Below are 137337 nucleotides of genomic sequence, written 5' to 3' on the forward strand. Positions count from 1 at the left end.
AACATGGTACTTTGTTTGAAGAGACAACGGCACTAGCCAAAATCAATGATGTGTCTTGTCAAATAAATATTCTAATTGAATCGGTGGCTGGATTCATGGCCCCGTAAGCTACTTATGTGACCTAACCTGGCCTGGTCTGACCTGGCCTGGACTGGATTGTACACTCACTTCCAGAACCGATGACAAAGGTCATGGACATTTTGTGACGGTATCTTATTAATAAATTATAAAATTAGACAGGTAATTCAATCATATTTTGCACAAGGTACACTGGATATAGAAAAATCCGCCTCAATAATGTGTTTTTTAATGTTGCGTAAACAGTTGTGCACGTGAATTCAAGACTGGGAAGTGCATGACTTGTAATGTAGGACATTCTTTCACCCTGGTTTCACAATGAGTTCATCTCCGTATCAAAGAGAAGAACATGAAGCCACTACAGTATGTGCCAGCAATTTGGCCCAAGAGAAAAGCGTCGCCTTTGCCGTGACCGTGATGACTCCTAACCTTGACATTGCACCTGCTAGAAACTTATTCTCACATACTGGTAGAGTGCTCTGAGTCTAAGCAGGCGCACCTTTGCCTTCATCTCTCCTGGCCCGGGATTGGCCGATGAGCCTAAGAGGCTGAGGTGTTGCAACAAATAGCAAGAGCCACAGGGCCGGTCCATTCTGCATTCTGCTCAAGGGAGGTTAATGAGCCAAGCCACCGGGCCGTCTGCCAAACATGAGCGTCAATGCAATGAGCCTGACTGCATTACCACTGAGCTCTCTATAATTATACACTCTATTGCAGGTATGGGGAGGGAAAAAAGTTAGCGAGTGTCAGGGAGCACTTGTGAAGGAAGAAGGGAAGAGAGGAGGGGTGCGGTGGTGAGATCAAGCGAGCCGGGGAGAGAGAATGCTATGACAGAGCGCTAGAAAGTGAGAGAGGGAGCGGGAGCGAGGGAGGGAGGGAGCAAAGAGGCGTTTAGAGAGTGAAAAGGAGAGGCAGGGACTGGATGAGTAGAGGAAAGGCTGAGCAGTAGCGAGGAAGAAGATACAAAGTGGATATTTCTATATGCCCGCCACTGCCGCCAGCCCGATCCAATGAGCGACCTCTCCAGTTGCAGAGACGCTCAAGCACCCGGCGAGGTATGTGTCACCGCGCACCACTTCCTCTCCTCTGTGTGTTTGTCAAGTACTGGGCGAGTACGTGAAACTGTGTCAGCAACTTTGAGTGAGACACAATCATTGGCTGTCGACTTGAGGCTTACGTATGTACAGTGCTGTCAAGCATCTCAAAATCTTGTTTTTGTGTGCATGTCAAAAGATGAATGTTCACCATTCACTCAAGTAAGATCGATGGCACCTGCGCGTGTTTCTGCGTGAGTGTGTGCGTATGTTGAATGTGCACTATTCATGTAAGACAGCACCTGCGTGCGTGCGTGCGTGCGTATGCGTGTGTGTAGGCGCATGGTGGGGAATAACCGAGAGAGTGTGAACAAGCTGGTGAGTGTGACTGATCCAGAGAGAGCGAGCGAGCGAGGTGGGGGGGTTGGAGGTGCATCACTCAGCCTGATCAGGACTTTCAGAATTAGAGCAGTGGGCTTAAATAGCCCTGGTCCAGGGATAGCAAAGGGGCCCGAGAGGAGGTGTGTTTAAACTGGGAAAGTACACGGGAGATTGTTCAGAGTGGGGCAATTTGCCGCCCAGTCAGGAGTAATTGGAGAAAGAAATCAAATAGGAAGTGTAGTCGCTGCCTTTGAGATCTTGTGGCAACATGTACAGGTGCATCATACAGTTCAAATTTCAGACAATGTGTGCAAACAGTACATTGAACTTGAAGTGACGTGCATGGAGACAAAGCGCAAGCAATACAAAAAAAAGAAGATTAGCTGTACATTTCATTCGCTTTTATTGGAACTTTGTGGAGAGGAATGTTTAACAGGTTCAAAGGAGACATTGCTCATGCTCTTTCATGTAAGCCCTACAACAGTTTAGTGGCCTCGCTGTCCTCATTCTCTCAGTCCAATTATGAGCATTTTCTGAGGCGTTGAAGAGGGACTGAAGATTGATTTCCATTGTTAAAGGCCGTATGCTGAATACTTATTTTCTTTCGATGTGTGTCTGCTTAGGAAACAAATGGGGCTGAGTGACTGCTGGCCCTTTAAGAGGTTTATTTTTGCAGAGGCACACATGAAGCAGGAGGCCGCGGCACACTGATGGTAGTGTAGCGGGCCTCGCTTGCGTGATTCCACACCACACATCCCGGTGGACCAGCCGTAATCTTGTGACTAAGTGACTGCGAGAGTGAGTGATAAAAGTCTGAGCGTGTGCTCTCTCAGCACAAGCTCAAACAGGAGCATCTTCAAAAGTCAAAGCTACAGGTTTTGCATCTGACGAGCGGAATCTGCCCCTTTGCAAGTGGAGCTCTCTGAAGCCTAAAAGTGATAATAAGTGGGAGCCTGAGATTTAAAAAAAAAAAAAAAAAAAAGACGCCCTTATGCATACTGCGTGCAAGTGTGCCAACATTCCCACGTACTTGTTTTGATATGTAGATATCACAGAAAGAAATCTGAAACATCGGCGCCTCCTTCTTAAAAACATCAAATTCACCCTAGTTTACTCACACCCACACTAAAAAAAGAAGCGTGCATCTCGGAATATTTCATACACTTAGAAGTGCGTACAGCGCCTGTACGCCCACCTCCAAAAATACTTACACACTGTCGATATGTGAACTTAAAATAATCATCTCCTTATGCAATCTGCATGTTACATAATGCATGGCCTGTCATTATCACAGGGCTCCTTCACGCCCTGCTGTGCTTCTCCACCTACCTACCTCCCTACCACACACACACGCACACACGCACACACACACGCACGCGCACTACACTTTGTGTTGACAGTCATACTCTACTCGAGCACTCTGTCACCCGCTCTGAAGGTGTGCTCTCCTGCAGCCTAGAAGATGAGTGAGAAGTAAAGAAGGTGAAAAAGATACAGAACATTGAGGAACGTGTGCAAATGTGTCAAGCCGCTTGTTCGGGGGGAGGTTAAGCTTGTTCATGTGGAGGCGTTGAAGTTTTTCACTCATTCTTTAAGGTCGTTTCGGGTTGACTGATGTGTTCGTATGATGCCTCTCATTTTTACTCAGTCACACCCATCCATTCAAGCTTTGAAATAGCAAAATGAGTTTATGTTTACGCTACTTAGTCTAATTTAAGCAATTCAAATGTAATTTTATTCGTTGGATAGAGTGAGAAATGGGTTGTCATCATTGTTGGCACTGTTAGCTCAAAAACGTAATGTAGTTATTTTACTGATCACTTGATTTTAAAAGGAACTAAGTTGTTCCTTGTTGCTTTATTAGTTACTTTCAGCAGAAGCCAACAATTCTGCTTAACATAAAAATTATTTTGCCAATACTTTATTGGGGCTGCTGGTGATTTTTTTAATTAATAAATAATAATAATAATAATAATAAAAAGCCTTTTTGAGTTAATTGTATATTTCTATTTTTGTATTATATTCATATTGTTTTGTTATTTGTATATTTTGTTTTTATAATTTAAAAAAAAAACATTCTGGTTATCGCTGAACATGAATAGCCAGCTTGTTTAAATATACAAAAAAATGTTTCTGGACTTAATATAACCATAAAACTATAATCATAAATATTTTTTTTATGTAGTGTATATATTATTTGGCCATCAAAGACTTGCGCATTATTTTGCTCCCCTCTGCACTCTGGTGACAAATGTTTCCTACTCTCTACCATGAAAATAAACTAATAAATAAATAAATATTATAGAAGTAGGTCCATATTTCATTTGCATGATGATGGCAAACCACAGTGCAGTGATGATGATTATTGCAATTATCGTAATTGAAGATTCAACTCAGCAATAGTAACTTTAATCAAACTGCTATTTTAGAAATGGTAATGGGTTAGATTACTTGTTTAGTTTTTTTTTTAGTAACGCGTTGCTCAATAAGGCATCAGTGGTCATCACATGTGGTCCTGTGTGAAGTTGATGAGTAAAGTGGGGGAGCCGCATGGCCACTGTTCCCCACTCAGCGGTCTTCCAGATGGAAGGGTTTCTTGGAAATGGCTGGACCACTTCAAGGTTACAGATACAGAGAAGACGCAGATGGGCAGCTATGATCGCACAAATCCTTGAAGCAAAGGTTTGTGTAAGTCAGCATTATGTAGCTCAGTCCTTGCCTTTTCTTTGACCTTGGCTCCCTTGCCCATGTGCACCATCAAGAAATTTGATTCCTCCTCCGCACCTCATCTACAATAGGGGTTCAGTGACCTTTCAGCCCTGCCACCCACAACTCACACCTACACTCGGTCGGGACACACTGCGCTCATTCTGCAACCTTGTGTGGTGTTTGTACATCTGCGGATAAAGCAGACATACACGTCACGATATATTTTGCCCAGTATTGGTGTCACTGTACAGAAGAACAGACGAGACATGGTCTTGATGAAAGATGCTCTTGCCTTCGATACCCTTGAAATGCTTTTCAGTTTCTTTTATATCCTTTTTTATATGCATACCACATTCATACACAAACACTTTTTATTGACCTTTATGCAGTTCAATCTCTCCTCTTTTAGTAGATGCTCATCAGGTGATCAAATGATTCAATAATAAGCCTCTAGTGATCCTCCCATCTGTGGTCTCTTCTCAAGGGTTCTCATTTTTCCCCCAGTAGGGTTTTTTGCGGTTTTTCCTTGCCCTCCAGGGAGTTTAAGATCAGGGGATGTTTGAGAATAATTGTTAATTTTTGAACATGAGATTTGTTTGTGATTGAGGTCTATATAAATAAGCTTGACTTGACTAGTGAAAGTGGTTTAAAACAGCAGTCCCCAACCTGTTTTGCGCCACGGACCGGTTACATGTCAGACAATACTTTCATGGATCGGCCTTTATATGAATATATAATAAATATATAAATAAAATGATACGACGCATAAAAACAAATACAAACCGCATAAAATGTAAAACTCACCATTAAGTTTTTTAATTATTTTTTTATATTTTTCAAAATTGATTCTTACTTATTTTTGCTAGCTTCGCGGGCTCGACTAGGGAAACATGTTACGTGACCGGGATGAGCGTCTTGACCTGAATTAATTGATCACCGATAAAACGAATGTTTTTTTTTTTTTCTGTGCGGCCCGAAACCAAACGAACCACGGACCAGTACCGGTCCGCGGCCCGGTAGTTGGGAACCGCTGGTTTAAAAAACAACAACTTACAAATGTGTCTGAGTTGATGTTCAGGGCTGTCTATTATAGCAGAGGCGATGAATATGAGCAGTGACTGTGGCATTCCAGACAGCCTCTGTGCACACAGTCTAGACAGATTCTCTGTCAGTGAATGGCACTCAAGCTTCCAACAAGAGACTTGGCTATGGTCACTCAGAGGAGTTACCGTCACTGTGCTCGCTTTACTGCGTGCTGACATTTTGATGCTAAACCAGAAAGCGAACACAAGCTTACTTTGATCAACACTTTCCAGGGGACAGTGTTAAAAGACAATGGAATGAATGGAATGGTATGGAAACACACACACACACACACACACACACACACACACATACACACACACACACACTCACTAGAGACACTTGTGTTGTTTCTGACAAACTGGATCTCAATTGCTCCCCCCATCCCTCCCTCCCCCCATGTAGGCTTCTCATCTACTCGCATCAGTGCCTGGGAGTTGTTAGTCATCACAAGCTAGTGGAGAAGTGCTGCTAAGAACATGCTTTTAAAATTTTCGGAAAAGGATGTTAAAGTGATGGAACAGGGTACTTCTTTAAACGCACTTTTATCTTTACCTGTGCCTGTCAATTTGAGCATTTCATAGTTAAACATCTATGTTAAAGAAGAGAGCAATCAGTGGAAAGTGCAAAAATGAGACAGACATTTAAATGTCAGTGAATGACAAGTTGTTGCACCCACTTAAGAAAATGTCAGCCTCACAGGTTTGCAGAATACTTGTTAACTGTCATGTTGACCTCTGCAAGAACCTGTGCACGTACCCTATGTTTGCTCATGTGTATTTATAGGGTCAGTCGCAAACGCAATCTGTGGAGGATTCACAGGTGTACATTTTGGCTCTGCAGGCTGGATGACCCCAGTGCAATTAGATGAGTCATATTTAACTGATACTGCGTAAAAGCCTGCTTAAAGAGTCATCGCGGGCCTATTTATAACCAAGGGGCTACAAGCCCGCACCACCACAAGGTGGGATTTCCTCCCAGAACCACACTAAGCCCGCCAAAGGCCGTACCTGTTAGGATTGTCTGGGATTAACCCAGCTATACATTACAAGCTTCACTCTCTCCTCCGCGCCACTCAAAAATGCCCCCACTTGCAACGGAACACATTCCCTGACCACTTGAGCTGGGAGACCTTTGATTATTTTGCATTGGGTCTGCAGTATGCAGTGGTGTAGAAGTACATTGCATCATATTGAGACATTTTACAAATATCATGTAGTTTTAGATTTTATATATTTGAAACTTGTTCAATTAAAAATTCTGGCTGTCAGGGTAGTTGTGGATTTCATTGCAGCAATAATAAATTATTATCATTATAATTATTTATTATTATTATTATTATTATTATTATTATTATTATTAGGAATGAGTATGTACCGACACCTGAGGTATCGGTACTGGTGATGATGACCGGCTTGGTCATTTTACAATCAGAAAATCTAAATTAAAAATTTTAAGAAAATAATATTGCCATTAGTTAAAAAAAAAATCTACAGTGAATATGGAGGTGTTTCTTTAAATGTATCTGTCATTAGTTTTTTGTGCAGAAATTTTTATGCGGAAAAATACTAGTGATATCGGTATCGATATGAGCGACTACTCAAGATTTAAGTACTACTTGTACTGTATTGGTCTGAAAAAAAGTTATTCAATTGTTTTGAAGTGAATGACATGTTCTGTTTGAGTTTATTTAAATTGTATTTTGCCGCCAATTGAAGTGCCTGGAATGAATGTGCAGATTAACACAAAGACATGCATGACTCAGTAGTCTTGCTAATGTCCCTGGCCACATGCGGATTAACGTGTGTGTGTCCGTGTGTGTGTGTGTGTGTTAATGTGTTTATAGTAACTCTTGAGCCATAAGTCCATCCTCATTGTGGTTGAGCCAGTTACGGGTTGGGCTTCCTGTTGAAGAATGGGTCAACTCTATCTTGTCCCTCTGCTTTCTTTTCCACTTTGTTACATTCAGCGGCAAATTTTCACCGCAGCAGATATCCATCACAAGAGATCCCTCACACGACCTCAAACGGGATCAGATTCCTGATATAGAACAAGGAGAGCAAGAAAGCAATACAAAATCCATCCATCATCTCTGCTCAGCTGCTCAACAAAAACACAACTCCACACAGGAAGGCAAACACCAAGCACATCTAAAAGCTGAGATTCAAACCAAGAACTTCAGAACTGTGAGACAGAAGTGCAAACCAAACAACCACACACAACCAGAATAAAATTGTAGTTTCAGTTGCTTGTTTCAGTTAAAATAACGATACAAATGTGCACATTAAACTTCACAAGACCTTCAACACTCTTTCCGTATATAGTTTCTGCATCAATCATTGTTATTTGAAGTGTGTGACTCATTTGACCTTATTTGACATAGTGCGAGCCTTCATGTGTTGGTGTGTGTGCGAGTATACCAAACCAACAGGGCAAAGAAAGAGGAAAAAAACAAACCCAATTATTGCTGTTGCGTGTGAGTGGGTTTTATGTGGGGGGTTTTCCGTACAAACAGGGTGTCAAATAGTTGATGAGATGTTGTTTCTAATTGTATATTGATTATGACCTCTTTTGGTGTTCAATTGCAACTTTGTTACAGCCTGTGCAGTCCCACGTAAATTGCTGCTCCATCCTGTTCAGAAAAGACAGTTCAGTCACTTCACCCACCGACAGCGAACAATCTCCCATAGTTAACTTGTCTGTTGATTATAAAACGGCGTCTTGGTGGCTGCCTCTTTGGGCACGTGTAGATCATTCAGTTCGGCATAATTTGTTCCATTGGAGCAGTACCTCTACAAAGCCTCTTTGTCCCACTTGATACTCCTTAGTTGAGTTTGTTTACAACCGGTTTGCTGTCGGCTGTGGCTTTTTATGCTCCAGGCAAGAACGCTGATTTTGAACTTGTTCACCTTGCGCCTCATAGCGTATTTAAGTAATTATTCATTTTAGTTTTAATACACTCCACTATTTTTTCCTTAGTCAAAACAGTTTGACTTGACGTCTGGAGCTCTATTTTCATTACCGGCGTAAATCCTGTGAGGAGCCTGGCGTAAATCTGCAGTATCTCTCTAGTTCTACTCGATGCTAATAATTTCATAGGCAAGCGCAGATTGACGGATCTGTGGGAGGGAGGGCTGCGCCGTTGTGAGCAGATGTTGCTTTGACTGGTTGCCGGTCAGTCACGGGGCAACCGTTTATAATGTGTTGCGGTGTTGCATAAAATGGAATTTCACTTTAGTGGGACAACAATAATTATATTTTAGCATTATATCTAAATAATAACCTTTTGGTGTGCTTCTCATGACAAACCTTTTTGGATGATCAATTTCTGGAGCACAAATCTTAAGTTGTGTCATAATTTAATAAATTTGCCGAGAACTATTTAAAATAGGAATGAACCTTCAATGAGCACCTCACTTCCTCTTTCACTATGACTATATTGTTGCGTCAATTCGATGCCAGTCAGTGGAAATATGATTAGTCATTTGATTCATGTCATGTTCTATTTAGTTGAACTGAAGAATCTAATTACTTTTTAATTGTTGGTTCAAAATGATGCTTACACAGCATAGGATGATTTTATCTTGACCATTTAACACTCACACTGTCATCCCCACGTATGCGTGTGTGTGTTGGGGTGTGCGTGCGTGTGTGTGTGGGTTATACATATTAGGATATATTAGGACATGGACTCACTCCAATAATTCCATTTATCACTCATGGCAACGTCAAGTGGATTCGTCATTTCCGAGTGGGGGCAATACCCTCCTGTACGTTGATCAAAAGCTTTTAAAAAGCCAGATATTCAATTGTTTGAAAACATTTTAATCATTGCTATTTAGTTGTAACTACATTTTTTTAAGTACCTTGAGTAATATATTAATATATATACATATATGCCACATTTTAAATTTTTTGGGGAAAGAGGTAACTGACCATTCGGTACCAATGTTTTTGGAGCAACATATGCTGATATCCAAGCATGGGCTTTTTCAGGGACATCCCCGCTTTTTTCAGCAGGATGATGCCAAGCCACATTCTACATGTGTTACAACAGCGTGGCTTCGTAGTAAAAGAATGTGAGTACCAGACTGCCTTGCGCGCAGTCCAGACCTACCTCCCATTGAAAATGTGTGGCTCCTTATGAAGCGCAAAATATGACAACGAAGACCTCATACGGTTGGTTGAGCAACCAAAGCTGCGCATCAAGTAATAATGGAAAATAATTCCACCTAAAGAATATCAACAATTAGTGTCCTTGTGAGTTCCCCAATGTTTATTGAGTCTGTAAAAGATCATGTATCACAATGGTAAAATGCCCCTCTCGCTGCTTTATTGGAAGGTGTTACAGGCATCATATTAAAAATGAGTATAAATATTTGCCTAAACTAATTAGAACAATAATAAGTTTATTAGTTTGAACAAATGTTACAGAAGTATTATTCTAGTATATATTTTTTAATCAATAAATAAAATTACACAATTTCTCTATTCTTAAGCAATAAATACATTTTGTTCTAACTCCTATTTGAATTTTGATAAGTTTAAATTTTATAGTGAAGGCTTGGCCCACCAAGTTAAAGGAAAAAGACTCACTCCATAAAATGCTGAAATGTAAAGAAACAAACCCACACAATAAGTCGCGGAGCAGACACACACAACCTGCCCACACAGTTTCAAGCAGCAATCATTTTGAAAAATAAAGGTAATGCTCACCATAAATGTCAGACAAGACAGTTGTCGCCCTACAGTGAAACTATATCAGCGTGGCCTTAGAAGCCGAGATGTTTCCAGTCCTCCTCCACTGTTATTCCGTGCCGTTCAAATGCACTTGAACTGTCTGCACGTTGCATCGGAAGAATGTAGTATCAATATTTTTGCTCTGTGAAACTAACACGTCCAATTTATGTAGCCTTCTCCAAAATGATTTCACAATATTTGATCTCTTCTTTGGCTTATCCAGGTTCAGTCTTGGCTTCATTGCCCTTACTTGACTGTTTGTGACTTTGAGCTCTCAGCGAGCTACATCGCTGTCACCATTTATTTTAATTGTAATAAGCCACGGCAGCCATGCCAATGCACTAGTCTTGACTCAGTCACAAAGGAAAATCATTGAAATCTCCCATGCGGCACTCCTGTTGTCATGCAGGAGCCTGCGTGGTTCTAATGTCAAACTAAATGCATTTGTCAAATGAGGCACTGGGTGGAAGACAAAGTATTCAAATTTAAATAAAAATTGAGTGACACTGATGAAGGCGGAAGAAACCGCCGAAACATGTCAGGTAATGAACCTAAAACAATTTGTTTGATATAAAAGAAAGCAGTGAAGTCATATTATTGATTGAATTATAGTTCTAACTTTTGTTTCCTAGTCTCAACACTAGTCTTTCTCTAACCTAAATCCACATGACCGTGTGAAACACAAAATTAGAGGGAAGCTATTCATACTGCATTATTTCACTTTTTTTGAAATGAATCATTAAGAATGACATCACACTAAATTGTGAAACATCGTAATTACAGTGAATGATTTCATATTTCATTGGAATATTGTAATCAGATATAAATAGAATCAGGCTCAGTGATAAAGATGCACATCCACAAAAAAACTACAAAATCAATAAATGAGATGACATCACAAGGTTGTGAGTTTAAACCTCTGCTCAGGCCTCCAAAGTGGATGAATGGAGTGTGTGTGTGTGTGTGTGTGTGTGTGTGTGTGTGTGTGTGTGTGTGTGTGTGTGTGTGTGTGTTTGCGTGTGTGTGCGTGCGTGTGTGTGTGCGTGCGTGTGTGTGCGTGTGTGTGCGTGTGGATCCCTCAGAGTGATTAAAGCGAGTGGGCGGCAGCAGCAACTGGTCTGCCTGTGTGGCTCTGCATAGCAGACATGTTTCTCACTGCTAGATATTACTCATTTCCTCAGTCGCTTGCACACAATCGCACACACACACACACGACACGCAACAGAGGCGAGTAGGGCTTGCTGTTATTTCCCTTGATTTTTCTGGCTCGCCCATATCATTTCACACACAGAGATCAGAGGGTGGCTAGCTGTGTGTGTAGCTGCTGCAGATGTTGACAAGTGGCAGTGTAGCAGAGTAACGAGCTGAAGAGTGGCTTGACCCTCTGGGACGTTTGGGATATGAATGGCATGCTACACTGGGATGTCTGCTCAGCTTGCGCTAAGGTCAGTCTCTCGTCACAGCTCCATCCAGCCGGCTGCCTGCACCCACGTCAAGTTGGCGCTCACAATGGACTGTTGATTGACAGCCCTGCAGAGGCAGCTCGGCTTGTGCAAAAAAGGCGGGATGATGTAGCGGCGCTATAACATACAAATCTTTTAAATCGTATTTAAAGATATTCTCTGATTAGAATGCAAATTGAAGTGAGGCATTTTCTTCCAAGTAAGCTACATTTATATGAATTAAAAAGGAAAACCTCTTGGAGTCAATTGTGCTCATGTATACCAAAGAAATAAAAGTGTGATGGGAAAGAGTACAGAACATTGAGGTTTGATGTAGTTTAACACTCCCACGGCAAAATGACTGTATTGAAAGAGCAGCTCTTATATGCATGTGTACACAGTGTAGGAGTCTTCTTTTAGAAGACATTTCTCAGAAAACTCCTCCACATGCACAATATTCCTTCTTTGTTTTCTCACACTGGTTGGCAGATTTCGAGCGGGTTCATTTGGGGAAATGTTTGTTGTTGTTTTTTAGTGGGGGGGATCCGAAGTACAAGGATATTGATTTCTGGAGAGAAAAAAAAGCTGATTAATTAGTTTAAGGAATATGGGAAGTGCTTCAAGTACACTAAATAGTAATTTGAAAGATAATCATGGATAGTTAATAGTCATTAAATTTAACAATTTAGCTCGTGAGGTATTATAATCGATTTCTCTAACATTTTTAAAATCTCGTAGCTTTTTTCATATTTAATTGGAAACCGGTCCAGAGTTTGGAAATACCTTCGTTAAGAGGTCAAGAAATTCAAGCTATTAATGTTTGATAACGCACAACTGTGAATTGAAAGCCATTCCAGGTCATAAGGCATCATCCACATCATAAAGCTGACTGTGACAATATAACATTTTGTTATCTCGGCAAAGCAGCCTATTTTGAAAAATCGAAATTGTAAAACACATAGTGCTTTGGTTAATTTATTTTTTGTCTCCCAAATATTTCCATCAATATTATCAATATTTCTTCATAATGATGATGACTTAAGTATTAATTAGAGATGGGCAATGCCATCTAAAGAAGTCAAAAATACAACACCTGGTTCATGAAGAAAATTTGAATCGTCGTTTTCTTATCATTAATTTTGATCTACCCTTTAAAAAAAATACACAGAATTAGATGGTGTTTCCAAAATGTCGGTACAAATATTTATGCTGTGATATACATATTTAAATATTATTGCTTGTTAATGATTTTTAGTATATATGGGTGAGTACATATACCAATGTATCAGTATCCGCCTGGCCTTATGTAGCGCCTACTGACACTTAAGGCAAAGAAAAACATTATTTCATCCAAAGCATTAATTGGTTTGGCACATCAGCAAATCATCATCTGTGTCAGAAATAATTCGTTTTGTTAACAATATTTTGCCATTGTGTTAAATGAAATTTCAAAAGTACTAGAGTAATCGGTGCTTGGTAACCGAAGTGTCCGGAGAAAACCCACATGGCACGGGGAGAACATGCAAACTCCACACAGGGAGTGTCGGAGGTGGAATCGAACCGGCACTCTCCTAAGTGCGAGGCGGACGTGCTAACCAGTGTTCCATCAAAAGCCGCCCACGGCATTACATTATTAATGAATAAATTAATATTTTACATTTAGAGGTACTGTAACATCATATTATTTTATATTGTATTATAATATTAGAGGGCAGGATGAAGTTATTGTATAAAACAGGTTGTTAATATTTTTTGGGGCGCACAGTATCGACGTACATCTGAGACACTGAATCTCACACCCACAGCAAACTGTCAACTTTTCAGCTTTCCACTCAGATGCATAAACAGCTTGCTCGCCTCCAACACTTAATCTGTTTTTGGACCTTCTAACTTGTTGAGCAACAGTTTACCCGCCGATCCGTGGAGTATCCCTATCTCACCTCTCCAACCGACAAGATGCGTGAGCAGACGCAGTTGCCATGGTGACAGTATGGCTGCTGAGATGACGGTACTGTAGGTTGTTATTGGGTGAACATGAGGCCAAGAGGCAGCGTGGCGTTTTGGCTGCGGGGATAGATGGAACAGCTGGGTTGACAAGATGTTAATGAAAGGGCTCATTTTGATGTTTTTTTGTTTTTGGGGGGGGGGGTGACGGGGGGAATTAGTGAAGCACCCCCACACTTCTCACTGAATGAAACAAGACTGCAAAATCTGTGACACATTCAAACACACAAAAACCTAAACAAATAAACACATTCTCACATTTTCCCATTTCCCGGCATGCAGTCACACTGTTCTCGCCTCTTTTGACAAATATTTAGTTGGCACGGATAGATACTCACTATGTACAACAACTGGTGCCGTCTCTGTCAGCTTTTGGGTGGGTGGTGACCAGATTTGACTGTCACTGGGGGAGCAAGCACTGCCGACTGTGGGAGTATTTGTGTGTCTGTTGCTGTCTGTGTGTGTGTGTGAAAGCAAAGGGCCGGGAGGGTGTATGTTAGGAGCGCGGCGGGTTGGGGGTGGGGGGGGTATTACACATCTCTAAACTGCCGCTGGGTGTCATGGGGGTGCTACATGAATATAATATCAGAATACATCTCCATATTCCAATCCACACCAGCTGTGTGTACCTCATACTTTCATGTGTGTATTTAACACAACAGGGAATGCATCTGCTTCATTAGCTGTAAGGTGTATTTTTAGCCAACATGTGGGAGTAATGTGTTTGAATGAAATGAGTAAGTTGGATAGTTTCATTCCCACCACAGTGCACTCAGGTAATGACTGACCTGTGGCTATCCAGAGTTAAAGTGTGAATTAAGACTTTGTGTTACTACTTTAAATTTTTGCGCTTGTGCGATGTATTTGTTTTGGTTTGTCAGAGAAGCTTCCGCCTCGGGCATGTCACGCGTCGATTTCAGCAATGCAGTGTAACCACTATTGAAATTTGACTCCATTTCACCAATCAAATGGAGCTAGGCGGTCAAATGACTGCACATAAAGCCTCCATGGCCCCACCCACACAGAGGCAAAGTTTTGAGTGAGGCAATTATGAGAAACAACAAAGGAGTTCTTGTGGCTGAAGGACTTTCTACTTCTACTTGAGTCATATTGTTCCTAAGTAACAATAGTCTTACTTTTTTGTTTTTTTGCGCAATTTCTTGGCTGCTCTGGTGACTTTAACCAATCTCCTCTCTGTCCTCCACGGCAGGTGAGCATCTTCAATCCCGAAAAATTGCCAGTGATCTAACAGTGATGCTGTGCCACAGCCTCCCTCTCTGTCTGTGCCCTCCATTTTCCCGTGAGGCCCATGTGACCTAGCCTACGCCCACACACAGGGGGCACCCACTGCCGCTGGAGCCCACCCATGAATCCCAGCCCTGACCGCGGCAAAGAGTGCCTCCCTCCCAAGAAGAGGGAGTCTCGGCAAGAACACTACCTTCCTCCGCCAGATGAATTCAAGCCCCCCGTGCCATTTCGGATTAGGACCAACGCAGGGCGAGGGGAGAGCAGCAGGGAGGTCGGAGAAAGGCAGACAGCTCAAACGACCCCAAACACTCATCTCCTCCACACTCCTCCCCCCCTACCTGCACCAGCACCCCTGCCTCTGCCATGGCCCTTGAGCTACACGTCGCCTGTGTCCCTTCCACTCTTTCAAGGGCACGTTGTGGAAAGGAGGGGTTCCGGGTCTCCCGCTTGGAGAGATGAAACACTCTCAACACCACTGCCTCACCATTCCAGGTGGCTTCGAGCCGAAACGCCCCTTTCCTCCCCGTCCTCTACTTGCTCTTTTAAGACTCCCTTCCCAGCTGATTCAAGAGAGATGTGGTCTTATATTAACAGCGGCCGACGAGATTACAGCCCCTCCATCTTCTCCCCATCCTACTTGTTCGGCCATACTTCTCTCTACCCTCAAGAGCCAAGTTTAGTCGACGCCAGAAACAGATACCTGGGCAAGAGGCCCAATGGACTGGATGGGCCGGGCAGCAGGACTGCCCCTGCCCCCAGGCATTTGCTCCCAGGTGATTACGGACATGATAGTATCAGAAATAGACTGGACGTGAGTCCACAAAGCTCCCATACGAATGGTGGGCGGAGACAGCAGGAAGATCTGACTCCTCAATCCGGAGGCCCGTTTTTTTCAGACTCTAAAGCTCAGGAGGGCCACGAGCCACATTCCTCACTGCAGGAGAGACATCGGCAGAGAATCCCGACCAACCCCCACCCTCTGGGACAAGACCCCAGGGCAGGTAGAGAGGGATTACCCAACACCGTGGGGGGGCCGGCAGCTCAAGCTCACCTCTACTACTCTTTGGGATCTGTCAGCCAGCCGAGCCCTCAGGCCTCCCAGTCCTACCCACCCTACAGTCCCTCAGGATCGCCATTGTATAACTTACAAGTAGAGCCAGGCCCAAAGAAGCACAATCCAAGGAGCTCCCCCAACTCGCCACAGGGTCTACTGAACAGCCATGACAGGTCCCCAAAAGGCCTTGACAGAGACCAAGACAAAGACAGAGAAAAGACTCTGCATAGGGACAGGGAGCGAGGTAAAGACAAAGAAAAGCACCTGAAATATAACAGGGATCACGTTCACACCTCACCCCCTGCACTTCACCCGTCTCCCCCTGCGCTCCTACCTCACTTCACCAAGGGTTCGCTCATTGAGCTGGCCGGTGGGCAGTTGAAACAGGTGGAGGAGCTGCAGACGGAGGACTTCTTGAGGAGTGCTGATACGTCCCCAGAGTTCCATCTCAGCACCTGCACGGTTTTGCTCATTTCCCCCAGCAGCGCACAGGGTGTCAGCCAACTGCAGGTCCACCTCACAGACCGCAACACTCAGGTAGGGCATCTCATCAAAAATAGACTTACCATAGGCTTGTGCTTTAGCCTTCTCAATCATGCTACTTATGTTCTACAACTCCAAGAAATGGTCAAAAATATTTTCATTAGGAATATCTGATCCAACTTTTGCTTTTCCTAAGGAGTTACTGAAGGTCTTGGTGGAGTACCCATTCTTCGTCCAGGACCAAGGCTGGTCTTCGTGCTGCCCTCGGAGAACCACTCAACTCTATGGCCTTCCCTGCCGCCAGCTTACAGAGGGGGACGTCTGCCTTGCCCTCACTCCCACACCCAAACAACTCCACCGGACTCATGTGCGTTCCTCCTCCAGAGTCCAACGCACCCAACACCTTCCCAGGGCTGCGGCAGGAGGGTCGAGCGGCTCGCACAGCGAAAAAATGCCACCTCCTCCGCCTCCTCCCCCTCTCCCCCAACACCCGCCCCCTACCGGGCTACCCCGCATGGTGGCTGCAAAACCTCAGACTCAGGAGCTCGGGCGCCCTCGGAAACGACGCTGGTCAGCCCCTGATGTCGTTCCCTCGACAGGAACTGATGAAAGCCTCCTGGATTTACCTCAAGGCTCCAAGCTGATGAAGTGGCAGTAGAAAACTTGCACATGCACACCTTCACCAACAGTAAGCACATGTATACACGCCATGTCTCTGTTGCTCCCGCTAGGGTTGCAGGTATGGGGAAAAAAAAAAATGATAATAAAAAAAAAAAAATTACGGGTGTTCACACTGCTGCCCTCGGGCTTAAATATTGCTACTTGTTGCACCCCCCTCCCCTTTCTTTTGTTTCCCTTTCCTTTCCTTGGCAGCGGAAGAATTAGCCACTGAAAGACGTCTGGGTGGCTTCTTGCAGTCACACTGAAGACATTAGTGGGACAATCAAGCACTCGTTTGCCCGTGTTTATGTAACGGTCGTCCCACACACGTATTTACCGACAGTGTGTCCTGCAGGGTATCAAGTTCAATCAGTGTTATGAAAGTAAGCGCTATTCATACATTGCACATATATAAGTAAATAAATAAATAAGTATATATATATATATATATATATATATATATATATATATATATATATATATATATATATATATATATATATATATATATATATATATATATATATATATATATATATATATACGTATATATATATATATATTATCACGAGGGTCGCAGGCGTGCTAACAAAAAAGTTACTAAATATCTTACATGTGTACAGTGAGTATGCTAAACAGACTTAATGCAATCTTGTCCAGATACGTTGTGTTCGACTTCTTTATTTTTTTGCTTCTCAATCATTGTGTACTCGTCGGTCTGGGCAGGCAAGATGAATGTAAAGGCGCAAGCAACTCTTTGCCTTCTTTGAATTTGCTCACCTTCAACGAGTTGTTTGTCAAGGCATTACTCTCCAATATGTTCTTAACATTATCTCTGAGAAGAGATGGAAGAACACTAATGAAAACCGCATATGAGACAATCATGCCCACACGGACAGATATGTACCATAGCCTTCATGCTGTTTTTCCATTAAAAGCTGAATAGTGGAAAGAATGCAGTGAGGCAGAAGAGTCATGGTGCTAATAACACGTTGGAACATGATGCTTTGTGGATACGCACGACCCTTGTGTACTGTACACTTGTGTTTCCATTTCATTGTTGCGTACTGTATGCAGTATGTCTGAAAGCAGGGAAAATGACGAAAGTATTTTAAACTCTGATACGGGTATCTCTTCTGATTCAGCACACTCTTTCACTTTAGTTTTTTTTTGTGTGACTAAACCATCCCTGTTAATTATTCCTTCTAAATGTCATAGCTACAAAATGTATATTTTTTAAAATTGTGAATTTGTTCTATGATGTTCGCTAGAAATAAATGGAAAACAAAAATGCTTCATACATTGAATTATCACTAGTGATTTATTCCCACCATTTGCTTAAATCAGTTTTGCAAAAATATATGTATAAAAATATTTCGTTTTGAAACGTTTGTTAGGTTTCAAAAATATGTCACAGTCAAACACAATCCATTGTCCCTTTTGTTGTTTTGCTTTTGACAGATGATGGACGATATGATAAACATGCAGAAGGTGAGTCACCTCATGCCACACAATTCATCACACATATTTGGGCTTTGACGTGAGGAGCTTCTGATTTCCTGTTTGTTATCACAGTTTCCCTTCAGTGGTAGCATTTGGAATATGTGTGACAAAGTCAAAATAGTCAGTTCACCACGTCATTTTTAACATTTCAGTTGAATATGAAAACAGATTTCACTGTACTCAAAAATAGATGCGCACTTATAATTCTCTTAATTGAAAATACATTGAAAATAAACTTAATCACATTCATTTTTCTTACAAAATGGGAAATAAATCTTTTGCTGGGTTATGTTGCCTCTTCCACAGGGTGATTGACTTTCTGAACTTCTTTGCCTTCCCCAGAGACAGAACTGTCCAGCATTTCATTCATCACTTCCAAGTTGAACTTCTGAAGCAGCTCCACTGCAAACATTGGTACCACCTGGGTAGGGAAGGAGAGAAGGTTCGTGTTTATATAATCAGAGGTGCGGTGTTGACCTCTACTGGAGCCTGCCAGGTACTACAACTAATTTCGAGTTACAGCGTTCATCTGAATGCAAATTGTATAAATTTAAAAAAAATTGTAAATTTCAAGTAATTGGTCAAATTACAACATCTGAGTTTCGACCCACCTGTGCCATGACAAGCTTGTTGCTTTTAGGTGTTGTTGGGTCAGGGTACTCTTCTCCAAAGCAGAGCTCAATTCTATAATCCGGTGGTGCGCCCTTTCCTTGTAAACAGTTCTGAAGATCTGTAAACATGTTTATGGGGGCTTTGATTTCTTATATATTGCAAGCCAACAGTTGTTAATACAGGGTCCGGCAAAATGATCTGACACATTTGGAGGTTTAATAAAATGCAAATAAACTAAAGAAACAAAAAAAATTGGGGGGGAAAGTACATATAATGCCATTTTGATTTGTTATTTTGGTTTTACCGCTGCCACATTCTCTGGAGTTCTGGTGGTGTGAGGTCGGCTGGTTGATTTTCGTTTCAATGCTGATCCACTGGCTCTGAAGTTAGTAACCCAAAACAAGATTGTGTTTCGAGCAGATACGGGATCATGTCTACCAAGTCTGAAGCGCAAACGGAATGCTCGTTGTGTTGCAGTTACAGATTCGTTCTTGATAAACGTTTCCACAATGAAAGCGCAATGCTCACCGTTCCAATTCATGTTAGCAACGAAACGAAATAACATTATTCGGAAACGAAACGAAAATGGCATTACATGCTCTTTCTAAATAAAAAAAAAACGTATTTCTTTATTTTATTTGCATTTGATGAAACCTACAAATGTGTCAGATCATTTTGTCGGACCCTGTATATTAAACAATGTCATTTATAGTGATGAGGAAATGAAGCTTCAAATTAGGTTTATGAACCAGTTGTATTTTTTGACTCCTCTAGATGGCACTCTCTATTTGACATTGGCTGAAAGCACACTGATTGTCCATTTCTTAAACCCCTTTCTTAAAACCAACGGTGTCACCTTGAGGGGTCAAAAAATACAACAATTGGTTTATGAAGCAAATTTGAAGCTTCATTTTCTCATCACTAGTAATTTACGATGCCTCGTGTTTTTTGTCAAGGTGGTGTTGAAAAAATATTATAAAACTGAATAACCAAGCGCACTTACCATTAAAAAATGCTGAAGTGCTGAGCAATTTGAAGGTCTTCTCCCGCTCTAGTTTGTTTGGCCTGTTAGCTTGTGGGGCCAAAGGTCCACTCCAGTACACTCTGCACTGGCAGAAGCGCTTGATGAACACCCCATCAGGTGCAACCCATAAGAGTACGCCTTGTTCCAGATGGTGGAGAAGTCGGTTTATTGCTTCCACCGTGCATAATGGCATGTGCCTGCCATTTGGCGAGGGGAAGGAGAGCTGTTGTGTGGTGCAGCTTCCGTATATATGCTCACTTCCCAACGGGGCACGACCTTGCAGGATGAAGCACCCGTCGGGAGTCTTGGTGGTACAGTTCGCCACACTTTGGCCCTGATACAACAATGTCACCTGCATTCGAAAATCTGTGAAAACAACATGCAAATTTGCAGTGATATCGTATGTGCAGTTTTTTTTTCCCCCTCCAACATTGTTACCTGATATGGATTTTAGAGAAGTGCAGAAGGTCAATGAGGCAGAGTCCTCGGAGTGACTTGTTTTCCCTGTCGGATCACGAAACATGAGATAAAGATCAGCACTTAGTATACACTGCTGACTCATCTCATATATGTCTTCTTTTCCCATGCCCAATTATATAAACGGATGAGTTACTCATTATGCTAAAGTCAAGTGTCATGATCCATGCAAAGACCTTTGACCTTCCTTCCGATCAAAATTGGTAGAGTCCTTATCGTTAAACTATCTATTGCTACTCTCTCTTCTTCTGCCCTGTGGAACTGTACTGCCTCTCATAGGTCAGTCTGGGTACTCCACGGTATAGGTAGTAAGCACACATTTGCCTATTTTGACCTCTTTTGGTTTGTGTCGCTTATATTTGAAAAATATGTTGAGATTTATGTGAATTGGTATCCAGGCACCCAGATTTTGACTAATCTGATTGATTCCAAAGATGAACAGAAACTTACCAAGAAATAAGCACACTGTTCTTGCTTGCCAATTTTTTACCTGTATTCATCGTTGCAGAGAGCAGAGTAAGACTTTCACTTTCACATTCGCACATGCATACCTGCCCGCCCACACACACGCACACACACACTTGGATTTTAAAATGATAACCTGTGGGCTCACCAAAATTCTCTTGAGAGAGAAATAATATGGTGAGTAGGTTATTCACATTCTGAACCCTTATTTTGCTCACCAATGTATGAACACCAATCCAACGCAACCTGTGGTAGCTTTGTGTGTTTGTGTCCCTAAACTAGGTGTGGTTTTAAAAGGGAAGTTCTTACCGGGTTGTTTTTCTTCTTCTTCCGGGTGTTCTTCGTAAGCTTGAGGTGATTCCTTTTTGACAACAAAACACAACTTAAACATTATTATCGCTTCAGCAGAGCAACTAGGAGCATGTGCCTTACAATTTGAAAATAGTCACATTGGACATATGTCAATTTTTTATTCAAATAGTTCAGGGGTGTCCAAACTTTTTGCAAAGCAGGCCAGATTTGGTTAGATGAAAATGTATAGGGGCCGACCATTAGCACTGACATTCTTTGAACCATTACCATTTTAAATGAACTTGTAAATATGTAACTACTCAATCCTTTGCTGTCTGCAGATAGGTTGATATTGCAAATGAGAATCTGTTGTCAATTGCACTACCAGAAAAGTTAAAGATTAAAATAATAATAAATTAAATACAAATGAACAATTTTACGAAAGTTGAATGAATTTTTTAGTAGATGTATTAAGTTTGTTATATTATTGTTATTGTTGCATTAATAAGAAGGGTGATATTGGTGTTTGAGACTGCAGTAAACAGGCCAGGTTGCATCATGTCAGATTTTTAATCCAAATTAAATCATTCTCCATTTTATCTTTTCTACTTCAACTTCATACAAAACAAATTATTTCACAATCACAAAATAATAAGCCAAAGTCTTTTTGTTGTTTGTGATCACTGTGAGTGGGCGGCGCGGACGTGTAGTAGTGTATAGAGTTAGTACGAAGTAGACAGCTCCCACCACTGCATTTGGCCCGCAGGCCACACTTTGGACACGCCTGATATAGTTGTTTCTTGTTGTTGCTTTTGTCTGCGACCCTCGTGAGGACAAGCATTTAAGAAAATTGATTGATAGATGGATATTATTTTTGTTATCCAAATTATCCCTATGACAATTGTCCCTGCCATATCATTAAAAAATAATAGAGTTCATGTTTAAAGATTGAAAAAAAATGTTAGTTATATTTTTTTTACCAATACTAACCTGTTTGGCTTGGTAACCGGGGCTCCTTGGTGATCTTTTATCTTTGCTGATCGTGCGGTTCTTTGTTTGTGAAGTCTCTGGGAATGACCAATAAGGAGACGTCAGATATGATTTGAAATATTGCAGATCAAAATATTGTCCTTACCAGATTGGGAGGCCTCTGCACTACCTTGCAGGATACGATAAACTTTATAAGGCTCCTTGCTGCCCAGACGGCTGAGCTCATGGACAACTTGGAAGTCTGTACTCTTGTTCAGCGCGCAGCGCAGGCGGGTCTTCCACACAGTGGGGTTGTCTTTTTCCCATCCTTCCCTGTATTTACCCTTGTGCAAGCTCCAGGCCTGAATACGTGCGGCAGACAAAATTTATTTCCATGTTAATTAGTTTAGTTGGATAGAATTTCAAAACATCCAACAATATTTTGCAATGTCTCTCAATAAGTGAAGTTACATTTTCAGTGGAAAATGTTTAATTTGGCAAGGGTGCTGATTTTTACTGTCTTCCTGCAGTAGATCTAAAATTCTAAATATGTAGTAAGTAAATATTTTATCCGATTTTCTTTCTTTCTTTGCTTTGGCACCACTGAGCTTTTATCCATTTTTTCCTCACTTATCCTCACTATGTTTTCCTGAGGCTTGATATTATTATCATTATCATGATTATTATAATTATTATTATTAGTAGTAGTAGAAGTAGTAGTAGTAGTAGTTATTGTTAGTAGTAGTAGTAGTAGTTTTAAATAGTAAATGAATACAAAATCTTTATGGCACTTAATGGCAATTAATCATTACCCATGAGATCATCCTGTATATCTGTAGTATTTTGATTAAGACCAACTATCTTTTTAAAAAAGGAAGCAAAAGAACCATTACAATAAAGAAAATGAACCTTTGTCATTGTGCTAGTTATAACTAGTATAATAAGTATAGTATAATAAAGCAGTATGTTAAAGTAATAGAAAGATAACCTTGAAGAGAGCGGCATCATCCGTCTCCTTGTAGTCCTTCTTGGCTGCGTGCTTCCATGGAATCCTGAACATGGTTTTGTCCTGGTCCTCCCAACGCAGACCTTCATATGCGCCACTCTCTACCTGAGCGACGAGCCACTCTTTCAAATGCGTTTTGGGCCCTTCCTCCATCTTCATTGGACTCGACTGGAGCCAAACTCTCACTGTTTGGGGTCCGGCTCGGTCCAACCAGTCGCCCGGCTCGTTGAGCCGAATTCCAACGCGATGGCAGTCGACCCAAAGCAAAGCAAATAGGTCCGGGCTGATCCAAAGAGAGAGCACGTGTTGAATAAGATTGCATAAAGTCTTCGGAACCGAAAACGAAAGTTGTGTGCGCAGCATACTTTCGGTTTCCAAGCCGCGCAAACAATCGTGAATCATTGCCAACATAGTGAACCAGGCAGAGGTCTCTTATGAGGAAGCGAAAGTAGTTTTACGTAAAAGGCCTGATCAGATTTGAATGAGATTAATACATAGGATTTGCAGGATTACAAATTACAATATTTAATTACCCCAAAAAATGCTCTGTGGATGAAATTGAAAGGTAATTGTGAGTCATTCTCACAATACAAATAGAAAATGAAAATAAAACACCAAAGGTGTTTCATCCTCAGTGCAGAGCCCAAGACGACCAGAACAACTTAAATTGTCATACGTGTATGTATAATTAAACATACTATATACCCAGTGCGTTTTTTGGCCTCGAGAGGGCAGCGTGTGTGCGTTTGCGTACCTGCTCATTTTTGCTACAAATATCTAATACCTCCGATTGCTCACAAATAAATACATCACCTTGAATATGACAACTTTTATTACAGCAGAGAACCTGAACATGTCATGAGCCCAAAACTCTTGTCACCCCCACTACGCGTCCTTCCCCCTTCTCCCTCAGACACTTTGCGAAAACAGCACTGAAATTTATGTAGCAGCTTCCACTGATTAAATAAGTCAGCGTTTCCATGACAAGTGTGCGCATAGTCACGTTAGAGTCATTTTGTGCTCATGCATCCAGCCATTTTCTATACTGCTTGTCCTCATTAGTGTGGTGGCTGAGCTGGAGCTGAGCCCAGTTGACTTCAGACAAGAGGCAGGATACACCCTGTTCATCCCGGGCCCGTTTTATGTTCAGTTTTCTCTCCAGTTTCTTTGTGTGGGAACAGAAAGCTGTCAGTGTCACAAACACGCAAACCTGACTGACATTTCAGGAAATAAATACACATATTTGCTTGGTTTGACAACATTATTTACAATTCGTTTATACAGTTCATTAAGTCCTAACTTGCATCCAGGTTCTCTCGTAAGAAATCATCATCTACAGCAAAAAAAGGAACTAACACAACGGGAAATAAACAAGTTTGTTGATGGTGAATGAATACACGGTTTAAAATGTATACACAGTAGAAAGCACAAATATGTGTTTGTGTGTGTGCGCCTGCACACATGAGTGTGTGTATGTGCGTATAATCTAAAATTCCATTTCAGCCACACAACACAGTGTTTACTTGGAAACATCCCGAAGAAGAAACAAGAGCTTTTTGCACACAGGAAATTGTCTTGAACCACATGTGCTTGTGCCCAAAGCCCAGATCTCGTCAGGATTGTGTCTGGCTATGCGTGAGTTTGCGTGTGTGTGCGTGTGTGTCTGATAAAGTGACCAGCATCTAGTGGCAGCCACAAGCTCTGACCACCATGTTGCGGTACTTTTTGAGGATGACATTGGAGCTGTCATCAAAGTACAGCACTGAGATGGCGTGGAGCTGTGTTGGAGCGCAGCAAGGCTTCGGAACTGTGTCCGGGTTGATGAAGTGAACCTGTCAGGAGAAGAATAGTCAAACAAATAACTTAATTCAATATTGTCTTGATAGGTGATGGAATGATTAGACTGTAAAGCTTTCACAAAGTTACTCACGAGTGTTTGCACAATGGCGTGGTTTGTAGCGTTCATGTACGAATTGAGCGGGAAGGCGCATTCGCCCTCGCAGTAGTACGCCGCGTATCCCTCAGGGGCGATGATCCAGTCCTGAGCGTGGGACAGGAGTTTGATTTACAAAGCATACACGGTGGGAGGCTTGGATGTGACATTCGGCGTGAGTTGCTCGTACCTGCCACCCGAGATCTCGGAAGCTGACGTACAACTCGTGCTTCTTGCACGCCTGCTTTTGATCAGTGCTGCTGTTCTCTGTGCAAGAAGAGGCGAGGGGGGAGATTTGTCATCCTCAAACAACAATTCGACCCAATTGACACAGTGCAGATCCAAACACAGACATTTCAAGAGTCACTTTTGGAAATCAGATCCAGCAGCAATTTGCTAACAGGCCACCCAGCTTGTGGTGGCTTTTGAGTTTTAGCACATGCACAAACTCGGCACCCTGTGCCTGTCAACAATCATTTTTGAAGGGGTGTCTAATCGTTTGAAGGGGAATCTGCAGTGCTTTGAATTTTCTTTGGAATATTATGCTCCAACATGTGCAGTCCAACAAGTCGAAAACATAGCGTTCTGAATGATGTTTTGTTGGTTGATTATGAAAAAAAAAATCAGGCAATCTCCACTCATTTTTATCTGTCTCAGGGGGCGGCCATTTTGCCACTTGCTGTCGACTTAGTATGACATCAGTGGCCAAGTCTCAGGTCAATACCAATCACGACTCACCAGTTCTCTGAAGCTAAGCCAGTTGATAGTGAGTTGTGTTATATGATTTTTAGGGGGTGTCAATAGCAACACACCTCTGCTGATCAATAGTAGCAGATCAATAGTTGACTCACTCTCTTGCTTCAATGACCCCCCCAACCCCATACGGCATTTCTGGCTAAGAAGGGTCTGAGTTGTCAGTGATCTGCAGGAGGGACTGGTTCTCATCATCCACTTAAAGGGGACGCTGGTCCAAAATGTTCTAAGCAGTCTCATGTGTTTGTGGCCTCGGTTGCCCCGCAGCACACCCCAGATGTGCTCTGCCATAAAAGCTTTTTACCTCCTCGTAGAGAACATGGGCCCTAATTTTCTTGTAATGCTTGTGGAAATAAACAAAGGCGGACGAGGGATAGTCAAAGCTCTGGCATTAGGGCCTAATGTTTCAGCAGGTCCCATAAACACAAACCTCTCACACCTGCAATGAAAAGTTATGCAATACGGATTGCATGTTTTGTCTTTGTCGATATTACAATTATAAACAACTTCTTTTGTTCAGAATAGAAGTCAGCAATATAACAACTAAAAACTTTTATTGTCTGAACAAAAGAACTTAAACTAGACGTGATGAATCTCATCGAAATTAATATTACGTTGTTGGTTATGAATAAAAATGACATTTTCTAACTAGAAAAAAAAGATTTAATTTCATTTACATTTGTAATTGACATCCTGACAGGCTTCTGCGCAGATGAATTGTATTATATATTACCAAACTCACAATTTAACTATGTCAAGTTTCTTTTAGGCCTGAACGAATCAACATGCTTTTTAGATTACAGATGATTTTTTGACTGTGACAGTTTATATCAATATCTTATGTTTTTTTTTTTTATCAAAACAAGAGTAATGAGCAGAAAAGTGCTTTGTTTTTGTATCTGTAACATTTCTTGTGTAGTGGACTCCGGAACACGGTTATGTCAATTACCTGCAATGTTGGCCACTCGCAAGGCCTCTTGGCTCTTGGCCCCTTTGGAGCGATTGGGGTTCCGCTGCTTGGTGCCTCCTTGTGCTGAGCGGATGCTTCGCAGGTGCACCTCGGTGGCTTTGAAGAAAGCCACCATGAATGGCTGTTTGTTCTGCGGCCCGCTACGACCGATCAGCCCCGCAGCGCGAGGGTTTACACTCTCTCCTGTAGAGGGTGACATGGAGTCGAGTGCAAAAAAAAAAAAGAAGTGTCATTGACCTGACATACTGTACATCAAGATCTTCACTTCTTGTTTGCGTGTTCTCTGTGGGTGTGTTGGCATGCGTGTGTGTGGCCCAGTGCTTGCAAAGAAGAATGTGTGTCTGATCAAGGTTTCGTGATTAATCAAGGCTTCTGGTTGTCGCCGCCAGCAGTGTCCTGCGTGCCTGTCTACACATGCTCGCCCGTAACCCCTCACAGGCACTTCAACACCGGCTCATTGGTGCAGCGTTCCTCCCTTTATCATAAAACCATCTATTCTTCTTGCCAAACATGTAACTGTCTGCGCCAACCTGAGAGAGATTGTGTCGTTAATCACGCTCGTGTAATCAACGCTCTTTGTTGACAATGTTTTCTAAAGACGAACAACCGAGCCTGGCGATGACGACCTCAAGCAGTCATATTCGCAAAAATGCGATAACGTGACATACTTTCTGTAAGCATGCTCATTGTGATGCTGGCATGATGATATATGTATACAGTAATCCCTCGCTACATTGCGGTTTCAGTACATCTCGAATTCCCACCCGCTGCCCCCCAAAAAAATCAAAAATTCAAAACGTCAAAAGTTGCCCACATCCAGCAAAAGCCCACACAATTGCAGTACATACACTTGTACCTTGTTTTTAAAAATGTATGATTGACTTTAATTTGTTGTGTTAAGTTTGTGTTGATGAGCTATTGTCAGTTACTGATGTCATGACACTTGTTTGTTTATTTCGAACATTAAAAGAAATACAAGTAAAAATACAGAAAATGATAACTCCATAGTACAATAGAACATAGAGAAAAGAAAAAAATGATGTTGCATTATAATTTTCCCTTTATAGTAACTCACCGTTTGTGCCCTCTAGAGCCAACTGTAGACCCAGATTCCTTCCTGGGTTGAGGACCCAGTGGTTGCTGGTGATCGTCACATCAAAAACCAGCCAGCCCTCCTCTGCAGCCCAGATGACTCGTGAGTCCAGGAGAAAAAGGTCAGACTCTCTGTGCAAAACAAAAAAAAATCTGATGGATGTCACAAGCAAACAGCCACAAGGAGCAGCAGAGAGATTTAAAGGAATTTCAAGCAAGTTCAGAAGGATGGAGACGGGGGGCGCTCCAGATGGCGAAGCCCAGGGGAGCACTTCATTTTTTTAATTGACAATAATGGCTTTATAAATGACTGGCCATTTATACACCACACACATGCTCCATCAGTGGCTTAAATTTTGTTGCGAGAGGAGTCATAAATCAAAAGAAGGGAAGATGGTGAAAGCCAGAAGGAAATCCATGAGGAAGAAAATAGTTGTGGAAAAGTACAAATCTGTGAGAGTCACATGTTCAACTATCCCTTGTTCTTTATGAGGCCATTCAAGTCTCCCGACCTATTTTTTTTTTAACCAGATTGTGTGTCACAGACGCGCCCACCCATGTATTGTTTACAAAAACACTTTTTGAAAGAACCTGAACTATTCACCTGTCTGAATGTTCCTCCAACACTTGGTAGATGCTGATGCGGAAGGTTTCGTTATCAAAGCGTTCGTGAATGAAATCTTTATAAATCCGAAACTCGGCGGCAGTGACCACCTCGCCCTCAGGAATCTGGGACAGGTCAAATCGAAATTCTCGATGATGTCGTCTCACTGGCAGGAATTCCTTGTCATGCTCCACTGCAAGAAGGAAACAAAAGAGGTCTTGCATCACATGCGGATAAGGAATCGACTTTGAATGACAGTTATTGGTTGTAAGTAGCTCATAGTTGCTGTTGGGAAGTTGGTGAGTGCCACATTAAGCACATTAATGCGACACATCTGGTGAGCATCACGATAAAGACGCAGGCACACTCTGACAAGTTTACGAGCGCCTCTTGTCTCACCCCCTCAACCCCGGAGAGTCATTCAGTCCACCCATCATCTGGTTCTCGTGAGTCCAGAATCCATGTTTGGAGTACATAGTTCCAATGGCGTCTCCACAACACTAAGCAGCCCATTGTAACTCCCTTGGGATGTGACCTCGCCCCACCTCCCCCCATCACCCCCACCGCCCCTCAGCATGTTCCTCTTACGTCCCGGCAGGACATCGCAGGGATCAGTGCCTCGGCTCTCAACATCTCCATCCACTTTCCCTCTGTGATTAATACTCAGACAGACCTCACACATATTCACAAATACTTTGGACCAGATATTCCCAAACTTAGGGTCTGGACTTAAAAATATTTTTTTTTATTGATTTTTTCAATCGTCAGACTAAATTGCATCCATCGATTTGTCCTCTTTGGGGTCAGGGGTGAGCTCGAATCTGGACTGTAGCCAGTCAAGGCACACTTGTACTGTATATAGTTTTCAAACATTGAAGTTAGTTTGTGTGATGGCTGGATCCACATATTAGATGTGGGTCCTGAGTTGGACAAATATTCAATAAGTCTTTAAATGTTTTATTTGGTTTAACATAAAAAGCCGTTTTGAGTTGAGGAATAAACAAAGGAAAAAAATAGGATGGTATGCTTGAAAAATACAAAGAATATTACAAAGAATGAACTATACTTGAACATGAGACCAGGCAGAATCACAAAAGGTCAAATGTGGCATTCGTATTAGAGAACGTTATTTGCAACAGATATTCTGCATCCTAAAACGGCCCTCAAAAAAATGATGCCACCACATGACAGGTGTGTTTGTACAACACATTAATTTAAAAATAAATAAATAAATAAATAAATAAATAAATAAATATTTCCAATTTCTGTTTTAACTTTCTAGGTTTGCTGATCTTCTACCCCCCCCACACCCACTGTTGATTTAAGCTCCACCCATTCTTTCCTACATATTGACTCCCTGGGCAAAACACAGGCAGAAAAAAAACTGAGTAATTTATTTGCAAACCTCCATCACACTCACACTCAACAGCCAGTTTTAATGACAATTTCTGATGACAGCGCACATGTTGTAAAGCAGCTGTTGGCGAAATGAATACGGCATGATGTCAGTATTACGCATGTTCCACTACACATGCCTGACACATGCTTGTGCTAAGTTGTTTTACTCTCACTGCACCTGCTGCTTCCTCTGCTCTGGTTGCTGAGATGTTTTTTTGTTCCCCCTCAGTAAACCACATCTTGTTTCTTTTACGTCTCTCATAAACCTGGTCAGATTCAAGATTCAAAGAGATTCTAAATGTTGACTTGTGCTTTAAAGATTGTCTGCACCTTAAATATCAACATCTGTCATCTATACTATACTATACTATACTATACTATACTATACTATACTATACTATACTATACTATACTATACTATACTATACTATAGTATACTATACTATAATGTAATAATATAAAAAGCTGACAAAGCAAGGATTAAATGTTATGGTTTTTCAGAATAAATATTTTCAAACGTTGACTCCCTTTGAGAAGAAGTCTGTCAAAATCTTTAGTTCCCAAAGCATCCAACTCACTTTCTCAGCACTAGAGCACTTGCATTTGGAAGACTTTTGCATCTCGGGTTTATGTATTTAGTTGCAGCTCGAACCTAACCACAAACCTGCTTTGACATTTACAGTAGCATGGCAGTCATTAGATGTGGGAGCCAAACTTTAAAAATACATTAATGACTTCCTGAAGGTGGAAGTATTTAGCTATTGCGCCACCCGTACCACAAACACACACACATACCCATGCAAACAAGGTAAACACATCCACCTTTACCATATAAGTGTGCTGAGGTCCACATCATGCACACACATGGGAAAAGTCGTGCCTGTGAAGCTTGACAGGCTTGTGTGTCACAGTTAGACAATCATTATGGCTTTCTGTCATCTATAATTACAAATGCACGTGCACAAACTCACAAATACACACACACGCACAGTGAGATGCTTTCATCATTTATCTGGCGTCTGATTTGCTTTTCATACAAGCTGCCGATTACGTGAGCCCACATCATCTGAATTAACCCTGACCGCATGTAGCAAAGCACAACAAAGACGATAAACGAGTTCAAGTTCCCAATCCATTTTGAGTTTTAAAAGCATCACGCTGCATCTATTTCTAAATACAAAGTGATTACTTTCGTCAACGTCTATTCTTCTACGGGCCACATTCATCATGAGTAGGCCTGTCAAGGCATAATCGACGACACACAAACTGCTTGATTGGTATTAAACTTAGAAGAAGAGAAATATCAAATCATATTTGCTGTCCTTTCCTTTCCTCCTTGCTCACTCCTCCCTTTCTTGTCTTCCAGAGCCACGAAGCATCCCAGACACCTCGGCCTCCGGAGCAACGGCAGACAGAACTGACGGCTCATATTAGCCCAAGTGTCTGTTCAACACCATCACACCCCTCACTAGCACCTTGAACACTTCCGCCGCACGGCAGGGGGGAACGGGGGGATCTCACCCCTGGCACTGCGTGTTTGACTGACACAATATAATGATCTGCTTCTTTCTTTCTCCCTCTCAGATGCCTTGACAATGTTTTAATTACAATCCAGGGAAGAAGTAGTAGTCATAGTTTCCACGAGCTCGGGGAAGAAATGGGCTCTGCAAAGAAGTTCCTCAAGATGTTTATCCTATAAAGTTTAAAGAGGTTTTGATCTTTCAGCTAACCACAGTAGGGTGATTACTATGTCAAGAAACTTCCTGCCCGCTGCTGACTACTGATGACATCATGCCCGTGTGATGTTTTTATACTGGAAAAGGGGTCAACAGAGTTCCACGTTAGAACTTAGTCACACTTGACAATCATTAATTAAGTCACTGCACCACGTCGTCACATAAGCGTGTGTGTGTGTGTGCGTGTGTGTGTGTGTGTCCGCCTGAGGGCGTGCACGTGCCACACAGACTGCATGAGTGCAAGTTGAGGCAAAAACCACAGGAAGAAGAGTCTTTTACTTGTGGTCAAAGCAAACCTTTATGAGTTCTCTAGCCTGCGGGCCGTCTGCGGATCACAGGTCTTGGACTTTCTTGTCTCTCAATGCAGTCATCAAACGTACGTTCCCGTTGCAGCTGTAAAGCAAATGTTCCACCTCACGCTTCACTGGGCATTGGAGATTTACGGTATAGTCCACATGTAATAGTTTGGAACACATGTTGGACTGCCGTTTGTTTGTGGACATGTTTCAATTAGACTTGCTGTATTTGTAGAAACATGAATGTAATAGACTGACATCCTCATGTTCGTCTCTTCTGATAATTCATGTCCCAGCTTGCCCAGTCTGTGAGTGAATCAGAAATTGAGATCAGGTCACATGAGGGTGGCCTGGCAGGGGCTGGATGTAATAATGAACGGGATTTCTAAGCCTTGCACTACATGGTAATGTGAAATAAATCCAACTCAACGTTCAGCACATCAGCTACCGGGAACTGTCCTGCCACAACCTCCACTTGCCAAGCCGTCACCAAAAGTGACCAATTGGTGACCTCCATCCTGCAAATTCCAATACTTCAACTCCTACTACGCAATTACCCCAATTGTATTCAAATTTGAAACAGATGGGCAACACAATATTACAAAGCATTTCAACAATGGTTCCGCGCCATAAAATGTGGGCGAAGCAGTTGGTGATTCGCCATGCAACAAAAAACTCTCATGACTTGGCTCCAAAAGGTCAAAACTTAATCAAACCTGCTGAAGTACTGAAGAGATCCACATGTAACTTTGCGTAGTTAAGTTAGAAGTGGTGTCGTGGTTCATTCATCTGAATTTTGTGCAATATCAAACTGATGTAAAATAGAATTTTCATACCACCTGCTGGTAGTGGTAAATGTATTTGTAAAGTTACTATCCACTCTCCAATTGACTTCCAATTTATAATGATGGGTAAAGGCCCCCCCTTTGCATGTCAGATTTAATTCCTGCTAATAGTAGAAAATTATAGCAGCTATTACTATACGCCACCTGTTACAATTCTCTCAAAATTGGATATGATGGGTTAGATCACCAGTCAGGGCAAAATTGCTATTACCCTTTAGGGAACTATTGAACCCAAAATAAAATAACCTGCCCAGTGTTTACAATATTCATAACAGGAGCCTGTTCATCCCACGTATTTTGTCATTTATGTAATTTTGTTGTGGTTTGAAGTTGGCAATAGTTTCTCGCCTATTGACCTTTTTCCTTCATAATGCAAAATAAATAAAATAAAAAAAATTTAAAAATATATATATTTTTTTATTTTTATTATTATTATGATTGGTTTTTTTTTACATGTGTTCAATTGAATCTTCTGCTATCTTTTAGGGTTGCAGCGAGCTGAGTTCAGGCGGAAGGCAGACTACACCCTGGACACAGTTCACAAGGCACATATATAGACAGACATCTTTCACAGTCAATTTCACACAAGAGCCCAAACTGCCTGCATGGAAGTCAGTCGGGCGGGTGAATCACTACACCATCAGTGACCTCTTGTGTGAGTATTTTATGTTCTTTCATTTTGTGGCCTCAGCAACCACAACCACCTCAACCTTCCTTCCGCTCTCTTATTTAGATTCACGTTGCACAGTGCCTCACATTCTGCAAACCCCAAGCGACATCGTATGTACATACAAATGTACTTATGTATGTAACAATATGTAAGTCCCCCATTCTGACTTCCAGTGTGTAGAAAATGTAGTAGGTCTAATGATAATAATAATCCTAATCATAATAATAATAATCCTAATCATAATAATAATAATCATAATAATAATCATCATGATCGTCATAATAATAACAATAGGAGTAGTAAAGCCTTCCCATTTAAAGTGTATATAAACCGATGTAACGTTTCCTCTCCGTACCATTAAAAACATTTGCGGCTGCTTTTGCAAGCTTTGATCAGGCCAACACAGTCTGGTCGGTATTATGGGGTTTCCGCTAAGGCAATGTTCTGCTAGGAGCTCAAACACACATCACACAACGCTAAGTGACTGGGCAGGGAAAGTGTCTGTGAAATTGTGTTTTGTTTAGCACAAACACATAAATGCAAAAGCACATCCTGTTCCCACAAGAAAAAGAGATCAAAAAAGTGCCCGAGTTGCTTTGACGGAACAAAATGCTATTCTGTTATTACGCCTTGCTTTTTCACCCCGTCCGATTCCTATTACCACCGAAGTTGAGCTTCTCTATCAGCGTTTTCTTGGTGGTCATTGAAGTGCATAGGGAGTTTGATATGCTGCTCATCACTGATAAGCCAAGGCCAGAGTAACCCAGATGAAAGAAAAGTGGCAAAACGGGTGTAAATTAGTGGCAACATCTCGTTCACTTTTTTTAAAAATGTTGCTTTTACTTTATTAGCTTACATGTTCTGTCAAAGACAAATTATGCCAGTTTACTGCAAAATGGGCACAGCGGGACAGCAATAGAATCAAAACGAGCCCAACATTCCTGGCAATGAATGAGCTCTGGCAAATTTAGAACACCCACTGCTTCACGCATCCGGGCTTTAGGGCACCTTGCCGCATTGCGAAGTCCTACCCTCCCAAGTGTTTCATCATTCCTCTCAGCGAGTGCCATATAGCATGGCCAAGAGTGCAGAGAAGTTGTTGCATACTCCCAGATGTCATTTTGAAGTCATGGGTTCAACAGGTGAATCAAATCCAGAGCAGATATTTTCCTGGAACTCTTTTGGCAGCCGCCTGGGGATGCGAGATTATGTTTCTTTGTTTCTGGTATTGATTTATCTACCGGCCCACCGTATAATACATCAAATCATGGCGGGCATTATAAGGAATGACCTGACAGGAAGGCATGGCTATCTCTACCAACTGTAACATTCCTTTGCCTGTGCTCACTCCCCACTCTTCACAAGGCAGTAAAACATGCCCTGAATAACACTAATTAGCTCCAAGTACATTCCTTTTGGGCATTCGAAAAGCGCAAGCATGTTTCTTTCCACACTTTAAGGTGTAAACTTTTAGTTTCAGTTGGAGAGGTCCAGAAGTGATTTCATACAATGAGGAGGGTGACCAATACTGTCAATGACAGGATGCATTCGCTATGGAATGACGGGCCTTCAGCACTTGCTTGCTTGTATATTCTGTCGTCCGTTTGGAGAAGCGACTCAGCATTGAACAAGAGCCAGATTGTTGGAATAGATAGACAGAAATATGCAAGTGTATTTATGAGGGTGGGAAAGTGAGAAATCAAGGGTGTGTGTGTGTGTTTGGGGTTCAGAGAAAGTGTGCGGATGTGTGCAAGAGAAGTGGGGAGTGGAAAAACACACAAAAGAAAGTGTTGAAATGTTTTATGTCTGAGCACACGGGAGGCTTAAACCTCAGGAGGCGAGGGCCAGAGCCGGTGCTTGGAGACTAAATACAACGAAACCCATCGGGGATTTCGTGTCGGTGCTGATAATCAATACTGTTAGCGCAGGAAGGGGACGTTCGGTGTCATGTGGTCTTGCGTGCGGGATGAATCGGAGACAGGGCCAGACATGATGGAGGAGGTTGCAATGAGGGACTCCGAATATATCAAGTTTCTCTGCACAGCTGCACTGGCCTGCAGACAGTGGGAAACATCAATATTAACCTCTGCTCCACGTGCAGCCCACTGCGGAGGAATGCAAGGAGAAATCGGCACATAGGTGGGGAGAGAATGGACGAATGCATGCCTCTGGTATGATTGAAGCGAGCAGACCTGAGAGCTGGTGACACAACGTGAGGCCCAAAACCGAGATGAGATGAAATCGCAACTAATTAGCTACGATTTGTGAATGTTCCTGCTTCATGCTGCAGGAATAACAGAGAGTTATGCAATATTGTGCAAACTCCTGAGGGAATGAAGAGGTGGTGTGGTGCAAAACCAGGTGGTCCCCTGTCAGGTCACCAAGGTAGCACAGAAGATAATTACCTGGTGAGGACAAGTGGCATACTTCCCCTCTGTCACAACACACAAAATCAATTCAAACTAGCATCTTGTAATAATAGCTAAGAAGCGCAAGAGCATGTCAGGCATTTGTTTTTGTTCTTTTTTTTTTCTTTTTTACTCATTTTTAGTCAAATATATCACACATGCATCCGATTAAATAAAGCAGCACAAATAGAATTATTCCTGCCCTCGCATGATGACAGGATCCGCGACTGTGACAAACTATTACTTTTTAAAATGCTTGTTCTGAAAAACAAATCACCCACTGAGAGTGCAGACACACACGGTGCTTTCATTGTCTTAGATCCCAAGCACAGAAACACAAGCGCACTGTCACACATGTTTAAACATAAGAAATTACACAACTAAAGCTACAATATACATTACTGAAGCGCATTCAGTTCACCTTCCAGGATATATAATACAATACAACATGAAGAGTTTGAGGCTAATTGTGCATAACTCCTGCAGGGAAAAAAACCCCAGTAATAATCATAATAAAATAAATAATTAAATAAATAATGACACAATAGGTCCATATAACGCATTACATTGAATGTGTAAAGAATGAATAAAGAAGTTTATGTATGTGGAAGGTGTGTCTAGGATAAAAAATGTAAACAAAAACATTTCAATCAGCGTCATCATCTCTGTAGAAATGTAAAGACAAATAATGACAACTATGACTGACGACCACACCAGACTCACCAGACTCACCTTAATGTATTCTCATTTGAATTACAGAGAAGCTGTGACTAAAACCTCAAATGATAAAGTGTTACAGTCAAAAGCGATGACACTCACCACTCAGCCCCTCCCAAACACACACAGGTTTCAGTTACCCAGGATGCAAATAGCAGACACCAAAGTCAGACCACTTAACTGTAACTCTGCACGGAAATGGACTGTAGTCATACAGATCTGCTGATACGTATGATAAAAAAGGGTCTACACTTTTATGAGATGTCTGTACATGGTGCAACAAAGGTATGTTTTGCAAAGTGTCCCCTTTTAGCTTCGACGTGTTTGGGTGGCCCAGGCTGCGTGCATAGTGCCGTGCATTCTAAACGTATGCTGTAAGCCATTTACACAGCTGGCCTTTCAAACGGAGGTGACTCAGCCAGAGGACGCCCCTGGATGGGGGGTCTGTCCCAAAGCCCGCACCAACCCTAGACGGCCTCTCACGCGAGCTGGCTCGAAAGAATCCAAGCTGGGTGACAATCAAAAAATGACACTGATGAACGACGATGATTTTCAGAGCACACTTTTGGTTTACTGTAAAAAAACCACTTTTGTTGGTACTGACACTAGCAGTACTGTATAAATTGGTGCTTTAGGCATTTCAGGAAATAGTAGGCTAATGCACCTTGGCACAGAGGCCCTGGAGACTTCCAGAGAGCCTAGGGACTGTTTTGAAATAAAAGCCACACTCGTTCTACTCTCAGGCGACCTAAATAAAAATAAAACCCACAATGAGCAAATGTGGAAGGGAAGGAATTTGGAGAGGAAATGGACAATCCATCCGATTCTGCCTTACTTACACTCAGGAGAAGGCAAAGCTACAAAAGTGTACCTGCTGCTTCTAATCAAGCTGCCAGGAAACTGATGCTATCACAAGAAACGACGGAAGTCTGTTAGCAGATGCAGTGCATAAGGGAGGACAGAATTTGCGGCATGTAAAAAAAAAAAAAAAAAAATCACATCAGAGCCGGTAAAAAACTTTGTGACTTTTACTGATCACCCTTTTCATATATGACCTGGAAATTAAATGACTCGCTCAGCGGTCACCCCTTTGGGTAAAAGCTCCCTTCGCTTTCATCGTCTTGCTTCATTCACCCTTGGCTTCACATTTTGCGAGGCCTTTTGAGTCTTTGTGGTCAAATCCATCTGTGTTGCAGCCTGTCGAAAATAGTCACAATGCAGCAGCTCCCACTGTAATTACACAGTGCAGCCGAGGAGCCAGTGTCACCTCCCTCCCTCCTGCCAAGATGCGCCGACAATGATCTTACCAGGAGTGTAAAAGTACAGCTCGAAACTGCAAGCTCTACAATGAGTTGAAGTTGACTTACCAACGTTTTACCGCTTGCACAAAAGTCCTTATTGCAGGATCCGCTTTATCATACCGTCTCATTATAAGACCGACTGCATCTGACTTGATGAAGCTTATAGCTGAATACTGAATGCAACCTGCTCCAACATCCATAGTGGCAGCACCTGATCGTTCAACAGAGAAACTTGCAAACTGCAATCTGTGACAATATTGCTGCTCTCTTTCAGTATGCGCTGTAGGAAAATACGTTTGAAGAGAAGTACGAGGAAAGTGATCAAAGCTGGTGCATGATTTATGACAAGCTCCATATGTGCAGACTCGCAGGTCATTACTCGTGTTTGTGGAATTTGAACTGACACAATAGTGGCCTCTGTGTGTATAATACAACATGAATGAAATTGATTACCATGTTACACTTCAAAAAGAAACGAAACCATTATATGTGCTTACCTATATTGACAAAGCTCATGACCATGTCTGCATCGTTCAGGAAGTTGTTGTCTTGCAGGCTGGCAATGGGGGGCGCCTGCGTGGTGAAGATGGGCTTGTATGGATAGGAGTACCTGTCCTCGTCCACCTCTGTGCTCATGGCGTTGTACAGATCCAACATGAACATGGGAGCGGAGTTGTGCTTGCCGTGAAAGTGCGGTCGCGGCCGGTGCGGCAGCCCCAGGATGGAGAGGATCTCCCGCTGCATCTCCCGGCGCTCCTGGCTTCTCAGCCGGCGGTGAATGAAGCTAGAGTGGAACTCGTTGTCCACGGAAAAGTTGGTAAAAGCCGTGTCAGCCACGACGCAGTAAGTCCAAATGAAAAGCAAAGCTGGAGCGCGTCTATCCAAAAGCGGTGCCATAGCAAAACAACGCCGTGCGTAAAAGTCTCACGCTATGCTGCCAAACGCTTCAAAACGCTTCTTACACTTTCGCGATCAATGTCCTGAATCATCTGCCCTCATGTTGAGGGAAGTTCTCCCGATTCTAACATCAACTCCGACGTTTTTCTCGGGCGCGTGTGGTCATCCGTCGCTTGTCCTACTCCCAACCTGAGGGATTGCTTGCACGCTCAAGCTGCTGACTACAAGTGCACAGTGGAAGCTGACGGCTTTAACTAGGAGAGAGCAACTTCTGAAGACAGCTGTGATGGGAGGAGCAGGAGCAAGAGATAAAGAGGCTGGCAGCTGAGTCAAGACGTAGGATTTGGATTTGTACTTACGGCATAATGTTCACACCATGTTGCTGCATGCGGGCATGACGACGACGTTGACATTATTTATTTTTCCTTCACTTACTATGGAGAATGGAAAATGGTCTGTTTTGAATAATTGGGGGGGATTTAATTGTGCTGCTCCCCCCTTTTTCCCCAAACATACATATATTAGATCTTTGGGGGCTATTCCAACTTTCATTGGCCAAAGAGCTTGCTTTGTGGACCCAAACTCATTTTTTGACCGTATCCAAACTTTCTACTATACTGTGGCAGGAAGTTTGTGACAAAGGCAGTGGTGAAGAGCCACAGATTACAAAGGAGGGTTGCAGATGTTTGGCAGCTGCTTCCACACTCCATCTGCCCCCAGTGCCCCAGCACCTCTTAAACACCAAACTTTTAAGGAGCGCCGCTGACCCACTCGTGAGTTCTGTTCTCACCGACACACTTGAATGTATTTCAGATGGCTGTTCAGGACTGAACTCTTAAAACATAAGAGAGTGCAGTTTCAAAGGCTCCTCTTGAGATGCTTTAGGGCCGCAGCGTAGCTCGCCAAAAGATTTTTATGACAATAAAATTAGAACTTCAATCGCGCAGCAAGCGAGGCTGCCAGACAGCTTGAGCTTTGATTGTAAACAGAGGGGGCAGGCAGAGAGGGTCTTCGAGTCCTGTACACTTGGCTCACCTTCCCGCCATCTCAATATGGGTCTTTTTGTCGTCCTCAGAAAATGTTTCGCTTCTCCTTTTCCAGTCAAAATTTAAAACGGGTGAAAGCTGGATTAGTTGATCCTCACTCTTGGGTTTTTTTTTGTTCTTCCATTTTCTTCCATGAGTGCCGATATCTTGAAATATGGTATCGGCACCAATATTTGGTATTGGTTCTCATGACGGCAACCGATACCAGGATCGGCCACCCTTTTGTTTTACGATGAGGGAAACGAAATGAATTGCAAATTGCTACTTGCAGCCAATTATAAGGAAATTGCTATACCAATATATTTATGGGTGCCTAGTGTTAGTATTAGTGACCATTGAGCACTCGTACTGAAATCGGTCAGAAAAAAAGTGGTATCAAACATCCCTTATTTAAATAGTTGCTCACAAGTAACGTATCACATATAAACAATTCTACCTTCGGTACCCCCATTTTCATTCGTTGTCATGTTCTCTTCTCTTCCTTTTCGTGCTAGCCTGTTGAGGTCAAGCCTCTAACTACCCCCAGTCTTTGGCTTAGTTTTTGCCGAGGCAGGAGATGACAATCATGGATGGGACACAAAGAACAGACCTCCCTTTGTTTCCAACTCACCGAGCCCGGTGACATTCACAGTAAATAGTGGGCACAAGGCTCAGGCTAGACCGAGTGAGCCTCACTAAGAGGTCTTTGACAGGGGGGGACAGAAAGCAGACAAGCAGAGGAAACTGTGTTTGAAGCTTCTATCAACAACCCTCAAAACACTGTGTACAGCTGCATTACAGACTGGAGTCTCCTCCGTCACAAATAATCTGCTGGGCTGTGGGCAGACTCTACCTTGCGAGACAGCGCACAAATTGACAACAGACAAGTTTATTTTCAGCCAGTCATCATTTTATTTGCAGACCTGCTGTTATTGCACTACTTATCAGCATAGCGTTGTCTAGAAAGGAAAGTCTGCTGGCTGAATGTTGGACACATGTTCACTAAACAAGCGGGCTCATCTGTGAGTGTTTTATCTGTTGTCACTTGGTTGGCTTTTTTTAGTCATCATTTGTCATAATTCATATAAAACTGCAAGGATACATTGTTCCTTATTGAATGGGATGCATATCAATATAACTATTCTAATAGACCAGAAATAAATGGTTTTGGAGAAAAAAAAACCTTAAACACTTTGATAACTTAAGCAATTAGAAAGGTAATAAGTCATTATCAGTAACTAGACATTATTCCAAGAGACAGTGAGTATATTTAGAAGAAATCAAAGTCAACAATGTTATCACTCTCCATTAGCGTAGCGACCGCAACTTAACACGCCAAATTCCACTGATTTAACATGCAGACATCAATGGCTTGATCATTTGTGTAATATAACTAGCCTAAACATGCTTGGAAAATGGTTCACAAAGAAAAAAAAGAAAATGATGATGCGCTGTCCATTTGTGTATTGCTCTCAGCGAGGGCCTTGGAGCGCGCGATCAGAGGCAAGATTAATATTTATTTCATGTGTTGCCTTAGAGAACAGCAGGCGGCAGTCCTTTGAAGACTTGTGGACTGAGGGAGGTGGATAAGGTCCATTTGGGTTGGAAGAAGGGAAGGAGGGGGGCGGGGGGGGGCAAGCAAGCAGGCCCTCAGTCAATACAGTAAAACTTTATTCAGGCTAAACTGAACTGAAGAAGGTGGGAAGATGTTTTTTTCTGCCATTGTTTGTCCCAGTTGTCCTTATCTAACTTGGTGTAACAATGCACCGCAGTTATGAATGTTTCCACTAGTGTGTCGTACTTCCAGGGGCCCTATGAACATATGAAACACAGCTGTGAGAAAGCCAAAAGAAAAGGGGGTGGGAATGGGAATATGGAACACTCCTAATATCCTATTTAGGTTCCATGTTTGATCCATGCTGGTCCTACCATTTCATATAATTTAACACAGTTTTGGAATCCAGATGCTTAAAATCCTATTGTCTTATCGCTTATATGATGAATATTTGCTGCTTATGAGTCAAAGATTTAAAAAAGCTCAGCCAAACGACAGTATCACACAAAAGTGAATACACCCCTCTCATTTCTGCAATTATATCTTGTCATGGGACAACACTGAAGAAATTACACTTTGGGACAATGGTAAGTAGTCACTGTAGAGCTTGGATAGCTAAGTAAATGTATTGTTACTTCAGAGTAACTTAGAATACAACAATTAATGTGTAAAATGCTGGCAACAAAAGTGAGTACTGAAAATGTCAAAATTGGACCCAAATGTCAATATTTTGTGTGGCCACCATTATTTTCCAGCACCGCTGTAACCTTTTTAGGCATGGAGTTCACCAGAATTTCACAGGTTGCCGCTGGAATCCTCTTCCATGATGACATCACGGAGCTGGTGGATGTTGGAGACCTTGCGCTCCTCCACCTTCCGTTTGAGGATGCCCCACAGATGCTCAATAGGGTTTAGGTCTGGGGACATGCTTAGCCAGTCCATCACCTTCACCCTCAGCTTCTTTAGGAAGGCAGTGGTCGTCTTGGAGGTGTGCTTGGAGTCGTTATGTTGGAATACTGCTCGGCGGCCCAGTTTACGGAGGGAGGGGATCATCCACTGCTTCAGTATTCCACAGTACATGTTGGCATTCATTGTTCCCTAAATGAACTGTAGCTCCCCAGAGCCAGCAGCACTCATCTTGCCCCAGACCATGAGGCTCCCACTACCATGCTTGACTGTAGGCAAGACACACAGTGCTGTCCCATGACAAGATATAATTAAAACATTGCAGAAATGAGAGGGGTGTACTCACTTTTGTGCGATACTGTCGATTGAATGAAAACATCCCGCTAATATTGTTTGAATTCCCAATTTCCGTTTTGGAAGCCGTTATTCCCCTTCTTTCTGGGATTTCCACAACGGCTAAGTTTGCATCACTGTAACAAATGAGTTCCATGATGCCACGATTATCTGATTAGATATGCTTCGATTGCAGGCATTTTGTGGCTTTTTTTTTTTTTTTTTTTTGCCAACCTGGCATCCTTTTGTTTGTCCATCCGCTTGCAGCCTGATTTGCCGGAACACCGCCGTGATCTGATTTATGGCTCTCAGCAGTCAACACTAACTTATCCATTATGTTATTGATATGCAATGATACGGTTCTCATTCGCGCTAGACATAGCTTTAGCCATAGCAGGATGTCATCAGTTTGGCTGGCTGCTCTCCACACTAAGACACATTCTTATCAGTAGACTCTCCTGAGGTGTCAGGTCCTGATAAAAGTCTGTCCACTTACGTCTACCTCGATGGGCTGTGGTCCCATTTAGATTCTTTTCTCATCACTGAAAGGCCTTACTCCTTTGACTCTTTCCTTTATCACTCAATAAGTGTGTCCTGACCTGTCATTCAGAAAGGACCCCGGGTGACTAGACTGAGAAGCCATTAGAGAATAGGCGGCATCGTCAGACTAGCCCAAAGATGATGTGAAACAGAGCAGCCCGAGAGCCCAAAGAGGAAAGGTAGGGGGCCGGACGTGGGGAGCGGGAGGTAGATTTGCTGAACTATGGAGGTTGTGAATGGAGGGCAGCTCTGTTTTCTATTTGTGAGGATTAGGTTGACAGATTTGTATTTAGTTTCTCCGGGCCGAGCTGCAGTTAATCCCCCTCACCTGCAGCGAGTCCACCCCCTCCTCCTTCTCTTTTCCTGTGACCCTGCAGCCCCTGGCTTCCCCCTATACTTCCCCTGTGCCCCGTTCACTTCTGCCCAGTACAAACACTCATCCCGAGACAAGCACATGACTCGATGCACTCTGTCTCCTCGGGTTAGAGCCTAGCACTCGACACAAATCTCTCCCGGGCAAAGGGAACAGCAGGGGGCTCGCCGTTTCTACAGCACAAGAAAAAGAACCCCCACAACCTGAGGTCGTTCACATATACGATTTTTTTCCGGCTCGGGTGAGGAGGTTGTCCCTCGTCACTTAGAGATAGCAATTATTCAGAAATTAAGAACCATTATTACGGAAGCAGCTTGTCAAAGCCACTCAGGGTAAATGAATACTTTTGGTAAAGCTGCACATGAGGAGAAATTCAGGGTCGGGTCAGGGGCACAGACCTCTTCTCTTTGGATCTGGGTTCTCACACAAATTCTGACTAGGCCTTCACACACACTCTGACTAGGACTTCACACTGTGAAAGATGGAGTGCAGTTAGTTCTTAAGTATATGGGCTAGTGCGGGGACCTAATCGTATTGTTTATCAAAAAGATGATGTATCGTGACAATGGGGCAAAATGGAAGAGAAAGATTTGTGACAGGTTGTCAGTCAAGTTATGTGTGATGTAATGATCAACTAAATCGGTTATTCAGTTTTATTTTTATTCTTGCGATGCAATAATGTACTTATTTAATTCTGTTAGTTAAAAAAAAAGTAAAAGCAACCATATTTACGAATGATTCACTGTCATTACTACAGTTGTTAGAACATATAGTAAGCCCTCGTTTATCGCGGATAATTGGTTCCAAAAACCACCCGCGAAAAGTGAAATCCGCGAAGTACGGTCACCAACAAGAAGGACTGGGCAGGCTAACGCACAGGTATACCTGGGAGGCAGCATTGAGGGCTTGCTTCAAGCAATTTACCGGCTAATTTCGTCACTAAAATCGCTCAAATTTGATTTCTTCCCTAAAATAGATCAACTTTGATGACATTTGTGCAGTACCAAGCCATGGCCGACCGTCAGTATGGAGATGAAGTAAACAGTTTGTGAGAGAAATTATTACTCACGCTGATTCTACTGAAATACAAAGTCGTGCTAGCTAGTTAGCATTAGATAATAAGCTCTATCAATTGCTTGTTTTTGACCACAAACCTCTATATAACATAAAAAGACATGTCCAGTCAATATGTTTCACTTCTCTCTTTGAGCATGTTGCCAAGTTAGCCTCTTTTAAAAGTATTTACACATGTGCGGCCCATGTGTGTTTTACTTTGCAGTCCTGTTATTTGACAGAAAGTGTATTGTGTAGTTTGCTCACATTACATGGTGTATGCTTATTAAAGCAAAGGGACTTAATGTACTCATATTATCTCACATCACCGTGAATAATTCAGTTCAATTAGAAAGAGCTTTTGTTGCCAAAGTTGCTTAATCAATTCTATTTTGATATCCAGGGAAGTTCTGAACAGCATTGAAAATGTCATCCTGGAAATAGTGACTCATCTGTCAAAGGATGAGGCACCAACCCTTGTGCTGCCAAACAGATACAGCTGGGACAATGTCAGGTGACTTTATTTGAACATATATGTGATCATCATGTAACTGGTACCTACCGTAAACCGCATAAAACATGTAAGATTGAAAACCAGCTAATTGTTGAATTTCATTCAAGAAGGGGAATAAACTGTCTTTGTTAGAATTTGCACAAAGGAGAGTTCAAACTGCCCATATGGCGTAGGCAGGTGTTAGCAGCGAAAAAATGGACCACAGAGATTGAAGCTGAAATAACTTCCTGCTGCTCAAAAGATGACTGAGTGATTAAGAAAACACAGAGCCTAATGTGACTAAGCTGTTGAGCAAAGCACACTGTATGGGGGTGGGGGGTGGGAGTGGGGTCTTCTCACAGGTAGCCCTCAGGCTGTTGGGAATTCTTGATAGCTTACATGTGGGAGAACAGAGTTAGAAAGCTGTACAAGGATGTAAATTAGAGTGCAGCACACTCTGTATTTGTACTGATTGTGGTTTTCAATGGATTAATTCATTTATGCCATTCATTTATTGTTGAGAACTTTGTTTGAATTCCACTTTAAGTTTTGACAGTGACGTCGGGCTTCGGATGAGTTCAACAAGTGCCGTCAGGACGGTCAGAAGTGACTGCCCCAAAACTGCCACTACATTTTGTAAGAAGACTTGCAACTCTTCCATCTTTAATATTTAGTTCAATTCATTATGCACAATTGTGTTTTTATGTGTATAAATGATCATTTCTTTTTGTTAAATATTTTTTACACCAGTCCTTCCCAAGATGTGTTTTTAACCTTCAATACATGCATTCCATACTAAAAAAAAAAATTCTATTTGAAGCCCAGATTCTCAAGATTCTCTCTATCAGTTACAGACTTGTGCAGAGCAACTCATATGCCACAAAAAGGTTGTCATTTCAGCATGCAGTTTTTCTTAATCAATTCCAAATCCTCACATCAGCGTTTTTTTTATTGTAATTTATCTATATTATCCTCCACAGAGACATCTACTACACCCATCCACAGCTGTTTGGCTCCCAGAAAACAGTTGATAAACTAGTGGATGATGTGGCCTGCATGCTAAAGATTCCTCGAAGATCTCTTCACGTGGTGAGTGTGTCCGTATCCAAAATCATGCGAAGGTTTTGTTCTTTTACAACAGTAACAGCAAAATTCATTTCCCGATGTTTTTCTACATGATATTCTGATGTATATGAACTCCTGATAATTTCTCAAGGATTGAGTTGAAATTAGCCTCAACTAACAAAGTTGCAATCTTGACACCAACAGTTGGCCACATCCAAAGGTTTAATCTCAGGTGATCTTTGTTATTTGGAGAAGGACGGCACGAGGATCGACTGCCACTCAAACTCCGCTGTAAGTTCTCATAATTCAAGTGAACAACTTGAAGTTGAAGTTTTTTTTCTCCAATGTGGCCTGGTACAGGTATGAATCATGAAAGAAGAAGCATTTCAAAAACATTGAATATCGATACAAATCTAGAGGTGGAATGATGAATTGATTAATCGACAACTAATTGGTTAGCAAATTAATCAATAATTATTTTATCGTCAATGTGTTAAGAGCCCTTGTTTAATTTAAATTGTCCAAATCCTTGGAGTCCAGAAATGAACTGCTTTTTGCTTCTATTACCTTTTATTTTGCCTCTAAAGTTCTGTTTGTTTTTAGGCTGTTGCGGTCTCATCAAACATTGAAGGCATCCGTAGTATCCTTTGATTTATTTGCTCTACATTGTGTTCATTGGCTGCAGCGACTGTGTTTTGCCTTAGCCCTTGCACAGATATTGTATCATCCGCCAAGTTCATCCTGGTAGTTGAGAAGGACGCTACGTTTCAGCGACTACTTCAGGATGACTTCTGCACCAAGCTTTCTCCGTGTATCATGATCACAGTATGTCAACGTTTCTTTCTATTTTCAGCCGCACATGGATAATAACCCTTAATTTTGACCTGAAGCAATACTATCCTTTTCTTTTTTTTTGAAAGAATGCAAATGTGTTTATTTCTTTAAGGGTAAAGGCTTTCCAGATGTGAATAGCAGGTTGATGGTGAGAAAGCTTTGGGATGTGCTCCACATCCCAGTCTTCATTCTGGTGGATGCTGACCCACATGGTACGGTACATCTGCTTGAGTCCAGCCCAGTTTTACATCTCATACTTCTAAACATATTTATTTCTCGCTAAACAGTCGGCGAGTCAAAGCACCTGTTAGCTGCCTCGGAGTGTCTTGTCATGCTCTCATTCCACCCGGCCTAATCTCATCCAGACATTCTTTTCTGTTGCATGGCAGCACACATTTGTAATGCTTTACTTTGTTCTGAGCTCTGTTGCGCATCTTGCAGGGTAATTGCTCGTGTATGTTGCTGATTGTGGCATGCTGTGTCTCTGATTTTCCCAGGCATCGAGATCATGTGTGTCTACAAATATGGATCAGTGGTGAGTCCATTTTGGCTCATCCAATATGGCCAACTCTGTGTTAAGGCTTTTTTGCATTGTACTTAGCACGGCATCATCCATCCAACGTCAAACTGCTCAGTTGCGTATGTGCTACTCTGTAGCAACGACAATAGTCATTTTAAACTAAAAAAAAAAAAAACATTTACATAGTAGTAGAATTATGAACTCCTTTGCTGCCGTCAAAAAGATTAGGTAGATAATTAATACACCAGTTGTCCACCCTGAAAGTTTTAAACTGACATGAAGTTAACATGTTGCTGAGCATGTTCATGGTTTTTGTTTTCAAACTGTAAACACATGTTGTGTATAGGGGCAGTGCAGGTACGTACATGTCGAAACTGCAAAGCCTTCTACTGTATGCAAACATGTTTTTCCGTGCATTTTTCAATAGGCCATGTCGTTTGAGGCCCAAAGCCTGACCATCCCCAGTGTCATGTGGTTGGGCCTCCTCCCCTCGGACCTCGAGAGGTTTAGATTCAATTCCTTCTCTTGCTTCCTCCTATTTGTTTTGCTTTGTCACTGCTGCCTATTAATTTCTTATTAACTCTTGAAAACCAAACGATAATTGGTAAAAGACAGTTTTAATTCTTAAGGTTACAGGTTCCCAGAAATGCTCTGATCCCCTTCACCAAAGCTGATGAAAACAAACTGGGCAGCCTCCTCAAAAGGCCCTATATAACGGACCAACCAGAGTGGCTTAAAGAGGTCAGAAAGAAAACAGATACAGCAAATCTTTTTGCAATGGGTCGGGGTGTTGTTATTGTTGTTTTCATTTTTATGCTCATTCACTTTGCCACTAACTTGTACAATTGTTTGTTTTTTAGGTCATTAATAATAATGATATTAATTGAGTTCAATTCACGGCAGAGAAGTTTGACTCGAAGCCTCCTTTTGCTCTCGTTGTAGATGATGCTGATGCAGAAGAATAAACTCAAGGCTGAAATCCAGTCGCTGGCAGCCATAGGTCCAGATTTCCTCACCAGCATCTACCTGCCCAACAAACTGCGCTTTGGGGGCTGGTTATGAGCGCAATGCTGCCACCCAGCGGAATAACAGACGTACTGACAAAGTTGTCAGTCACCCTACTTTGTATGTAACAGATTAGTTTGACCTATATTCATAAAATAGCTTGTTTATTTCACATGTAGGTAAGGACAACAGCAAGAATTAAGAATTTGGGAGATGGAATGGGTGACAAGGTTTAAACACGGTTTAGTTAACAGCAGAAATTTTGATTCCTAAAACATGTTGCTTGTTAGCATTCGAAAGCTCTATAAAGCTTTTCATATTTTCCAAATCTGATTTTGGGGGGTGAAATACTTATGTTGAATTGATGTTCCAATTATTGAAATGAATCAAATAAAAATGAATTGATCTCAGACATTTGCATACAATAACAATTGACCTGTCCCATTCATGAATTATTTTTTTTTAAACTCTGGCACCACCATACAATTATATTAAGTCCTCGAGAAGCTGTCCTCTTTCCGCTTGTCATGGCCAGCTGGCTGCTGCTGAGTAAATGCAAGTGATGTGAGCATCCTTTCAATTTTACAACTCTCTTGGACAAGAGTGGAGTTCGCTATCTTTTGCAAACTGGGATGTTCTCAGGTACAAAATACAAGTGTGACATAATAAAAATGTATTGTGGAAATTTCGTTTTACTGTGAGTTAAATGATGTTTGCTCATTTATATACTTTATGTCATGCATGTACGCACACTGCACATATGCATTATCATAGGTGATGTAGCGCAAATTGTTTTCATGGTCACACTTACGCACCCGTTGTGTTGTTGCAATTTAGGTTGGAAGTATCGCAAATGGAAGCAAAGTTTTGCAGGTGCCCCTTCCTCTCTGTCGGGGCCGTTTCTTGGCTATGAAAGCATCGCTGCTCAGCAATGTCCTAAAGTGTCCTGTACTGATGGATCTTGTCTCTGGACCTTTGGCTCCAGCTTTGTCCTTTTCAGTTTGCTTGAGCAACCACACACTCCAAACTGATGGTGAGTTGCACAAACCTCCACTGTTTGCTTTTTCATCATTGCTGATGAACAACAACACTTGACATGCTTTTATCAACCATGGACATTATAGAGGCATATAAAACCGGCACAGTTACTTTAAAAACTCAGTTGAACTGTATGTCTTCCACAGCATCACAGCTTCTGAAGGACAATCTTGTGAGTTGTCCAATCTGCTTTTGGGAAACAGTAAAAAATGAGAATAAGACAGCACTGATTAATCAAAGTGCTTGTTGTCAAGTTCTCTTTCAAGGAATACCATGGTGCTGGTTCTGGAGGAACAAGAACCATTTCAGGGACGAGCAAATTCCACACGGAGCTGGAATGTGAGCTTGCTGACTTGCACGGTAAAGATGGCATACTGCTGTTCACTTCCTGTTTTGTAGCCAGTGACTCCACATTGTTTACTTTGGCCAAAATGCTACCAGGTACATTTGAACATTATCCTAAAGTGCCTCATTTTTCCTTGAATGGTCGCCGTGTGCACCCTTATTTTCAGAACTGAAGACTTGACACATTTTATTGCGATCCTCACCAGGTTGTGAAATTTACACAGACGCGGGTAACCATGCCTGGATGATTCAAGGTATTCGAAACAGCGGCGTCAGTCGGTTCATCTTCCGTCACAATGACGTCAGCCACTTGCAAGAACTGTTGGAGAGGTCTGACCCTTCCAGTCCAAAGATTGTTGCCTTTGAGACAGTGCATTCAATGGACGGTAAGACTTTTTACTTCCACTCAAACTGAATCTCAATAGATTTAGGAAGTATAGGGTCTTCAATATATATATATATTTTTTTTATAGGGTCGGTGTGCCCACTGGAGCAAATGTGCGATGTTGCCCACAGATTTGGGGCCATCGCCTTTGCAGATGAGGTACACGCAGTCGACCTATACTGGGCCATAGGAGGGGGAATTGGCGACAGAGACATGCACAAGATTGATATCACCTCTGGTACTCTTGGTAAGTTTCTTTACGCAGGGTGGGGAAGTATCCTCTTTGCAGATGGATTTGGAATGTGTTGCTGGTGTCTTCCAGGCAAGGCCTTTGACTGCGCGAGTGTTTACATTGCCAGCACCGGCGCCCTGGTGGACACTGTTCGCTCCTATGCTGCAGGCTTCATGTTCACCACTTTGCTGCCTCCCATGTTACTGGCGGGGGCCAAGGAGTCCATCAGGATTCTTAAATGTGGGGAAGGGCGCATGCTCAGGATGAAACACCAGAGAAGTGTCAAGTTGCTCCGACAAATACTGATGGACTCTGGCCTTCCCTTGGTCCATTGCCCGAGCCACATCGTTCCTGTGTAGGTATGATGGAGGAGTCTTTGGAAATTATCATCATGGTGACCAGTTTCAACTTCATTTTCTGAATTCTACCAGCCACACTGTCAGGGTCTATTGTTTGTTTCATCAAAGCAAAAAAATATATTTTTAATGTATACCTGTCTCCACTTACAAACTGAACCACCCATTTTCACTTTTCCCATCCATCCATCCAAGCTGTTTAATGTTCTTATTATACAATTTATGAATCACTATTAATTATGTTACCTATGTGTTGTCCAAACAAACGTGTTTAAGAAGATTGGGGCCCTGCTGCAGAGTTAATTCCACGTGACGGCACTCAGCCAATCAAATGTGAGTAAACATTGCAAGCCGGAAAATTAAAACGGATGCAACAGTGAGAGGCGATGATCGAAAGCGATATGGCGCAGAGAGGTGCGTGATGAGAACAGAATGATAAAGAAAGGTGCAAAGACTGAGGAAGAATGACTGCGGGCCAGTAAATGAATGTGTGTACTCTCGCTTTCAGGCGCTTCATTGATTAACGCATTTCCGGACATCCTTGATTTCACCACACGAGGGCGATGTGGGCCTCCAGGAGCGCCTCTGTCTCTGTTTCTGCTTATGATTCATACTCGAGTACAGTATGCGGGTGCAGTTGGAGGCTTTCCTGCTGAACCACTGATGGTATCAACAACGAACAGGATATTGCATTTCCTCTTGAGATAGCACAGGCATCGCAACAATCAGCAAATATGCCCACAGATGCATACGTAGATGTTCAACAGAGCGGTGTGTACTGGAAATGTTAACATGAACTCATCATCGGGGCAACAAGATTAGATTTTATTATGCATGTTGTGGCGTAGATTCAAGAGCTCTTCAAATGTATCCCACTCAAAGAGAGGCGCAACTCTCCTTCCTTGATACAAATGAAACCAAACGAAAATGTGTAATTTTGTGCATTGGACTAATTTGCTACATTTACACTGAGTATCATAAATAGTATGTGGACGATAATTATTTCAATCTAAAATCATTGTATCTCTGTTATCACGCGACCAATCCACTAAACTGTCCCAGGATTGCACCCAGGAAGGTTCTGAAGTTGCATTTGAAATTTAAGGGTTTTCTTTTTTTTTTTTTTTTAAATATTCATGTATGACTGTACACTTGATTTAAAAAAAAAATATTAAAACAAATTTCTTTAGTATTCCCAAAACCAGTCTTGTTCTGGGAGACACTAGACCAATGTTTCCCAACCAGTGTGCCGCGGCTGATCTTGATTTTATAACACTTATAGTAGTTTTTAAATAACGTGTATGCATATATACGCCTAAATATTGTTATCCAATATATCTACTGCAATTTCACATTGGATTATTGGTTTGAAATTTACTTTTGAAATTATTGTTATTATTTTTAATAAACATTCATATTAAAACTTGTCTGGTGTTTTATTCCTTGTTTTTATGTTTGCCAATTAAAACATAAAAATCAGACATTTGGTTAACTGCTTTATATGACAATATGTGTAGGTACACCTCATGGACACTTCAATAGGTACACTACACGAAGTCAAAAAGAAAAGAATAAATAAAGGGTTAATTGAACAAAATATAAGCACGTATAGGTAAATTTGTACACCTGGTATCAAACCAAGTCCTAACCAAGAAAGAGCTCGTTTCACTAACCAGTCAGCTATTTTGACCTGGCAGCTTATGGTCGTCTGCACTGTTTTGTACTAGTAATGTGCATTCCAGTTATTAAGTGAACTGAATCTTTAGAATCGGTTCACTCAAAATATTTGTTCAAAAGAATCGTTCACCGAATCGTTCACTACACTTTCTTGGACACTCCATTAGGTACACCGCCATTTTCAAGTGTACCTAATAGCAGGCCACTTTATTAGGGAAATATCATGGTCAAAGGTCACAGGTGTGAAGCTCTAGTCCTCGGGGCCGCGTTCCAACATGTTTTCCAAGTGACCCTCGTTAAGCGCAGGTGCGTGAAAAGTTTTAGCTTCTTTCACGTTCAAAAGGAGCTAAAAGTTTTCACGCAGGTGCACTTAACGAGGGAATGTCACGGACGCTCCATTAGGTACACCGCCATTTTCAAGTGTGCCTAATAACAGGCCACTTTATTAGGGAAATATCATGGTCAAAGGTCACAGGTGTGAAGCTCTAGTCCTCGGGGCCGCGTTCCAACATGTTTTCCAAGTGACCCTCGTTAAGCGCAGGTGCGTGAAAAGTTTTAGCTTCTTTCACGTTCAAAAGGAGCTAAAAGTTTTCACGCACCTGCACTTAACGAGGGAATCTCACGGACGCTCCATCAGGTACACCGCCATTTTCAAGTGCACCTAATAACAGGCCACTTTATTAGGGAAATATCATGGTCAAAGGTCACAGGTGTCAAGCTCTCGTCCTCGGGGCCGCATTCCAACATGTTTTCCAAGATTCCCTCGTTAATGCAGGCCCCAAGGACTAGAGCTTGACACCTGTGACCTTTGACCATGATATTTCCCTAATAAAGTGGCCTGTTATCAGGTATACTTGAAAATGGCGGTGTACCTGATGGAGTGTCCGTGTGATTCCCTCGTTAAGTGCACCTGCGTGGAAACTTTTAGCTCCTGTAGAACGTGAAAGTGACCAAAAACTTTTCACGCAGGTGCACTTAACGAGGGACACTTGGAAAACATGTTGGAACGCGGCCCCGAGGACGAGAGCTTGACACATGTGACCTTTGACCATGATATTTCCCTAATAAAGTGGCCTGTTATTAGGTGCACTTGAAAATGGCGGTGTACCTAATGGAGCGTCCGTGAGATTCCCTCGTTAAGTGCAGGTGCGTGAAAACTTTTAGCTCCTTTTGAACCTGAAAGAAGCTAAAACTTTTCACGCACCTGCGCTTAACGAGGGTCACTTGGAAAACATGTTGGAACGCGGCCCCGAGGACTAGAACTTCATACCTGTGACCTTTGACCATGATATTTCCCTAATAAAGTGGCCTGTTATTAGGCACACTTGAAAATGGCGGTGTACCTAATGGAGCGTCCGTGAGATTCCCTCGTTAAGTGCAGGTGCGTGAAAACTTTTAGCTCCTTTTGAACGTGAAAGAAGCTAAAACTTTTCACGCACCTGCGCTTAACGAGGGTCACTTGGAAAACATGTTGGAACGCGGCCCCGAGGACTAGAGCTTGACACCTGTGACCTTTGACCATGATATTTCCCTAATAAAGTGGCCTGTTATTAAGTACACTTGGAAATGGCGATGTACCTAATGGAGTGTCCAAGAAAGTGTAGTGAACGATTCGGTGAACGATTCTTTTGAACAAATATTTTGAGTGAACCGATTTTAAAGATTCAGTTCACTTAACTGGAATGCACATTACTAGTACAAAACAGTGCAGACGACCATGGGCTGCCAAGCTGAAATAGCTGACTGGTTAGTGACCTGGACTCTTGCTTGGTAAAAACCTAGTTCGATCCCAAGTGTGAGAATTTACCTGAATATGCTTTTATTGTGCAATCAACCCTTTATTTATTTATTCGTTTTTTTTTTTTTTACCTCGTGTAGTGTACCTATTGAAGTGTCCATGTAGTGTACCTACACATATTGTCATATAAAACAGTTAACCAAATGTCTGATTTTTATGTTTTAATTGGTGAACATAAAAACAAGGAATAAAACACCAGACAAGTCTTAACATGGATGTTTATTAAAAATACTAATAATAATATTAAAAGTAAATTTCAAACCAATAATCCAATGTGAAATTGCAGTAAATATATTGGATAACAATATTTAGGCGTATATATGCATAAACGTTATTTAAAAACTACTATAAGTGTTACAAAATCAAGATCACCCAAAGAGAAGCATAATCTCCCCGTTGTTGCATAACGGCGCATCCCTTCATGCAAGAAAGTTATCCATTAGCTTGGAGAAAACGCGCATAAAAGAAGTGGTGTTTCAGTGAGTGGTTCTTTCTTTCCTTGGCAAAGCGTAAATCTACATTCTGGCTTACATAGTTCACACCAGAAGGGAGGCGCAACACGTTCACTGACTGATCCATTGATGCACGGGAAGGAAGGCAGTTGACCCACTGACTCGTTCGCGAACGGGAAAGTCAGGATTCGTTCCCTCACTGATTAATCCGTTTTCGCGATGAACTGGAAATGCAAATCACTCACTCACTGACTCATTCACTCACAGATCCGTTCCGTTGGTGAACGGGAAATGCAATTCACGACTCGTTCGTGAACGGGAAGTTACGTCATTTTCATCTTCGTTTTGATTTACGGCGAGGTGGCACCAGCTTCAATGCCCATTACCGGCACCTACTGGTTGAAGTCATATGAACTGGGGGAAAGAAATCGTTTTTTTGAACGAATCGTTCACTCACGAGCCAACACATAACATAACACACACATAAACCGAGTATGTGCCGATGCCACAACATGAAATCTCAAAATTCTCCGATTTGCCACGCATGCACGATTAGCAAGTGGCTGACCAGGCCTTGCGCTAACTGACCTGTGGTTTGGCGATCCTGTTTACAATGCGCTCGGTATTTAATGTTGGACAATTTCCCACGGCACAGCTGAACATCTCTCACGGCACACCAGTGTACCGCGGCACACTGGTTGGGAAACACTGTACTAGACTACTCGAGACTCCATGCTGGAAGTTTCATTAAGATCAGAAATTGTGGGATTTTAAAATAAAAATCCTCTGAAGTCTGAAAATTTTATCTGTGATATCAAACAGATTAATGAATATCAAGTACTTCCGTCTAGACCATTCCAGTTAAATATTTTAGGAAACGTTTATTTTGAAATGCAAGAGATCTAGATGAAAACTCATTTGGATGAATCCTGGCGTGGTTTATTGTACATGTGTTTTTTTTTATGTGATAATAATATTTCAAAATGTGAGACAATGACTGAACTATGCAGGTCTTATATTTTGAAATGCAACATTACATCTATAGTATAGAAATTTTACATATGTAACCTCTTGGACTAGTTCTTTCAGAAGTGGACCGTTCTTGTAATACATATTTTTAGAAAATGTTGTATTTTTTATGTTAAATCGTTTTACATGTATAAATTAATGACAATGTTAGAACTTCAACTTTTGGATTCGGCCCTGCTTGACTCGGTCTCTTTGAGTGGCGGCTGCTCTGACAGGAGCGCTGGCAAGGCAAGGGCTTTGCACAAAAGCCCGCAGATGCGGAACTTGACACGCAAGCCCTGGACTTCCGTGAACCAAAGACGCCTCCTCTCTCACTCACGAATTATCATGCGGTCACGTTTTGGAGCGCATTATGTAACCAAAGTGCTGGTGAAAATGGAGTTGTCAGGTGACCATCGCATTCGTGCGAGTCATCCCAGCTCGAGTTAATCCTTGATTCATATACTGGTGTGTTTACAACTAACGCAGTAATTGAGTAGGTCACATGGGACTGATGTGATTGACAAGGTCCTCCTTCATATTGTTGTGGAAAAAGAACATTTACAGAAAGAGGGAATTCAGCTAAGGCAGCTATTATGTGGGCGAGCATGGAGCCACAGGCAGAGCGACTAAGTGTTGGGGCAGGTGCATGTGTGCGTGGTGGCGTGTGCTTGTTGCAGTGGTTAGAATCTGCGCGGATGTGCAGGTTTAACTATATTCTTCATTTTGTGTTAATCCTGATGCTCTGCACATCTGCTCCGCCCCCCACCCCCTGCCCCCACTCACGTGTGGAAACAGATGAGCTGCTTGCCGTCTCTCTGCACGCATCTCGCCACCCACTGCCTCATCCTCCATATTCATCCTCCTTCATCATAAGGGCCCTTGAACATATCATGCATATCAGGAATGTTGACAAACACGATTGGGCACAGCTTCTTATTCTTTATTTTGGACAGCTTTAAGTGTTGATGGCTGGTATTGACAGCCTCATCGAGTACTGATATGTTAAAATAAGGCTGGTATCCACACCGGTACCGATGTATCGGTACTCGCTCATCCCTAATTTTGTATATAGCACGGCAATGAAAGAGGGGATACAAAATTTTAAATCCTATAATGCTATCTTGACTCACCAGTGCCCACAAATTACAAGTTTTTGGAGTCATGAGCTGGATGGATGGATGGATGGATGGATGGATGGATGGATGGATGGATGGATGGATGGATGGATGGATGGATGGATGGATGGATGGATGGATGGATGGATGGATGGATGGATGGATGGCGCTTAAACTGGAAACATGTCCGATTTGATGTCACGTTAAAACACATCAGATTCCGCAGCCAGGGGTCGTTCAACAATGTCCGCTTCACAAGTTCTCGAGCTAAGGGAAAAGGAGAACATAGTTTGAAAGTGATTCAGAAATGCTCAATTGTTACCGAACTTCTACGTCTTTAAGTCGTCGGGAGCAAACTCCTCCCTCCGGAGTTGCTCTGCTCCTGTCATGCATTGGAATGAGAAAGCCGGAGTGTGATGCGATGCAGAGGAGTTGAAGTTGCCAAACATTTTTTTCCCCGTTTGTTCGTTTGCTTGTTTTGAAAGAATTCGCGTTCCAAGGTGGAATATTGTACTACGTTGAGGCAGACTCGCCTTGCCGTCGGTGCATTGGCCGAAGGGGCTCATTCTCCCCGCTTGATGGGAAGGGCAAAGCGGAAAAAAGGGGGAAAGCTCTCCGCTCAGCTCGTGCGCCAAGCCGAACGCTTGTTGCGGCTGTCTTTTTGCGGGTATAATGTAGTAGGAAATCGGAGCATGTAAAAGGAAAGCCACCGCTGCGACTCGAGCTGGACACTAAGTGCGTTATGTCTAAAGTGATGGCAAGTAAGAGCGTGGAATGGCTGCAAGTGGAGTTGGAATCGGGCGCCACTTCGGTGCTCCTGCTGGACTGCCGCGCACACGAGCTGTACGAGTCGTCTCACATCGAGGGCGCCATCAGTGTGGCCATCCCGGGCCTGATGCTCCGCAGGTTCAAGAAGGGCAACATCCCCATTCGGACCATCATTCCCAACCACGAGGACAAAGAGAATTTCACCAGGCGATGTCAAACAGACACGGTGGTCCTGTACGACGAAAGCACCGTCAGCTGGCCGGACAGCGGAACCCCGTCGTCCGTTTTGGGTTTGCTTCTTCAAAAACTGTGGGAAGATGGCTGCAAAGCGCACTACCTGGAAGGTATGTGTCAAAATAAGTTACTTTGAGCGACATGTCGCTTACGCAAGCTGGGTGTACTGTACCGGCGCTGAGCAGAGTAACTTGAAAATGAAAACACGCTTATGTCACTCGATCACGTCAACCTCGAATTAAACTAATAGTAGTAGCAATGCGTCATTAACACGAAGTTGTTTTGATGCTTCGAAGAGATGCGAAAAGTTTTACTGCACGTTTCAAACTTTTTAAAAGGCGAATCCTGCATTTATTCGCAATGCATATTGTTTGCGATCCTATCGGTCGGCTCAAAATACACCAAGCGTTCAATGTGTGCTTGTCTGCAGGCTCTAAAGTTCTCAGTGTGCCATTGAGATTGTCAATTAAAATTCCAAAATGGCTACGCCGTGTTTCGCTGTGCAGGCATGCATTTCATGAATGGTCTGTTAGGAGAACCGGATCTACTTGTGTACTACGCCACTTCACTTCAATGCGGCCGCTGTGTTCACTGATATGTCAACGTGTTTTGATTCTCTAAACCATAAAGCTGATTTTTCTCCATCCGGTGTTGTTTTGGCTCCCCTCCAGGTGGCTTTGTAAAATTCCATACCGAGTACCCAGAACACTGTGAGACGCTCCTCGACAACTCCTGTCCGAGCTCCTCTCCTCCACTCTCTTTTCTGGGTTTTGGAAATTTGCGGATCAGCTCTGATTGTTCCGATGGGGAATCTGACCGAGAACCCAGCAGCGCCACAGAGTCAGAGGAGAGCCCCCTCCCCATCAATCAGCCTGCCTTCCCGGTCCAGATCCTTCCTTACCTTTACCTGGGCTGTGCCAAAGACTCCACCAACCTGGATGTGCTGGGCCAATACAACATCAAGTACATCCTGAACGTCACACCCAATCTCCCCAACATGTTTGAACATGATGGGCACTTCAGGTATAAACAGATCCCCATTTCGGACCACTGGAGTCAAAATCTGTCGCAGTTCTTTCCAGAGGCAATATCATTTATAGGTGAGTGTGGACCATGCCCCCCTAAAAAAAAAAACTCCCGCCAAATTTCATTTTTGTTCATTATCAAAATGACCTGAGCATTTGATGTGTTACATTTAACTAAACATTTAGCATTTAACCAAATAGATAAGTCCTAATCAGCTCATTGTTTCGTATTATCTCTTGCATAGGTAGTTGGTTTGAAATTTCTCAAGTGTAATCCAGGGCATGCTAGGGCTGAACAATATACTGAAAAAATATTGTCATTGTGATAGTAGCCTGTGCAATTTTGCAGCTTTTACTGTGAATATTCGGTACTAGGTATCAATATCAATTTGGATACCAGCCTTCTTTCAAGGAATTGCTACTTGTGAAGGCTCGCCATACCACCCACTGATTCTTAAGGTTCTGACAGTGCTCCACAGGCTGACGGACAATATTCAACACCCATATCTCATCTCACATGTTTTTTAATAATGTGCAGAATATGATGTACGCTAGATTAAAAATCTGCTACAGGACCAATTTGTTCAAATTTTGTGTGTTTTTAACTCTACTTGGGATTTCTCCAGACACCATTTGATTTGAAAAAAAAAAAAAATCATAGAATGTAACTTGTTTTTCCATTTGATGGGATGTACTCTTGTTTTTGTATTTATGACTATTTTATACTGTATTAGTAGTTTTTTTTTTTTTTTTGAGAAGGAGCACATCATTTGTGTATGACTGCCGCTCGTGAACCTTGACTGCTTTCAAAACCACAGCTTGTTTGTCAGTTTTATGAGAGGTTGAGTTGCGAAGCAGGAAGGAAGTGCCACTTCCACTCTGTGCTGCGTCTGATTGCACGGTCACAAGTTAGTCTGGAATCAACCGGATATTTGCTGCATATTTTTGTGGACAGCAAATGAATTCCCAGAATAAGTCTCAAGCTCTTTCGGTCCTCCGTCGAGGGTTATAATGGCGTCATTGTGCCAACAACCCGTTTGTTTTTGTTTACTCGAGTCACGTCGATGAATGGAATGATTCCTTTTGCTGACACCGGCTTTCTCTTCTTCCGGCAGACGAAGCTCGGTCCAAGCAGTGCGGCATCCTGGTGCACTGCCTGGCCGGCATCAGCCGCTCCGTGACCGTCACGGTGGCTTACTTGATGCAGAGACTCAACCTGTCGCTCAACGACGCCTACGACTTTGTCAAGCGGAAGAAGTCCAACATTTCCCCCAACTTCAACTTCATGGGTCAGCTGTTGGACTTTGAGCGGACGCTGCGGCTGCACAGTCCCTGCGACAACCGCGCCACCAGCCAAGAGCAGCTCTTCTTCACCACGCCAACCAATCACAACGTCTTTCAGCTGGACCCACTGGACTCCACATGAACCCTTTTCAACGTCGGCGATGGCTGGTGGTTTTAGCTGGTCACTTTCCTGACTTCTCTGCGGCTTTGGCAGAGGACAAGCCATATTTGAGTCAGTGTCGGATGCCTTTTTATGTGACGCCAGGAAAAATATGTTAATCAATACGCGACAGTAATACGTGGTCATGTACCTCTGTCATAGCCACAACACGTTCAAATGCTTCTGTTGAGATTCTCTTTGACTGTTACTTGTATTTTTTTAATTAGCTTTATTTGAATTAGTAATGACTGCTGCTTCAATGGTCTTAATAGTCTTTGTCAATCCGAATGTTTTGTAACTGAGGGAAAATAAGCTATTACAGTCACCCGGCCTTGAATTTCTGTCCAATTTCTTAATTCTGTTGGCAAACAAACTGCCAAGTTCTTATATTTGTTTTAACAACAGGAAGGTAAATGTATGCGGCTGCATACTAGAAAATGGCATTTGATTGGTATTTGATTGTTGCTCACATTTGCATGATTGTGTTCCTTCATGTTATATTATCAAACTGAAATAACAAACTTGACCTTGGGTAACTGGACCAAGCGTCTTTTAACAAAAGCCGAACACGATCACTGACACTCAAACGCGTAACGGATGAATATACGCCTCCTTCTCCAGCACGACGACGTTTAAGGGAAACGTGACGGCGCTTAATCAGCCGTCCGCTTGCCCCTCGGGCTTCCCAGCTCACGAGCGAGACTGACACACGAGGATGAGTGAAAGTCGGACTAATGTTTTCTTACCTCACTGAGAGCTCTCTTTCAGGGATTTTTGTAGGCATCTCTATTACTTCACGCTCTCTCCAAGTGCATCAAAGGGCTGTTTTGGTTGTTTGTAAACATGTACATACGGTAAATGGTTACGGGCGACCCTTTTCTCAAGAATAATGAAGGATCGAACAGTGACCCGATTCTGACCCTTATGTAAAGTGTATGTTTAACTAAAATGTCCAAAGTATTCTGTACACGTTTCTATAACAAATATATTGTATATTTTTACTTGAATATGCTCTTTGAGTTTCACTGTGCCTGGTTTCCTACAAGACAAGTTGGGTTGCCATATCAGACAAAGAATATCCACAGTTAAAATGTGTGTTCATAATAATCTTAATTTTACAAGAAATGAAGGTGGGCTTTAACAGCAGCCTTCAACTGTACGGTACATGAAAAGGCATGCCTGGCAACACATCACAGCGCGATTTATGAAAGCTATTGAGCGATGGGTTCTTCCTGCAAGACTGAACCTGGCAAGTCACATACCTTCAGGCCGGTTCTGTGAAAAAACCTGAAAAGACAGTGGCAATAAGGTGTCGAAAGCCTCGCTCCACAATAGGACTGTACAATAGCCCCATTGAATAAATAATGTGGCCTCTATGTTCGTATCAAATGGGAAGCAGTCTACTTCCAAATGTAGTCCAAAGATATGAGATGACTCAATTTATGATCCACAAACATTTTTTTCAATTCCAAATGTGCTGGCTCGGCATTTGTTGTTGTGGAAGCAACGTGTTTATGTGATATAGAAGCCGCTCGGCACTGGTTCACATCTGCTGTGGTTATAAAAGGCGTGCTTAGCATACTGTCTGGATGACACTATGTTCACAGCTGCTTCTTCCTGAATTGTGCAACACTTGGAATAGAAATATGTTTATTCAACTTTATGAATAGACAAAGTCATTTTTGGAGAAAGGCTTTGCTGTTTTAAGGAAAGAGCACTCCCTTGCTTGTACAGCAGATGTTATGCCAGCAGGGAATAATCCTAATCTTAACATCATGACACTGAGGAGCGATGACATCACGCATCTTTTGCCGGTATTTTTGAAAGACGCCACTTTATAGGTTCGTTTTTATGGCACAGTTGGATAAGCGGGATACCTTCCATGTTTGCTACAAGTGGTGATGGCAGCTGACATGCCCAAAATGGAGTTCCTTGAATACTTTTTATGGTTCCGTACAGTGACAAGAATAGCTTTTGCTGTCATTGAGTCGTTTGTATTTGTATTGGAATGTAGATGGCTTAATCGCTTTTTATTTGAGATTTTCAGTTCTTCCTTCTTGCCAATATGTGTGGTGGATTAAAGAGATCTGGAGTCAGATTTCCCATCGACGCTGAGAGGACACGTTTGGAGGCTGTACAAGGCTCAACTATGTGTGTGATTTTGTCACCATACTCGAAGATTAAACGGGATCTTGTTTGAAGACATCCATCATGCTGTGCAATAGTCCAGGGCCACATTGCATCTCTAATTGATAAACAGCAAATCCTGTGTCTGTACCAAAACAACAATAAACCCAACAGCAAAATGCCCTTGGAGGCTAATGTACAATAAATGTCCCTTTGGTCCAAGAGAATATAGGTCGGCCATTTGAAAAGCGGAACCACATGGAATCTTACTGGTGGAGCGATCCGCCCATCTGTTACTACCAGAAGTCTCAATTCAGGGCCAATTCTCACCATCCGCCGCTTTACAGTAGACTGAGCTCACAAGTGTCCGGGAACACATTGGTGTGTTTGCACTTGAGTCAGTGGCCAAGCGAATGAAAGGGAGCACTGGTGTTGTCTAACGTGGCTCGCTCGACGCTACACGAGGAAAAGGTCATGTGTCTGTCATGTGCTCTTAGCTTGGGAGCAGTACAACCAATTTAGCTACTGATGAAATTGATGTTTAATGAATTGAAGAGAACGTTTCTTGGGATGGACGAGTACAGATATTTATTTACATACAGATATTTATTTATTTATTTATTTATTTATTTATTTATTTATTTATTTATTTATTTATTTATTTATTTATTTATTTATTTGTAATGGTTTTGATATGCTTTTCTGAAAGGAAAACAACATTGAAAAGTAACAGTGAGAACTGTTCAACTAGTTTATGGATAAGTATGCGTATGAGACTGCAGGAGACTTGTGTGTTCATGTTTTAGATAACAAAATGAATCTAGGTGCACAAATGAATCTGAATATTTTTCACAGCATACAAGACAGGATTTTCCCTTGGAAAGTTGTAAAAATAGATAAACCCTCCGGCGGTACAATTAAGCTAAACAATCATCGTCATTCATTTGTATCAATGAATAGTTATTGTGGAATTTGCAAATTTTGTGTCTTTCGAGCTTGCTGTTGTGTGGGCCGTTATGTCCAGGCAGTGAAGACAGAGTACTTCAGTGTTCTCAGCACCACAAGTGGGATGGCGTATCACGATACAATATTCTGTCTGTTCAAGCAGGACTCGCAGGCCTTCCACTCTCTTCTTTGTGCGATCGTTCACTTCCTTATTTTTATGACAACTCAAACAGCCTACCAGTTTCTCAACAAAAGCTGGCACGTCTCCAACTTGCAATAGTTATTACATAACAATTTCATGCTTCTATTAATGCTTTGTCTCGGTCTGAAGTGATAAACAGCTCAGTAGCAGAAGTTGTTATTACAGGCGCTAACAAAAGAGAAATAACTTGTTTCTTTTATTTTTAGTAGGTTACGTGACATCTACTGATGCAACGTGACACGAGCCAGAAGGACAGGAACCGTCAATTGAGACCTTCCTGTGTGGGTGGCACAACGTTGGCATGAATGGTCTACGCCCTCATCCAGATTGTATGTACTCTTTTTATTGCACTATAAATCACACAGCACAAGGAAGAGGTTATAAAAGCATCACACTGTTGGCACAACTCATTTGAAGCCCAATGTTATGACTTATGTGACTATGAATGAATTACTTGTATAAAAATCTTTTATAGAGGTAGTATATACTGTGTGTGTGCGTGTGTGTGTAACAGAGACTCAACGTTACACACTAATCACACAAACAGGTTGAATAATGCTGAATGAAATCAGTTACATAATGTTGATAATGTATATCGCTGTTATACAAATCCCTTTTTATCCCATAGGCGTCACTCCTCCCCTACTACACTGGTCTCATGCAGCCTTTTGTGTCACTGGAATGTACAGTGGCGAAGGTGCCTGCAATGTGTGCTAATAACATCCAGAATGAGTCATCTGCAGGCTGAGTTTGCGTAAGAGCCTGCAGTGGGCCTGTGGCGCCACACCCCAGATTCATTCACACGTTCCACTTTTCTGCTGCCCGGCCTCCCATTGATGGCCGGGAGAGTGCCACTCGACCTCTTCCACAAAAGCTTAGCGACTTTACAAATGCACTTTGTGACAAGAGGAAGCGGAGCCAATCGATGCGCTACGTTTTTGGAGCCTCCTCCAAAGAAACAAAAGAAAAAAATAATATAAATTCTTGTAAATTCCTGGAGCTTTCCCTGTATATGTGACTATGGTTCACTTAAACCTTTCTATTCTCTTAATATGAATTGCAAATGGAAAGTTACAAAATCACACCCAAGTTCACCATGTACAGTATGTTTTTTCTGTGCATGACCCCTGACAAAATAAAAATATTTATGTGTATATTCATGATAATCAAAGAACGTTAATCAATTCCCATTAGAAAAGATTCATAAGAGTGAAGGGTTGACAGTGACGCCATCCACCATCATTAAGCAATATTTTTTACTTTGGTAGCGACCCAAATCTGTTTGAGAGCCCAATACAGCGCACGCTTGTCTTGACATCGGCTCACTGCTGACATCAAGCGGTGAGCGCCTTGTAACTGCATTTACAGCAACTGCGTGACTCATCTATAGCGTGAAAAGTGCAATCAACATTCACATCTTCCCATGATTTTTTTTTCTAACTTCTCGTCCTGTGCACGGTCATTATACATCAGGGGTGTCAAACTAATTTTTTTCATGGGCCGCATTGTAGTCATGGCTTCTTTCGGAGGGCCATTATGACTGTCAACCCAAATAAATGTATGAGCACCTCATAATATATACAGTCAAATCTACAAAACAAACGGACAAATAACTTGTTTTCAAAGCAGACAAGTTGCTTGAAACCCTAACCCTAGCTTCCAGGGGTGTCGACCTTCAGTCCTCGGGGGCCGCGTTCCAATATGTTTTCCAAGTTACCCTCGTTAAACACACCTGAGTGAAAAGATCAGTTCATTTTCACGTTCTGCAGGAGCCTAACTTTTCACACAGGTGCCCTTAACGAGGGAATCTTGGAAAACATGTTGGAATGCGGCCCTCGAGGACTGGAGTGCAACACCCCTGCCTCATGCAGTAAAAGCTACAAAACAAACTGACAAATAACTTGTTTTCAAATCAGACGAGTAAAAACTGGTCAAATATTAAAAAAAAAAAAAGATTAAAAGTGAAGACAATTTGCAATTCTAGTAATGACACACGAATTTGATGCACACTTTGTCTTCGCGGGCCACATTAAACGATGCGGCAGGCCGTATCTGGCCGCCGGGCCTTGAGTTTGACATCTGTGTTATATAGGCTTTTAGCTTTTAACTTCAACCGTGAGTAGGAGGGGAAAAAATTGATGTTGGCATAGTTTCTAGTCAAATTGACGCCTTCAAGAAAAGTAAGAGTTCAAATTCAGTCTTCAAATTAAATGAATTTCCAAGCTATTGCCCCAAAGAAGTTGAAAAGTTTGTCACTTGTCAGTGCTCGACCGGTTGTCATCCAATCCTCAGCGGGGTCAGCACATTGTGGTCTGCAACACTTTTCTAGTTCTTTATAAGGACAAAGGCATGGGATTGTCAACACGAAGACAGTCACCCCAGATCCCCTAACATGGGCACTAACATGATTAGACGCAAATAGCCGCTGTCTCAATGGAGTGGGCAACTAGAGAGTCACACAGCGACCATGCGTGAATCGCATGCGTGCCTCAAACAAGTGACAAGCTCTAGCAGAGGAAACAAGTGGCGACGGATGTGAGAGCTACTTTTATAATTAGTCACAAGCACCGGTGGAGCTAAAGGATGAAATATGCTTGAACCCTCCACGTGTCAAGCCGGTTAATTGACTTTTTCCGATTTTTCCTGGAATTTATTTTGACATTTCCACCTGGCAGCTGTTGCAACCTCATAATTAATCTTTATCAAAAGAATTGCTTTTTTTGGGGGGGGGTACAGAAAAAGATAGGTTGTTTTGCAGACCCCCTGAGATTTTCTTGTCCCCCTTCCCCCATGGTCCCGCCAAGGAAAAAAAAATCTTAGCTCCGCCAGTGGTCATAAGGCTGTAGAAAATCAAAACAGCTAAAGAGTTTCACAATAGTCCAGTAAATGGCTTTTTAGGAATTATTATAAGGAAATATAAGAAAACAAATCAATCTATGCTCTGACAAATGCTCTTGTTTATTCCTTGACATTCCAAGCACATAGTCAAACGCATGCTTTGCAAGGCTATGAGAGGGAAACAAAAAGTCCTGAGGGTGTCTCAAACATACAAAAATGTTTGTCATGTGCATCCCGAAATATGCTGAACCTGGCTAGTGATCGTTCTTAGCTATACAATATCAATTCCTCAGTGAAAATACTTGTAAACTGAACTTCTGACATAAAAAAAAAAAAATACCAGGAATATGTAATTTACACAAATTCAGGACACGGGCACAAAATATAGTTACAAATTGTATTTACAACGATGCAAGAGGATGTGGTAGGAAAAATAGAACAGAAAGAGTCAGATGCAGAGAAGCTTGCAAAGTCGTTGAAAAGCTCCATTCCAAGTCAGCTTCCAGTTTTCCAGATGTGACAGAGGAATACAAAAATAATGTTCTCGTGTGATGAATTACTCCACTCCTTTCATGAACTCCAAGAACTCTGCAAAATGAACTGGCTGCATTAGCAAACAGCTAACAACACACCACAAATGAACAATCATTTAACAAAATGAATATGAATGACCATTAAAAAAAAGACCAAACCTAAAATATAGCATACACAGATTAGTCCGACAAAGATTTGCCAAATGAGTAAGACACAGATGACTTTTTGCATGTGACTTTTACATGAGCAAGAAAAGAAAGCACTACAGCCTATTAAGTGACTTCAAACTCCTCACCGTCATAGTCAATTTTGCCATCGTTGTTCTTGTCCCCGTCTTTCATCAGTTCCTCGATGTCGTCCTCGGTAATTGCTTCTCCTGTTGATTCCAGCATCGTTTTCAACTCGTCCACGTCGATGTAACCATCTGCATTTCTGTGCAATCACAAAAAAACACATGAATGTGTGTATGGCGAGATACTGAGCTCTGTGTAACTCCTAATTGATCTTATCTGGCATCTAATTGTTTGTGATGCTTCAGTAGGTGAGAGAAAAACACTCACACAGTCAGAGTCCTTGAATATTGTTTTCTGCCAAAAGGTATTATAGATTTATAACTTCTTGGCTTCGCACATGCTTAAGCAACTTGATTGGCTGTGCTATGTTCTGTGTTGTGTTCGTTACATCTTATTTTGCAACGTTGCAATCAACATTAGAATTGGTAAAAATGTGACGCACTTGTCAAACATGCGAAACAGCTCCGCCAGCTCCTCCTCTGACTTCCCTTTGCTGTCGTCCTTCATGCACCTGACCATCATGACCAGGAACTCGTCAAAGTCCACCGTGCCACTCCCTGCACAGAGAAACGCGACTAAATATCAAAAAGCAGGACCCCCACCACCAATTTCTTTTCCTATAAAAACAGCGAGTGTCCGATTTACCGTCTTCATCCACCTCATCAATCATCTCCTGTAGCTCCTCCGGCGTGGGATTCTGGCCCAGCATCCTCATCACCTTGCCCAGCTCCTTGGTACTAATGCAGCCATCTTCTGCATCTTGGACAAAAATGTCAAACGCCGCCTTGAACTCTGAAAGATATACATTTGCAACAAGTGACCTAAGCTTAGCAATTAACAAGTACGGGATGATTTTTGAGTTTGTATGCACAAGTCACTTGCCATTTTTCTGTTCGTCCGTCAGCTGCTCAACCTACAAACGGTACAAAAGTGAATATTTTGACAACAAACTTTTATCTGCTTTTATCTTTTACGACACATCAACTTACGATATAAAGTTCCTTGAGCAATGTTTCAAATCATCCCATGCGAATTTGACTTTTCAATCCCTAAAGGTGGTATTTTTAGTTGACGTCCCTGACTCAACACAGAATCTATATATCAAGTGTGAGCCACTAAGAGGCAGGGTTAAAAATAGGCATGAGGATCAGGAACTGTCGATAAAGGGCAGAATACACCGTGTTTTAAATTAGCATAGCTTGTGGCTCTGGCGCAACAATAGAACAGTAATCCTGCAAAAGCTACCACGAATGAGAGAAGGAGACAGCTGCTTATGTAAGAGTTACTCTGTCTGTCTATCTGGCTGCCTGTCTGTCTCTCCGCTATAAATTAAATGCACCGCCCCCCCTGCAATGGATGATACAAGAATCAATCCACACAATGATTTGTAAGAAACATTCCGGTGTGCTTTTCCTGTTTCAGTTGCACTGCTCCTCTGGGATATACGAGGACAAGGCAGCCAGCTGTTTGTCCATGCAGAAGGGGACAGACAACCTCACAGCTTGCAGGCTCACAGATAATGCTGGAATTCAGCCCTGTGCTGATGGGGTGGGGGCTGGTGGGATTGGCTTATCTCAACCGCAAGCCCCTCTCTGGCACCAAAGGACCACAAGCAACCAGCCCAAATTAGCACAAGCAAAGTTGGACTGATCCATTTGGAGGCATGAATGAAGTTGGCAGAAACCTCTTGAGGGGTTCCTATCAAGACCGACATGGGGGGGAAGGCAGTGGGAAGGGGGGGGGGGGGGCGCCCAGAGGTCATATCAAGGCTCCTTTGACACTAACTGCTGAAGGAGACCATTCAAGTTCAAAGTATAATATATGGATGTACAATAAACAGATTATTCATCGCTTGGGGGTTGCGACCATGATGCAAATGCTGTCCAAAACTTTCTAATTGATCATCCAAGCAAATGAGCACATAATTGTATGAGGACGTACCGCAGCCTTGTAGATGTCGTTCATGTCGGAGGCTGGTCTGCTGCCTGTCTTGGCGGTGTCCTGCAGCCACAGAGGAAATGGGTGCTGTCCAGCTCAGGGCAAGACGCTGGCCTCATCATGGCAAGGTTTTATACCCGGAGCCCGCCGTTGTCTGGTCCCTCCCCAGACTCGGCAGCCTCCCCTCGGTGTGCGCCCACAAATGTGTGTCTGTGTCTGTGTGTCAGGCGGCCAATCCGTCACAATCACTGGGCTCAGATAAAAATGCAGCAACTCTTCGGGGGCATACTTGGGAATGGAATGAAGACGGGGGGCGAGGGGGCTGGTGAGGCTTAATCTTTTGGGAGGAGGCTAAAGAGACACTCAACATTCCTGTAGAACTAGACGAGAGGCACAGAAAGCTCTGGAGAGCGGTGGTGGTGGAGGTGAGAGCGAAGGAGCCGGCTGGGAAGGGAGGCAAAGCAGATCACCAAAAGTCTGTAAAGAAAATGGGAAAAGTAGCAGCAATGTCCGAAGCAGGTGTGCATGATGTTACTGTGATCGTGGAGAAAAGAAAAAAACGCATGCATGGAGGTAAGCTTGCCATGTGGTCCACAGCACACAGTATATCGTAATAAAAAGAAACAAGTACATAACCTAAACATCACAACATAACTGTCTGTCTGTCTGCCTGCCTGCCTGTCTGAACTGCCCATCTGTCTGTCTGTCTGTCTGAACTGTCCATCTGTTTTATCAGACCAATTGTCAAATATACTTCATCTATCACTATTATTTTTGTGTGAATTATTGCTCATGTTGATAATTTCACTTATGGCATATAGACTGGAGTATTTATTTACTGACCCAAAAATCTGTATATATATATATATATATATATATATATATATATATATATATATATATATATATATATATATATATATATATATATATATATATATATATATATATATATATATATATATATATATATATTTTTTTTTTTTTAAATCAAAATATGTGCCGTATCTTCACAAAGATTGCCAATAAATGACTTAATTGTGAATCCAAACGAAATATCCACTCACAGTATTTCTACTCAGCAGATGGCGCTGTTCACTTAAAGACCTCTCAACGTAATAGTTGCGCAAGGCTGCCTCCGGAAATCCAATTTACCAACAGTGGGGTAGGTGAGAAATCTGGGTCAAACAAACCAAGCAAAGCACTTGCAGACACAAGGAAATTGAATAGTACACTGTGCAAAACATTGCTGTCTTTTTCGTGTTCTTTAAAAACGAGGCCATCTCAATCATTTGACTGTCTTTCTGTCTGACTACGGCAAGCAGCAGCAGCAGCAGCAGGCATTCAAAGTGACGAGTGATCATGCTGGTTTCTAATGGGATGCTAATGGGGACTGGCACAGCTTACAAGGATGCGTGCTGCCACTCAGAGATCTCACACAGAACATGCACACATACGCACACGTTCTGTACACACATGTTCTGTTCATCCCACACAATGCCTTGACAAAGACCTCACATGGCTGACACGCAGGTAGTATAGCACAGGCCAAGGAGGAGGAGGGGAGGAGCTGCAAGTTAAAGATGATTTGTGCTGCTCGTCCTTGTGTCTCTCTTGGCTACCGCTCATAATAAAAAGAGTATAACTCTTGTGTGGGGAGCAGCAAAAATGAATCGCCATCATTAGTCCAGCACTTGTAACCCGGTCAGACAAGTTTGGAAAACTGAGTGTATTCTGGAGGCTGCCAGGAGTGATGAGCAGGAGGGCCCGCTTTTTGACATAAAGCCTCTATTTGATTTTATTTGTCTGCAAAAATTGGAAGCAAGCATATACCATGTGCGCTTTCATTGGCCCTCTCCACCAATTTCCTTTTACAAGCAGGGGGGAGGCTGACGAAAGCGGCAGCCATTTCTTCTACATGGCGCAATCAGACGGCGCATCTCAAATCCACAATTCACCGCACACCGTTTTGGAGTGGTTGCCATAGAAACTCTGCTGGGTAGTAGCGCTTAGAAAATGAGAGATGAGCGGGGCTATTTCCCCCCCACCAGACACACACACACACACACACACACACAATTCCACTCCACCTCCCTCTCTCCATGCCACATTTGGTCCTTGGAGTGACTGTATCATTTTCTATTCTTTGTCTCCTCCACCAATCAGAACCACAGGGAGGTGGGAGGGCACGGAGGGGGGTCACAATCAGGGTTAATGCATGTACATGGTTTCTTTTCAACGTCATTCTTCTGTGTGTGCAAGTTGCACAAGCATGCATGCACATGTGCTGGCGCATCTATTATGACACAATGCACCTGTCAGACGGTCATTTGGACACAATCAAGTGAAGAAACATGTCAACATGTCCGACACAGGCGGCACTGAATCAGCTGGCCGTCAACATGGACCGCTATAAAACGGCGCGCAGCCCATTTGCAACACTCATGTGACATAATGATCAGGTTTGACATGCAGCTGAGCTCCAAGCATAGGTCTTATGCTTCCTCCTCCTCCTCCTCCTCCTTACCCTCTGTGTCCTCAGCTCCTTGATTGCCGAAAGGGAGGAGGGAGGCTGAGCCTGTCCTCCTCTCTTTCTTCCTCTCGTCTTTCTTTCTGTCAATCTATTTCTCATTTTCAGCTGCCTCCCCCTGACAAGCAGGCCGCCAGCAGCTCCTGGCAAGGTGGGCTGTGACTTTGTGGCAAAGCCAGATCCAGACAAGCACTTCACCAGCTAGAGGTCAACAGAAATTGAAAGGGACGTCGGAGAGGGCGGGCTTTGCTTTGGATCCTGGCATCGGAGCTCTAATGAGCCAGTGGTCACGTTGTGGTGGCTTTGCCAGGTAGAATGTTTTTCACGCCACGAGACAACCGAGTTGTGAGCAACCTCTTGCTAGTGACCCCCAAAATATTGCATTTGATACTGCAGGGTGTTTGAAGTACTTGAAAGTGGTCTTGCTCTTGAGACTGGACAAAGAAGACTCCCTTTTTTATTTTTTCAGACCAAAAATTTGATGAAGTGCTGCGTCTCTGTAGCTCATGGTTTTTGTGTGAATTTAACTGGAAGTAGATATGACCAGGATGAAAGCACTGTGACACAGATCAATTTGACTAATAGGGGAACCAACCCTCAAAATATGCTTTGTAATAATGTTTTGTGCAGTCCAACTAGTCAAAACACATTGTTCTGATGAATGTTTTATTCCACCTGTTTTTATCCACCTCAGCAGGCGGTCATTTTGCCACTTGCTGTCAACTGAAAATGACATCACAGTGCCAGGTCTTAAGTCACAACCAATCACGGACCAGCTTCAGAAAACTGATGAGCCATGTGACCTGGCAAATGAGATGTCATTTTCAGTCAACAGCAAGTGGCAAAATGGCCACCCCCTGAGATGGATAAAAACGGGTCCACAGTGAGGGTGCATACAGCATATCATTGTAAAAAAATAAAAAACTTTAGGGTTTAAGTCATTCTATATGCCAAAGATCTACTGATCCATACTGTGTGATACCTGTAATTGACGTGTATTGTCATCAGAACACAAGTCACTTGGGGTTGGGTAAGGACTCGTCAAAGTGGTCGTGATTGGAGATGCCAGTCCAGCCGCATGCAAGCATGCATGCACCAGCGCTTCAACAATAAACTGTGAGAACAAACACACATTTGCACAAACAAACAAGTAGAAGCTCCCCTGTGTCCCCTGTAGTGCCTGTAGCTATGTTTCCCTTTGAGTTTGATTTGGATGCAATAAACACATTGCTTTCCTGTGTTGGAATACACTCTTCTCTCTTGTTGCATGAGGTCATGCTTCAGGCCTTAAGCATCATGTGTTAATAACATTTACATGTTCCTTCCTGATTGTATGATAACTTCATTGGATGATAACTAGCCTACATAAGGCTATGTCTACTGTAAAGATTTTTTTTAACTTGCAAAATACATAAAGATTAACAGCAAAGCAGTCAGGGAACGCCAAGATGTCTTATAAGCCTGTGCAAACGCAGTTGAGGAAACCTGCCGATGACAGTGAAAATCTCTTTGCACGCGCACACACACACACACACACACACACACACACACACACACACACACACACGCACACACACACACACACACACACACACACAGAGAAACATTAACACACAAATTTTGGATCTGCCGTTCACTCAAACAGCTGCACTATGAAATGGAATCCATTATCCCTCAAGGGTTGCGACAATGTTTCAGAATTCTCTAAGTGCACCACAAGTCGACTTACAGTCTATCTACTGAGTGCAGACAGACAGAAGCATACTTACAATTTGGACTCATGAATGTATCAAACCACATTTCAGACCCTTTTTTTTTTTCTTTCAGGCCAACTGAGGGCAGACGTGATGCATCTCTGTGGAAATGTTGTAAAATAGAGGCAAGAGTTCAAAAATAATAAAGTTAAGAAAATCTAATTTGGTCAAACTGTCATCATAATGCAACTTTACTCATTATTCACTAGAACCTCATTTTAAGCCACAAAGATGGCAGACATGACGCTACGGCAGTTTGGAAAAATATCTGGGGTGAGTTTGACCGCATTCTTACTACATTAAAAGGTGTGATCTTTTTTTTTTAAATATATAAATATACATTGGTATATACAATGGTAGTCACGGAGATTTAAAAGCAAAGCAGTATTAACAATGGAGAAAATCAAGTAAGAAGTTTGACCTTGCAAGAAACAGACACAACCACGGGAGCCCAGAAGTCTCATTATTTGCAAAACAATTGACAGACCAATCTGGGGCTTGATGCCAGAGGCTCGTTCACAAAATAAATTAGCTTGAAATTCATTGCTTGCGCAGACAGTGTGTGTCGCTCGCCTGCTCGTATGTGTAAACACTTACACGAGCTGTCACAAACATACACGCAAGTCCCCTCATGCCCTCACGTTGTTCTCAGCCATGCAGGCTTGCGCAGTGTGCAGCCTAAAAAACAAGAAGGAGACCAAAAAAAAAAAAACACCTTTCAGTCTGTGCAACCCAAGTCCAGCCTTGGGCCTGCTGGGCTCCACTGAAGTGTGCTGTGATTTGACAGGGCCAGTGACGAGAGGCACTGTAAATATCCCCCTGTCATGTGACTCACATCATGGCCTCGAGGAGCCTACTAAAGGTCAGTGTTTCCTGATGCCATTACGACAACTAAATGAATTCATCTCATCTCTTGCTCATGTCTCATTTGAAAGGGAGGGACACGTTGGAGGTGTTGCATCAGAGCACTTGTGTGCACTATTACAAGCCGGCATATGTAGAGAACATACGTGGGGCTTGTTCCACAAGGTCATGTGGCGTCTCTTCATGTGCACCACCGATATGAGCACCGGCGGCCATGTAGCATGTAGCGTTCGTCCTCCCGCGTGTCTTGTCTGACAGTGACAGCCTGCACCGACATGTTTTCAAAACGTCACTCATGGAACAAAATATGATCTATGGCCTTCAACGCAGAACGGTGAACAATGCTACACGGCTGTCCCAAACATCACGTACTTATGTCACCTGTGGTATTAAAAGGGAAAAGGAATGTTTGGGCTATTTATTTTTCTGAATTTCTCTATATGCCACAAAAAGTTGTATGTGTGTTGTTTCCAATAAATCGACTTCAAATTTTAGCGAGAAGATAAACTCCATTCAGGAGAAGTTTTAGAGAATTAAATGAATCACTTATATTTGTTGTCAACATTTAATTTATCATGAAAGTAGAAGCCTTCAAGAAGTTTCCTGAGTTTAATTGTGTCTCCCTATTTTCAATTTTCTGAGATAATATCATTTGAACTAGGGAATGAATTAATGATGTGTTTCATCAAAGATTCATGAATCATTTGTTTTTACAAATTCGCATCTAGCACTACCACGATCGACACCGTTGTAACATTTATGAGCACTAACGCTGTTGTTTGGACAGATTGTGTCTGAGTTTGCCCCAGAGAAGAAAAAAACAACTGCAAGGACATGTTTGACCAAACATGACATGTCACTTTGGGGAAATTGCGCAGTGAACAGGTTTCTTCAAAACAGAGCAATTTACGAACTCTATTCAATCAGATGTGAAAAAACGGTGGGTGGCGATGGCCACTCAAATGTCATCCTTCCTGAATTCCTTAACGCTTTCTTAGCTTTAAAATGCGTCATCATTGTTTGCACCTTATGTGTTTCTATTTACAGATGCTCCCTGTATGAAGTCGTGTCCAAGCTAGCAGACGACCAGGAAACATTTTTGACATTATCTTTAATCATTATTTGCAGACTTGAAATATTTGTAGACTATTGAAGAAAGCTAAAGAGTTGTTGTTGGAAACAGCCCTCCAGTTGACATCATGCCTAAGCAATTTGACTGTCCTTCGTAGGTGGCACAGCTGTGGTCAAGCGTAAAGTCAGCTGTATCCTGATTATTGTGCCAGTGAAAGCCTCGTTTAGCATGTTTGGGAATTTGGCGAGCGGCCATATTGGGCATTTTCTTTCATACGTCCTCAGTACACCTGACAATTTGGTGTTGGAAAGAAGACTGAACCTTGTAATGCAATTTTGTTGAATGTGATCAAGTGGTTGCAGTTGATGTCATCGTACTTCAATCAATCAATCAAGTATCGAAAAATCACGGCTCACTTGTTTTCTGAGTTTTTGGTCATGTGACATTCACAAGCATGAGCGTTGCGTTGTGACCACACTGAAAGCTCTGGTGATTGTATACACCTCTATATTATTAGCAATCAGTGGAGAAGTGGTTTGAGTTGGATTAAAGCTGACGTCAGAGGTAAATGCAAATGTTGTTCTCCAATCTTCATGTCAAATCTCTGCAATGGAAGCTTAACTGGTAAATTTTCTTCAGATGCATTTGCCCATTCTTGCGGGTGCTGGAAGGATTGCGTGGTCTCACCGTTGGAGTGGAGAACCAGCTCCCTCAGCTTTGAAGATGATAAACCTTTTAGAACCATGACAAGTATTCCCCTGCATTTTTGCCTGAGGAGTAGCAAAGACTTGACATGGCAGGTAGCAGGAGCAACATTTTGGGGTACGATAGTCCTCTCAACACAAACACAACATGCAAGCTCTCGCTTTCACGTTTACAAAGTGACAATATGCAGATGAGCCTAGCCTAGTATTTTGCCGCACAATGTCCATGTCAGCGGCAGACGGGGCTGCGTGGCACGAATAGGCTGCAAGGGTGAACACCTAGTCAGTTTCCATAGTGATGTGGCAGAATGGAAGGGATTAGCAGGTCAGTGTGCTGAGAAAGGATTGCAGCTCGCACTTCAAGGACTCCACGTCTCGCCTCCCTGCAATTTGGTGAGACTGATGACGGACCCCTCATCTCACTTCTTTTCTGTGTTGCCTAACGTATATATGCTGTGCACAGTGAAACCTGCAAATCCTTTTTTGCACATTCAACTTATATTATAGGGCAGAAGATTGGTATTTGATTTGCATTCAAAACCATCGCTTCCTATAAACATCACGTAAATGTTAAAAATGTAAGGCTTTCTTTCAAAATGAATAATAATAAGATAAAAAATGCAATACCCCAATTCAACTAATTTCAGAAAAATGGCTCTTTGAGGCTGAATTGGGGGAAAATGCCACACTGGGCTGAAAATGCTCTGCCCAGGTTGCGGAGCCTAGCTTTGGCTAGTCCGATCACCGTTAGGAATGTCAAAGTTATATCAGCGACACCACAGGACTGGTGGCTCATCGAGCAGTCGTTGCAACAACCTCGGTGTGCCTTTCATCATAATTAAGAATGACGCATATAAGATACGTCCAGTGCAAACAAACAAACAAACAAACAAACAAACAAACAAACAAACTTTCATGATAACATACTACATTTCCAGGTTACTGCTTAATTGGATCTTTTCCTGTGCTTTTTAACCCCTAGAAAACTAATTTACATCATTCATGGACTTTTTGTAGAATATAATTAATCATTTTCACCGATAGCTGCGAAGTGATCCCAGTGGAGAGCCACGTGGGGTGGGTCGAAGGGACCGGGGAAGAGACGGAGATTGGTTTAAGCTGTTGCCTAGCAACCCATGTACAAAATTTGAAGCGATTTAGTGCCCCCATACTGTTTATCATTGAGGCCATGTTTATACATTTTTATAAATGCACACCGTATGCTAGTTGTCGCTTATTCATGAGCAGGTGAGTCCTCAACGCAAACATGCTGTTTACTTTATGAAAATGATGCTGCATATTTCTACGGATTTGTGCAAAGCGCAATTCTTTAGAGTCACCAGCAAAAGAATAAGCATGCCTATTTCAACACTAGGATTTTTCTTCTATGAATATGACAGAGGGAGAAACCATCAGAGTTTTTAAAACAGCGCCACAAATTTGGCAGGTGGACTCACTAAGACAGGGTTCGGCATCCCAAAATGTTCAAAGAGCCATATTGGCCCAAAAATACAAAAATTATACCTGTCTGGAGCCGCAAAAATCTAAAAGCCATTTATAATGCAACATAGACTGCCAATACATAAGTTCCATGCCTACTATTAAAATAATAATTTAAAAAAAATAATGGTATCAATTTGATCATTTCTTCTTGCGACCCATTAGAGTTCACATACCTGCATAGCAGAGCTGTCTGTTCGATATCGGTCACGTCACACGACTCATCCATCACAGGCAATTGAGAAAAAGCTGGAGCTGAATTAATGTCCTTGATTTGCTGATCGGTGATATTGTTTGTGCGGAGAGGCATGTCTTTCATTTTCTGAGTGATCTCGGTTTTGTTTTGGAAGTCCCAAAATACGCACTTTATTATCTCCCGGGCTGCAGCAAAACTTGCATCAGTAGAAGAGTTTGGGGATGCAATCCACTTCTTGAAAGTGTTTTTTCGGTCCTCAAATTTCTCCACAAGCACTGCAATTGCACGTTTCCTCAGTTGCAACTGGGTGATCGGCAGCAAATTTAGCATGCTTTAGCTGAAAATGTCGCTCCAAACTTCTCATTGCAAATCAAACATGCAGGCAATGCTTCAGCATTGGCAATGAAAGCAAATAGTTCAGTCCATTCTTTCTTAAAGCCTCTGTTCTCATCAGCAATCTTTCTTTTTTTGCCTTTTGAATCCATGGCCCATCACTCACACACCTGTTTGTTTACAACTCACCTGTGCTGTGTCGCAGGCTATGACGCAATTTTGCTAGTTGGCGTCATTCTTAAATTCGGTATTTTTAATATATTTACAACGACATACATTTTTACAGCACAAGCATGGTTGTGTCGTGATTACAATCGAAAAACCATATTTAAAAAACTAACAACAACAACAACAAAAAACATTTTTCCATTTTCACGCATTTTTGCAAAAACTCTAGGGAGCCGCTAGGGGCTCTGGAGCCGCGGGTTGTCGACCCCTGCGCTAAAATATCAGAAGACAGCTGACCTCATTGAATCCCGCAATATTGTGCCACATATGCAAAGTATGTCTGACTAAAGCTTTGTTATTAAAAAAAAAATAAGCGTGTTTGCCTGATTGGAAATTGTGGTACGCGCAAGCGTGTGCGTGCGTACACACGAGAGAACGCGAGACGAGGCTTACGAAGAAAAAGGCGAGACGGAGCTGCTGGGACACTCACTTCATAACAATTTAGGTCATGCTAAACAAATGTTACGCCAAAGGAGAGTGGGCACGTAAGAGCATGCTATACAATGTGCACATCACAATGTGAGCCACATCCAATCGTGGACGACAACCACGCCGGGCCTCTCCGTTCAGCACATGCGAGTGTGATCATCATCATCATTCCCCCGATGAAAAATGCGTGTTGTGAAGACGCAAATGGGCCACTTCGGTGTTATTATACGCTCGTGCACGGAAGCAATGGCAGTTTGAGGCTGATGGGAACAAGGACAACGTAATTCTGTGGGATCACATCATTAGACATATTTTTAGTCTCAATACCTTGCTGGCGGGTGCGCACCTTTGTGAATATTTGGTGTCTTATTTGGTATGTGACGCTATTTCATTGGACTGTATTTCCTTTTGGAACCGCATTTCCATAATTATGGCTTGCGGTATTAACGCTGTTTACCAAATCGAGGTGTCTGGCGAGAGTCCAAAGGAACAGTGATGTTCCACATTTACTTGTTTACATGGTGACTGTTTTTAAGAAAAATAAAGGGAAATAAAGAGTGCATATTTTCAGCAGGGGGAAAACAAGTTTATGACAATATGAATAAAATATGTGAGATGCTTTTGATTAGCATATTAATAGGACATCATCATGCTAATTAGCTCATCTGTGGCCTCAAATTGTACAGAAGCAATTGGGAGATGCGACTGAATCGCAACACTGACTCCAAAGGCTTGCTTGAATCCAATGTATAACCTGAGAACAAGAAAATGTATGTTTGCATTTGTAGGATTTTGTTTTTTCGAATGTAATAATAATAATAAGAACAACAAAGTGTAGATAAATTGGCAGCAGTTAAAATGTTCATTTTTCAATTATTTAAATGTTCGCCAGTGTTAATGAAATGCTCTCACTTTCACTTTCCTTATATTGTTTGTTATTTTTCTTTTCAATATAAGTGATGTATTGAAAAGATGTTCACAAAGGCAAACCACTGTTTATTAGAAGCTGCAGTATAAATAATGAATTATATATTGATCACATTTAAAATAAAAACTTTCATAGATTCTTATAGTATGGACCGCAACCAGGATTTTTCATCTTTTTATCATGACCTATTTGTTTCCTGCATACCTGATTATTCTAATGCATTTACTTATTTTTCACATATTGGGAAGAATGTGACTGAGTATTGCAATGTTGCATGTGTCTTCAAGTTTATACTGTGTTTGCATGTGAATATTTGTTATTAGAAGGAATACACTCCTGGAGGTTGATGCTAATTCTTCATTAGCATGTCAAAGGGATTTCACATTGACGTTAGCATAGACTGGCGATGTTTAGAAGGGATTTTACGTATTACAATTAGATATAGATATTATACAATGTGTTAAGTTCTTCATGTTGTGTTTGGGTTTCCAGTAAACTCCAGCAGGGGTGTCATTCAACAGCCTAAAGCACACAGTGACGGCATAATCCCATAACGTCACAAGCAGCATGGTGCATTCGGTTTAACTTTCACAATATTAGGAACTTGCAAAACGCACCACGTCCATTTGCATATTTATCCTTTTTCTTCCATTATGTTTTTTAAGATTTTGAGAAGTAAAATCGAAATCTTGATTAATTACCTAGCTCTAGGGCACCTACACCATTCAATTAACCTAACATGGATTTTTTGGGGAATGTAGAAAGAAGCCACACAAGCTCTAGGGCACCTACACCATTCAATTAACCTAACATGGATTTTTTTGGGAATGTGGAAAGAAGACACAAAAGAAGGCTGGAGCTCAAATTTCAACTCCCAACCTCGACATTGCGAGGCAGATGTGCTAACCAATTGTCCACCGCACCGCGTGAGGGTACATAATGTAAAATAATGATAGCATAGTGGAGTCTGCAAAGTGCAATGATAAAACACCCTGCAGTGCATTAAAGTGATTTTGCAGCCAGTGGGCCAGGAAAGAGGCAACGCAACTGTGCGCTCCCTAAAAGCTAACGTGACAGAACAAGTCATCTTGGCCTAATGAGGCTTACATCCAACGTACCCATAGAAGCCAAATGAACATTTCCAAATTGGTGGATTGCAAGAGCAGCTGGTGGCGAGGAGGTCACATGTCACCAGCCTATTGGACATGCCTGTGCGCTCAATCAGCAGGTGTGTAAATATGTATCATGTTTCACACCGCAGGGCTGCGGGGCCGCCGGCCACCCCAGATGGGATTTTAAATGCTGCGTTTCATGTGGTATCATTTAGTAGGTTAGCTCACCCCTCGTTGCTTTCACCATCTGGTGCTCTCTCAGCTTGTGGTGCAGGAAACACGCTTCTTCTCACTGCCAGGACCTCAGTCACTTGACACCTCAATTCAGGCATTTATTAATGGGTGGGATGCTTTTATTTCTGTCAAGAAATTGATGAAATCAGGCAACAAGTGTTGGGGTTACAAAACTACAAGTCAAGCATTTCTTTTTTGGTTAAAATTTTTTGGTGGGATAAAAATGAATGCAAAGAAATGTGTTAAAAGATTTTATAAATCTAATTCCAGACTTCATTCCTCATCATCACCTCATTTTTGGAGGGCAGTGATGTGTCTGCTCCCTTTATTGACCAGCTGCTTTCATCTCAACCTGCAGACAGCTGATGACTGCTTCCCGGTCCAAATAATGAGGTTTGTATCGTACCACGTTGCCACATGCCTCCATTTTTTTTTTTTTTTTTTTTACCTTGGTGAAATTCATCTTGTTACTGGAAGGGGAGCTGGATGCATATTTTGTGACACCACACGAGTGAAGATATATTATGGAGCCATTCATTGTCAAATGAGTATCAGGGGAAATAAAGCAGCGTAATAAAGCAGCGTAAGAGAGCCTTGTAATATGGACGACTTAAAAATATCGTCGATGTTTGGATAAAATGCTAATGTTCAATGTTGTGATTGGCTTGAGGAATACAACAATATGAGAAATACAAAGGGTGCAAGTTTGACGTCAATGCAGCCTATAGATGAAGATGAGGAGGAAGGGGGGGTCGACTTTGAGATGACATTGAGGCTGTGTAGATGGGAGTTGAGTCTCTGCTTGTTGATGTTAGTCGCACAAGAAGGCTAAGCGGCTGCTGCCTGCGTTGATTCATCCTCCTCTTCTTTTTCTTCTTCTTCATCCTCTTCTTTTTCTTCCTCCCTTTGGTCTTTTCAGCACCGCTCCCGGCTGGACAGCTCTTGCGCTTTGGACCCCTTGGACGCTGCATGGTCCCTTTAAGGCTTTTAATGGAAGTAAAACCTATTGATGTTCCAAGACATATTGGGAGTTTACAACTTCATCCACAAGAGGAGGTATCCACACAGATTCGGGGCAGGCTGCGAATCCTCCACATTCACTCCACGTCCACCGTGAGTATATGCGCCAGGTGCTGCTGTGTGTGCGCGTATGTGCGTGTGTGCGGGCGGGCACGGCGTGTGTGTGTGTGTGATCGCGCGGGCTCGCGAGCGTTTGGAAACAAATGTCTTAATGTATGATTATGATTGTTTTGCGGCAGTGAGTTATAGCACAAGCAATGCATTTATTTGTGCGTGCGTTTTGTGTGTGCGCGCGCGCGCGTGTGTGCGTGTTGTGCGCCTCTACGATACATTTAATAGAGAATTAAAAAAAGAAAAATGAGCAGTAATCTTGTTAAATGTGCGGTTGCATTATTGTGCTTGTTTTGCTAATAAGTCGGCTGGACGGCTTGGAGCGATGCGTAAGGCTTTTACGCATTGGACATCCCTTTGTCTCCACGGTGTGTTGTGTCTCCCAGCTGGTGTGAGACCTCTGCGTGCACACTTTTGGAAAAAAGCGTCAAGAGAATCTGCAGGTGGTAATTGGTGGATAGGGCTTTATTATGATTCCCATAGGCTCATCGGAGATTTGCTTCCGCGCGTCTTGCGCTTGCAGTGATTTTTCCAAGTTTTTCCCCTCCCTTATTTTTGTGAATTGTTCGTTTGGTGCATTAACTGCCAGACTTTTTTTGTCCTGTGAAAATAATTTGGCTTTAATTGCCGCTCGTTTGAGCGCAATTGTTGTCTGCGTTCACGCCAATATATGACTTGTGTGCGTGCCTGCGTGCGTGCGCGCGTGCGTTCGATTCTAATATGAATGGAACGTTTTTCTTCTTGTTGTCAAAGGTCCTTATTCACACTCGGTTCTTTAATGTCTGTTTGAAATGCGCATATCAAGGCAAAGTAGATTTGCACTGTTAATTGGGTCTATTGCGCCAAACGAGGGGTGCATATAATGCGGTGCAAAATGTGCATACAGTGCTGCCTCATGATGAGCCGGTTCGGCCCGCCTGAAAAATTAGACCAACTGCTCTATTTACCATACCTGCAGGTTAACGGCGACTGACGATCCGTGTGTACGCGGACTTCTTTTCATCACGCTCGCTCCAAAGATTTGGTGCAAAAACCGCGAAGCTGTTGTCTACGTGGACCGGTGCCGAAGCCTACCGTCCTACTGCCAGGGCCTGTGCCAAAGCCAGAGACATGGCAACCAACGGCACCAAAACGGATGGCCAAGTGACGGAACTGAACGAGGTGGCCGCCAATAATGACAAGCCCAAGTCGCTGGACATCAAGCCTGAAAAGACAAAAAAGGAGTTGCCAGCTAGAGAAACATGGGGAGGGAAATTTGATTTCCTCCTGTCGTGTGTGGGTTATGCAATCGGACTGGGCAACGTGTGGAGGTTTCCTTATCTCTGTGGCAAAAACGGGGGAGGTAAACAACTTTTTTTGTGTGCTCCACAAGCAAAGTTCCGCCTCATGATTGCATTGACATGCAGGTGTTATTGTGCTGATGTCTGACTTGATCCACTCTTCCATCTCCATCCAGGGGCCTTCTTGATTCCCTATTTTTTGACCCTCATATTTGCCGGGATGCCATTGTTCCTTCTGGAATGCTCCCTGGGTCAATACACCTCAATTGGGGGGCTCGGTGTGTGGAAACTGGCTCCTATGTTTAAAGGTATAGCTCATCTCCTGATACATATTCAAACAGTAGTAATGTATACAGATAAGTGGAGCGTTTTTTTCATGTGTGTGTGTGTGTGTGTGTGACAGGTGTGGGCCTTGCAGCTGCTGTCCTTTCCTTCTGGCTTAACATTTACTACATTGTAATCATTTCCTGGGCTATTTATTACCTGTACAACTCCTTCACCGCTGTAAGTACACAAGATAAAGATAAAGGATAAAATCAGACACTGGCAGAGCTAGCGGGGGGGCTGAGAGGGCACTGGCCCCACTGAAATATATTTGGACCCCCCACACACACACATGCCATTCCAGATCATTGACACTTGGGTATCAAAAGGAGACATTCCTAGCTCCGCCAGTGGTTAAACAATCCAATTTATGAATCACAGGCACAATTTTGTGCATGTGTGTTTTATTCCAGGATCTACCATGGAGCTCATGTAACAATATATGGAACACAGAAAAGTGCTACACGAATTACTCCATTGCAGACACCACCAATCTCACCAGTGCAGTGGTGGAGTTTTGGGAGTAAGATATCATCCTCCTGTAGCCCTCGATGAATCCCTTGGATAAACAAAAGGCCGGCAGGCTGTCTAACAGTCGTATTGTCACTCGCTTTGATTTATAGGCGCAATGTGCACGAAATGACCGACGGCTTGGAAAAACCGGGCCAGCTTCGAGTGCCACTCGCAATAACCCTGGCCATCGCTTGGGTTCTCGTCTACTTCTGTATCTGGAAAGGGGTCAGCTGGACAGGCAAGGTAAGACGTCGACATATGCGCATATCAAGAGCTTTTTGTGCTGTGCCGAGTCCCAATCGGAAGATTTACTATGTGACCGGAATGCATTATTAATCAGTCTAATATTGCCTCATACATGATTTACAATTCAAGTCAGAATTGTCAAGATGAAATTCAACATAGCGGGAGAAAACAGTCGTGCTCACAATCCAACTGTGCCCCACAGTGGCTCCTCTAATTCCAAGCCTCCTGACACTATTAGCGCTGCGTGTGGATCCGCGATAGGAGGAGCAACTATCAGCCATTGGTCGCAATCTGGGTTTGTCATGCCTTTTCTCTCGGAGCGGTTCGCCTCCCCTCACGGGCCCACATAGTCATTGTCACGTGACCATGGTAAATAAAATTAGACTTGGTCACTAAACATCATATTTCCTCGGCACGTTTTGGCAAATAAATAACTCGCTCGCATGCTGTCGGGAATGCGCATGGAGAAGAGGAGATGAGCGAGATGAGCTCAGTCAGGCTTCAGCAGCTTTGGTTGTTTAGTCTGACTATTGAAGACACATTAAAAGCGGGAGTCAGTTTACATTTACAGCACATAATTAACCGTGGGGAGAATTAATGGATTAACTGACTTTCTAAGGAATGGCAGAATCTCGTTCTGACATGAAACTGGGCATTTTGGTGTATTTTCTCTCCCCTGTGTTCTGGTTTTGTTCAGGCATTAAAAGAAATGAAGCACGATTTCAAATGTTGTAACCCAGTATACGTTGAGTTCTATGTTGATTACCTCTTGGCAAATTGAAAAGACAACGTAAACATGAAGTGAATCTGTTATTGTTGTCGGAATTATTAGTCTTAGTTCTTTCAGAGCAAAGGTTCTGAGACCGGTGTCATTAAGTGAAACGTATGAGGCTGCAAAAACTGTAGTGAGCCCGGATGCCATTACCAAAACAGTATTGTTACTGTTATCTTGCTTGCAATTATGCTGGACAGAAACCCGATACAACTTTCTGCTCAAAGTTTGAACGTGGCACTTTTTCCTCCCAAAACTTTAATTCTACACTATTCAAGATGACTGGTGTTTTATTTCATGTGAAGGAATTATTAAGGTGAAATTTATTGCAAAATATAAAATCCATGTTTTGGAATATGTGTAGTAATTAAATGGCCTGATTTCTTTGCTCATGAAATCGTTATTATTTATGTTGATGAATGTGTCAATATTCAAGTTCATAACACATGAATTGGACCTATCATTAATTTGCATTTTTATGTCGTCATGTGTGTACGCACTTATTCTGGTTATGACCAATATGGATTTGGGACATGATTCTCACATGTTGAGATTTTGGTGGGCTTTAGCATTTTAAAAATTCCAAATCTAGGCCTTCAAATTCAAGAAATAGGAAAAATATTGGTAACTTTTCTTAAATCCAAGATCGCGATGACAAATGTCTACTGTCATGGAGGACAACAGGAATCATTTGTGTGTGTTTTAGTTTTTGCGTTCAATAAACTTATCAAGAATGATGTTTAATTGGATTTTTCTGGTCAATGTTACAAAATTAAACTTCCATCTTTAATTTTCTGGCTACTTATGCGTTGTTGTCACTGTATTTTACTTATATCAAGACAGATTGGTTGTTTAGTCATTTGTCTACAATGGCGAGTAGCAGTTAAATGAAAGCGGCTGGTCATTAGAATGTTTGCTCATTCTAGTTGGCTTACAACTAAACAATTTGCCAGAAACCTCCTCTTACCAGATACGCCACTCGCCAAAACCAAATGAAACTGAATCAACAGATTTTCAGCAACAATCAGTTGCTCCCAGTTTACAGAATTAACAATCAGTTCATCCATCTCAAATTGTGCACTGCTGATATCTCGCTGACGGCCGCTTCACACTTCACAGGTGGTTTACTTCTCGGCGACATATCCCTACTTTATGCTCTTCATTCTCTTCATTCGTGGAGTGACCCTGCCCGGAGCAAGAGAGGGAATTCTCTTCTACATCACGCCTGATTTCGAAAAGCTCAAAGAATCCGAGGTAACGACAAGCTAGCGCTATGAGATCCTCGATGGCGGGCATGAGTGGACAGAGCTACCGAATCGGAATCTTTGTGCTCCTCTTGTCAGGTATGGCTGGACGCGGCAACCCAAATCTTTTTCTCGTACGGATTGGGATTGGGGTCACTTATCGCTCTTGGAAGCTACAACCCGTTCAACAATAATGTTTACAGGTGAGACGGTGTGGATTGATGTTGGCGTTTAAGATGAATACAAGACAGATTCTTGCTTTTGAAGTCTGTGTACTAAGAGAAAATGAAACATGATTGCAATCTGTGTTTTTCCCAAGCAGCGTGGCTCTGTGTCACATTAATATTCAGTTGCGTTTGTTTCAAAGTGATGTAATATGTTCTGTCCACATGCAAAACGCAATTTTTCTTCACTTGTTTCCACTAGAGACTCTATTATCGTTTGCTGCATCAACTCATGCACCAGCATGTTTGCTGGTTTTGTCATTTTCTCCATTGTTGGCTTCATGGCACACGTGACCAAGAAGGAAATCGCCGATGTAGCGGCTTCAGGTAACGACTCGTCTGTCTTTGTGTGACAAAGCTACACCACCAATAGAGCCACCTTGTTTAAGGGTTTCCATCCTGACTTTCAGCATGAGAATTGATGGAATGTGATTTTGCTATTTGCTTTCCAGGTCCCGGCTTAGCTTTCTTGGCATACCCAGAGGCTGTAACCCAGTTGCCTGTGTCTCCACTGTGGGCTATTCTGTTCTTCTCCATGCTGCTCATGCTGGGGATAGACAGCCAGGTAAGTGGGCTCAGTAACAATCTGCTCATGGAGTGACCTAAATAGTCAAATGCAAATATATCACATGGCAACACACCCCCACCCCTGCCTGCTGCGTGATAAGCATGCAATTTGCTTCTTCTGCACAGTTAGAGGCGAGTTCTGACATTAACTGCCAAGATTTTTTTTTTTTGAAAGCAATTTTATCACCTCTGTGTGCCTGCAGGTTTCACTGCCTGCTATTTTTTATCCACATATTGTGATATCACAATTCAAAAGCAGCAGAAGAAAGCATTGAGGCAGCTGTGCTGTATGTGGTGATGAGAAAATGAAGCTTCAAATTTGCTTTGTGAACCAGTTGTGGTTTTTGAGTCCTCTAAATGGCATACTGAAAGTTCACGGACTTGAAATTTCTTAAACCCCTTTATTTAAACCAGCAGTAACATCTAGAGAAGTCAATGACAATACCATGACCAAGCTTCATTTTCCCATTGGCTTCATGGTCATTTGTCATCCTGCCCAAACCGGAACACCAACTAAGTCTGATTTACAAAACGTATAACTCTGAACATGCAAGCTGAAATTAGAATATATATGAACACGGTAGATATAGAGAGCAATAAATTCACAATTAGCAATAAAGTACAAATACATAGCAAGATTTTTGTACAAAATGGCCTTTCATCTCTGTGCCTGCTGTTCTCGTCCTTCAGTTCTGCACTGTGGAGGGCTTCATTACTGCTTTAGTGGATGAATTTCCCAGAGCGCTCAGAGGTAGACGAGAGATCTTCATCGCAGTCGTCTGCCTGGTGTCTTATGTGATCGGCCTTTCAAACATCACACAGGTACGGCGGGCAGCTTTCTCTTCAACCTCGTATGGTGTGATATAACGCTGAACTTGCACAACTACATTTTTCTGCCAACAGGGTGGGATTTATGTGTTCAAGCTGTTTGACTACTACTCTGCCAGTGGAATGTGTCTGCTCTTCTTGGTCTTCTTTGAATGCATCTCCATATCCTGGTGTTACGGTGTGTATCACTCTTGTCTCACTATAACCTCGACATTGTTCACTCATTCAGTTGGAGGACACTTGAAAAGGGGATAAAACTGTTGACCGTCAAGGTCGTGAGTGCTCACTCGTCACCTTGCCTCCCTCATCATCATGCGTAGCAAACCTGCAGCAAATTGAAATAGATTGTTCACCCTCCATTAATTTGTCTCTCAGGCGTGGACAAGTTCTACGACAACATCCAGGAGATGATCGGCTACAAGCCTTGCGTGTGGTGGAAGCTGTGCTGGGTGGTGTTCACCCCCCTCATTGTCGGTGTGCGTGAGATCAGTACACTTGACGTGAAAAATGAAGCATGGTGAAAAGTCAATATTAGCTGCCCGCCGCCACGTTGCGATGAGACGCCCGCTACTCGTCATTGGTGTCACGATCAAGCATCAAGTGTCTCATCTCTCCCACAGGGGGTGTTCTTGTTCAGCGCCGTACAAATGGTTCCGCTCACGATGGGAGACTATGTGTTCCCAGGCTGGGGTCAGGGAGTGGGCTGGCTTATGGCACTGTCTTCTATGGTTCTCATACCGGGTTACATGATTTATATGTATCTCGGCCTTAAGGGCACCTACAAAGAGGTATGAGGATTTTGAAGTTTACTTTGGTGAAGTTTGCTCGACTGTTTGTAACCAGTGTGCATTCCTCTGCCAGCGACTTCGGATAATGCTTCAGCCTCCAGCGGTTGTCAGGCGGCCGCAGGAAAACGGACCCGAGCAGCAGGTGGAAACCAATACTGCCAATTTATCCAGCCCCGTTAATCCCGCCAACCCCGCCAGCCCGACCGATCCAGTCCCCGCCAACCCGGCTCCAGTCAACGCAAGCAGCCCCGTAGCCCCCGCTAATCCGGCTCCGCCACCGGCTAACCCTCCCGCCGCTGCCACTAGCCCTGTGACTTGTCCCACCATCGTGACCACCATCACCACAACCGCCACCACTACGGCCAGTCCGGCCAGCCCTCCCACAACAACAGTCAGTCCAACAATCCCTCCCCCGAACCCAGCGCATCCAGCGGAGCCCGTTAACCCGCCAAACCCAGCCAGTGCGACCTCTAACCTGACCACTGCCGAGGCCAACGTGTAGACAACGAAGAAACCCTCTTGGAGCACGTAGACAAAAGAGAACATTACAACGGACTTACTTCCAAGATTTTAATTGATTCACCTACCTCCGAGGGCAATACCTGATCGAAACAGATTTTCCAACCATATTTCATTTTCCTACATTTTCAAGCCAACGGTGTCCTATTGTTGGTATGCATTCCGAAAATATCAAAGACTGTTAGTGTGCACCGCTACAACCATAAATCTGAGTATTAAAAAAAAAAAAAATAAACATACTGTGTAATACTGTGAGAAAAGAAAAAAAATCTAACTAGAGATATAGATTAGAAATATGTTGAATATCTTCATGAATCGAGTAAATACCTGTGTGAATATAGTAGATGAAGTAGTGAAGAAAATTGACATTGCTGACAACAGCAAGGGCTGTGTCAATTTTATCGTGGATGTTTACTAAATCTCACACAGTTGTCTCTTTTTCAAAACGTTGCACTCTGTGAGGCAAATTGAAGGCCAGAGCGCAGTCGAGGAGCTCGTGAGAAAGCACAATGCCAATAAGAAGTTAATGTTTAGAAGTCAGCTGGAGCGATCCAGTCATGTTTTTGTGTGAGAGAGACTGTTATTTTTTTCCTTCCTTTTTTCAGTAAAAAAAAGAAAAAAACTTTTATGTGATGGAAACATTTTTAGAATTATTTTTAGGAGGTTTTATACTCTATGTTGTCGATGTGACGGAGGACCAAATCAATAGGCAGACATGCAAAAACGATGCCATTTTAGCATCTGGTTGGCAGAAGCACAGGGTACGAAGGGGTACGCAAATAAAAAGGAAAAAATAAAAAAAGCACAGGGTTAGAGAAAGTGATTTACTAACGTAGACTATCCCTTAATCCTGACAGTCAGCGCTGTTTACGATTTGCATGCTTTCCTCAGGAACATCAGTGAAAAATGTCTGAAATTCCTGACAACAACAAAAAAGATGGCCTTAAGCCAAAACATCAATTTCAACCAAGCCGTGGTCTGTTTACATGACTGGGCGCAACAACTACAACAACAACAACTAAAGGGCCACATCGTACGCTAGCACAAGAGCCTGGACCAACTCTGTGTTTGAGTCATGACTTTTCTGTACCTGTATGGATCAATATTAGTTTGATCAATACATGTATTCAGCAATACATACGTAGATGTATAAGCGCAGGCCAGTAAGCAAGTGGTCTGCTTCTCTTTTTGTTTCTGCTGTCTTTGCTTCATTTGTGACAAGCACAAAGCTTTAATTTGCCCAGACGTTTACCATAGCGTGTTAGCACCATGCTTGTTAACTTCTGCGGCAGCTAATGCGATAAAAGAATCGGGTTGGGAAAGTAACACGTTCACAGTGCAAAGCAAAACATCGGAGAGGGAATGTGAAATGGCTACAGTTCATGTCCTGTGAATTTTCATTTATTTGTATAAAGTTACTCTACCACAGTTTTCTCTGGAAGTTTGTTGTAAATCCGTACTGTGTAAACATGTAACTGTGAATGTCTGTAATACATTGGAAGTTAATGTCTAAATGTTGAAGAAGAAAAAAAAAATGGAGTTGCTGTTTTCTGCAATAATATTTTTGGTCACAGAAGCTAAAGCACATATCTGACAGAAATATATGAAACGACGAAATGACAATGAAGATACCGATGATTATATTAAAAATAGAAACTATGTCTAGTAAAACAATATTGTTTTGTATATTTTTAACTGTCTCACTGCCTAATGTAAAACATTATATAGACATGATATGTATTTAAATGGTGTCAAATGATAAAGCACGATTGTTATGTTCTACAAACAGAAAAAGAATGAAAAAAATAAAGAGTTCTAGAAAATATGATGACAACGTGTGCTAAGTAGCAGTCCCAGGATTTTTCAACACTGTTATCAGATGAACCTCTGAATCCTGCAGTAAATGGCTATTGTTCCATCTTGTAATGTTTAAAGTATTTCTATTCAATAGTTGATCACTTTTGAGGAAATGTGGGACAAATAAAAGCACAACAAGGCATAAAGTGGAAATAAAATCCATTGTGTGCGGGTCTTTATTTAAAGCTTAATTTTAACCACAGGGGCAAAGAAGCGAATGGGCAAACAAACTACAGACATCAGAAGGAGAACTAGCCGATGTGGGCTATGGTTAAACAGAGCGACCTCGGCCAACAAGAAAAACACCACCACCAAACAGCTCTTGCCCTCGGGCCCTGCTGAGCTCACCAACCCCCGTGTGCGCTCATGTGCATGCGTGTATGTTCGTGCACGCGCTTAAGTCGTCTCTTCCAGCTCTCGCAGTCGCTGCTCCCATTAGCGTCCCGTGTGATAAAAGAGATGCTACCAGCTGACAGCATCACAATGACTCGCCATGGATCAAAGAATGAGATGTCCCCTCCAGTTGCTTGTGGCAAATGGCGTGTGTGTGATGTGAGTTGGGAGGATGGAAAGAAAGCTGAGTTTCAAATGACCTGGGTTTGAATAAAGCCCCAATCGCAGCCGATCCGGACCATCGAATGACAATTTAATTGATGATTTTACTCCGTGTTTTGCTGCTCCGCCTGAAAGTTTAAAGGATGTCTGGACTTCCTTCAGTTATGAGTAATATTCACCAAATGACTCTCACTAAAAACTGTTCACGGTCATCAACTGCCTGAAACGGGCAATCCTCATTGTGCAATTTGATTGGTTATTTGAGACTCGAAAAAATATTCAATGTGACTCAGTGTTTTCTTACTGGGCAGCACGGGTCCATTTTGCGTCCAGATCACAGTGAGGGGACATTGTTTGAAATTTCTTGGCACTTTGCTGCAACCCTATTTTTAAATTAAAAAAAAAAAAAAGTGCTCGCAGTGTGGCCGTGAGAGAGGACAATGGAGAAGCAAACTGATGATCCATGATGCTTTTATGAAAGGATGACAGAACACCGACGCTTATGAAGTCGCACAGATTAATCCTTTAGCCCGCTGAAAGCAAGAGAAACTCATTCTGCTGCAAACTTTAAAATACTGATCATTATTTCCACTTTATACCTCTGTTATGGCAGCCTGCCACGTTTTTTCTTCATCTTCTGTATTTTAATCCTCTATTGGTGCCATGTTGTGGGTCAGTGAACCTGCACATATCTTAGAGAAGATGGTATGAGATCATTTGTGACATTTTTCCTCTCATGCGTTGAATTTGGCCTAGACTTCTGTCTGAGGTACGCTCACCCGAGAACTCAAAGCAAATACATTAATGAGTAACTAATCTTTGCAGATGCATGAATCTCCATATCAATGTAATCAGAGGATGTTGAGTGCGTGGCTATTTCCAGAAAAGGGGCTGAGAGGATGTCAAGCATGCAAAGCCTCTCTGCATACATGCTAATCGGGCACCATTTTCTAATGCGACTGTAAACTTAACTCAAATAAACTTCTCTCGCTCTCCTTTTTGTTTTGTTCATATGCACATGCATGCACCCTATGAATAATGGCTGCTAACTCGGACATGTGAAAGACCGAGTTTGCTTTTAGCGCCTGTGATTTTGTGACATTGGGAAAAAAAGCACAGAAGCTCCAAAATTGCACTTCTGATTAGACAAAATGTGTTTCTTCATCATGGTTACACACAGAGGTGACACCTGCCTATTAGATGTGCTCTTTAAAGATGCAAAATTAGGCAGCGCAATGTAGAACAGGTTTGAAAAATCCTATCGTGTGTACCCAATTCAACTTTCTTTCTTTCTTTGTTCACCACTAATCACTCACAACCTTAATGTATTATGATGCAAAATAAAAAATAACTAAACAGAAAACCGCAACACATTAATACGGTAGTTCTGTGCTCCAAAAACGGTTCTGATACTCTAATAAGATGTCATTCATGCAGCCTGACACATGGCGCATACGCTTTTAGAGAAGCACAAACAAGCTCATTCATTACTGTGTCTGGCTTACTCTCTTCCTTGAACGGGGCCCACACAGGCATATGATGATTAAGAGGTCTGAAGGCCCCCGGGGGAGACTCGGACTCCGGGCAGCCGTGAATCATAGCTATGATGTGGCACATGCTTTCTATTCTGATCGGTCAGCGAAGTTTGGGAGCCGTGTTCACTAATAAGTGATCAAGGCCACAACAGAGACGGCCCCCCTTCCTGGACTTTACAGGGGAAGGCACCCAAACGGGATGCACATTGCAAGCTTAAGAGGTAGTGAGGGTCAAAATGGAGTAAATACAAATTCAAATGGACAATCACACTTGTTTTTTTCCTGTGCATACAAAAGAAAGGGGCGTTTGCGTCATTGTGGGAGGGAACACAGCCGTGACATTTCAAAAGCAGAAATAAATTCACTTCACAATTACTTGCAAAGTTTCTCATGGTTTTCTTCTATTTAATTTGAAAGGAAAGCTCGTGTTATTTGCTTGAGTTCACGTCCCATTTCTTTTGCAGGAAGACAAATCTGTGTGCTGAAAGTTCCTGCGAACTGCCAAACACATCCAAGGGCAGTGTAACAGGAAAGGGGGGCGGCTAACATAGCGTGTGACACATCACACCCTATCACTCTGCCTCACAGATGACCAGCCGCTTGCGTATGCCGCATGCATCACTGGATCCCAAACCAGACACTGTCAGGTGTGATAACGGTATGAGAGGCAAAACCTACTCGGACGACTCTGAACTCCTGCCCCCCGCCCTCCCAACAATTAATCTGATGCTGCAGCCACAGTTTGGTTGTGCACTACCGCAATGAGCTGCTTTTTCCTTGGGGTTAACCTGCTCTGACCCAAACTGTGCCCAACTGATACCGCAGCCACTTTGGACCAGCGAAGCGATGCCAGTCAGTGAGGGTTGAACAGAGATAGTAGTTCTGCTTATTCAAGTGAATCAAAAAACATCTCCCCTCTGAGGAGGCTTTGACAGACCAAGACGGCGGCGTGTGTGCTTAGCCGTACGTGTCATACTAGACAACTTAAATAATAGCAGAGCAGTAATGTTTTTTTTCTTTGTCCCTAAGCTATTGTATGTTTGCACACAACAGAGGCTTGAACATTTTTTTTATTTTGTCATTTATACCCTTTGGTCCCTCCACTGTGCATTTGACATTGGAGGTGCATTTTCCTCCAGCACAAACTCATTATTTCAATCCTCACTCTGCAGTAGACAGGCTCGGCCCCTCTGACAGCATTTTATACTCTTCTTCTCTTTTTAACCCTCTTCCTCCCTCCTCTCTGTCACTATTTCTCCCACTTAATAGAGACCTTTGTTTTTGTCTGCAAAAAAAAAGCTTTCAGCTGTGCTATTTTCTCTCTCTCTCACTCTCTTGGCCTTCTCTTGCAAAAAATGCTGAGCGGAAACCCTGCGGTGAGAAAAATATATATTTCGGCATGATTGCATCAGTTATTCAATAGCAATTTCAAGAGAGGCAGTACATCAAAGATGAAAATATCAAAGTTGAGATTAATGAAATATTTTTGTAGCTTTACTCAAGAGGGAGGAATTGATATTCATTTATTAAAATTAGCCTCCGTCCGCTACCTGCTCGATTCCTCCCCAGACCGGGTTAACATTCATTTGTACGTGATGACACAAATAAATGGCGGCAAGCACATCAAAAAGTCAAGTCTAGGATCGGCGCGCTTGCGGCATCTTAAATCTTCTTCACTCAACTTGTGATCATTCGTAGTTGGTTACATTTGGATTTCGAAATTGAAGCGCAAAAACCAAGCGGATTTGAAGGGAGCCTACTATAAGGACACTGGGATGGATGCCATGCAACAATGGGATGGTGGAAGCGAAGAGGAAGTCAGCGAGGAGCAATCCTGTGCTGGATTCTTCGCTTTGATCTGGAGTGCGGGAAAGCGAGCGTTATGTAACGTCTTGGGCGCACACATGGCTGACTGTGTGACTGCCAAACACACAGAGGGGGGAGGTTGTAGTGGGTTATGGGGGTGCTATGGTAAATGGGAATGGAGTGTGTGTGGTTGTTCAACACTGGCAAGGAGGAAGAGATATGACCACGGACGGCGGCAGCAGATTGGACGTGGGAGTGGAAAATATTGCTGCTCAAATTGGTGTTGGGTCACTTTCCTTATTAAAGCAGCTCAGTCAAGCGAGCATAACGTCGGCCTTAACGGACCTCTTAATGAGACATGAAAATGCCCTTGAGTGACGATGGCAACATTTAGTTCATGCGCATCGCCATCATTAGGGGCAAGTGGGGCAGTGGCCCACCAGATCCATCAGATGCATCGTGTCGTGCGGAAAATAATCTTCTTACTTTGGAGTAATAAGAGTAGTGATTCATTTGTAAAATTATGTATGGGAATAAAATTATGGTTTGATTTTAAAGCTTTTATTTAGACTACACAAGTTTGATCAAGGGGCCCGCAAAATGACATTACAGCAAACACAATCTCGTTCACTCTAGAGTGGGGGTGTTATTTCCTCCCTATATTCATAAATAATTTAGGGATTTTTTTGGGGGGGAGGAGGGGCGGTCAGGTTCATTGTGAGGTAATTTTTAAGGTTTAATTATCTATCCGTATTTCGAACTGCTTCATCCTCACACGGGTTAATTATTTTTCCCAATTTATTTCAAAATGCAAATTTTGTGGGCGAGGCTGCAATTAATGGTCCAGTAAGTGAATCATTTAAATTGATTGACTAGCTTGTTCCATCTTCTGATCGGATTTGTTGTCGACTATGTTTTTAAATGGCTGATTGGTTCCAAAATCCTGATTGTGTAAGTCCTACATTTATTCATAATGGAGGGATGGACGGACGGATGGATGGATGGACGAAACGCAAAGATTAGTTCGGCTGTGGGTTATTGGCTGCATGTTCTTGCGTGCCAGATGGCTTGCAAATCAATCATTAACAAATCAATCAATTATGAATAAATGGATGCATTGCCAAGACTATCAATAGGAAATACTGTGCAGACATGTGCGCGGCGCCCCTGGCCAAACAATGGTCCAAATGAGTACAACGATAGAGGTCAAAGTCGCACAGCAATCACCTTAAAGGAGACATGTATCGGCACACGCGTGAAACATGTGGGCGGGGGGCCCACGAGCAGACCCCGGTCAAGGAGGAACTGTCTGAGCAGGTGGGAGGAGGATGTGAGGGAAAAGAGTGATCAGTAGTGAGTTGGTGGTGGTGCGCCGCTGAAAGCTGATGTTGAGATGGCCTGACAGGGTCTGTTTGTGTTCAGCGGGAGACTGTGATCCACAGTGACCGCATCTTGTCTTCCCTCCACAAAGGTTATGCCATTGCCAGCAGTCCACGTGACACAATGAATGAGCTGCAATGTCTTGAGCACGAGATGTTCATTAGGTCCATTTTTCTGCCTGTTACGGTGCGCTCCACGTTAAAGAGGACTGTGTTGGCAAATCCATCGAGGTTGTTTGCGTTTGCGACCAATTGTGAGGCCGGGGCTGCATTTTCAAAATGACGTACTCTGTAATCTGGCGTGTTAGGCTGTCAGATCAGGGTGCATGATCTTGCCAGCATGACTCAAGTCTGCCCGTGAGCCACTTCCTCTCCCTGTGCATCTACTCCAGTTGCTTGTATGATCTATTTTAGATTCTTTAGCCCAAGGATGTGTGCGCATCATCACAGCAGAGAGCCACTGAAGAAAGACGGCGAGAAGGGGGGAATAGATAATGCTCAAATAATCTACAGGCAATCATGCAAATTCCCCAGACGTTGAGCGCTCGGGGATGCTGCCGATTGGGGTGCATTCCGTTCGGGCACAACAAATTTGGAATTACGGAACCATCAACCATTTGTGAAGACTAATATCCAAGCCAGTTTGTGACATTTGCAGTTTTTATACCGTAGTAAAATCATGCATTTGTACAATTGGATTAATTAAAAGTCTGTAGCACATGTAAAGTGGCGCTGTGGCGAAACCCCTTCATTGGTTCTCGCCATTCACGTAAAGCATGAAGAGCAAATTGAAACGACGGCCCAATAGCTTGCTCCTGTATTGTAAGCGGTTGTCAAGATGTCATGCTCCTGGTGGCCGCCTTGCACTGAAAGAAGCCCAAGATGAAATTGCCGTGACCCTGATGAGTCATCTTGAGTTAGATGCTCTTTTCATGTCACACCGCTGATGAAATCTGATGTCTGAGTAGGTCTATGCGAGTGATTGGTTTTGCACACAAAGAAAAATGTGCATGTTTCAGCCATCATGCCACAAGAGTAGCTCGGCTTCTTCGGAAGGCATAATGCATTATAATTTGGGAGATTGTAAATAGATGGGGTGGGGGGCAGATTCCATCCTGAGGGGGTTCAGGTAAAAATTGATGAGCGAGACAAGAGGAAAAAAATATTTCTTTTCTCGTTTGACAATTTCTTTATGAATGGTGCATCTTTTCCAGTTACTAGGAGACACAGCAATCTCACCTGAAAAGAGATGCACAAATCTTTGTTTGAGCTAAGTTTGGCTAGTGGGTGGACACTGCCACCTGGTGGTAGCAAAAACAACTTTAAAAAATGTGAAGTCAATCTCATAATTGAGTGATGAAGTTTTTCCTTAACAGCTGCGATCGTTCTAACAAGTACACCGAAGAGCGATTGCAGCCAAGCGTTTAGAGAGTAATCATGTTATTGCAACGAGTGCCTCAAAAGGTTGTGCAACTAATTATTCATGATACAAACATTGTTGTCCAGGCCAGTTTGATGCGTTTTTTTGTTTCTTTCTAAACAACACAAACACGGAAAAGTCTTGTTTGTGTTGTTTAGAAAGAAACAAAAAAAACGCATTTGGGTCATAATTTGTTGCGCTAAATTGCTGCGGCACAATCAAGAGCAAAAGCCTGCCCTCAATCAGAGGCACTTTGGCCAAAAATAGTTCACCCTTGAATGCCAAGTGAACGTTTTACCGTCATCAGAACAGTCACACAAAAAGCACACAAAGTTGAGTTTTTGTGTTTATTTGGAAGACAATCATTATAAAACAGTGGTATTTTCTTCCAGAGAAATATGAACCCAAGTGTACAAATGCATCGTATTTCCTCATCTATGTGAAGATACATGACTCGGGGACTTGGGTACAGTCTGTCTAAATAAAGAAATTAAATAACAATGGGCTGATACCCCAAATATGAGTTAAAAATCTGCTTGTGTCAAACAAGTCAAATTGGTGATAACCCCTTCCCTCCCCTCCAGCCTATTTTAGACTCTTAACTAGTCTCGCGGACATCTGACACTTTGCCGAGCTCTTTATGCAAAAAAACCATGTGTCCCTGCACGTTCATCATGTCAAAACTGTGGGGATAGTAATCAAGCGATACAAAAGATGAAAGGCATGGTAAGAGAATAGGGAACTTCCATGCTACATATGAATATGCCTCACACAATAGAAACAAAATACACATGATCATTCCGCTCTGCGCAATGATGGTCATGTAAGAGTACAGTAAAATATAAACAAGAGTGTAACAGCTCCAAAAACCTTGATTAATACAAATGTATGGGAATTATCAGAATATTACAGGATATATATATTTTTATCTATAAAATCTTATCTATAAAATTTATAATCCCCTGTCAATAAATGTTGACGAACATTAAGCTATTGTGATCTTGTCAAATATTTTTTTTTTTTTAAACAAACTATTAAAACAAAAACTTAAAGTCTATACCTTAACTCATTAGTCAAACAATGACTCAGTTTTGGTCAGTTTTGTCTCTGAAAAAATCTAACACTATGTTACTGACAGTAGGAGGCGACAACTTCCTCTGCTCCGTTGCCAAATTGTGTTAATTACAGGCCACACCAATTGTCATTCACGCCGGAGTTTCAAAGAAATCTCTTCAATTTAATGTCTGGTAACTGGAGATGGGCTTCAAATTGAGAATTAGATTTTCCAAGAAAATTCAACAAACCAATATGCCCAGATTAAATAGAGTCGACAGCAGCTCCTTTTTAACAGCTTTCAGTCACATGCGAAGGTGTAGCATCCGGCTACGCGGAGTAATGAAGCGACGTTGCCTAGCTAGCTAACGGCATTCAGACAACCTTTCCAGAGGCTGCGCTTTCAAGAAGATGCCAACGTGCACACCTCCCACCATAATGTGAAACGGATACAACAAAAATATAGAGTACAACTGTACCAGCAGTGAGTATTTTCTACAATGTTAGATAAAAAATAAATTCTGAGCAAGGTTTGTGATAGAATCCAGCTATTTGAAACATGCTTTTGAGTTACAGATATCAATTAAGATTAGATTATGTCCTAGAGCAATTAACTACATTTATTTAACAGTGGAGTGGAGTCCAGTTCAAGGGCGTAGGATGAGGGGAGGGGTCTCAATTGGACTATTGGGTTCCGAATTACAAACTGTTTCGTAAACCACTCAAAATGTAACACTGCAAACGAGACAGGGAGTGTATCTTCAAGTAATACAGAAGTAAAAGTGGTGTGGATTTAAATCTGAAGGCATTTAGCCATAAAAGCATGTACGGCTTGCACACTGAAGGGCAAGTTGAAGTTTCTTTGGCTACAAAGGCAGGTAAACAAACAGCTCTGAAAAAAGGTGACAATTGTTTCTTGTTCATTCTGCTTTTCTTATTAGCAAGACAAAACAAATCAATCCATTGATAATTATCAATGGATTGATAATTTAATAAATAAATTACTCCAGTGTTAAGTAATTACTCAACACTGGAGTAATTTTTTTTGCGTTTAATTTGTAAGGCAAGGGATTGGAGTTTAGACTCAGTATGACAAAAACCTTGTCTTATATTGTTCCTGGCTGCAGAGATTTGATACTAGTAATCGGAACCTTTTTTTCTCACCTCTTCATGGATCTGCTTCAGGGGTCTGGTGACCCCCACCTTTGGCCTTGATCTGGATCCAGGCGTCTCCCAGCGCCTTGGCAAAGTGGTCATCCACTGAGCCCGTGATTGAGACGGAGTTGGACGCCGGGTTGGTCACAGGTTCTTCTGCTTTGTAGTTTTTCCCCAGGCTACGGCGGAAGTGTTCCTCAATCACGGGATCGCAAACTGCGTTAGCTGAAACAAAAATATTGCATGTTAAAAACCACAAAGTTGCAGGGATTACATAAAGCAGTCCAAAACGTCCAATATAGTAGCTTACAGGGCATGTCATTATTTTGATACTGAATCGCCTTAAATCTTGCCATTGATGTTTGCACATTTATTCCTTATACAGACTGACTAATCGAATGCTGGAAAATGAATTTTATGTCTGTTATTTTAAATGACTTTTGTAGGAGCTGGAGTCGTTTTGACAGTGGGCAAGGACAACAGACATGCACAACAGCAGATGTCTACATAACTAAAGCAAGGGTGACACCTAGTGATAAAATTTAAAATGGCCATTAAATTACATTTGACAGTTTGAGGCTGTCACAAAGGCCACTTTATTGTTTTGTTGTAGCCTTCTATATTGAGATAAAGTAGTTATATAACTAGATAAAGCGGGTCCTCATTTTATAATGACGTGACTTTGAGGGTACAAATGACATGCAATGAACTAGTTTGCGCAGTGGCTAAAAAGATTTTTTTTATTCAACCTTTATCTAACCAGGAAAGTCCCACTAAGATTAAAAACCTCTTATACCAGGGAGTCCTGGTCAAGAGGCAGCAAAAGTTGCATTTACAGAGCTTAATAAAACTTACATAAATATTATAAAAAACAGTCGGCACCCAGTACAAGAAAGCACCCTCAGAACAACTTCCAATAAGTGACGACAAAGAGCTTACTCTTTCTCTCATCAGAGGTTGAGCTTGGAGAGCAGCCATTCATGTGGCAGTGAGAGAGTTGACAATTGCGGTTACTTGCAGGAGCACAGATGATAACAGAGGGCCGATTCTGAAAAAGAAAACATTTAGTTCGAGAAACAAAGTTAAGAGGTTCGGTTCTCGTTTAGGATGACTCACTCAATCAAGCGCACATCTCCCGTAAAACGGACGCTCATGTTCTTGTGAGTGAAAAAGACGTGCTGACCACGTACGTACCTGCTGCCGCTCAACAGCTGCACTGGCAGTGGACCTCTCCCTGCCCCCAACTGCGTTGTCAAGGCTGCTTTTGGTCAGAGCCAGCGGCTGGTCCACAGCATAGCCAGAAATGGAAGCATACAGATGGTTCCCATGGAGACCGTTGGAGGAAGAGCTGATGTGCTCCGCAGGACTGTGGCACAGGCTCCAGTGTTCATTGCGGTTGTCTCCAGCAGATGGACGAGCCCTGAATAACGATAAGAATAATGTAACCAGAGTACAGAACTGCAGCAGATATCATATTTGAAGTTTACAGTCAGCCTTGCTGACCTGTGTGTCAATAATCTCAAAGTTTCATATAGCTAACGGAACAATCATTTCAAATGAATGATGGTAGCAGGAGAGAGCTCAATCTTTGCACTAAAGGAACTTACAGGTGAGTTGCAAAAAGTCTGCTCATTTTAGTCATGTGGTCATCATCACAATTCATCGGATCCTTCTTCGTTTGTTCATCACCATACTTCCGTTTGCTTGGACAGAGAGGAGGCGGCCCGCTTATGCTTGATATAGCAGAGGGCAGCGAGGGTGTCCTGGACTCATCTGTTGGAATAACCATCAAATGTGAATAAAATATCACAGCAGGCGCATAAACACACACTGCATTCAATGAACTCCAAGCAAACTGGTTAAGTCTACAAAAGGATAGGTGTGCCCCGCAATGTAATTACCCAACTGTCCCTATTATTATCAAATCTGGCAGTAACACAGATGCCAAGCGCCACCTTGGATGAAAATGACACAATAAATCATTGTGATGAGTTTGACAGGACACTTGTAAGGGCGCTGATGGGACACTCAAGAGTGCACTGTGGAGCAGTGGAAAAGTCATACGGAAATACGATGTAGACTTGTCGAGATAAGCATGATGCCTGTGATAAACCCCATATTGCAATGATTAAATGAGTATTCTTAACACCATGTTATCTTGCGCATGTCAGAATCTACCTTAAGTAAATTATTTGCCAAATGTATGCTGAGAAAGTCACCTCCGTAGTGTAGTCTCCCGATGTTGTTGTTCATCTTGTCCAGGTACTGAGAGTTCAACAGGTCCATTCTAGGCAACAGCATTTACACGAACAGGCTGGCTGCTAACATCGACGCTAGCAGGCATCACCGGTCAAGACAACAAACGTATTTCCTAAAGAATCGAAGTTGTAGAAATCAGTTGTTTGGGTGACGTTCTAAGCACTTCGGATATGAAAAGTCTGCCTTCTCCGGATTTTAGCTAGCATGTTTTAAAGGCGCCCAACAAAACAACGATAGCCTAAAAGCTAATCCATCGGCTAGTGTTTCACTTGTCACATTGTTAACCCGGTCGTCAATTTGTTGCCATTATAAGAATCAAACGTTTTAAATATAGTTTTACAGTTAGCACTCGAATGTCTTACTACTTGTGATAAACTTGCTAGCTAACTTTAGCATGCGCACCAACTAGCCGCCAGCTCGTCGCCAACTTTTTCGTTGTCTTTGTTATTCCATCCAAATAAACACACCCGCCGACTTACAGTTAAGCTGCGGTGCGTTCACTGTGTCCCGCAACAGTAACGCTGGCCGTCAGTATAATTTGTACAAAAGCGTCTAGTTTTCCAAGCACGACAAAAACATGATTATAGCCCAACTTGCGTCTGTCTCCGTGTGTGGACAAAGAGCTCTTGTGGCGCCCTACTGGACGAGACACGCCACAGCTTCCTCGGTCACTGTGATTTACGATGGCGTGAACTATGAATATTACTATTATTGTTATATTATACGTCTGCGCTTGAAATGTGTTGTCACTGCTTATCAAATAACCCTCCCATTGCTTTCTTGGGAATCTTGAATTCACATTTCGACTTATTGAGAAGCAAAGTAGCATGGCAAACTACAACCACAATCATTTAGTTTGAATCTGTGTCAAATGAATTTTACGCTTTTATAGGGAAATTCGAAAACTATAAACATTGTTAAATTAACTATAATGAGCATTGTTAGTTTTGCAAAGACATTTTTGATCAACTCCACTAGTGTATTCCAGTACATTGAGAATATTTGAGACATTTGACATTTGAGAATAATTTAACATTTGAGAATAATTTTCAATTTTTTGTATATGTGATGCCTTTAAGACTTGCCAGTGATTTAGGGCTATATAAATAAACTTGACTTGACTTGACTTGACTTGACTTGACTTGAGTACATTATACACTGAAAATCTTGTTGCCACAACTTGCCAGTGAGTGTAAATAAAATCTTATGCTCCTTATATGCATCATCTGTGCACTCCTTTATAGAACACTTCTCGAACTTTATAGATTTTTTTTCTCTCCGTCTCAATCAAGCCTTCGGTGATCTTTAAGGAGTTAGAGCTTACTGATTTATTGATTGGTTCCTTCTTGTCCTTGGCAACATAATTGTCAAAAATGCTTTCACCCGATGAGTTTAATTTCATCTTCAGACTTTGTATCAATATAGAGTCAAGAGTTGCTTCTTGTTTCTTTCGGAGGAAAATGTCTTCTGAATCACAAACAAAAACTAAATAAAAATGTGCACTTGTTTGAGAGTGTGCAATGTGCAATTTTACATCAAAGTCCATTAAAATATTATATATTTACTATTATTATTATTGTTTCATTTCTTGTTGTTTCTTGTTTACATTGTGGGTCTCCCTGGGTATGAAATAAAGAATAAACTAAAGTATAGCAATGAATATGAAAACTAAAATTAACAAACAATCCAAATAACAGTATTTAAAAAGAAATGGGACAATAATTTACTTTTCAACATAATGTGATTTGCTGTTTTTTTTTAACTACACAAATTCTGTTTATGAATTTGCACATGTAAATTGCACTGAGACAGCACAGAGCGATGAAGGTCAAAAAGAATGTTGTACTTCAACATACCGTACTATTGGCCTGCATGATCAATAAAGCAATTGGGGAGAAATAGTTAACTGCATTTTGTGTCTCAGTGGGCTGCTTCTGCACTCGGCAGTGGCCACACGTCCGACCGGCCATTTTAGATTTAATGACTGAGCTATAGCGACGTACACAAACGTGCAAGGACATCGAAAGAGGTGTGAAGACGATGTGTTCTCTAAACACACGCACACTCCCACTGGAAAAGCTTCAGTTTCCTACAGCTGTGGTAAAATAATAATAAAAGCAATAAGAAGAAGAAACATGCCTGATAGGCAGCATACTGTGGGGGAGGGGTAGCAAAGAAGCAGACCACGCAGTGAGGGAGAAGAGGAGTGGCACAGCCTCAGCATCCTTTGCAATGGCTGAGGAGGATGCAGAGTGAGGAGATTGGCCGAGGGAGGGTGTGACGTCACCCCCAGTGTGTAGGAGCTCTGAGGATTTTCCAGCAAGCAGGAAGGGAGCGCATTCGCTGGGAATTTACACCGACAGCTCAGCCGTTGTCAGCTGTGGACCAAGAACAGAGAGTCTTTTTCCACAACCCGCCAACACTTTCTCCGGCTCCAGCCATGAATTATTTGCGAAGGCGTCTCTCGGACAGCACGTTTATCTCCAACCTGCCCAATGGCTACATGACAGACCTTCAGAGGCCTGACCCCGCTGAGCCTTCTCCACCGGCCACCACAGCCCTTGCCAAGTCCCCCACAGCCGGACCCATGCCTCCAGCCACTTCCCCAGCTCCTGAGAAAAAAGCCCCGCCGGCTCAATCGAGCGGAGCCGGTTTCTTCAGCTCCATCACTAACGTTGTCAAGCAGACGGCTGCCTCGGCAGGGCTTGTGGAGCAAACCTCAGTCACGACATCCAAGAAGTTCAAGATTCTCCTGGTCATCGACGAACAGCAGCAAGAGTGGTAAGGCAAACACATCTCTCTGTTAAGACGTTATTTTATCATGAGTCTCCAGCTGTCACTTCAAGTAGTTATTATGTCTAAATTTATGAAGGAGCCTACTGATGATCTTGTGCTCTAATGCATTCCGTATCGAATCCCATCCCATCAATGACATCAAGACGGAGGAGATTGTTTTGCTCTGTGCCATTCTGATGATTTTCTTAATTCCAAACATTTCCTCACAGCGGCTGTTTTTAAAATGGATGCTCCACAGGTTGCATCGATGCTCCCAGCAAGGCAAAATACTGCAGTGCTTATCCCCCTACCCCCCACCTTCTTCATCAATGGGGTTTCCCTCCACACAGACCACATGACCTGCGCTGCACTAACATACGAGAATCACACACTACACGGCAGCGCTACTTTAACGTGGTCGTTCTTTACCAATCTACAACCAAGAGTGCGATATTAAGGCATAAGCATCTCTGGTCCCTCTCTGGAATTTTAATCAGTCTATTGATTTCTTACATTTCTTACATGCTCGACATTAAAGTGAGTTGCTCATACTTTTACAAACGTTGTTTTATTGCTCTTTTATACTGAATCACTTGGCACATAGAGGGAAAATGTAAGCATGACAATAACTTGTAGTCTGTTGTTTTTGCAATTGCAATAATTTAATCCTTGAAGATAGATGACATTCAGAACACGTCACGCTTTGCAAAGGTTAAGGTATCAGCCGCAATTAGACTGGCGAGATGTTTCTGTGAGCAGAGCCGACCATCTATCTTGAATAAACCTGGATCAATGTGAATAAGATCAGGCAAGAGGCCAACCTTGTACATTAGCTTGCTACAATTTTGCCATCGAGTGGAAAGCCGAGAAGTAGCTACGATATCCACTGCATACACTGTACAATGTCTACACACCTCTGTTTAAATGCCAGATTTTTGTGGTATAACTGAACAAATACACCTTTAAAACTGCTGGATTATTAATTTGTGTTTTGCGCAAAACAATCCAGGAAGTGGCTCAATTTTTAACCTATTTTTTTTAACCAGAAGTACTAAGAGTGTAGTAGCTTCATATTTTCAAAAATATTTTCACCTGTTATGTGACTTCTAACTTGTAAACACAAAAAAAAGTTTTGTTTTATCTTTCCAAAAGGGGAACAAAAATTAAACATTTGAAATGAAGAATTAGGAGAAGAATGTGGGGACACCACATTCTTATAAGTTGAATGTGGTTGCATTCAGAATTAACCATTCACATTCAAACTAATGTTAACTCTTGCCATCATTTGAAATTTTGGATGTTGTAGTAGGACTTTCATGTCCCCCCCATGCATCTCTCTATCTATCTCTATGCTTGTTTCATGGACGTAAATATGACACTTTAAAGCAGTGGTTCTTAACCTGGGTTCGATCGAACCCAAGGGTTTGGTGAATCGGTCTCAGAGGTTCGGCAGAGGAGGTCCGAACACATCTGATTTATCGTGTAAATTCATGATGACGCATATCTGAACTGGTCTCGCAAAGGCAACCGCAGAAGTCACACTGATTTGCAGGTATATAATTTGTTTTGCGTTCATGCATTGTATTGGTTTTGTACTTTGAACAAGGTGATGTTCATGCACGGCTCATTTTGTGCAACAGTAAAAAACATTGATGTCTTGAGTTTGAAAACAAGAATTTTATTTTTCACTAAAGAGGGGTTCGGTAAACACGCATATGAAACTGGTGGGGTTCGGTAGCTCCAACAAGGTTAAGAACCACTGCTTTAAAGTGTTATTTGTTTGTTTTTTTTCTCCCTATTTTCATGTTTTATTTATTTATTTATTTATTTATTTATTTATTTATTTATTTATTTATTTATTTATTTATTTATTTATTTATTTATTTGTAAACACCCCCCCAGCAGTGAGATCGGTTATTTTTGTACTCGGCTCACTGACCTCCTCTCTCTAAGAGTTCCATCTATTTTTAATGGCCGCTCACCATGTTGTGAGTCCTTCATGTCGGGTCACCTGGTTACATCTGTGTTGGGTCTGTTTGTGAGAGTTTGGCGCACAGTAAGCTACTCTATAAGATTGGGTTAGTTTCGTTCATTCTGTAAAGGCAGTCTTATAAAATCATCTAAACTGTTATCAATGCTTAGTTTTCTCATTTTGTGACTACTTGGTATTCTAGTCGTACAATAGCAAAATGGAAAAAGCGCAGTACATACATACTAGCTGCGAGCAAAAGCATTAGGATAATGAAATCTATTTTTATTACTTTTGCTGAGTGGCTTCTGTCCTCAGTAATGCTGGCACCCTTGTGCAGTGCTGTATGTCATTGGAAAACCAGACCTGCTACGACTGAACTTAAGCATTCAGCCAAATCAGGTTCAACAAAGTCTTTTTGTGAGCATTTTTCTCGTGAACAGCTAAACTTTAACATAACCAGACTTTACTTTAGTTGCATAATTTATCTTGATCATCAAACGCAGTAGTCATAAAAACACGATAAAACGCATCCCGATTCCTTTTGTTTATGATCTAATGTTTGATTCGGGTCAAGCAAAGTCATATTGATTCCGCCGACAAATAAATAATGCAAGTAAACAGCTGCAATCGTGCTCTTCTCTTCCCCCCTGGTGTGCATGTTAAGCACCGTGCAGGAGAAAATAGAGCATATGCAGCATGTGGACAAGTATATCAGATAGATAACCACTTGAATGGTTTTTGGAGGCCTGCAACGATGAAAAGAGTGAGAAACCTTGGACTGAAGATGCGTTCAGTGATGTGGCTGTGGTGGTGAATGTTAATATGTGGAGTGATGTTCTTCACGCAGACAGAATTCACCATGGATTGTCCCGGTGTATGTTTTCTAAGTTTTTGTAAGTCGTTGTTCGTCCACTTCCTGCTTCAAGGTTTGCTCTTTGTCAAAGTCAAACAAATCTCCACACTGCAATTAGTTCCTGAATGAATTATTCAGCTCCAGAGCCACAGTTATTAAGCAGGAAGAGCAGACTACAGGACAGTAGATAGTGAGCACTCCCAGAAAAGAAGTCTGAGTCATCCTATGGGTAAGAGAGTCTTTGTAAAGTCTTTGAAACCTCCTGAAAAGAAGTCCATTACTTTGGTTGTATGTCTGTGGACTGGACAGGATGGCCTCCATTTTGTGTTAGCGCTACTATTAACACAAACATACTTGAATTGTCTGGTTTCTCGACCTTTTCATCTCTGTGGGAACTGTCTTTACATGTCAGAGAGCGGTAATTTGAACTAATCAGAGAGTGGCTAATGACTAACTTCACCCCTGAATAAATTACAATGGTAGAAAAGCAGAGAGACAATTATTCCTGAGTTGACTCTAATAAGAATGTGTTGTACATTTGATGGTTTAATTTGTGGAACGTTGCATGTGAAATGTCATTTCTCTTTTGTGCCGCTTGAAACGAACTGTTTTATTATCAATGTTGTATTCTTGGTTGTCAAATGGAAGATGTCTTGACCTATGACATAGTTTTTCATTTGTTTCAACTCAGGCCCAAGTTATTCCGAGGCAAGAAAATTTATGGGGACTATGACATCAAAGTGGAACAGGTTCGTTTGTATCCATCTTAACCAATTCTGTATGAAGAAAAATGTTGATAAGTTGCCAATCAATTGCTTATGTAATCATTAACTTTTCAGGCTGAGTTTAGCGAAATCAGCGTCATGGCTCAAGCCAATGGGACATGCAGCGTTACAATGCAGGTTTACAGAAACGGCACCAAGGTTGTCAGGTATGGTACATTTAAATACGTACAGTGCCGATGAACTAATTTTATCCATGTTGCCTAATAATCCGTCTTTCTTATTTTCTAGGTCATTTAAGCCAGACTTTGTGCTTATTCGCCAGCATGCCTTCAGTATGACGCAGAATGAAGATTTCCGCAACCTCATAATCGGTCTGCAATACGGAGGTGTTCCGAGCATTAACTCATTGGAGTCCATCTACAATTTGTGTGACAAGCCCTGGGCTGTAAGTCCTTCGATCATGACGTGCTTTTCTGGAGTGAAAAATACTGTACATATTTCTCTGTGTCTAGTTTGCCCAGCTTATCAACACATTCAGGAAGCTGGGTGCTGATAAGTTTCCACTGATTGAGCAGACCTTTTACCCAAACTACAAGGAGATGGTGAGACGACCAGCAACCCCGATACTCACCATTATTTCCCCATTGATCAGAACCCTCAAATGATCATTTAATACCTTATAGGTGAGCATGCCATCCTTCCCCGTGGTTGTCAAGATTGGCCACGCCCACTCTGGCATTGGAAAGGTTTGGCAATTATGCAGTTTAAGACACTGCCTTACTGTTAAATTTATTTATTTAATTTATTTATTTGGAGGGTATCTTACATTCTAAACATATAACATGAGAGGTATTTGTGTGTGGTTTTGCAGGTAAAGGTTGACAATCACAGTAAGTTCCAGGACATAGCCAGTGTCGTGGCTCTCACTCAGACATACACCACCACTGAACCTCTCATTGAGTCCAAGTATGATATCAGAATCCAGAAGATTGGCGCCGACTACAAAGCCTATATGTAGGTTTGATTGCATTCTTACAGGTCAAATTAAATGGATGGGATGGGAATTGTTTTCATGTTTTGGTCTTCACACCTCAGGAGAACGTCTATGTCAGGCAACTGGAAGACCAACACTGGCTCAGCAATGCTGGAGCAAGTGGCCATGACTGACAAGTGAGTATATATTCAGAATTCAAAATAACGACAAAAAAGTATCTAATAAATAAAACAGATGTGCTAGAAAACAAGTTACATATTCAAAATTCAAAACAACAACAACAACAACAACAAATCTAATAAATAAAACAGACGCGCTACAAAATAACTAAAGACATTTTTAAATCAGCATTAAAAATACATGTAGGAACACATGAAGCAATCTTGGATTAAAATTTGCCATTGACCAGTGTTTTTATCGAATGAAGATAAATTGTAGTCAGAAACTCTCATTGTAGATACTGGAAAGAACTTTTGAGTTATGTCTTGACACGTTTCAGATACAAGCTGTGGGTTGACACCTGCTCAGAGATTTTTGGAGGTCTGGATATTTGTGCAGTCAAGGCCATTCATGGGAAGGATGGAAAAGATTACATCACAGAGGTAAGAGTCGCACAAGTGACAGAATGTCTTCAGAATAGCAATCCAAAATCCACCTTTCTGAATATTATTACAAAGAAGCTGCGGTAGAAGACAAACAAGACAAATCACCCACCCACCATGCCACCGAGGATGTAAGATGTATGTTATTATCACCACAAGGCAAAGAAACTGCTGACCTAATATCTATAGTAAAATTGAAAGTTAATGGAAATATCTGATGTGTTGAAAGTAAAAAGGATTTCAGCCTCGATGTGAGATATTATACGTGGACAAAGTGGAACTGATGACGTATCAAATCAATATGATGCAGGTGGTGGGCTCATCTATGCCACTGGTCGGGGAGCATCAGTCTGAGGACAGACAGCTCATTTCAGACATGGTTCTGACTAAAATGAACCAGATAGCGGAAAAGGAGGCAAACGCCCCCCGAAAACCCTTGACCGTGCAACCCTCCCAGGTAAGCAATTTCACACACAAAAAAAGTCAAGGCAACAAACTTCAATAAAATTTTAACTTGGGTATAGAAAATTATAAACTATTTTTTCTTTGTTGTGCTATCGTGTTTGTTTTGCAGCGAAAAAATACAACTTGCAGATATCAGGTAATATGAGTTATAATTTCCCGCAGTGAGAATTTTTTTTTTTTGTCCCTTTCAGGGTACAGGCCAGAAAGGGGAAATAACAGGTGAGACCATGAAGAATGGTGCTGGCCGCCCACCTCAAGGATGTCTGCAGTACATCCTCGACTGTAATGGCGTGGCTGTGGGTCCGAAACCAGTCCAGGCTAACTGAATCAACCAGAAAGAGGAGGCGCGGGGAGGTCTCAGACTCAACCTTAAGCAGAACACAAGCGTGTGTGGATGCCGATAGCTAGGATCACAACTGGGGGACCGGGGCGCTCAGCTCGTTGCAGCCGAGTGACACCCCGGAAGATGTTTTTAACTCTATGCAGAGTCCTAATGTACTGTCTACTTGTCCATTTGTGTGCTTGTATCGGTCACCTGTGTTTCGGTAGCTGTGGATTTTCTTTGGAGCTGCTGATTGTGCCTACAATGAGTTGAGTGCCGCTCTGTGCTACTTGTTTGACCAGCTGTGAGCCTTTGGTTTGAATCTTTTCTGCTTTATACTTGGCTGTGTATATTTTAGTAGTGTTCAAACTGTGGAAACTTTGTTCTTAAATATGTATGCACTACTTGGGTGTGTATGGCTTTGGGTATTATTTTCATACATGATAGATATTTATTTTTGGTTTGCATGACTGATACCCAAGAGGGATGTTCTTGTAACAGTGGTTCTAAGACGTGCTCCCTGTAATACATGCAGATGTGTCATAGCTAACACGTACATGCTCACGACCAAACATGCATTAACACACTGCTCTGTTATATACAGCACACACACACAAACACACATGCTATTTTTTTTAATCTGTCACAGTGACAGAATGAAGAGATTATTTAGTGCAAATACAACGTGTAATTAAAATAGAAAATGTTAGATATTATGAAGGAAGATGTGCAGGTTTCAGTGCACATACACTTTAAATATATTCGTATGATTTTGAACCAAAGATACAATTATTTGCGTTACTGTGTTATTTATTCAACCCAGTTAGGCAATACACTTTCTGAGGATAATAATTTGACATGCGATCAATCACAGGCCAAGGAAATAAAACTGTTAAATAAGTGTTCTCTATCTACATCCTCTTGGAATATGTCCAAAGTAAAATCTACCACAAAATGTCCCTCGGTGACCATGCACTGGGTGTCTGTAATGGTGTTGCCATGACAACAGTGCAAGTGCTCTGAGCATCAGATTCAACTTGTTCCTCCTCAGTTTTCTCACACGCCTCCTGTGTGTGAATAAGTGCAATATTTTTATTATCATTATTACATATTTCATTTGAAATCAGCCCTTCCATGCAACTGATTCCAATAATTATAGTCATCTAAAATATTTTCTTGTTTCTTGTCCTGTGGCCCAAGCTAAATGGTGATACAACTGAAATAGCAACCGAATCAACTGTACAAAGATTTGCACAGTAAACTACTATGATAAAAAGAATTCTGTGCGCTCTTGTTTTCCAAGTTGTATCAAGTATATCTGTGAGTGTATCCTTGTACAAGCCATGCCTGAGGCTTTATGGATGTGTCGTACTGTTTACTAGGAAATATGCCATGACATTGATTTCGAAGGGAGCAGACGCTATAATACCAAGAGTCTGATTGATGAAAGTGGACATGCTTATTTTGGGCTGAATGTTCAGATAAAACCTATTCAGACGTGCCAGACTGTAGATATGAATGGTTATAGCGGGTGAATTGCTGTTAGACTGTTTAAAACCTAGACTGGAATACAATATACTGTGGAAAGATTCATAACGCTTCGTCCCCTTTGTCAATGGCAATAAAGCTTCCTTTGCACTGAAGACAATGTAAATTGATCCTTTTTTTCATGTACTATATATCACTTGCTTTTATGGTTGCAGGTGAGCTGGAGCTGGTCCCAGCTGACTTCGCGAAAGAAGGGCAATAAAAACAGGAGGCCAGTCAATCATGAGAATAACTGCGATAGTCAACTTTTACAAAACATACGGTGTCATATGAAAAGATAAAATATCAGAGATTTGGTTGGTGGCTACATTTAAATTATGCATGATCCATATTGGTGTGCATTGCTGAATTCACAACCTATACACCTATTACATTTTTTTTTAACACCCACACTACTTCCCTGATGAGACCTTAAATGCATGATTAAGGAATATAGTGCTTAACTGTATCTGACAACAGAATACTACTTTTGATAATTAGTGAGTGATATGATAGATGGCTGGGTTGATGGCTACTGTCAATAAAGCAAAAGTAGGAAACATTATGATCAGCATGCCCTGGCAATGCATTTATGATCCTATATGGTCATTTCTAAATCAATAGATGCGTTCATTTTTCTCATCTTGGAATCCTCTGGGTGACCACTTCTCAATGTTTATGACACAAGAAACCATTTAAACCTTCGTAAACTGCACTCACTAATGGGGCCCAATAGTGTCTTTACACAGCATATGAGGAGTTGAATTTATAGCCTCGAGCTCATGGACCATCTGCCTGCCACTGTCAAAGCTGCAATTAATGCTTTTAATGGGTCTGATCATTAATTAGAATTGCAGCATGCAGGGCGGCACAGTGGTGGTGATGGGTTTGATTCTGGGCTCTAACTTTCCTGTGTGGGGCTCTCCCCGTGCAGGTGTAGCTAAACCGCCCACTGCCCAAAGACTGGATGGATGGTTGTCAGCATGCACCTCCGGTGGTTTAGAAAAGAATAGCAATTTTAGACTCTGGGGATGGAGAGAAAATTGCTGCCACCTGCTGGTATGGCTGACACACAAGAGAACTGTCACTGTGGTTACATAACGTCTGAAAATAATGGCCTGTGTATTTTTTTGTTCAGTATATGTTTTATTCAGAAATGATGAGATTGTATTTTTTAATAATATAATATATGGGATAAAAATGTATTTTCTGTTTTGTTTGTTTTAGGATGTTAATTTTAGGAGAGGTGGTCAGCACCCTGAGGAGATGTGCAAGACAAAAAAAAAAAAGTCAAAATCTGATTTCGGCTATTTTAAAAGGCTGATGATAATCATGTGTGACGGCTGCACTATACTTTATTGCCAAGAGTTTACTTGACATAGATATATTCAATGCATTTTGACATAGATAAATTCAATGCATTTTTAAAACTCACTTTGTCCTGGCCCCCGATCGTTCAGTAGAGCCTTCCAGAGGTCAAAAGGTGAAAGAAAAGCAAACATTAAGCGTCACTTCAAGTGACCTAAACCAGACCTGAGCAAAGTACAGCTCGGGGGCCACATCCAGCCCGCCCAGTCTGACTGGTCCTCAGTGACCATTAGGATAAAACACCCCGAGCTCTTCTTGTTGGGTGGAAAATCTGTCCACAAAAACAAATTGATGTCTTGAGAGAGACTGTGTGGCTACCAAAGTCACTTTAGGAAAGAGCAACACCCACTAGAAATAGAAAAAGCAATATAGCAGAATATGTGGCACTTTGCCAGTTAGGAGATCATACTCCATTTAGAGGACATCAAGTGATGCCTTTTAGTAGATGCAGTTCCATCACCATCGTGAATCAGCAACATTAGGGGCTAAAAATAAAATAACAGAAGCTGATGTCTATTAAACTAAACCAAATCTAATATGTTGAGGAAAGAGCCAAGCAAATACGTCTATGTTCACATTAAATTTGCACTTGCACTCAATGGGGTTTCTACTCATTGCTTATTTACACTAAAACAAACTTGCTCAAAATCCACAACAAGCCTCCCCCGGTGGTTTAATTGTTTTTCCACCAAGTGGAATACTCCTGTGGCGTGTTTGGACTGGATTCCCCTGAGAGGTTACACCACTTTGCCAATGCTACAGTAAACATCACATCACACCGCCAAGACCTACACCGATGTGTGAGATTTTGACATCTATGGAAAAAAAGACAACTGCACAATTCATTCTTCACCTCTTAAAATCCCAAATGTCTACTGAAAAATAAATCCCTGAGCATTTGGCATAGAATTTAACTTAAGTTTATTAAAATAGTGAAGACAACTTTCTCACCGAGCTGACATTAAAACATTTGACCTGCTGAATGAGACATGACAATTATTCCAAATCACTTAATATTCTAAACAACGACCTAAATCGTCCAGCTCGTTACAGCGAGTGCTAAAAACTTTTGGACATCTCAGATACTGTTGTGGAGAATGACAAAGTAAACTACTGCTTTTGCCAAAATGTGCAAAGTCATCATCTTCCACGGTTACCCTTGCTCATCGTTCGACAGGCTTCAGTTGACACAAAAATGTACTGATGTAAAAGACAAAAAAAAAAAAAGAAAACATTTACCATATCCAATCCATTGTCTTTTAAGACAATGCAAAAATATATATTTGTGGGTTTCCTCCTTAAGCAGCTGAGTTTTTTAAAGGTCCTCTTAGAAAAAAAAAGAAAAGAAAAAAATCAGGCGACAAAACAGTTGCTTTACATCCAAGCTAAGACGGTGCAATGCTCTTGTGTTTCCTTCAATGTCCATGCATGATGTTCGTGCATGTATATACAAAAAGGCACCTGCATATTTGTAATGTGCAGCAAAAGGGTAGACTCTGTCTTCACCCTTTTCATTTGTAAATCCTACTGTGCCGCTATTGCTGTTCGCTCCCTCTGCTTGTCTTTCCTTATACTGATTAATGGTTTTAAAGTATATGCTGCGCGTTAGGGTGTAGTGAGGATTGTACTGCCGGATTCGACAACTATGGACATTGTTGGGACGGTGGATGGGGGCAGAACTGTCTATTGCTCTAAAAAACAGGCAGTCTGGTGGAGGTCAGAGTACAAGCATTGATATCCTCGGTGTGGGTGGCTCTGTGCAGGGACGGTTCTGAGGCACTGTGGTTTATCTTAGGCAAGGCGTGCTGAAGAAGCTCGATAGAGGACAGGATCTTGTATATAAAAAAAAAATTTGAAAAGAATTAAATCCAGCTTGAGTTTGAAACGTGCAATAAGTGAGATGGAGAGAGCAAAAGCAGCAAATCACCTGTGGGAAGAGCGGCCTCTCATCTTTGGACTTCTTGATGCAGTCAGCGACCAACCTTTTCATTGCTTTGGGACAGTTCTTGTAGAGTTTACTAAGGTCAGGTGACAGATAGCCCCGTCCCACCATGAAGATAATCTGAAAGGGAAAAAGATTTCTTTTTTGCTAACTCACCACAGAAGCAATACTAAGACCACAGGTTTGAGGCTTATCGTACAGTACCAGTATAACTTACATGATACAAAAATGTCACATGGCAAGATTAATATTGACCATGCAATATATTCCATTTGATCCACATCATGAACCCAAACATGATATGATGACCAAGTCAGTGAAACATGAAAAGCGCACCCAGTAAACAGTACGACCCTGAAGCAGGCTGGCAGTAGATTGTAAAACTGTGCATTTTATTACGCTGGCTTTACGACGGCATTAGAAGTAAAAATGATGCGGAGACGGCTGCACTGCGAGATGTACGGCAGGTAAGAACCCTGCCGTGGGCACGGAATCTGTCATATAATGAAACCCCAAACATGCTCCCCAAGTCATCTGAGTATGAAAATGAGCCATACATGATCCAGGTCAGACTATGTGACCTGAGAAGGGACATAAAACCACACACATCTCGAGTTGTGTTACTGATTCTAAAGTTAGGTCAATGGCTACACAGCGCAAAACCACAACCACAACCCCCTTCAGACAGCATGCTGGAGTTTTTCCACTAGCTTTTCTCCCCATCACACCTGGACCCAGTCAGAGCAGGACCAGATTTTTAGACACTACTTAAACTATTCATATAGCCCCACATCAAACACAATAGCTGTAACACAATATAATGAGAATATTTCTATCGTCTACTGATTTACTTTTGTTGAATCAGTCCCCAAATTAATAGTGTGCGTCGGAGTTGAGCGTCGGTCGCCAGCCACGGCAAAAACAAGTTTGGGAAATGCGCAATAATAGAGCAGCAGCTCACTATTTTGGCTTAAGCTAATATGTTGCTAGCCAAAAGCAAATATTGTAGAGGAACTGAAAGTTGAGTAACCCCTATGAAGAAACAGTATTCGGAAAGTTGAGAATAAAATGCATCCATTGACATAAATCATGCATTTCTGGAGTTTATTATACCTGATCTCTGTTTGCTGTCTGGGCATATGGGAGCTCTCCTGTCATAAGCTCGAAAAGAACAATTCCATAGGAATAGACATCTGATTGGAAGCTGTATGGATTGTTATCCTGCATTCGTATGACTTCGGGAGCCTTTGAAGAGACAACATATTTCTTGTCACGAGTGTATTTTTCAAACATCTTATGACAGTACAAATAAGAAAGCTTGTTTACAAACCATCCAGAGAATCGACCCGGAAGGTTGCTCCACCTGATGCGAGCCACTCCACCTGGCCTTTACCGTTGCAAGACCGAAGTCGCCAATTTTTACAGTCAGCCCTTCATGCAAAAAGATGTCTTCCGTGCTGTCAAGGGTTCATAGCTTAAACGCTGAGACAATGCACATCATTGGAGATACAGGAACAGCAGGTGAGAAGGATACTGTTGGACTTCATGTCACGATGAATGATGTTCTTTGCATGTAGATAGCTGAAAAGGAATGCATCCAATGAAAATCGGTCATTTTGCATTTCAATCAGACAATTTCTTTGTGACTTACTCCATGCCCTGAGCTGTCTGCCTGGAGATGTCTATAAGCTGGATCATCTTGAAGTTGGTCTCCAGGACATGAATGTGTTTGTAGAGGCTGCTGCCCTCGCACCACTGGGCCACAATGGCCAGGTTGTCCTTTGTCATGTAGCCCATAAACAACAGGATGTTGACATGTCTGGTTTTTCTGGGAGCAAAGACGGGAATTGACGAAACACAATAAGATCAAAGACTGCAAGAGACGAATTGCCAAATGAGCATTTTGAAGAGGCGAAAGCTAATCTCCTGCATTTCTTACCTTAGGACAGCTACTTCATTTTTAAATGCCTGCAACTGCTCCGGAGTAGGGTTGGTCACCTTTAAAATCTTCACTGCTACATCACCTATTAAATAAAAAATAAAAAAAATAAAATACTTGCATTTGCTGTGATGCAACGTGCATAGCGACATGGGGAAAAAAATCATGAGCGTTCGTGACTGCACTCAAACGGGCCTTGACCCTTCTGCCCCCATCATTCCTACCATGCCATTTCCCTTTGTATACAGTTCCAAAGGAGCCTGAACCAATGCGGGACTGAAGATACACCTCACTGGCTTCAATCTCCCAGTAGTAACTGGAATCGCGCTTCTCCCGAGGCCTCTGGATGTTTACAAAATCAAAAAGGTTCATATTGTATTAAACACCATTGACTAAACACAAAAGAAACCACTTGGACAACATTAATAAGGTATCTGATCGAAGAAATTACAATTTTAATCTTCTCCTGAGTGTTGAAGGAAGTGGCCCGCTCTCGCTGGGCCGGGGCAGGGCTTTTGGCTTGGGACTGGGACCAGCCAGTAGGACTCTGGGCGGGGGAACTCCCAGCTGTAGAAAGTATAAAAGGGAATTAGGCCTTTGAATGGTTTCAGACGGATCACGTTGGTGACAAACACAGATACAACGAAAGGAGGGAAACATTTTATGGCGACGCAGCAACAACAACAAAAACTTACCCGAGTCGTGATTTCGCATTGCATCCTAGAAAGACAACAAAAAAAAACAGATCCCATCACATAAGGTCGACCTTCAATAACCCAATGTAAAAGCAGGTAGCATGTAAGGAGGGCAGACTCGACAGAGCAGTACAAAATCATACTCCGCTTTCTAACCTTTTCTGGACTCTCAGATGAGGTCTCAACAAAAGACTGGGCGAAGTGGACAATACCTACTTTCCTCTTCAGCCAGAATCTATGGCACCAGGAGGTAGGGAAGGTATTCAGGCAGTCTAGCTACTCCCCAACAGGGGATGACAACAACAGTGAGGGCAGCAGAGAAAATGAAAAGGAACACAGGGAAGGAAAATGAGGAATAGATAACAGGAATGAAAAGCTTAATATTAAGTAAGCATAACTGAAGAGAATAATAAAAAATCTGCAGGAACTGCTGGTGGTGTAAGAGTCAACTTGAGTAAGGGAGGAGTTTGGAATTAGCCTTGCCCAGGTTACTTATTACAGAAACACATATTTATAACCAATCAGATGCAGAAAGATTGTTGGAATGCACGAGAAAGAGCCAGAAATCTTTAGGGAACGGGGGTCTGCACCTAGAGGTGCACCGAGAGGCCTGTGTTGCTTGTAGTTACCTCAATCGTACTGCCGTCTATAGGCAGGGTTGTGCTAACTAAGTTGACATTTGGCGTTGAAGTGGAGCGCTGCCTCTGGGAAAGGCCGCCGCCTGTGGGCGGGTAGGGTGTGGCATAGTTGAAGGCATGTGGCGTTGAATATCGGTGGGCAGAGCTGTGAGGGCGACAGAATGCAATCGTATGAACGGTAGCCTCTGAATCTTATCTGACATCTGATCTTTTCACAGCAAACGCAACACTGCGTTGCTGCTATTGACAACTAGCCAAGTTTGATTGTCATTGCAGTGTTTTGTGTACAACTGGACTATCCACTTCCAGGTTTGTGATTGATGGTTAGGCTTGTCGTGAGAGGCTTATGTATAGCGAAAAAATCTGTGTTCGTTTTCAAATGCTTAGTAATTGATGCCACTATAGTATGCGCTATGTATACACTTTCTGGTGAAGGGGGAAAAACAGGAAAGATTGGGTTCATCTCAATTTAATGTGCTGACCCCTGTAATTACAGACGCGAGTTGTGTGCTTGACTGGTTGTCCTAAATGGCTGAACGGACCTTACAGTAGCCTAATTGCTCACCCCCCCCCCCCCCCCCCCTCTTAACTCAAGCAACCACGAATCAAAAGATTACTCGTATTTCAAATTTTGGACGACTATACAACATAACAACCACAAAAAACAGTTCTTAACTCGAAAAATATGTATACAAATACAAATATGGTGGTGACTAAGACTGAGAACTGAATTGGCCATTAAAAACAAATGCACTATTTGAATTTTTAGATTTGAGGGAGAACAAACCATATCATATTGTGCCTTTCGCTGTTGGCCTCTCACACTATCCTGGCATAAAAAAAGCAGTTTGCAAACTCGGACACCGGACCGAAGACATGACCTCCCTCAGGTTCGCTTAGCACTTGCTTATGAATGCAGATAATTTTAAAACTGGAGCAAAAATAAAAATAAAATAAACACTTGGTTGTTTTGCCAAGGTACAGCAAAGCTAAAAAGGAAAACCTTTCCGTAGATCGACATGGCCGCGTATCGGTGTAGACACGTTTTCAGATACTGGTAAGTGAATATGAGACTTAATACATCCTATATACATACACAGACAGCATTCACACATTCATATGATGGCAAAAGCCTACAGCTGTCTGTGTTGTCACGTGTTGATATATACCTCCAGTATGATACTGCACTATTACTGGAGTGTACTACATGGAGCTCACTACCAGAAAATCAAGTTTCAAAACAGTTCCCGAGATTGCTGTTTGTAGAACACCTTGCACGGCGAGTGTGCTAATTTGGCAGCTCATGGTGTTTTTAATGGTTTGAAGTGCGACTGAAACAACAGGCTCTTTTCACATCTCCTTTTATATTAGCCCTTGGACTGCTAAGCCCCCTGTAAAGCTGAAAACGTCATTAGACACGGGATTTTATCCAATTCCTATTAAGGCTCTTTGTAAATTAGAACACAACCTGAACTGTGTAGCAAGCAAAAACATGCATGCCAAATGACATCATCAAACAAAACAAAAAAATGCAAAGCAAAAAAATGTTTTTGAGAAACAGTATGTTAAACACCTTAGTCTTAATGAATATCGGTCAACCGGAATAAGCTCGATACTTTCATCTAAAATCAGACCTAGTGACACAATAGCCATCAAAGCCAACTTTTGGGTTTTTCTTCGCCCCAACTTGCTGTCCAGTTTATACGATACCAATGGATTAATGGTTAACCTAATTTGCCTGCTTCCAGCATAATGTCAGATGCACAAAAGGAAAATGCTAGAGAAAAATACATGTGATGTTGTAACGAGTGTGAATCTGTGTGCTAACTATATCAAGAGACACCTTGGAAAGCGAGTTAATGATTCTCTCATTCGCCGAGATGTCAACGAAGGAAGTGAAGGGGCACCACTCTCACCGGGTGTTGGGCACAAACTGAAGAGAGAGACATGGGGTGACTAAACCTGAAATTATCGCTATAGAGTGAAAACCACTTATCAAACTGGGACACTTACAGGAGTTGTCGGATATTGCTCCAGTCCACACACATTGTGGGTACTTTGGTGCTGCAGTGCTCGTGGAACTTGTAGCCACACGTTTGGCAACGGAAAGCATTCAAAAGAAACTTCTGGCAAATGTCACAGTATGCTAACTTCAGATAGGTTTTCCGGACCTGCAACATGTACAAGATTTGTACATTGTTTTATTTTTTGGAAGAGACAATAATTTGGGAAATGTCAACAAATGCTTCAAATACTCACAAAATTATGTGTGGTCAGAGGAACATGATCCAAAACTTCCACCAACAACTCTTCGCCAATCAGGGAGGTTGAGTCTGTATTCCAGTCCATTCGTAGTTTTTTACTGTCCCGCAAATAATAGCAAAATATTTAAATGAAGAAAAAAAAAACAGCTATAACACCATCCATCCATCCATTTTGAAGCTTACCTCCTCTGCCCAGGGTGTAATCTGAAAACAGCACAACACTGAGGCTGCAGACCTCGCACCTTTAAGGCTTTAATCAGGCAGCTCTGCAAAGTCATACCCGGCCGTACGTTTACCTAGAGGAGACAATGAAAATCTGAGCCTTTGAGCATAACTTTGTGTGCCTTCAAGCGGTTTCGCCAGCAGAATTTCCTCAACAAGCAACTCCTGCAGTACCAGTGGGCCATTTTCTAAACGTGCGTGTGTGTCTATGTCTGTGTCTGTGTCTGTGTGTATATATATGTATAATTATTATTATTTTTAATTAGCTCACCACAGTGCGCTGCTGGTTTGGGAGGTAGACACGGATGGTGCTGCTCGTTTTCGAGTCGGGTAACTTGCTGTCATCCGAGGAGCGACGCTGGCAGGGAAATCCCTCGACCCTAGTCGGCGAAAGGCACGGGCCCTCGAAGGCAGAGTCCTTCATTCCAAAGCCATTGCTCAGGGTCTTCCATGCTCCATGGAGGTGCTCCATCAGTAAAGCCTAGTGCTTTCAACGGTCTGGAAAAAAAATTTTTGAATGCTTTAAAAGCTCACATCATCAGCTGACATAATCAATACTGCATTAGTCCGTTTTCGAAACGAGAGTGATGCAGTGAGGAGACTCCGTGTCAAAGTGTGTGAAACTAACCCACAGCAACGAATAAGAGGTAGACATTTCTGTTAAGTATATTGCCCTGTCAATTTTATAGAGCTTTGAGCGTTACAAAATATCTTGCATGAGATGCCATAATTCTTCATGGTAAGAAATGTGTTGATTCAAAATCAAATTCATCTCAGGTGGATTTATGTAGTAAATGTCAAGTGATGACTGCAATCTTCTCAGAAGTAGTGAGTGAATTCTGACCAAGACTGCTGCTGAGCCAAAATGACAAGGACACCATACCAAAGCAATTGCCAGGTAAAAAGCACTAAATATAAATCACCTTGTAGGTGTTGTGAGCAGGGTGGAGGTGACATGGTTTGGTTTAAACCAGCAGTGGTGCTGGTGATGTAATCACAACATATTAGAATCCTAAAGAGCAAGTTGATATCATCTTAAGCTATAAAATGGCTCGTTGGCTGATGAGAAATTAGCAATCAAAAATACATAAGGAAAATCTGGTTTGGTTGTTAAGTGGTACTCGCTTGCTACTAAACCCAAAACACCACAAAATAACCTGACATATTGACAGACGGGTCATGGTGGATTCTGCTTTGGTGCCATTTGGACACATACCAGTGACCCAAACATACGACACCATGTTTTTATTTCTGTGGTCTTCTGCCATAAACACGGCACTTCAAGGTTCACTGTGTTGTGAGGACTCGAGGCCGTTAGACTCTACTGTAAACAAACAAGTCACCCAGATAACACAATTCCCAAAATGCTTAGAGAGAGAAAAAAAAAAAATCTCCCATCCAATACTTTCCATCCTGGTGATAATATGAACTTCACCAGATCTTTTCAGCGAGATTTTGTAGTTAATTCTGATCATTCATAATCTGTCACAGCTTTTCTCATCAGATAACTATAATTCAATAATAGCAAACATAACCAATGCTGACTCAACGTTATTAACGTGGATGCCTCGGGGCTGAGGACGGGTATAAAAACACACTTTGGTTAAAGCATCGTGTTGCCATAAACCCTCAAAGTTACATCAATGTGGCAACAAAGACGACCCACAAGTATGTGAGCAAACCTCAATGAAATGCAAAGGATCTTTAAAGGTCAAAACTGCACAAAGATGACAATATAGTACTGGCACAAATGGTGAAGCATAACAGCAAACTATATGTCATATTTTAAAAGCGATTCAGTTACATGACCAAAAATAAAAACATGAATGCATGGTTTGGAGGGAAAAAAAAAGAACACCACAATAAGTACAATATTTTAGGCGTATTGTTCTTCAATGGGGTATTTCGGTTGTGCTGTAGTGAAAAGTGCTGCGTTTGCATCTACCATGTAACGTGACCTGTCTGAAAGAAACCAGATATCTTGCTAACGTGCAGTGCTTTGCAGTGAGTGTGCTCACTAAAAGGTCTGCTTCACATCACTGAAAACAGAAGGGGAAGCAAGGGGTGTGCCTCCAATTCAACTTGGTTTATTTTTTCATACGTGTAAAGGGAGGGGGGTTATTTTACTATTACAGTGCATTTTCTGTATCATTCTGCACAAAAATAAGATCGGGTGGCAAATCTCACTTTCTGATCTTTTCTAACGAGATTTCTACAGGAATGTAAAAGCAAAAATGATTTTTATCCAGTATGATCGCTATGTAGCGCGAAATTATGTCCTTTTCTATCTAATGTCATGCACCCAGCAGGTCAAACCACATAACGCAGACAATCGGCTTCTGCCAAGTCATAAATGGTGAAATCAATGACATTCGTGCCCATTGTCTTACGTCGAGTAACGTTGCATTAAATAGCAACAAAGGAGGAACGTAATAAAGTTAAATAATTCGTAACACTGCTGTCGCTACTACAGTGGTAGCCGATGTAGGCCCCCAGAAACGAACGCTACACTGTTCGCTCACACGCTTTACAACAATTAGTTTTATTCAGACTCGCTATAAACAGTTGTAGTTAGCTTTTCCATGTAGCTACGAGAGTAACCGCGCTATATCCAGCAAATTGTGATTGAGTGCGTCTGCTTACCAAGAGAAGTTGGGAAAGTTGTGCTCCGCCATAACTTAAGGAAAAAGTGGCGTCGGTGACATCATCATATTTGCAACGCATTCAAAGAAAAGGCCAAGTGACTTTGGCACTCCAAAAAAAAAAAAAAAACGCGTATCCCGTAAAACGTCGCGATAGTGAGCGGCGTGAAGGTCGCGGGCCGGTCGTCTCAAAACCTAAGATAAGTTTGATCTTCCCCAAAGTGCAGTTTTGAAGGCGAAGTTGATCGGTCCCTTAAAAAGTGACACGACGAGTGCATTCATTGTTGTGTTAGGTTGAGCGAAGCTGTTTTAATTCCTGCCCGTTCTCGACTCCTTTCGTCCAATAATAGTTACAATGGAGGGTAAAAAAGGTTTAACTCGCGGTGGCCTGCGTCCGTCTGACGAGTGACGACTGCGATTAACACAAGAGCTCGCAATCAAAACGAGAGACTAGCATCAATCCCACTGCTCTAAAGCCCTCCCACGCCAACCATGATGTTTTGCCCCCTAACACGAGAGAAACACACCGCGAAATCAGAGAACAAAAGCTTATATTGAATTGCGTGTCAGGCCAGGGAGGTCATCGTGTATTTTCACAACGTTGTAGATTGCATTTATTAATAATCCAGCTAATAATAAGTACTGTATGGTGTACTTAAAAAAAAAAAAAAAAAAAATCAACGAGGATCGACCCAGGCTACGGGGCTTCAGAAAATACTTTGCAATATAAACTCAAGTAAGTGCGCCATCATCTGGACATTTCAGGGCAATGCAACGGGATTTTCATTTAGCGCTCAGAGTAATTCAATGGAGATCCTGGCCTTGAATTTGTAAACTCAGCCGTTGCCGCCCCCCCCCCTTTTTTTTTTTTTTTTATTTTTTTTTACAGTAGATATTTTTTATCATATCATTGCATGCGCCTGTGCATTGCCCTGCATTTTAAATTTAGCAAAACATACATTGAAATCAGAAGTCATAGAAAACGACTGAAATCTGGAAAAAGGTGGACTAATTATTTATTTACCATTAATTTATTCAGGTAAAGCAATTAAAACTGATTCTCATTTACATTACCTATCTGGCAGCAGGCAGCAGAGTAAAAAAAAAAAAAAAGCCCACATTGCCTGCATCGAAGTCAGGCAAATGTACCAAAATGAAAATAGCAAATCCATTTTGCAGAAAATATAAAGTAGACACATTTGATTTAAATGGTAGGCCACACATGTAATCATTGGGCGACAATCAATCAAACTTAATCGTGAAGGCCAGAACTGAGACTTGGACTTTGTTTGTTTGTTGGGATCCTTCGAGGCAGTCATTCATTCCACTAAATATGATTGTTCTGTCACTGTTCTCTTGTATTTGGAAAGATCATTTTAAAGACATTTTCTAACTCTTCAACCCTCCGCACGTCTTAATGTTAAAATAAATGCTGAATAGTCCCGTGAAATGTTAGTGTTTTTGTTGTTTTTGCAAACACGGTGAAAAAGTAGTGTTACTGTGGTAGTGTTTGATTATGTAACCCTTGGTGACTAGTGCTTTTTAAATGTTTCTGTTTCTGTTTCTATAAAAGCAATGTAAAAGTTATTGGTGCGGGATTATATAACAATCAAATAAAATAATACAATGTTTATTATTATTATTATTATTATTATTATTATTATTATTATTATTATTATTATTATTATTATTATTATTATTATTATTATTATTATTATTATTATTATTATTATTAGTCGTCATCCAGGTTAGTCAATTTAAGGAAGCGAATGCTGTTTTGACCTGCTGATTGGTTCATTCATAGAGGCGGTGTCCAGACCTTCTTGCTTTTCATTGGTTGTTGTCAAAGCACGCGGCCAATCACTGCATAGGTTGTTACTCGTTTCCGTGAATGACAATTCAGGAACTCCTGCTCACGCTCACACCGCATGTAGCGCAAAAGAAGGAGGCGTAAACACTGACAGAGCTTTATAGCTATCGAGGTAAGAAATGAACCACAATTGTCCACTGCTCGTAAAATATTTAATACTGACGGATGTCAAACGTTTAACCAGCACTAAGTACTCTACCTGGTGAATTGGACCATTGGTCGGTTTTTAGTCAACTTGGACGTTTTGAGCTCGTTTACGGAGCGTCAGGACCTCAATCAGGCCTGCTAACAGTAGGCCGCTGCAACGACTTTGGCGTGTTTTTCTTGGGCGGGAAATACGTAAAATTGCTTGTAAAAACTCAACCCAAAGCGTTTGATGAAGCAGTGAAAATGTTTTTGGGCCGGAGAAAGCCTTTTTGTGTCGGAGGCGGGAGCTTTATCGTCGACTGAAGCGTGCCTTTCAGTCGTGATGGTGCGTTGGAGAGCTAGCATGGGTTAGCATGAATGTTGTGTCTCGACTGCGCAGCAACATCAACGTGACTAGGCCCGCGTTAGCATAGCTTCAACCTTTAGCATTGAATTGCTTTCCACGGCGTCATCGACGCAGTTTCCAAGTTTGGGTAATCGTTTTGTTAAATACTTAAGCAAACGTTATTTTAGTCCAGTTAAAACGGCGATATTTACAATCTTGGCGAATGTTAAACGCACATGATACTACGACATGCTGTCATGGCCATTTTGATGTGGCGCTCTGCATTGGACGATTGAAAGTGATGCCAAAGCTTGTACACGAAACTCGTGGGCAAGCTCACGTTGGGTTTGATGGAACAAGTTTTCTCACCGTCTGTCAAATGAGATTTTTGAAAACAAACTTTGCAAAGCGTAATTTAACACCTGTCCACCGTTGGGCACTGCAGATGAGGTGATTGATTACACATTATCCCTCAGTCTTCCCGACTTGATGTCTTCAGCACCAAATGGGATGTTCGGCCAATGGTGTTCACGGCATGATTCCATCCTGTAAGTTAGCTGGATAGTTGTAGATGAAGCTGAAACCTTTAAGGTTAGAGATACCCCCTTGTTGGTTGTAGATTAGGAAAACCCTTGCCCAGGTCATAGCCTGCTCGATGTGCGCCGCTTCTGTGTCCATCCCAAATAAGCGTAGATTAAATTCAATGCTTGTTTTTCAAGTCAAAATTTGGAATCCAATCAGTGGATTGGATTCTTTTTCAAGCTGTGTGAATGCAATGGTATTTATAATGTGCTGTGTTTGTTTACTCAGGTTATGGAGATGAGCTGCAGTAGCGAGTGCTTCGGATGTGGCCGTCCAGGTCACTGGATCAAACATTGCCCAAATGTGTGCGGAAGTGGTTCACGAGGACGCGGGCGAGGCAGGGGGCGAGGCAAGGGTACGAAATTCTAGTTAGGCCACACCCTCAAAGGATTTTTATCACATATTTTCATTGCATACTTTATTTGGCAATTTGGCCCTAGCATGATAAAGTAATGTAAATAATTCATAGCCCTTCCAGGTTGCATGGTTTAACCCTCGGTGTATGTCAATCCAGACTTGAACTGCTATCGGTGCGGAGAGTCAGGGCACTTGGCCAGGGACTGTGACCACCAAGAGGATGGTGAGCACTGCCATCTACTTATTCAAGAAGGCCATTGAAGTTTTGATTGCGCCATTCAAGCACCATGTCAGTTAATATCTGTTGGGAAGCTGTTGACACCTTGGACCGCCCTTGTTTTTTTTATCCCCTCCCCTGCTCAGCGTGCTACAACTGCCACAGGACTGGCCACATTTCTCGTGACTGTACTGAGCCCAAAAAGGAGAGGGAGCAACTCTGCTACACCTGTGGCAAGTCCGGTCACATGGCCCGTGATTGCGATGCCAATGAGCAGAAGTGCTACTCCTGCGGCGGCTTTGGCCACATCCAAAAGCTTTGTGACAAGGTGAAATGTTACAGGTGAGTATTGGCTATCTTGTGGTATTGTCTTGGTGTGGCCCTAAAGCCCTGATCCCATTCAGCAGCAAACCACCATAGTTTTGAAATCAGCAAATGTTGCGTTTACAGCAGAATTTGTCAAGGTAGCAAACAGTTTGCCAAATTTTGAACATGTACAAGATTCCTTTGCGACAAGAAAAGTATGCGAGCATCCGCCCCATGTCAGGTGAACATCTGCGACCTTGAACGAACGCAACATTTGCTATCTTTGAAAACATTGGTAATTGTTCTCAGCTCAGTGAGATAGGTGCTTAACTGAGCTATTGTCACCCGTAGGTGTGGAGAGCTTGGTCATGTCGCCGTGCACTGCACTAAATCCAGTGAGACCAACTGCTACAAATGTGGAAAGGCGGGCCACCTGGCAAAAGAGTGCGACGAAACTGCATAATCGGTGCCCCCTGTTGCCCCTCCTTTTTTTCAGATTGATGGTTGGTTGTATTATTTTTCTCTGAGTCCTCTTCACTGGCCAAAGGTTGGCCAATAGAGGCTAGTCCCGGGCCAGTGAGCCTCTCGACATGTAACGAAAGGGGTGAAAAAAAATCTTTCTGCATTCAACACAAAAATGTTTTAGTTTGGTAGCGGTGTTCTGTATAATGCTTTGTTAAAGGACCCCCCTTTCCAAGCCGCTGGTGATCAGAGATTAATCAATGGGACTAAACTTTGGAAACTGTAGGACCTCTGAGCTCGTGGAAGTGACTATCTTGTCAAGAGATGAAAGGGAGTAAAACCAAAACCAAACTTCCATGTATTGTCATTTTGGTTTGTTTTTAGTGGGTTGAGTTGGCCAAGGGGAGAATGACATTGAAACATTTCATATCATGATGCATTTCAGCACTACACGCAGCTAAGCAGGAGCCGACATTTGTTCTTGCAAAGATACAAAGCATTTTGGAGGTATCACAGGAGGAACGTCTATTCTAGAACTCTGTTTACAATTTAAAGAAAATAAACTTGCTAGGCCGGGATAGGTGTTTTCCTTTAAAATGGCCTTGAAATTCTTTTTTGTTTTGTTCTTTTTATCTTGACAAATTTAAAACACCGTGACCAGTTGTCACAACAGGTGAATTTGGAGTTATTTGGGAATGAAAAGTTTTCACAGAAATCAAAATGTTATTTTTGTACAATATCACTTAGACTACTGTATAAATGCCATTTGCTTGTACTCAGTTTTTAAGTCGGAAGGAAAGTGCAACTGAAGTCCTAGAAAATAGAAATGTAATTTTAAACTATCAATAAAGCTGGAGGAGCACGGAGTGGACTATGTCTGAATTCTTTGAGTTGTTTATTAACTTCTTTGGCTAATTGTCATGTTTGACCTCTTTTGCTGAGCTTTATGTTCGGTTATGCTACACCTTCAAAACTTGGTGAAACCTTTAGCGCAGTACATTTGCATGTATAATTTTAGGTGCAATCGCATTCGCACGCAAGAAGCTCAATAAAACTCGAAAGATGACCATGTAGCGTGTTGACAGATCAGCTCAGGTTTCCCTGTCAAATTTCATCCCATGCGGCAAATGAGAAGCGCGCAGCACCGTCGAAGCAGTAAAATGGAGAACCCGAGTGGAGGCACAGTAGAACGCACGCAAGGAACCGCTGCAAGGAAATCCCGCTATGTGACTAAAGCATGGACGTGAAATTACACAGATAATCGTAGGAAGCGTTTGTGTGAGGATCTTTTGTGATCCGTTGCTTGAGAAAACAAGACTCGTGGTGTTTTCGCCTCGGTGTCTAAAATGGCAGCGAGTTTTTTTTTCTTCAAGACTGCATGCTCCTCCTCCTGCTGTTTGGATCATAATGCGTCATGTGACGCCACAGGGCCCTCGCCCAGTCACATTAGAGCAGGTAACGTCAGAGGAGGAAAACAAGGGGCTGGAGCCAGCCGGCTCGTTCGGGCTCAACCGATTTTCTGGCTCAGCAAGACGGTCGGGAAATGAGGGGACTCCTGCCATTGTACCGGGGCCTTTGCTCCGGCGGGGCTGGCCGTCACGCGAGGCCAATCGCTGCAATATTCGGTTCTCGCTGCGGCTTTTGCGGAACTAATAGCAAGGTACGGATGTAACGGCTCCCGAGTTTGCCTAGAAAAAAAGATGTTGACAAGGCGATCGCTGGTTTGTGCCGTTACATTTCCTTAAGGATCATCGAATTGAGACTGTGTTTAATGCTACGTGTGTTTTGGAATGTGCACTGCTGGCGACCACAAAAGAGGACCCAAACTTGTTTTGTTTGGCCAATTCGATCAGCGACACTGCTCTAGTGTGTTGTTCCCAGATATGTTTGTCACACTGTAACACACTGAAGGTTGCTGCTCAAAGTTGTTTTGGTGCATCGCACTGCCATGTTACTTAAAGCGCTCACACACACGAGATGCGGCTCTTTGTGAGTCTTGCATCCAGATAACACAAATTTGTATTTAGTCAACACAATCAGACCCCCAGATATTTTTACAAGTTGTGCATTGGCACACTTATACCCGACCTTTAAATTGTTGCAAATATATATTTAAACAGAATAAGAATACTTTAGCTAATACTGAGCATTTAAGTATAAACACCTGAATCAGGTAAAATAAATAAATTTTAAAAAATTATATAATAATATATATATATATATATATATATATATAATTACAACTGTTTCTTTCACAACTACATGAAAAGTGGTTCTATGGTATCCTGTATGTTTTGTTCTCAGCCACAGCCAAACTTTGGCTTGTTGTTTGACATTGATGGCGTTCTCCTCCGTGGAAGGATGCTAATCCCCGCTGCCAAAAAAGCCTTTGAGAAGTTAGTGGACTCACAAGGACAGTTTGTAGTGCCGCTGGTGTTTGTTACAAATGCTGGGAATTGCCTCAGGCAAACAAAAGCAGATCAGCTCTCCCACATCCTTGGCGTACCAGTGAGTTGATAAAGAACATGTTGGTTTAGTTATCCATTCATTCAGTCCTTCTATTCATGAACTGCTTCATACTCATGACAGATCACTCAAGATCAAGTCATTATGTCACACAGTCCACTGCGGATGTTCAAGAAATTCCATGACAAGTGTGTGCTGGTGTCAGGTCAAGGCCCAGTTCTGGAAATTGCCAAAAAGTATTCTTCATTAATTATTATTATTATTTTTAAGTATGATCTGTTTAAATGGTTGTAATTTCAATGATGTTTTTCCTTAATTCTCTCTCAGTCTGGGCTTCAATAACGTCATCAGTATTGACATGCTGAGGGAATCGTTCCCACTTTTGGACATGGTGGACCACAACAGAAGACCCAAACTACCGGTGAGAGGATCGCATCAATCCATCAGTTTAGCTATTTAAAATAACAGCTGTTAATTCGTGTTACAAAAACCTGGCTAAAAACAGAAAATGATGGTGTATCAAAGTGCTTAACTCATTTTAAAACTGAGCTATGTATTGATCCAGAATATTGTGTCATGGGACAATAAACTATGACCTGTTCTGCCTTGAATTCTAAAATTATGATTCAATGTTCAGAGAAGAAGAAATGTGATACTTTCTGACCCTTTTAATAGGAAAATATTTACCTTTCATTTTTAAGTACGGTAAAACAATTCAGAAATGATTACATTGTCATTTTTACTCATAAGTTTATATCCTGATTTCCATGATAATAATTTCTGAACATATTGTTCAGTTTTCAGTTGCTGTGTTTGAAGCAGTCTATAAAAAATAATTGATTTACATTCTAATTTTTATACCATGTAAATATTTTTTTTTTCCCAATTGTGCTTTACTGTACAATGAACATGTACATTCATACGAAATTTCAAGCATTTTTGGTTAAAAGATCTATTTACGTATTGTAAATGTATGAAAAACCTTGAAAGAGGACTACCTTTCATGTTCTTGCCAAATCACAAATTATATTTAAAACAGCCATATCTACCCGAAAAATTTAAATTAGATCTTTTTCTTAAATCGCTCAGCTCTCTTGTCGACAGTAATCACTCTTCAGCAAACCTAGGTCATGTTATGTCAAGTCACACTGCATCAAATCACATTAAAAACGTATATCCTCTCAGTCACATTAAAAATAAAAAAAGGGTCCCATAAAAGATAAGGATGTGCAAATGAACTTAAAAGTATCACTTGACATTACATTAAGTTAAAGTTCATTTATCTCTTTGCAGTCCAATCCTGTAGGTAACCTTCCCAAGGTTGAGGGTGAGTATTCTTTCCTTCTCTGGAAGATCTCAAAAAGCCTCCAAAAGGATTTTGAAGCCACATTTAGATAATCTATCTACCATGCTTGTTTGTTAAGATTTTTTTTTTCTGATATCATTTCATCCATGCAGCTGTGGTTCTGTTCGGGGAGCCAATTCGATGGGAGACCAATCTCCAGCTCATCATAGATGTTTTGCTCACCAATGGCAATCTCAGTACCCTTCACCAAACCCAAAATGTACCTCACCTGCCACTGTTGGCTTGCAACATGGACCTGTTATGGATGGCCGAGGCACAGTCTCCAAGGTAAATCTCCTGCTTCAGCAAGTTTCATTGTTTTGGAAACAGTTGAGAAAAGTTATTCATCTGTTTTATTTTTTTTTTACCCTCCATATTTTGTATCAGATTTGGCCATGGCACATTTCTCGTGTGCTTAGAGAATATCTATAAAAAGATCACAGGTAAAGACCTCAAGTATGAGGCCCTGATGGGAAAACCAAGTGAGCTGACCTACCATTTCGCTGAGTTCCTCATCCGAGGTCAGGCCATGGAGAGGCAGTGGAAACGTCCTATCACATCCCTCTATGCTATAGGGTAAGATTTTTTGGGGCGCACATAGGCAAATCAGTTACAGCCACTGTTTTGTGATAAATGCAATTGTCTCCTTTTTCATGGACATCATCTGTTAATCGTGCCAGAAGTGCTGAATAATATCCCCCCGTCCTTCGTTGTATTTGTAGGGATAATCTAATGACTGACATCTACGGCGCTAACTTGTACAACCGCTACCTGGACGTGAGAGTTGCCAGAAAAAGCCCCAAAGCCATCGCCAAGATGGCGGCCGCCACAGGCTCCACCGCCGCAGTGCCCGCGGAGGATGACGCCGATAACATGTGGGAGAGCGAGCTGGCGTTGCCCGCTGCCACTTCCTGTAAATCGGTCTTAGTCTGCACGGGCGTGTACGACCCCACAGCTGAGGTGCCAAATGACGCGAGCCACTGCATCAAAGAGACAGTTTTCCACGGCCACCGGGACTTTCGCTTCGACCCTGCTCTGGTGGAGCCGGGCCACATTGTGCAAGATGTGCAAGAAGCCGTTGAGCTCATTTTTGAGAAAGAAAGGTTTGTGCCTAAATAGAGAACGACATTAAGGAAGGGTAGACTCCCGCCCGTTACACTGTGGACGTTGTTTAACCACCACCGAGGGCTTGAAACTCTCAGAAGTGGGCCGAATAGGAAAAAAAAAATGCTTCTATTGCAGTAAGCTGATATCTGGCTTTTGTGATAGTTGCCTGGTTTTCTTTAACGGAACTGCCTTGTTTTACTCTATTCAATATTTTTTAGTCCACATTGATGTTGGTACTAAAAAACCTGAGATCATCCTATATTTGTTACAAGAGTTTACTGTTTTTATCAAGCATTGGACCATTGTGGAGGCCACCTTTGAGCATAGCACTACAATTGTTTACATGTTTTAACCCCTAAAAATCTATGCATGATCATGACAAACCTGTACTGTATGAACAAACTGTTGGCTGTGCAATATTGTCCCCGAGTAGTTTTGCATTGAGCATACTTAGGAAAGAGAGACTTGACCAGTATTTTTATCTTTGTCTCATGTTACCTGTTCACCGTTACACGCGAACCCTACCTTTAACATCAAAACTTCACTTTGTTATCCATATCTGACTATTTGTAATGTTTTCTTCATTGTAAATAGCGCAACTCGAAAAAATATACGCAATCATTGCAAACGAGTGTAATCTTTAATCAGCCATATGGACCTGTAATTATCTGCTATGAAATGAGCTATGGAGCTCCAAAATTTTCTTTATATTCTATGCACTTTACTAGACTAAACACGGTATGCTGATTAATATTGCGTTTTTCAAATATGAATAAAGCAAGCAAAAGCCACCTGTTTCTATCCACTTAGGTCGGTGGGCATTTTGCAACTTGCTGTCGACGGAAAGACATCACAGAGCCTAAAGTTTGGTAATGTGAGGTTTGCAAAATGAGCCCTGAGGCACTTGCGATGTCATTTATAGTCAACAGCAAGTGGCAAAATGGCCAACCCGTAGGATGAATCTTTTGTTCCTGCTTAATTCATATCCCACAAACACAATAGTAATCAGAATGCCACGATTCGACACGCATTGCAAATAGATTTTCTGACTTTAAATAATTTACATGAACTCAGCGATCAGTTCATAGTTTAGAATAATGGACTGACTTAAAGTACAAGAAAATAATGGAACACTTCAAATTTACAATTCAAATGATTCCATCTTTATTATAGGAGAGTCTCCTATTTGAAGTTTTGTAGTGTAGTTTTCATGAAATGTCTTTCAATAGGTGCCTCAGATAGCCTTAATCTTAATATTGTGTTTCTTCTGCAACACATCAAGCACCTGTGGAAGTAACTCCACGTTAACAGGATGCCTTTCCAGATCCTCAGTGAGTAGCTGAAAATGTTGATTGACAGCTGACAGCCTCCTCCTGTGTCTCACCCGCAGTGGATGCAATGAGTCAGCTTTGAGTCGCGAGTGTCTTTCCTCAATGTTAAGCGTGAAGGTGCAGTTTTTGGCCAGTCTCAGGCTCCACAGAAGCAGAACAATGAGGCAGCTGAGCATTACTCCCATCACAGCAGCAGAGGTGATACTACCGCAACCTCTCGGGGCGCACGGGATAAAGTAGTCATCAGTGAGTTCTGTGATAGCTTTCTGAGCCACTGAGCTGGGAGTGAAGCATATAGGCTCCTGAGAGACGGCAGCCCTGTTCCGCAAAAGCCAGTTCCTCATGTATTCAATGCCGCAGTCACAGTGGAAAGGATTACCGGCAAGGGAGACTCGTTGAAGGCCCAGCGCTTTGTCAAACAGGCCCGAGGGGATGGTGATGAGGCCGATATCCTCCGCAAGGAGCTCCGTGGTGTCTGATGGCAGAGGAGGCAACTCCCTGAGGTCAGGAGAGGTGCAGTTGACGAGCAACCCAGCAGGCTGGAGGGTTGTGCACAGGCAGGCCTGACCAAGAGCCGGTGCGGTGTGCAGTGCGGCCCAGAACAGGAGGTGTGCTAGTACCGCACCAGAGAGCATCCTGAAAGACAATGACAAGACTGAATGAATAAATTCATAGCACAACGGAAATGCGGAACAGACAATTTCAGTTTCAGAAGAGCTGGATTCAACATTTGTGGGAAATTATACTCCTCAAAAGAGCTTTAATGCAACATATGTACTTTTACGAGAGTATTTTTGTTACAAGCTGCATTCTACCCACTTTTTATCAGAAGCAAGGCTTTAAAGAACCTCATTTACAGGACACCTGTCAGAAATGAAGCAATTTACACATGTGAATTGGAGTTTGTCTGCAACTTGCTCAGTGCATATTCAAAATGTGCAGGAAGAAAAGCAATCTACAAAGATTAGTTGGCATAACTCATTGTTGTGTTGAATACAATCAAATAGATGAATGGCTGGATATCTTGATGTAGCGCTTACACAGCTGTCGCCGTAACAAAGAGCCTTTCAGAACACACACACAAAGAATAAAATGGATGTCAGCGCGTCTGAAAAACATGGGTGTCCCCAAAAAGTAGAGTTAGAATTACAGTAGAGTAGGGTTTTAAACTCAGTTTAAGGTTCAAAGTAAGGTTTCAAACTCATCTCGGGTTTCAAAGGTTCAAAATTAGGCTAGTGTCACGGATCGGATGGAAATGGAGCAGGACGACCAAGCCCAGCTTGGACCAGGGTTTACTGAAGAACGCAAACTAACAGACTCGGCAACTGACATGACTTAACAAAACCTAACAACGAGACTGACCAAAAAGACGTGAAACAAAAAGACAGGGTGACATTACCAGGAACAGGAACCAAAAAGACATGACATGAACACACGCACACAACGATCCGGGGGGCGTGAGGGGCAGACAGGATTTATATACACGACAGGTAACAAGAGGCAGGTGGGAATAATCAAACTCATCATGGGCACACAGGAAGGGAGGGGCGAGCACACAGACAGAAACCAAGACCACCAACACTTAGTGGAACAGTTGGGGCTAAGGCGTGACAGCTAGAGTCTCAAAGTAGGGTTTTAAACTAGATTTAGGGTTTTAAAGTTGGGTTTAAAACTAGGGTTAGGGTTTCAAAGTAGGGTTTAATACAATACTAGGGTTAGGGTTTCAACGTAAGATCAAGGATTTAAAGGAGTGTTTAAAACTAGAGTTGGGGTTTTAAACTAAGGTTTCAATTTTGGAGATAGGGTAGGGTTTTTAAGTAGGTTCAGGTTTTCAAAGTTTCAAATTGGGGTTAGGAATTCATATTAGTGTAGGATTTCAATTCTCTGCTTCAAACCTGGGTTATAGTTTCAAAGTGGAATTTTAAACAAGGCAGTTTTAAGGGTGTATTTTGTATTTCTATAGGCCTTAGCAATGGATATTAAACCATTTTAAGCAGGCATCACAATCAACGTTTTAAGTGTAGACAGAATTCACATGCTATGTATGAGGCCTTCTGAAATTTTAGGTGGTAAAGCCAAAAGTAAATCAAACAGAAGTAAACCAACCTTTCACGGACAAACCACCAGTGTGATTTCTCATGATCTCTGTGCTGTCGACATCCTTGAATTCTTCTTATTTATTCGTCCAGGCCAGCA

General features: G+C 42.0%; 14 protein-coding genes and 1 long non-coding RNA gene across 35 annotated transcripts in view; 9 read left to right on the plus strand and 6 right to left on the minus strand.

The window, feature by feature from the left end:
* The first annotated feature begins 681 nt into the window (after positions 1 to 681).
* Positions 682 to 38691, plus strand: LOC148402227 (uncharacterized). 5 transcript variants are annotated; one of them, XR_015863215.1, is made up of 8 exons: positions 682 to 1133; positions 14682 to 16310; positions 16453 to 16944; positions 18378 to 18407; positions 18762 to 18915; positions 28011 to 28133; positions 31380 to 33545; positions 38542 to 38691. XR_015863215.1 is itself a non-coding variant. In XM_088399268.1 (4 exons), exons 2-3 carry the CDS (start codon positions 14838 to 14840, stop codon positions 16912 to 16914), a joined length of 1935 nt encoding a protein of 644 aa, XP_088255394.1. In that variant the 5' UTR covers positions 682 to 1133; positions 14682 to 14837; the 3' UTR covers positions 16915 to 16944; positions 17130 to 18216. The 5 variants fall into 5 exon arrangements, 3 of the variants coding, with proteins under 3 accessions (XP_088255394.1, XP_088255369.1, XP_088255382.1); XR_015863213.1 differs by having other exon boundaries at positions 683 to 1133; positions 16453 to 17299; XM_088399268.1 differs by lacking the exons at positions 18378 to 18407; positions 18762 to 18915; positions 28011 to 28133; positions 31380 to 33545; positions 38542 to 38691 and adding an exon at positions 17130 to 18216.
* On the minus strand, positions 18215 to 23617 carry irf10 (interferon regulatory factor 10). The gene is made up of 8 exons (XM_088399286.1): positions 23246 to 23617; positions 22424 to 22619; positions 22279 to 22355; positions 21307 to 21358; positions 20494 to 20559; positions 20035 to 20421; positions 19031 to 19149; positions 18215 to 18840 (listed from the first exon to the last, which is right to left on the minus strand). The coding sequence occupies exons 1-8, from the start codon at positions 23420 to 23422 to the stop codon at positions 18706 to 18708; spliced, it is 1209 nt and encodes a 402-aa protein (XP_088255412.1). The 5' UTR covers positions 23423 to 23617; the 3' UTR covers positions 18215 to 18705.
* bmp7b (bone morphogenetic protein 7b) lies at positions 24078 to 39149 on the minus strand. The gene is made up of 7 exons (XM_088399301.1): positions 38484 to 39149; positions 28616 to 28808; positions 27995 to 28143; positions 26899 to 27102; positions 25387 to 25463; positions 25194 to 25304; positions 24078 to 25095 (listed from the first exon to the last, which is right to left on the minus strand). The coding sequence occupies exons 1-7, from the start codon at positions 38881 to 38883 to the stop codon at positions 24946 to 24948; spliced, it is 1284 nt and encodes a 427-aa protein (XP_088255427.1). The 5' UTR covers positions 38884 to 39149; the 3' UTR covers positions 24078 to 24945.
* A 364-nt stretch (positions 39150 to 39513) lies between these two features.
* spo11 (SPO11 initiator of meiotic double stranded breaks) lies at positions 39514 to 49567 on the plus strand. Of its 5 annotated transcripts, none has more exons than XM_088399314.1 (14): positions 44473 to 44494; positions 44592 to 44663; positions 45072 to 45182; positions 45709 to 45797; positions 45982 to 46048; positions 46142 to 46250; positions 46431 to 46517; positions 46830 to 46866; positions 46942 to 47051; positions 47173 to 47272; positions 47558 to 47595; positions 48008 to 48084; positions 48210 to 48321; positions 48523 to 49283. In XM_088399314.1, the coding sequence occupies exons 2-14, from the start codon at positions 44602 to 44604 to the stop codon at positions 48640 to 48642; spliced, it is 1119 nt and encodes a 372-aa protein (XP_088255440.1). In that variant the 5' UTR covers positions 44473 to 44494; positions 44592 to 44601; the 3' UTR covers positions 48643 to 49283. The 5 variants fall into 5 exon arrangements, 4 of the variants coding, with proteins under 4 accessions (XP_088255459.1, XP_088255465.1, XP_088255440.1 ...); XM_088399326.1 differs by having other exon boundaries at positions 44480 to 44494; positions 44592 to 44652; XR_015863216.1 differs by lacking the exon at positions 44473 to 44494 and adding an exon at positions 49423 to 49567 and having other exon boundaries at positions 44507 to 44663; positions 48523 to 48705.
* LOC148402231 (5-aminolevulinate synthase, non-specific, mitochondrial-like) lies at positions 49479 to 52357 on the plus strand. 2 transcript variants are annotated; one of them, XM_088399355.1, is made up of 8 exons: positions 49479 to 49618; positions 49770 to 49795; positions 49878 to 49983; positions 50175 to 50354; positions 50442 to 50600; positions 50676 to 50940; positions 51221 to 51355; positions 51450 to 52357. In XM_088399355.1, the coding sequence occupies exons 1-7, from the start codon at positions 49495 to 49497 to the stop codon at positions 51252 to 51254; spliced, it is 894 nt and encodes a 297-aa protein (XP_088255481.1). In that variant the 5' UTR covers positions 49479 to 49494; the 3' UTR covers positions 51255 to 51355; positions 51450 to 52357. The 2 variants fall into 2 exon arrangements, with proteins under 2 accessions (XP_088255481.1, XP_088255490.1); XM_088399364.1 differs by having other exon boundaries at positions 49495 to 49618; positions 49890 to 49983.
* A 5018-nt stretch (positions 52358 to 57375) lies between these two features.
* On the plus strand, positions 57376 to 61472 carry LOC148402232 (dual specificity protein phosphatase 7-like). Its single transcript, XM_088369262.1, has 3 exons — positions 57376 to 58106; positions 58668 to 59096; positions 60137 to 61472. The coding sequence occupies exons 1-3, from the start codon at positions 57737 to 57739 to the stop codon at positions 60445 to 60447; spliced, it is 1110 nt and encodes a 369-aa protein (XP_088225388.1). The 5' UTR covers positions 57376 to 57736; the 3' UTR covers positions 60448 to 61472.
* A 5202-nt stretch (positions 61473 to 66674) lies between these two features.
* tnnc1a (troponin C type 1a (slow)) lies at positions 66675 to 73656 on the minus strand. 2 transcript variants are annotated; one of them, XM_088368976.1, is made up of 9 exons: positions 73642 to 73656; positions 72855 to 72986; positions 70410 to 70520; positions 69346 to 69819; positions 68287 to 68317; positions 68050 to 68196; positions 67847 to 67961; positions 67407 to 67543; positions 66675 to 67165 (listed from the first exon to the last, which is right to left on the minus strand). In XM_088368976.1, exons 4-9 carry the CDS (start codon positions 69367 to 69369, stop codon positions 67134 to 67136), a joined length of 486 nt encoding a protein of 161 aa, XP_088225102.1. In that variant the 5' UTR covers positions 69370 to 69819; positions 70410 to 70520; positions 72855 to 72986; positions 73642 to 73656; the 3' UTR covers positions 66675 to 67133. The 2 variants fall into 2 exon arrangements, with proteins under 2 accessions (XP_088225102.1, XP_088225103.1); XM_088368977.1 differs by lacking the exons at positions 70410 to 70520; positions 73642 to 73656 and having other exon boundaries at positions 72855 to 73415.
* Positions 69679 to 72662, plus strand: LOC148402234 (uncharacterized). Its single transcript, XR_015857112.1, has 3 exons — positions 69679 to 69915; positions 70425 to 70507; positions 71981 to 72662. It is a non-coding gene; the product is annotated as an uncharacterized LOC148402234 (long non-coding RNA).
* An 8321-nt stretch (positions 73657 to 81977) lies between the features above and the next one.
* LOC148402235 (sodium- and chloride-dependent GABA transporter 1-like) lies at positions 81978 to 91677 on the plus strand. Its single transcript, XM_088367992.1, has 15 exons — positions 81978 to 82339; positions 83316 to 83699; positions 83814 to 83945; positions 84041 to 84141; positions 84375 to 84484; positions 84585 to 84717; positions 86612 to 86746; positions 86836 to 86939; positions 87163 to 87287; positions 87413 to 87525; positions 88218 to 88349; positions 88431 to 88533; positions 88731 to 88831; positions 88976 to 89143; positions 89217 to 91677. The coding sequence occupies exons 2-15, from the start codon at positions 83468 to 83470 to the stop codon at positions 89643 to 89645; spliced, it is 2118 nt and encodes a 705-aa protein (XP_088224118.1). The 5' UTR covers positions 81978 to 82339; positions 83316 to 83467; the 3' UTR covers positions 89646 to 91677.
* Positions 91678 to 98547: 6870 nt separating this feature from the next.
* vgll4a (vestigial-like family member 4a) lies at positions 98548 to 103332 on the minus strand. Its single transcript, XM_088398802.1, has 6 exons — positions 103161 to 103332; positions 102642 to 102793; positions 102030 to 102195; positions 101617 to 101842; positions 101362 to 101470; positions 98548 to 100647 (listed from the first exon to the last, which is right to left on the minus strand). The coding sequence occupies exons 2-6, from the start codon at positions 102721 to 102723 to the stop codon at positions 100436 to 100438; spliced, it is 795 nt and encodes a 264-aa protein (XP_088254928.1). The 5' UTR covers positions 102724 to 102793; positions 103161 to 103332; the 3' UTR covers positions 98548 to 100435.
* Positions 103333 to 104959: 1627 nt separating this feature from the next.
* syn2a (synapsin IIa) lies at positions 104960 to 113037 on the plus strand. Its single transcript, XM_088398703.1, has 11 exons — positions 104960 to 105462; positions 108973 to 109030; positions 109121 to 109212; positions 109295 to 109451; positions 109519 to 109608; positions 109690 to 109752; positions 109878 to 110020; positions 110102 to 110176; positions 110500 to 110602; positions 110913 to 111059; positions 111259 to 113037. Exons 1-11 carry the CDS (start codon positions 105122 to 105124, stop codon positions 111391 to 111393), a joined length of 1404 nt encoding a protein of 467 aa, XP_088254829.1. The 5' UTR covers positions 104960 to 105121; the 3' UTR covers positions 111394 to 113037.
* A 2151-nt stretch (positions 113038 to 115188) lies between these two features.
* Positions 115189 to 125110, minus strand: raf1a (Raf-1 proto-oncogene, serine/threonine kinase a). Of its 2 annotated transcripts, XM_088398685.1 has the most exons (18): positions 124628 to 125110; positions 122256 to 122482; positions 121946 to 122058; positions 121758 to 121860; positions 121512 to 121669; positions 121342 to 121431; positions 119490 to 119643; positions 119017 to 119136; positions 118861 to 118885; positions 118617 to 118732; positions 118390 to 118507; positions 118166 to 118250; positions 117878 to 118054; positions 117761 to 117807; positions 117557 to 117675; positions 117340 to 117471; positions 116212 to 116346; positions 115189 to 116116 (listed from the first exon to the last, which is right to left on the minus strand). In XM_088398685.1, the coding sequence occupies exons 2-18, from the start codon at positions 122454 to 122456 to the stop codon at positions 115976 to 115978; spliced, it is 2034 nt and encodes a 677-aa protein (XP_088254811.1). In that variant the 5' UTR covers positions 122457 to 122482; positions 124628 to 125110; the 3' UTR covers positions 115189 to 115975. The 2 variants fall into 2 exon arrangements, with proteins under 2 accessions (XP_088254811.1, XP_088254816.1); XM_088398690.1 differs by lacking the exon at positions 119017 to 119136 and having other exon boundaries at positions 124628 to 125107.
* Positions 125111 to 125206: 96 nt separating this feature from the next.
* On the plus strand, positions 125207 to 129758 carry cnbpa (CCHC-type zinc finger, nucleic acid binding protein a). Of its 2 annotated transcripts, none has more exons than XM_088398822.1 (5): positions 125207 to 125362; positions 127779 to 127905; positions 128065 to 128130; positions 128271 to 128466; positions 128782 to 129758. In XM_088398822.1, exons 2-5 carry the CDS (start codon positions 127782 to 127784, stop codon positions 128891 to 128893), a joined length of 498 nt encoding a protein of 165 aa, XP_088254948.1. In that variant the 5' UTR covers positions 125207 to 125362; positions 127779 to 127781; the 3' UTR covers positions 128894 to 129758. The 2 variants fall into 2 exon arrangements, with proteins under 2 accessions (XP_088254948.1, XP_088254940.1); XM_088398814.1 differs by lacking the exon at positions 125207 to 125362 and adding an exon at positions 126467 to 126608.
* Positions 129759 to 130315: 557 nt separating this feature from the next.
* On the plus strand, positions 130316 to 134438 carry LOC148402240 (haloacid dehalogenase-like hydrolase domain-containing 5). Its single transcript, XM_088398714.1, has 8 exons — positions 130316 to 130552; positions 131197 to 131400; positions 131482 to 131594; positions 131686 to 131779; positions 132652 to 132685; positions 132817 to 132991; positions 133091 to 133279; positions 133426 to 134438. Exons 1-8 carry the CDS (start codon positions 130436 to 130438, stop codon positions 133820 to 133822), a joined length of 1323 nt encoding a protein of 440 aa, XP_088254840.1. The 5' UTR covers positions 130316 to 130435; the 3' UTR covers positions 133823 to 134438.
* Positions 134439 to 134950: 512 nt separating this feature from the next.
* The window catches only part of gp9 (glycoprotein IX platelet), a 2453-nt gene continuing 66 nt past the window's right edge, over positions 134951 to 137337 (minus strand). The window contains exons 1-4 of one of the 9 annotated variants that reach the window (XM_088398750.1): positions 136541 to 136587; positions 136120 to 136205; positions 135961 to 136005; positions 134951 to 135777 (exon numbers count right to left, since the gene is read on the minus strand). In XM_088398750.1, coding sequence (XP_088254876.1) covers positions 135045 to 135776 — 732 coding nt within the window. In that variant the 5' untranslated portion in view covers position 135777; positions 135961 to 136005; positions 136120 to 136205; positions 136541 to 136587 and the 3' untranslated portion in view covers positions 134951 to 135044. Of the gene's footprint in view, positions 135778 to 135960; positions 136006 to 136100; positions 136250 to 136540; positions 136640 to 137247 lie in introns of those variants that run through there. The other 8 variants (XM_088398776.1, XM_088398741.1, XM_088398779.1 and 5 more) reach the window with 8 other exon arrangements.

Source organism: Syngnathus floridae, chromosome 2 (assembly GCF_059516105.1).
Source record: "Syngnathus floridae isolate MCC-2025c chromosome 2, RoL_Sflo_1.0, whole genome shotgun sequence".
Classification (NCBI taxonomy): domain Eukaryota; kingdom Metazoa; phylum Chordata; class Actinopteri; order Syngnathiformes; family Syngnathidae; genus Syngnathus; species Syngnathus floridae.

Excerpts from the sequence above, each read along its gene's own strand:
- bmp7b (XM_088399301.1), bottom strand. The coding sequence starts at position 38,883 with ATGGCACCGCTTTTGGATAGACGCGCTCCAGCTTTGCTTTTCATTTGG. Across the intron at positions 28,144-28,615 it reads TTGGAGGAACATTCAGACAG|AGAGTCTGACCTTTTTCTCC; the intron begins GTGAATAGTTCA and ends TGTTTTGCACAG. Across the intron at positions 25,305-25,386 it reads TCCGAGATCTCGGGTGGCAG|GACTGGATCATCGCCCCTGA; the intron begins GTACGAGCAACT and ends TCCCACGCTCAG.
- cnbpa (XM_088398822.1), top strand. The coding sequence starts at position 127,782 with ATGGAGATGAGCTGCAGTAGCGAGTGCTTCGGATGTGGCCGTCCAGGT. Across the intron at positions 128,131-128,270 it reads CTGTGACCACCAAGAGGATG|CGTGCTACAACTGCCACAGG; the intron begins GTGAGCACTGCC and ends TCCCCTGCTCAG. Across the intron at positions 128,467-128,781 it reads GACAAGGTGAAATGTTACAG|GTGTGGAGAGCTTGGTCATG; the intron begins GTGAGTATTGGC and ends TGTCACCCGTAG.
- LOC148402235 (XM_088367992.1), top strand. The coding sequence starts at position 83,468 with ATGGCAACCAACGGCACCAAAACGGATGGCCAAGTGACGGAACTGAAC. Across the intron at positions 84,485-84,584 it reads GCAGTGGTGGAGTTTTGGGA|GCGCAATGTGCACGAAATGA; the intron begins GTAAGATATCAT and ends TTTGATTTATAG. Across the intron at positions 87,288-87,412 it reads CGCCGATGTAGCGGCTTCAG|GTCCCGGCTTAGCTTTCTTG; the intron begins GTAACGACTCGT and ends TTTGCTTTCCAG.
- tnnc1a (XM_088368976.1), bottom strand. The coding sequence starts at position 69,369 with ATGAACGACATCTACAAGGCTGCG. Across the intron at positions 68,318-69,345 it reads ACGACATCTACAAGGCTGCG|GTTGAGCAGCTGACGGACGA; the intron begins GTACGTCCTCAT and ends TACCGTTTGTAG. Across the intron at positions 67,962-68,049 it reads TGATGAGGTGGATGAAGACG|GGAGTGGCACGGTGGACTTT; the intron begins GTAAATCGGACA and ends TTCTCTGTGCAG.
- syn2a (XM_088398703.1), top strand. The coding sequence starts at position 105,122 with ATGAATTATTTGCGAAGGCGTCTCTCGGACAGCACGTTTATCTCCAAC. Across the intron at positions 105,463-108,972 it reads GACGAACAGCAGCAAGAGTG|GCCCAAGTTATTCCGAGGCA; the intron begins GTAAGGCAAACA and ends GTTTCAACTCAG. Across the intron at positions 109,213-109,294 it reads AACGGCACCAAGGTTGTCAG|GTCATTTAAGCCAGACTTTG; the intron begins GTATGGTACATT and ends CTTATTTTCTAG.
- LOC148402231 (XM_088399355.1), top strand. The coding sequence starts at position 49,495 with ATGAAAGCATCGCTGCTCAGCAATGTCCTAAAGTGTCCTGTACTGATG. Across the intron at positions 49,796-49,877 it reads AGCTTCTGAAGGACAATCTT|TTCTCTTTCAAGGAATACCA; the intron begins GTGAGTTGTCCA and ends CTTGTTGTCAAG. Across the intron at positions 50,355-50,441 it reads GACAGTGCATTCAATGGACG|GGTCGGTGTGCCCACTGGAG; the intron begins GTAAGACTTTTT and ends TTTTTTTTATAG.
- vgll4a (XM_088398802.1), bottom strand. The coding sequence starts at position 102,723 with ATGCTGTTGCCTAGAATGGACCTGTTGAACTCTCAGTACCTGGACAAG. Across the intron at positions 101,471-101,616 it reads CAGCTGTTGAGCGGCAGCAG|AATCGGCCCTCTGTTATCAT; the intron begins GTACGTACGTGG and ends TTTCTTTTTCAG. Across the intron at positions 100,648-101,361 it reads AACCTCTGATGAGAGAAAGA|CTAACGCAGTTTGCGATCCC; the intron begins GTAAGCTCTTTG and ends TTTTTGTTTCAG.
- raf1a (XM_088398685.1), bottom strand. The coding sequence starts at position 122,456 with ATGGAGCACCTCCATGGAGCATGGAAGACCCTGAGCAATGGCTTTGGA. Across the intron at positions 122,059-122,255 it reads CAAACCAGCAGCGCACTGTG|GTAAACGTACGGCCGGGTAT; the intron begins GTGAGCTAATTA and ends TGTCTCCTCTAG. Across the intron at positions 118,733-118,860 it reads AATGCGAAATCACGACTCGG|CTGGGAGTTCCCCCGCCCAG; the intron begins GTAAGTTTTTGT and ends TACTTTCTACAG.
- irf10 (XM_088399286.1), bottom strand. The coding sequence starts at position 23,422 with ATGAAGATGGAGGAAGGGCCCAAAACGCATTTGAAAGAGTGGCTCGTC. Across the intron at positions 20,422-20,493 it reads TTCTCTAAAATCCATATCAG|ATTTTCGAATGCAGGTGACA; the intron begins GTAACAATGTTG and ends TTGTTTTCACAG. Across the intron at positions 18,841-19,030 it reads ACAAGCTTGTCATGGCACAG|GTGGTACCAATGTTTGCAGT; the intron begins GTGGGTCGAAAC and ends TTCCCTACCCAG.
- spo11 (XM_088399314.1), top strand. The coding sequence starts at position 44,602 with ATGACATTTGTGCAGTACCAAGCCATGGCCGACCGTCAGTATGGAGAT. Across the intron at positions 45,183-45,708 it reads TACAGCTGGGACAATGTCAG|TTTTGACAGTGACGTCGGGC; the intron begins GTGACTTTATTT and ends TTCCACTTTAAG. Across the intron at positions 45,798-45,981 it reads CAAAACTGCCACTACATTTT|CCCAGATTCTCAAGATTCTC; the intron begins GTAAGAAGACTT and ends TTCTATTTGAAG.
- LOC148402227 (XM_088399268.1), top strand. The coding sequence starts at position 14,838 with ATGAATCCCAGCCCTGACCGCGGCAAAGAGTGCCTCCCTCCCAAGAAG. Across the intron at positions 16,311-16,452 it reads TCACAGACCGCAACACTCAG|GAGTTACTGAAGGTCTTGGT; the intron begins GTAGGGCATCTC and ends GCTTTTCCTAAG.
- LOC148402240 (XM_088398714.1), top strand. The coding sequence starts at position 130,436 with ATGAGGGGACTCCTGCCATTGTACCGGGGCCTTTGCTCCGGCGGGGCT. Across the intron at positions 131,595-131,685 it reads GTTCTGGAAATTGCCAAAAA|TCTGGGCTTCAATAACGTCA; the intron begins GTATTCTTCATT and ends ATTCTCTCTCAG. Across the intron at positions 131,780-132,651 it reads ACAGAAGACCCAAACTACCG|TCCAATCCTGTAGGTAACCT; the intron begins GTGAGAGGATCG and ends ATCTCTTTGCAG.
- LOC148402232 (XM_088369262.1), top strand. The coding sequence starts at position 57,737 with ATGTCTAAAGTGATGGCAAGTAAGAGCGTGGAATGGCTGCAAGTGGAG. Across the intron at positions 58,107-58,667 it reads CAAAGCGCACTACCTGGAAG|GTGGCTTTGTAAAATTCCAT; the intron begins GTATGTGTCAAA and ends GCTCCCCTCCAG. Across the intron at positions 59,097-60,136 it reads AGAGGCAATATCATTTATAG|ACGAAGCTCGGTCCAAGCAG; the intron begins GTGAGTGTGGAC and ends TTCTTCCGGCAG.